This window comes from Heterodontus francisci, chromosome 35 (genome assembly GCF_036365525.1).
Source record: "Heterodontus francisci isolate sHetFra1 chromosome 35, sHetFra1.hap1, whole genome shotgun sequence".
NCBI lineage: Eukaryota > Metazoa > Chordata > Chondrichthyes > Heterodontiformes > Heterodontidae > Heterodontus > Heterodontus francisci.
The window spans coordinates 15,239,789-15,383,967 of NC_090405.1; positions in this window are offsets into that span (position 1 = coordinate 15,239,789).

Sequence of the window (144,179 nt, forward strand, 5' to 3'; positions counted from 1 at the left end):
ACACTCTGGCACACCCTGACACTCTCTGACACATTCTGTCACTCTCTGACACTCTCTGACACTCTCTGATACACTCTGAAACTCTCAGACACTCTCTGACACTCTCTATCACTCTCTGACACTCTCTGAAAATCTCTGATACACTCTGACACTCACAGACACTCTCAGACACTCTCTGACACTCTCTGATACACTCTGAAACTCTCAGACACTCTCTGACACTCTCTATCACTCTCTGACACTCTCTGAAAATCTCTGATACACTCTGATACTCACAGACACTCTCAGACACTCTCTGACACTCTCTGATACCCTCCATCACTCTCTGATACTCTCTGACACTCTCAGGCACTCTCTGACACTCTCTGGCACTCTCTCGCCCTCTCTCGCACTCTCTGACACTCTATATCACTCTCTGACACTCTCTATCACTTTCTGACACTGCCTGACACACACTGACACTCTCAGGCACTCTCTGAAAGTCTCTATCACTCTCTGAAACTCTCTGACACTCGCAGACACTCTCTGACAAATTCTATCAATTACTTACAATCTCAAACACTCTCAGACATTTTCAGACACTCTCTGACACACTCTATCACTCTATGACACTCTTGACACTCTCTGTCACTCTCTGACAATCTCTGACACTATCTGATACACACTGACACTCTCAGGCACTTTCTGAATGTCTCTATCACTCTCTATATCTCTTTGACACTCTCTGACAATCTCAGTCACTCTCTGACACTTTCTAACACTCTCTGAATCTATCAGACACTTTTTATCACTCTCCGACACACTCTGACACTCTCTGACACTTTCTATCACTCTCTGACACTCTCAGACACTCTCAGACACATTCTGTCTCTCTTTGACACTCTCTGACCCTCTCAGAGACTCTAAGGCACTCTCAGACGCTCTCTATCACTCTCTGCCACTGTTTGACACTCTCTGACACTCTCAGACACTCTCAGACACTCCCTGACACTCTCAGACACTTTCTATCACTCTCTGACACACTCTGACACTCTCTGGCACTCTCAGACACTCTCTATCACTCTCCATCACTCTCCGACACTCTCTCATACTCTCTAACACTCTCTTACACTCTCAGACACTGTCTGGGACTCTCTGACACTCTCTATCACTTTCTGACACTCTCTGACTCTGTCTGACTCTCTCTGACATTCTCAGACATTCTCAGACACTCTCAGGCACTCTCAGACACTCTCAGACACTCTCTGACACACTCTGACACTCTCTGCAACTCTCAGACACTCTCTTTCACTCTCTATCACTCTATGACACTCCCTATCACTCCCTGACACTCTCAGATTCTGTCTGACAATCTCTTTCACTCTCCATCACTCTCTGACACTCTCTGACACTCTCACACCCTCTCTGACACTCTGCATCACCGTCTGACACTCTCTGACACTCTCTATCACTCTCTGACACTCTCTGACACTCTTTGATACACTCTGACACACTCTGACAGTCTCTGACACTTCTATGACTCTCTGACACTCTCGATCACTCTCTGACAATCTCCGGACACTCTCTGATACACTCTGACACTCTCAGACACTCTCTGACACTCTGCATCACCGTCTGACACTCTCTGACACTCTCTATCACTCTCTGACACTCTCTGACACTCTTTGATACACTCTGACACACTCTGACAGTCTCTGACACTTCTATGACTCTCTGACACTCACTATCACTCTCTGACACTCTCGGACACATTCAGACACTCTCAGACACTCACTACCACTCTCTGACACTCTCTGATACACTCTGACACACCCTGACACTCTCTGACACATTCTGTCACTCTCTGACACTCTCTGACAATCTCAGACACAATCAGAAACTCTCAGACACTCTCTGTCACTCTCTGTCACTCTCTGACACTCTCTGACACTCTCAGAGACTCTCAGGCACTCTCAGACGCTCTCTATCACTCTCTGCCACTGTTTGACACTCTCTGACACTCTCAGACACTCTCAGACACTCCCTGACACACTCAGACACTTTCTATCACTCTCTGACACACTCTGACACTCTCTGGCACTCTCAGACACTCTCTATCACTCTCCATCACTCTCCGACACTCTCTCATACTCTCTATCACTCTCTTACACTCTCAGACACTGTCTGGGACCTCTCTGACACTCTCTATCACTTTCTGACACTCTCTGACTCTGTCTGACTCTCTCTGACATTCTCAGACACTCTCAGACACTCTCTGACGCACTCTGACACTCTCTATCACTCTATGACATTCCCTATCACTTCCTGACACTCTCAGATTCTGTCTGACAATCTCTTTCACTCTCCATCACTCTCTGACACTCTCTGACACTCTCAGATACTCTCTGACACTCTCTGACACCTCAGACATCTCTAACACTCTCTATCACTCTCTGATACTCTCTATCGCTCTCCGACACTCTCTGAAACTCTCTGATACACTCTGACACTCTCAGACAGTCTCTGACACTTCTATCACTCTCTAACACACTCTGACACTCTCTATCACTCTCTGACAAGCTCTGACACTCTCTGATACACTCTGAAACTCGCAGACACTCTCAGACACTCTCTATCACTCTCTGAAACTCTCTGACACTCTGTATCACTCTCTGACACTCTCTGACACTCTCCATCACTCTCTGACAATCTCTGACACTCTCTCATACCATCTGACACTCTCAAACACTCTCTGACTCTTATATCACTCTTTGACACACTCTGAAACTCTCTATCACTCTCTGACAATCTCTGACACTCTCTGACACTCTCAGACACTCTCAGACAGTCTCAGACACTCTCTATCACTCTCTGAAACAATCTACCATGCATTGACACTCTCTATCTCTCTCTATCACTCTCTGAAACTCTCAGGCACTCGCTGGGACACTCTGACACTCTCTATCAATTTCTGACACACTCTGACTCTGTCTGACTCTCTCTGACATTCTCAGACACTCTCAGACACTCTCTGACACACTCTGACACTCTCTGACACTCTCAGACACTCTCTTTCGCTCTCTCTCATTCTATGACACTCACTATCACTCCCTGACTCTCTCAGATTCTGTCTGAAAATCTCTTTCACTCTCCATCACTCTCTGACACTCTCTGACACTCTCTGACACTCTCAGACACTCTCAGACACTCTCTGACACTCTCTGACACTCTCTGACACCTCAGACATCTCTACAACTCTCTATCACTCTCTGACACTCTCTGATACACTCTGAAACTCTCAGACACTCTCTGACACTCTCTATCACTCTCCGACACTCTCTGAAAGTCTCTGATACACTCTGACACTCTCAGACACTCTCTGACACTCTGCATCACCCTCTGACACTCTCTGACACTCTCTATCACTCTCTGACACTCTCTGACACTCTTTGATACACTCTGACACTCTCTGAGAGTCTCTGACACTTCTATGACTCTCTGACACTCTCTATCACTCTCTGACAATCTGCAACACTCTCTGATACACTCTGAAACTCTCAGACACTCTCTGACACTCTCTATCACCCTCTGACACTCTCTGAAAATCTCTGATACACTCTGACACTCTCAGACACTCTCTGATACTCTGTATCACTCTCTGACACTCTCTGACACTCTCTATCACTCTCTGACGCTCTCTATCACTCTCTGACAATCTCTGACACTCTCTGATACACTCTGAAACTCTCAGACACTCTCTGACACTCTCTGACACACTCTGACACTCTCAGACCCTCTCTGTCAATCTCTATCACTCTCTGACATTCTCTATCACTCTGACGCTCTCTATCACTCTCAGACACTCTCTGTCACTCTCTACCACTCTCTGACACTCTCTATCGCTCTCTGACACTCTCTGAACCTCTCAGAGGCTCTCTATCACTCTCTATCACTCACTGACACTCTCAGACACTCTCTACCACTCTCTGACACTCACTGACACTGTCAGACACTCTCTTTCACTCTCTTTCACTCTCTGTCACTCTCAGACACTCTCAGACACTCTCTATCACTCTCTGACACTGTCTATCTCTCTCTAACACTCTCCAACGCTCTCTGACACACTCTGACAAACTCAATAACTCTCTATCACTCTCTGACACACTCTGACACACTCTGACACTCTCTATCACTCTATGACACTCTCTGACACTCTCTATCACTCTCTGTCACTCTCTGTCACTCTCTGACACACTCTGACACTCTCTGACACTCTCAGACCCTCTCTGTCACTCTCTATCTCGCTCTGACATTCTCTATCACTCTCTGACACTCTCAGACTCTCTCAGACACTCTCTGACATTCTCAGACTCTCTCTATCACTCTTTATCACTCCCTGACACTCTCTGACACTCTCTATCACTCTCTGACACTCTCTGAAACTCTCTGACACACTCTGACACTCTCTGACAATCTCAGAGTCTCTCTATCACTCTTTATCACTCCCTGACACTCTCTGACACTCTCTATCACTCTCTGACATTCTCTATCACTCTCTATCACTCTCTGACACTCTCTGACACTCCCTGACACTCTCTGACACACTCTGACACTCTCAGACACTCTCTGACAATCTCAGACTCTCTCTATCACTCTTTATCACTTCCTGACACTCTCTGACACTCTCTGACACTCTCAGACACTCTCTGACAATCTCAGACTCTCTCTATCACTCTTTATCCCTCCCTGACACTCTCTGACACTCTCTATCACTCTATGGCATTCTCTATCACTCTCTATCACTCTCTGACACTCTCTGATACTCTCTATCACTCTCTATCACTCTCTGACACTCTCTGAAACTCTATATCACTCTCTATCACTTTCTGACACACTCTGACAGTCTCTATCACTCAATGACACTCTGTGACACTCTCTATCACTCTCCATCACTCTCTGACACTCTCTGACACACTCAGATACTCTGTGACGCACTCTGACACTCTCTATCACTCTATGACACTCTCTGACGCTCTCTATCACTCTCTATCACTCTCTGACACTATCTATCACTCTCTGACACGCTCTATCACTCTCTATCACTCTCTGACACTCTCTGATACTCTCTATCACTCTCTATCACTCTCTGACACTTTCTGACACTCTCTGACACTCTCTTTCACTCTCTGAAACTCTGTGACACTCTCTGACACTCAATGACACTCTCTGACACTCCCTATCGCTCTCTATCACTCTCTGACACTCTCTGACACTCTCAGACTCTCTCTATCTCTCTCTATCACTCTCTGACACTCTCTATCACTCTCTATCACTGTCTGGCACTCTCTGACACTCTCCATCACTCAATGACTTTCTCTGACACTCTCTATCACTCTTTCACTCTCTGACACTATCTGACACTCTCTGACACTCTCAGACACTCTCTATCACTCTTTCTCACCCTCTGACAATCACTGACACTCTCAGACACTCTCTGCCACTCTCAGACACGCTCTATCACTCTTTATCGCTCTCTGACACTCTCTGAAACTCTCTATCACTCTCTGACACTCTTTATCACTCTCTATCACTCTCTCACACTCCCTGACACTCTCTTCCACTCTCTATCACTCTCTGACACTCTCTGACATTCCCTATCACTCTCTATCACTCTCTGACAGTCTCTGAAGCACTCTATCACTCTCGATCACTCTCTGACACTCTCTATCACTCTCTGACACTCTCTATCACTCTCTCTCACTCTCTGACACTCTCTGACTCTCTATATCACTCTCTGTGGCTCTCTGACACTCTCTGACACTCTCTATCACTCAATGACACTCTCTATCACTCTCCATCACTCTCTGACACTCTCTGACACACTCTATTACTCAATGACACTCTGTGACACTCTCTATCCCTCTCTATCACTCTATGAGACTCTCTGATGCTATCTATCACTCTCTATCACTCTCTGACACTCTCTGACACTCTCTATCACTCTCTATCACTCTCTATCAGTCTCTGACACTCTGTGACACTCTCTGACACTCTCCATCACTCTCTGACACTCTCTGAAACTCTCTATCACTCTCTATCACTCTCTGACACTCTCTGACACCCTCTGACACACTCTGACACTCTCTGACACTCTCATAGGCTCTCTATCACTCTCCATCACTCTCTGTCACTCTCTGACACTCTCTGACACTCTCTATCACTCTCTGACACTCTCTGACACTCTCAGAGGGACTCTATCACTCTCTATCACTCACTGACACTCTCAGACACTCTCTATCAGTCTCTGACACTCACTGACACTCTCAGACACTCTCTTTCACTCTCAGGCACTCTCAGGCACTCTCAGACACTCTCTATCACTCTCTGACACTCTCTATCACTCTCTGACACTCTCTATCGCTCTCTGACACTCTCTGACACACTCAATCACTCTCTATCACTCTCTGAAACACTCTGACACTCTCTATCACTCTATGACACTCTCGGACACTCTCTATCACTCTCTATCACTCTCTGACACACTCTGACAACACTCTGACACTCTCTGACACTCTCTATCACTCTCTGACATTCTCTATCACTCTCTATCACTCTCTGACACTCTCTGACACTCTCTGACACACAATGACAATCTCAGACACTCTCTGACAATCTCAGACTCTCTCTATCACTCTTTATCACTCCCTGACACTCTCTGACACTCTCTATCACTCTCTATTATTCTCTGACACTCTTTGACACTCTCTGACACACTCTGACACTCTCAGACACTCTCTGACAATCTCAGACTCTCTCTATCACTCTTTATCACTCCCTGACACTCTCTGACACTCTCTATCACTCTCTGACATTCTCTATCACTCTCTATCACTCTCTGACACTCTCTGACACTCTCTATCACTCTATATCACTCTGTGACACTCTCTGACACTCTCTGACACTCTCTATCTCTCTCTATCACTTTCTGACACACTCTGACACTCTCTATCACTCAATGACACTCTGTGAAACTCTCTATCACTCTCCATCACTCTCTGACACTCTCTGACACACTCAGATACTCTGTGACGCACTCTGACACTCTCTATCACTCTATGACACTCTCTGACGCTCTCTATCACTCTCTATCACTCTCTGACACTCTCTATCACTCTCTGACACTCTCTATCACTCTCTAACACTCTCTGACACTCTCTGATACTCTCTATCACTCTCTATCACTCTATGACACTTTCTGACACTTTCTGACACTCTCTGACACTCTATTTCACTCTCTGAAACTCTCTGACACTCTCTGACACTCAATGACACTCTCTGACACTCCCTATCGCTCTCGATCAGTCTCTGACACTCTCTGACACTCTCAGACTCTCTCTATCTCTCTCTATCACTCTCTGACACTCTCTATCACTCTCTATCACTGTCTGACACTCACTATCACTCTCAGACACTCTCTATCACTCTCTGACACTCTCTGACACTCTCCATCACTCAATGACACTCTCTGACACTCTCTATCACTCTTTCTCACTCTCTGACACTCACTGACACTCTCAGACACTCTCCGTCACTCTCAGACACGCTCTATCGCTCTTTATCGCTCTCTGACACTCTCTGACACTCTGTATCACTCTCTATCACTCTATGACACTCCCTGACACTCTCTAACACTCTCTATCACTCTCTGACACTCTCTGAAGCACTCTATCACTCTCGATCACTCTCTGACACTCTCTATCACTCTCTGACACTCTCTATCACTCTCTATCACTCTCTGACACTCTCTGACACGCTCTATCACTCTCTGTGGCTCTCTGACACTCTCTGACACTCTCTATCATTCAATGACACTCTCTATCACTCTCCATCACTCTCTGACACTCCCTGACACACTCTATTACTCAATGACACTCTGTGACACTCTCTATCCCTCTCTATCACTCTATGACACTCTCTGACGCTATCTATCACTCTCTATCACTCTCTGACACTCTCTGACACACTCTGACACTCTCTATCGCTCTCTATCACTCCCTATCACTCTCTGACACTCTCTGACACTCTGTGACACTCTCTGACACTCTCCATCACTCTCTGACACTCTCTGAAACTCTCTATCACTCTCTGACACTCTCTGACACCCTCTGACACACTCCGACACTCTCTGACACTCTCATAGGCTCTCTATCACTCTCCATCACTCTCTGTCACTCTCTATCACTCTCTGACACTCTCTGACACTCTCTGACACTCTCTATCACTCTCTGACACTCTCTGACACTCTCAGAGGGTCTCTATCACTCTCTATCACTCACTGACACTCTCAGACACTCTCTATCAGTCTCTGACACTCACTGACACTCTCAGACACTCTCTTTCACTCTCTGTCACTGTCAAACACTCTCAGACACTCTCTATCACTCTCTGACACTCTCTATCACTCTCTGACACTCTCTATCGCTCTCTGACACTCTCTGACACGCTCAATCACTCCCTATCACTCTCTGAAACACTCTGACACTCTCTATCACTCTATGACACTCTCTGACACTCTCTATCACTCTCTATCACTCTCTGACACACTCTGACACACTCTGACACTCTCTGACACTCTCAGACACTCTCTGTCACTCTCTGTCACTCTCTATCAATCTCTGACACTCTCTATCACTCTCTATCACTCTCTTACACTCTCTATCACTCTCTGACACTCTCTATCACACTCTGACACTCTCTGACACTCTCTATCACTCAATGACACACTCTGAAACTGTCTATCACGCCCTATCACTCTCTATCACTCTCTGACACTCTCTATCACTCTCTGAAACTGACTATCACTCCCTATCACTCTCTATCACTCTCTGACACTCACTGACACTCTCAGACACTCGCTGTCACTCTCAGACACTCTCTGTCACTCACTGACACTCTCTATCACTCTCTGACACTCTCTATCACTCCCTATCACTCTCTGACACTCTCTGACACTCTCCATCACTCTCTGACACTCTCTATCACTCAATGACCCTCTGTGACATTCTCTATCACTCTCCATCACTCTCTGTCACTCTCTATCACTCTCTGACACTCTCTGACACTCTCTATCACTCTCTGACACTCTCTATCACTCCCTATCACTCTCTGACACTCTCTGACACTCTCCATCACTCTCTGACACTCTCTATCACTCAATGACCCTCTGTGACACTCTCTATCACTCTCCATCACTCTCTGTCACTCTCTATCACTCTCTGACACTCTCTGACACTCTCTATCACTCTCCATCACTCTCTGACACTCTCTGACACACTATTACTCAATGACACTCTGTGACACTCTCTATCCCTCTCTATCACTCTCAGACACTCGCTGTCACTCTCAGACACTCTCTGTCACTCACTGACACTCTCTATCACTCTCTGACACTCTCTATCACTCTCTATCACTCTCTGACACACTCTGACACTCTCTATCACTCTCTATCAATCTCTATCACTCTCTGACACTCTGTGACACTCTCTGACACTCTCCATCACTCTCTGACACTCTCTGAAACTCTCTATCACTCTCTATCACTCTCTATCACTCTCTGACACTCTCTGACACCCTCTGACACACTCTGACACTCTCTGACACTCTCATCGGCTCTCTATCACTCTCCATCACTCTCTGTCACTCTTTGACACTCTCTGACACTCTCTATCACTCTCTGACACTCTCTGACACTCTCAGAGGGTCTCTATCACTCACTGACACTCTCAGACACTCTCTATCAGTCTCTGACACTCACTGACACTCTCAGACACTCTCTTTCACACTCTGTCACTCTCAGACACTCTCAGACACTCTCTATCACTCTCTGACACTCTCAATCACTCTCTGACACTCTCTATCACTCAATGACACACTGTGAAACTGTCTATCACGCACTATCTCTCTCTATCACTCTCTGACACTCACTGACACTCTCAGACACACGCTGTCACTCTCAGACACTCTCTTACACTCTCTGACACTCGCTGTCACTCTCAGACACTCTCTGTCACTCTCTGACACTCTCTGACAATCTCTATCACTCTCTGACACTCTCTATCACTCACTGACACTCTCTTTCGCTCTCTGACACTCTCTGACACTCTCAGAGACTCTCTATCACTCTCTATCACTCTCTGACACTCTCTGACACTCTCTATCACACTCTGACACTCTCTGACACTCTCTATCACTCAATGACACACTCTGAAACTGACTATCACTCCCTATCAATCTCTATCACTCTCTGACACTCAATGACATTCTCAGACACTCGCTGTCACTCTCAGACACTCTCTGTCACTCACTGACACTCTCTATCACTCTCTGACACTCTCTATCACTCCCTATCACTCTCTGACACTCTCTGACACTCTCCATCACTCTCTGACACTCTCTATCACTCAATGACCCTCTGTGACATTCTCTATCACTCTCCATCACTCTCTGTCACTCTCTATCACTCTCTGACACTCTCTGACACTCTCTGACACTCTCTGACACTCTCTATCACTCTCTGACACTCTCTATCACTCCCTATCACTCTCTGACACTCTCTGACACTCTCCATCACTCTCTGACACTCTCTATCACTCAATGACCCTCTGTGACACTCTCTATCACTCTCCATCACTCTCTGACACTCTCTGACACACTATTGCTCAATGACACTCTGTGACACTCTCTATCCCTCTCTATCACTCTATGACACTCTCTGACGCTATCTATCACTCTCTATCACTCTCTGACACTCTCTGACACACTCTGACACTCTCTATCACTCTCTGACACTCTCTGACACCCTCTGACACACTCTGACACTATCTGACACTCTCATCGGCTCTCTATCACTCTCCATCACTCTCTGTCACTCTTTGACACTCTCTGACACTCTCTATCACTCTCTGACACTCTCTGACACTCTCAGAGGGTCTCTATCACTCACTGACATTCTCAGACACTCTCTATCAGTCTCTGACACTCACTGACACTCTCAGACACTCTCTTTCACACTCTGTCACTCTCAGACACTCTCAGACACTCTCTATCACTCTCTGACACTCTCTATCACTCTCTGACACTCTCTATCACTCTCCATCACTCTCTGACACTCTCTGACACACTATTACTCAATGACACTCTGTGACACTCTCTATCCCTCTCTATCACTCTATGACACTCTCTGACGCTATCTATCACTCTCTATCACTCTCTGACACTCTCTGACACACTCTGACACTCTCTATCACTCTCTATCAATCTCTATCACTCTCTGACACTCTGTGACACTCTCTGACACTCTCCATCACTCTCTGACACTCTCTGAAACTCTCTATCACTCTCTATCACTCTCTGACACTCTCTGACACCCTCTGACACACTCTGACACTCTCTGACACTCTCATCGGCTCTCTATCACTCTCCATCACTCTCTGTCACTCTTTGACACTCTCTGACACTCTCTATCACTCTCTGACACTCTCTGACACTCTCAGAGGGTCTCTATCACTCACTGACACTCTCAGACACTCTCTATCAGTCTCTGACACTCACTGACACTCTCAGACACTCTCTTTCACACTCTGTCACTCGCAGACACTCTCAGACACTCTCTATCACTCTCTGACACTCTCTATCACTCTCTGACACTCTCTATCGCTCTCTGACACTCTCTGACGCTATCTATCACTCTCTATCACTCTCTGACACTCTCTGACACACTCTGACACTCTCTATCACTCTCTATCAATCTCTATCACTCTCTGACACTCTGTGACACTCTCTGACACTCTCCATCACTCTCTGACACTCTCTGAAACTCTCTATCACTCTCTATCATTCTCTGACACTCTCTGACACCCTCTGACACACTCTGACACTCTCTGACACTCTCTATCACTCCATGACACTCTCTGAGGCTCTCTATCACTCTCTATCACTCTCTGACACTCTCTATCACTCTCTGACACTCTCTATCACTCTCTATCACTCTCTGACACTCTCTGATACTCTCTATCACTCTCTATCACTCTCTGACACTTTCTGACACTCTCTGACACTCTCTTTCGCTCTCTGAAACTCTCTGACACTCTCTGACACTCAATGACACTCTCTGACACTCCCTATCGCTCTCTATCACTCTCTGACACTCTCTGACACTCTCAGACGCTCTCTATCTCTCTCTATCACTCTCTGACACTCTCTATCACTCTCTATCACTGTCTGACACTCACTCTCACTCTCAGACACTCTCTATCACTCTCTGACACTCTCCATCACTCAATGACACTCTCTGACACTCTCTATCACTCTCTGTCACTCTCTGACACTATCTGAGACTCTCTGACACTCTCAGACACGCTCTATCACTCTTTATCGCACTCTGACACTCTCTGACACTCTCTATCACTCTCTGACACTCTGTATCACTCTCTATCACTCTCTGACACTCCCTGACACTCTCTACCACTCTCTATCACTCTCTATTGACACTCTCTGAAGCACTCTATCACTCTCGATCACTCTCTGACACTCTCTATAACTCTCTGACACTCTCTATCACTCTCTATCACTCTCTGACACTCTCTGACACGCTCTATCACTCTCTGTGGCTCTCTGACACTCTCTGACACTCTCTGTCACTCAATGACACTCTCTATCACTCTCCATCACTCTCTGACACTCTCTGACACACTCTGACACTCTCTATCACTCTCTATCACACTCTATCACTCTCTGACACTCTCTGACACACTCTGACACTCTCTATCACTCTCTATCACTCTCTGACACTCTCTGACACTCTGTGACACTCTCTGACACTCTCCATCACTCTCTGACACTCTCTGAAACTCTCTATCACTCTCTGACACTCTCTGAAACTCTCTGACACCCTCTGACACACTCTGACACTCTCTGACATTCTCATAGGCTCTCTATCACTCTCCATCACTCTCTGTCACTCTCTATCACTCTCTGACACTCTCTGACACTCACTGTCACTCTCTGACACTCTCTGACACTCTCAGAGGGTCTCTATCACTCTCTATCACTCTCTGACACTCTCTGATACTCTCTATCACTCTCTATCACTCTCTGACACTTTCTGACACTCTCTGACACTCTCTTTCGCTCTCTGAAACTCTCTGACACTCAATGACACTCTCTGACACTCCCTATCGCTCTCTATCACTCTCTGACACTCTCTGACATTCTCAGACTCTCTCTATCTCTCTCTATCACTCTCTGACACTCTCTATCACTCTCTATCACTGCCTGACACTCACTCTCACTCTCAGACACTCTCTATCACTCTCTGACACTCTCTGACACTCTCCATCACTCAATGACACTCTCTGACACTCTCTATCACTCTCTGTCACTCTCTGACACTATCTGAGACTCTCTGACACTCTCAGACACGCTCTATCACTCTTTATCGCACTCTGACACTCTCTGACACTCTCTATCACTCTCTGACACTCTGTATCACTCTCTATCACTCTCTGACACTCCCTGACACTCTCTACCACTCTCTATCACTCTCTGACACTCTCTGAAGCACTCTATCACTCTCGATCACTCTCTGACACTCTCTATAACTCTCTGACACTCTCTATCACTCTCTATCACTCTCTGACACTCTCTGACACGCTCTATCACTCTCTGTGGCTCTCTGACACTCTCTGACACTCTCTGTCACTCAATGACACTCTCTATCACTCTCCATCACTCTCTGACACTCTCTGACACACTCTGACACTCTCTATCACTCTCTATCACACTCTATCACTCTCTGACACTCTCTGACACACTCTGACACTCTCTATCACTCTCTATCACTCTCTGACACTCTCTGACACTCTGTGACACTCTCTGACACTCTCCATCACTCTCTGACACTCTCTGAAACTCTCTATCACTCTCTGACACTCTCTGAAACTCTCTGACACCCTCCGACACACTCTGACACTCTCTGACATTCTCATAGGCTCTCTATCACTCTCCATCACTCTCTGTCACTCTCTATCACTCTCTGACACTCTCTGACACTCACTGTCACTCTCTGACACTCTCTGACACTCTCAGAGGGTCTCTATCACTCTCTATCACTCACTGACACTCTCAGACACTCTCTATCAGTCTCTGACACTCATTGACACTCTCAGACACTCTCTTTCACTCTCTGTCACTGTCAGACACTCTCAGACACTCTCTATCACTCTCTGACATTCTCTATCACTCTCTGACACTCTCTATCGCTCTCTGACACTCTCTGACACACTCTGTCACTCTCTGTCACTCTCTATCAATCTCTGACACTCTCTATCACTCTCTATCACTCTCTTACACTCTCTATCACTCTCTGACACTCTCTGACACTCTCTATCACACTCTGACACTCTCTGACACTCTCTATCACTCAATGACACACTCTGAAACTGTCTATCACGCCCTATCACTCTCTATCACTCTCTGACACTCACTGACACTCTCAGACACTCGCTGTCACTCTCAGACACTCTCTATCAATCTCTGACACTCTCTATCACTCTCTATCACTCTCTTACACTCTCTATCACTCTCTGACACTCTCTGACACTCTCTATCACACTCTGACACTCTCTGACACTCTCTATCACTCAATGACACACTCTGAAACTGTCTATCACGCCCTATCACTCTCTATCACTCTCTGACACTCACTGACACTCTCAGACACTCGCTGTCACTCTCAGACACTCTCTTACACTCTCTGACACTCGCTGTCATTCTCAGACACTCTCTGTCACTCTCTGACACTCTCTGACACTCTCTATCACTCTCTGACACTCTCTATCACTCACTGACACTCTCTTTCGCTCTCTGACACTCTCTGACACTCTCAGAGACTCTCTATCACTCTCTATCACTCTCTGACACTCTCTGACACTCTCTATCACACTCTGACACTCTCTGACACTCTCTATCACTCAATGACACACTCTGAAACTGACTATCACTCCCTATCACTCTCTATCACTCTCTGACACTCACTGACACTCTCAGACACTCACTGACACTCTCAGACACTCGCTGTCACTCTCAGACACTCTCTTACACTCTCTGACACTCGCTGTCACTCTCAGACACGCTCTGTCACTCTCAGAGACTCTCTATCACTCTCTATCACTCTCTGACACTCTCTGACACTCTCTGATACTCTCTATCACTCCATGACACTCTCTGACACTCTCTGACACTCTCTTCCACTCTCTGAAACTCTCTGACACTCTCTGACACTCAATGACACTCTCTGACAGTCCCTATCGCTCTCTATCACTCTCTGACACTCTCTGACACTCTCAGACTCTCTCTATCTCTCTCTATCACTCTCTGACACTCTCTATCACTCTCTATCACTGTCTGACACTCACTCTCACTCTCAGACACTCTCTATCACTCTCTGACACTCTCTGACACTCTCCATCACTCAATGACACTCTCTGACACTCTCTATCACTCTCTGTCACTCTCTGACAACATCTGACACTCTCTGACACTCTCAGACACTCTCTATCACTCTTTCTCACTCTCTGACTCTCACTGACACTCTCAGACACTCTCCGTCACTCTCAGACACGCTCTATCACTCTTTATCGCTCTCTGAAACTCTCTGACACTCTCTATCACTCTCTGACACTCTGTATCACTCTCTATCACTCTCTGACACTCCCTGACACTCTCTACCACTCTCTATCACTCTCTGACAGTCTCTGAAGCACTCTATCACTCTCGATCAATCTCTGACACTCTCTATAACTCTCTGACACTCTCTATCACTCTCTATCACTCTCTGACACTCTCTGACACGCTCTATCACTCTCTGTGGCTCTCTGACACTCTCTGACACTCTCTATCACTCAATGACACTCTCTATCACTCTCCATCACTCTCTGACACTCTCTGACACACTCTGTTACTCAATGACACTCTGCGACACTCTCTATCCCTCTCTATCACTCTAAGAAACTCTCTGACGCTATCTATCACTCTCTGACACTCTCTGACACACTCTGACACTCTCTATCACTCTCTATCACTCTCTATCACTCTCTGACACTCTCTGACACACTCTGACACTCTCTGTCACTCTCTATCACTCTCTATCACTCTCTGACACTCTCTGACACTCTGTGACACTCTCTGACACTCTCCATCACTCTCTGACACTCTCTGAAACTCTCTATCACTCTCTATCACTCTCTGACACTCTCTGACACTCTCTGACACCCTCTGACACACTCTGACACTCTCTGACACTCTCATAGGCTCTCTATCACTCTCCATCACTCTCTGTCACTCTCTATCACTCTCTGACACTCTCTGACACTCTCTATCACTCTATGACACTCTCTGACACTCTCAGAGGGTCTCTATCACTCTCTTTCACTCACTGACAATCTCAGACACTCTCTATCAGTCTCTGACACTCACTGACACTCTCAGACACTCTCTTACACTCTCTGTCACTGTCAGACACTCTCAGACACTCTCTATCACTCTCTGACATTCTCTATCACTCTCTGACACTCTCTATCGCTCTCTGACACTCTCTGACACGCTCAATCACTCTGTATCACTCTCTGAAACACTCTGACACCCTCTATCACTCTATGACACTCTCTGACACTCTCTATCACTCTCTATCACTCTCTGACACACTCTGATACACTCTGACACTTTCTGACACTCTCTGACACTCTCTATCACTCAATGACACACTCTGAAACTGACTATCACGCCCTATCACTCTCTATCACTCTCTGACACTCTCAGACACTCGCTGTCACTCTCAGACACTCTTTTACACTCTCTGACACTCGCTGTCACTCTCAGACACTCTCTGTCACTCTCTGACACTCTCTGACACTCTCTATCACTCTCTGACACTCTCTATCACTCACTGACACTCTCTTTCGCTCTCTGACACTCTCTGACACTCTCAGAGACTCTCTATCACTCTCTATCACTCTCTGACACTCTCTGACACTCTCTATCACACTCTGACACTCTCTGACACTCTCTATCACGCAATGACACACTCTGAAGCTGACTATCACTCCCTATCACTCTCTATCACTCTCTGACACTCACTGACACTCTCAGACACTCACTGACACTCTCAGACACTCGCTGTCACTCTCAGACACTCTCTTACACTCTCTGACACTCGCTGTCACTCTCAGACACTCTCTGTCACTCTCAGAGACTCTCTATCACTCTCTATCACTCTATGACACTCTCTGACACTCTCTATCACACTCTGACACTCTCTGACACTCTCTATCACTCAATGACACACACTGAAACTGACTATCACTCCCTATCACTCTCTATCGCTCTCTGACACTCACTGACACTCTCAGACACTCGCTGTCACTCTCAGACACTCTCTGTCACTCTCTGACACTCTCTATCACTCTCTGACACTCTCTATCACTCCCTATCACTCTCTGACACTCTCTGACACTCTCCATCACTCTCTGACATTCTCTATCACTCAATGACCCTCTGTGACACTCTCTATCACTCTCTATCACTCTCCGTCACTCTCTGTCACTCTCTATCACTCTCTGACACTCTCTATCACTCTCTGACACTCTCAGAGGGTCTCTATCTCTCTCTATCACTCACTGACACTCTCAGACACCCTCTATGAGTCTCTGACACTCACTGACACTCTCTATCACTCTATTTCACTCTCTGTCACTCTCAGACACTCTCAGACACTCTCTATCACTCTCTGACACTCTCTGACACTCTCAGACACTCTCTATCGCTCTCTGACACTCTCTGACACACTCAATCATTCTCTATCACTCTCTGAAACACTCTGACACTCTCTATCACTCTATGACACTCTCTGACACTCTCTATCACTCTCCATCACTCCCTGACACTCTCTGACACTCTCTGACACTCTCTGACACTCTCAGACACTCTCTGTCACTCTCTGTTACTCTCTATCAATCTCTGACACTCTCTATCACTCTCTATCACTCTCGTACACTCACTATCACTCTCTGACAGTCTGTGACACTCTCTATCACACTCTGACACACTCTGACACTCTCTATCACTCAATGACACACTCTGAAACTGTCTATCACTCCCTATCACTCTCTGACACTCACTGACACTCTCAGACACTCGCTGTCACTCTCAGACACTCTCTGTCACTCTCTGACACTCTCTGACACTCTCTATCACTCTCTGACACTCTCTATCACTCACTGACACTCTCTTTCGCTCTCTGACACTCTCTGACACTCTCAGAGACTCTCTATGACTCTCCATCACTCTCTGACACTCTCTGACACTCTCTATCACTCAATGACACACTCTGAAACTGTCTATCACTCCCTATCACTCTCTAACACTCTCTGACACTCACTGACACTCTCAGACACTCGCTTTCACTCTCTGACACTCTCTGTCACACTCTGACACTCTCTGACACTCTCTATCACTCTCTGACACTCTCTATCACTCCCTATCACTCTCTATCACTCTCTGACACTCTCTTTCACTCTCTGACATTCTCTATCACTCTCTGACATTATCAGACTCTCTCTGTCACTCTCTGACACTCGCTATCACTCTCTGACACTCTCTGACACTCTCTATCACTCTCTTACACTCTCTGACACTCTCTATCACTCAATGACCCTCTGTGACACTCTCTATCACACTCCATCACTCTCTGACACTCTCTGACAAACTCTGACACTCTCAGACACTCTCTATCACACTCTGTATCACTCTCTGACATTCTCTGAAACTCTCTATCACTCTCTGACACTCTCTGTAACTCTCTATCAATCTCTGACACTCTCTATCACTCTCTATCACTCTCTGACACACTCTGACACTCACTATCACTCTCTTTCACTCTCTGACACTCACTATTACTCTCTATCAATCTCTGACACTCTCTGACACTCTCTATCACTCAATGACCCTCTGTGACACTCTCTATCACTCTCCATCACTCTCTGACACTCTCTGACACACTCTGACACTCTCAGACACTCTCTATCACACTCCGTATCACTCTCTATCACTCTCTGAAACTCTCTATCACTCTCTGACACTCTCTGTAACTCTCTATCACTCTCTGACACTCTCTATCACTCTCTGACATTCTCAGACTCTCTCTGTCACTCTCTGACACTCCCTATCACTCTCTGACACTCTCTGACACTCTCTATCACTCTCTTACACTCTCTGACACTCTCTATCACTCAATGACCCTCTGTGACACTCTCTATCACACTCCATCACTCTCTGACACTCTCTGACACACTCTGACACTCTCAGACACTCTCTATCACACTCCGTATCACTCTCTGACATTCTCTGAAACTCTCTATCACTCTCTGACACTCTCTGTAACTCTCTATCAACCTCTGACACTCTCTATCACTCTCTATCACTCTCTGACACACTCTGACACTCACTATCACTCTCTTTCACTCTCTGACACTCACTATTACTCTCTATCAATCTCTGACACTCTCTGACACTCTCTATCACTCAATGACCCTCTGTGACACTCTCTATCACTCTCCATCACTCTCTGACACTCTCTGACACACTCTGACACTCTCAGACACTCTCTATCACACTCCGTATCACTCTCTATCACTCTCTGAAACTCTCTATCACTCTCTGACACTCTCTGTAACTCTCTATCACTCTCTGACACTCTCTATCACTCTCTATCACTCTCTGACACACTCTGACATTCTCTATCACTCTCTTTCACTCTCTGACACTCTCTGACACTCACTATCACTCTCTATCAATCTCTGACACTCTCTGACACTCTCTATCACTCAATGACCCTCTGTGACAATCTCTATCACTCTCCATCACTCTCCATCACTCTCTGACACTCTCTGACACACTCTGACACTCTCAGACACTCTCTATCACACTCCGTATCACTCTCTATCACTCTCTATCACTCTCTGACACTCTCTGACACTCTCCATCACTCTATGACACTCTCTGACACTCTCTATCACTCTCTATCACTCTCTGACACTCTCTATCACTCTCTTACACTCTCTGACACTCTCTGACACTCTCTGACACACTCTGACACTCTCAGACACTCTCTGACAATCTCAGACACTCTCTATCACTCTTTATCACTCCCTGACACTCTCTGACACTCTCTATCACTCTCTATCACTCTCTGACACTCTCTATCACTCTCTTACACTCTCTGACACTCTCTGACACTCTCTGACACACTCTGACACTCTCAGACACTCTCTGACAATCTCAGACACTCTCTGACACTCTCCATCACTCTCTGACATTCTCTATCACTCAATGACCCTCTGTGACACTCTCTATCACTCTCTATCACTCTCCGTCACTCTCTGTCACTCTCTATCACTCTCTGACACTCTCTATCACTCTCTGACACTCTCAGAGGGTCTCTATCTCTCTCTATCACTCACTGACACTCTCAGACACCCTCTATGAGTCTCTGACACTCACTGACACTCTCAGACACTCTATTTCACTCTCTGTCACTCTCAGACACTCTCAGACACTCTCTATCACTCTCTGACACTCTCTGACACTCTCAGACACTCTCTATCGCTCTCTGACACTCTCTGACACACTCAATCACTCTCTATCACTCTCTGAAACACTCTGACACTCTCTATCACTCTATGACACTCTCTGACACTCTCTATCACTCTCCATCACTCCCTGACACTCTCTGACACTCTCTGACACTCTCTGACACTCTCAGACACTCTCTGTCACTCTCTGTTACTCTCTATCAATCTCTGACACTCTCTATCACTCTCTATCACTCTCGTACACTCACTATCACTCTCTGACAGTCTGTGACACTCTCTATCACACTCTGACACACTCTGACACTCTCTATCACTCAATGACACACTCTGAAACTGTCTATCACTCCCTATCACTCTCTGACACTCACTGACACTCTCAGACACTCGCTGTCACTCTCAGACACTCTCTGTCACTCTCTGACACTCTCTGACACTCTCTATCACTCTCTGACACTCTCTATCACTCACTGACACTCTCTTTCGCTCTCTGACACTCTCTGACACTCTCAGAGACTCTCTATGACTCTCCATCACTCTCTGACACTCTCTGACATTCTCTATCACACTCTGACACTCTCTGACACTCTCTATCACTCAATGACACACTCCGAAACTGTCTATCACTCCCTATCACTCTCTAACACTCTCTGACACTCACTGACACTCTCAGACACTCGCTTTCACTCTCTGACACTCTCTGTCACACTCTGACACTCTCTGACACTCTCTATCACTCTCTGACACTCTCTATCACTCCCTATCACTCTCTATCACTCTCTGACACTCTCTTTCACTCTCTGACATTCTCTATCACTCTCTGACATTATCAGACTCTCTCTGTCACTCTCTGACACTCGCTATCACTCTCTGACACTCTCTGACACTCTCTATCACTCTCTTACACTCTCTGACACTCTCTATCACTCAATGACCCTCTGTGACACTCTCTATCACACTCCATCACTCTCTGACACTCTCTGACAAACTCTGACACTCTCAGACACTCTCTATCACACTCCGTATCACTCTCTGACATTCTCTGAAACTCTCTATCACTCTCTGACACTCTCTGTAACTCTCTATCAATCTCTGACACTCTCTATCACTCTCTATCACTCTCTGACACACTCTGACACTCACTATCACTCTCTTTCACTCTCTGACACTCACTATTACTCTCTATCAATCTCTGACACTCTCTGACACTCTCTATCACTCAATGACCCTCTGTGACACTCTCTATCACTCTCCATCACTCTCTGACACTCTCTGACACACTCTGACACTCTCAGACACTCTCTATCACACTCCGTATCACTCTCTATCACTCTCTGAAACTCTCTATCACTCTCTGACACTCTCTGTAACTCTCTATCACTCTCTGACACTCTCTATCACTCTCTATCACTCTCTGACACACTCTGACATTCTCTATCACTCTCTTTCACTCTCTGACACTCTCTGACACTCACTATCACTCTCTATCAATCTCTGACACTCTCTGACACTCTCTATCACTCAATGACCCTCTGTGACAATCTCTATCACTCTCCATCACTCTCCATCACTCTCTGACACTCTCTGACACACTCTGACACTCTCAGACACTCTCTATCACACTCCGTATCACTCTCTATCGCTCTCTATCACTCTCTGACACTCTCTGACACTCTCTTTCGCTCTCTGACACTCTCTGACACTCTCAGAGACTCTCTATGACTCTCCATCACTCTCTGACACTCTCTGACATTCTCTATCACACTCTGACACTCTCTGACACTCTCTATCACTCAATGACACACTCTGAAACTGTCTATCACTCCCTATCACTCTCTAAAACTCTCTGACACTCACTGACACTCTCAGACACTCGCTTTCACTCTCTGACACTCTCTGTCACACTCTGACACTCTCTGACACTCTCTATCACTCTCTGACACTCTCTATCACTCCCTATCACTCTCTATCACTCTCTGACACTCTCTTTCACTCTCTGACATTCTCTATCACTCTCTGACATTCTCAGACTCTCTCTGTCACTCTCTGACACTCCCTATCACTCTCTGACACTCTCTGACACTCTCTATCACTCTCTTACACTCTCTGACACTCTCTATCACTCAATGACCCTCTGTGACACTCTCTATCACACTCCATCACTCTCTGACACTCTCTGACACACTCTGACACTCTCAGACACTCTCTATCACACTCCGTATCACTCTCTGACATTCTCTGAAACTCTCTATCACTCTCTGACACTCTCTGTAACTCTCTATCAACCTCTGACACTCTCTATCACTCTCTATCACTCTCTGACACACTCTGACACTCACTATCACTCTCTTTCACTCTCTGACACTCACTATTACTCTCTATCAATCTCTGACACTCTCTGACACTCTCTATCACTCAATGACCCTCTGTGACACTCTCTATCACTCTCCATCACTCTCTGACACTCTCTGACACACTCTGACACTCTCAGACACTCTCTATCACACTCCGTATCACTCTCTATCACTCTCTGAAACTCTCTATCACTCTCTGACACTCTCTGTAACTCTCTATCACTCTCTGACACTCTCTATCACTCTCTATCACTCTCTGACACACTCTGACATTCTCTATCACTCTCTTTCACTCTCTGACACTCTCTGACACTCACTATCACTCTCTATCAATCTCTGACAAACTCTGACACTCTCTATCACTCAATGACCCTCTGTGACAATCTCTATCACTCTCCATCACTCTCCATCACTCTCTGACACTCTCTGACACACTCTGACACTCTCAGACACTCTCTATCACACTCCGTATCACTCTCTATCACTCTCTATCACTCTCTGACACTCTCTGACACTCTCCATCACTCTATGACACTCTCTGACACTCTCTATCACTCTCTATCACTCTCTGACACTCTCTATCACTCTCTTACACTCTCTGACACTCTCTGACACTCTCTGACACACTCTGACACTCTCAGACACTCTCTGACAATCTCAGACACTCTCTATCACTCTTTATCACTCCCTGACACTCTCTGACACTCTCTATCACACTCTATCACACTCTGACACTCTCTGAGGCTCTCTATCACTCAATATCACGCTCTGACACTCTCTATCACTCTCTGACACTCACTGAAACTCTATATCACTCTCTTTCACTTTCTGACACACTCAGACACTCTCTATCACACTCCGTATCACTCTCTATCACTCTCTGAAACTCTCTATCACTCTCTGACACTCTCTGTAACTCTCTATCACTCTCTGACACTCTCTATCACTCTCTGACACACTCTGACATTCTCTATCACTCTCTTTCACTCTCTGACACTCTCTGACACTCACTATCACTCTCTATCAATCTCTGACACTCTCTGACACTCTCTATCACTCAATGACCCTCTGTGACAATCTCTATCACTCTCAATCACTCTCCATCACTCTCTGACACTCTCTGACACACTCTGACACTCTCAGACACTCTCTATCACACTCCGTATCACTCTCTATCACTCTCTATCACTCTCTGACACTCTCTGACACTCTCCATCACTCTATGACACTCTCTGACACTCTCTATCACTCTCTATCACTCTCTGACACTCTCTATCACTCTCTTACACTCTCTGACACTCTCTGACACTCTCTGACGCACTCTGACACTCTCAGACACTCTTTGACAATCTCAGACACTCTCTATCACTCTTTATCACTCTCTGACACTCTCTGAGGCTCTCTATCACTCAATATCACGCTCTGCCACTCTCTATCACTCTCTGACACTCTCTATCAATCTCTATCACTCTCTGACACTCTCTGAAACTCTATATCACTCTCTTTCTCTTTCTGACACACTCTGACACTCTCTAACACTCAATGACACACTGTGACACTCTCTATCACTCTCTGACACTCTCTATCAATCTCTATCACTCTCAATCACTCTCTGACACTCTCAATCACTCTCTGACACTCTCTGACACTCTCAGACACTCTAATTCACTCTCTGACACTCTCTGACACTCTCTGACACTCTCTGACATTCTCTGACACTCTCTGACACTCTTAATCACTCTCTGACACTATCAGACACTCCCTATTACTCTCTGAAACGCTCATACACTCTCTATCACTCTCTGACACACAGTATCACTCTCGGACGCTCTCAGACACTCTCTATCACTCTCTGACAAACACTGACACTCTCAGACACTCTCGATCACTCTCTGACACTCTCTGACAATCTCTCACTCTCTCTATCACTCTCTGCCACACTCTGACACTCTCAGACGCACTCAGACACTCTCTATCACTCTCTGACAATTTCTGTCACAAACTGACTTTCTATGACACTCTCTGACACTCTCTGACACTCTCAATCACTCTCTGACACTATCAGACACTCCCTATTACTCTCTAAAACGCTCATACACTCTCTATCACTCTCTGACACACAGTATCACTCTCTGACGCTCTCAGACACTCTCTATCACTCTCTGACACTCTCTGACAATCTCTCACTCTCTCTATCACACTCTATCACTCTCTGACACTCTCTGACACTCTCAGACACTCTCTATCACTCTCGACCACTCTCTGACATTCTCAGACAATCTCTATCACTCTCAGGCACTCGTTGACTCTCTCTAACACTCTCAGACACTCTCTGACACTCTCAGATACTCTTCATCACTCTCTATCACTCTCTGACACTCTCGGTCTCTCTCTGACACTCTCAGACACTCTCTATCACTCTCTATCACTCTCTGACACTCTCAGACACTCTCTATCACTCTCTACCACTCTCTGACACTCTCAGAAACTCTCCACCACTCTCTGACACTCTCTGACACTCTCTATCACTCTCTGACATTCTCTGACACTCCCTATCCCTCTCTGACACTCTCTGACTCTATCTATCACTCTCTGACAAGCTCTGAAACTCTCTGACACTCTCTGACACTCTCTTTCACTCTCTGAAACACTCTGACATTCTCTGACACTCTCAGACACTCCCTATCACTCTCTGACACTCTCTGACTCTGTCTATCACTATCTGAGAAGCTCTGATACTCTCTGACAATCTCTTTCACTCTCTGAAACTCTCTGACACTCTCTGACATCTCAGACACTCCCCATCACTCTCTGACAATCTCTGACTCTCTCTATCACTCTCTGACAAGCTCTGACACTCTCTGACACTCTCTTTCACTCTCTGAAACTCTCTGACACTCTCAGACACTCTCAATCACTCTCTGACACTCTCAGACACTCTCAATCACGCACTGACACTCTCTGACACTCTCAGACACTCTCTATCACTCTCGGTCACTCTCTGACACTCTCTGACAATCTCAATCAGTCTCTTACACTCTCTGACACTCTCTGACACTCTCTGACACTCTCTTTCAATCTCTGACACTCTCTGACGCTCTTAGAGACTCTCAATCACTCTCAGACGCTCTATACCACTCTCTATCTCTCTCTGACACTCTCAGACACTCTCAATCACTCTCTGACACTCTCAATCACTCTCTGACACTCACAGACACACTCAGACATTCTCAATGGCTCTCAATCACTCTCTGACACTCTCTGACACTCTCTGACACTCTCAATCAATCTCTGACACTCTCTGACACTCTCAGACACTCTCTATCACTCTCTGACACTCTCTGATACTCTCAATCAATCTCTGACACTCTCTATCACTCTCTGACACTCTCTGACACTCTCCGATGCTCTCTATCTCTCGATGACACTCTCTGAACTCTGCATCACTCTCTGACACTCTATATCACTCTCTGACACGCTCAATCATTCTCTGACACTCTCAATCACTCGCTGACACTCTCAGACACTCTCAGACATTCTCAATGACTCTCAATCTCTCACTGACACTCTCTGAAACTCTCTGACACTCTCTGACATTCTCTGACACTCTCTGACACTCTCTATCACTCTCTGACACTCTGTGTCACTCTCTGACACTCTCAGACTCTCTCTGTCTCTCTCTGACATTCTCTGACAATCTCTATCACTCTCAGACACTCTCTGACACTCTCAGACACTCTCTATCACACTCTGACACTCTCAGACACTCTCTATCACTCTCTACCACTCTCTGACATTCTCTGACAATCTCTATCGCTCTCAGAAACTCGCTGACACTCTCAGACACTCTCGATCACTCTCTGACACTCTCAGACACTCTCTATCACTCTCTGACATTCTCTCTCACTCTGCATAACCCTGCAACACTCTCAGACACTCTCAGACACTCTCTGACACTCTCTGACACTCTCAGACACTCTCTGACACACTTTGACACTCTCTACCACTCACTTATACTGACTGACACTCTCTGACACTCTCAGACACTCCCTGACACTCTCAGACACTGTCAGACACTCTCTATCACTCTCTGACACACTCTATCACTCTCTGACCTTCTCTGACACTCTCTATCACTCTCAATCACTCTCTGACACTCTCTATCACTCTCTGACACTCTCTGACACTCTCTGACTCTCTCTGACATTCTCTGACACTCTCTGACACTCTCAGACACTCTCAGACACTCTCTATCACTCTCTGACACTCTCTATCACTCTCTGACCTTCTCTGACACTCTCTGACACTCTCTGACATTCTCTGACACTCTCTGACACTCTCTGACACTCTCAGACACTCTCTATCACTCTCTGACACTATCTATCACTCTCTGACCTTCTCTGACCTTCTCTGACACTCTCTGACACTCTCAGACATTCTCTATCACTCTCGGTCACTCTCTGACACTCTCTGACACTCTCTATCAGTCTCCGACATTCTCAGACACTCTCTATCAATCTCTGATACTCTCTGACACTCTTAGACACTCTCAATCAGTCTCAGACACTCTATACCACTCTCTATCGCTCTCTGACACTCTCAGACACTCTCATTCACTCTCTGACACTCTCAATCACTCTCTGACACTCACAGACAAACTCAGACATTCTCAATGGCTCTCAATCACTCTCTGACACTCTCTGACACTCTCTGATACTCTCAATCAATCTCTGACACTCTCTGACACTCTCAGACACTCTCTATCACTCTCTGACACTCTCTGATACTCTCAATCAATCTCTGACACTTTCTATCACTCTCTGACACTCTCTGACACTCTCTGACACTCTCCGATGCTCTCTATCTCTCTATGACACTCTCTGACACTCTGCATCACTCTCTGACACTCTGTATCACTCTCTGACACTCTCAATCACTCTCTGACACTCTCAATCACTCTCTGACACTCTCAGACACTCTCAGGCATTCTCAATGACTCTCAATCACTCACTGACACTCTCTGACACTCTCTGACACTCTCTGACACTCTCTGACATTCTCTGACACTCTCTGACACTCTCTATCACTCTCTGACACTCTGTATCACTCTCTGACACTCTCAGACTCTCTCTGTCTCTCTCTGACATTCTCTGACAATCTCTATCAGTCTCAGACACTCTCTGACACTCTCAGACACTCTCTATCACTCTCTGACACTCTCAGACACTCTCTATCACTCTCTACCACTCTCTGACATTCTCTGACAATCTCTATCGCTCTCAGAAACTCGCTGACACTCTCAGACACTCTCGATCACTGTCTGACACTCTCAGACACTCTCTATCACTCTCTATCACTCTCTGACATACTCTCTCACTCTATATTACCCTGCAACACTCTCAGACACTCTCAGACAATCTCTGACACTCTCTGACACTCTCTGGCACTCTCAGACACTCTCCGACACTCCCTGACACTCTCAGACACTCTCTGACACACTTTGACACTCTCTATCACTCACTTATACCCACTGACACTCTCTGACGCTCTCAGACACTCCCTATCACTCTCTGACACTCTCTGACTCTCTCTATCACTCTCTGACAAGCTCTGAAACTCTCTGACACTCTCTTTCACTCTCTGAAACACTCTGACACTCTCTGACACTCTCAGACACTCCCTATCAGTCTCTGACACTCTCTATCACTCTCTGACCTTCTCTGACACTCTCTATCACTCTCAGACACTCTCAATCACTCTCTGACACTCTCTGACACTCTCAGACACTCTCAGACATTCTCAATCACTCGCAATCACTCTCTGACACTCTCTGACACTCTCAATCACTCTCTGACACTCTCTGACACTCTCAGACACTCTCTACCACTCTCTGACATTCTCTGACAATCTCTTTCACTTTCAGACACTCGCTGACATTCTCTGACACTCTCAGACACTCTCTGATACTCTCAAGCACTCTCTATCACTCTCAGACACTCGCTGACACAATCTGACACTCTCAGACACTCTCTATCACTCTCAGACAGTCTCAGACACTCCCAGACACTCCCTGACACTCTCAGACACTCTCAGACACTCTCTATCACTCTCTGACACTCTCAGACACTCTCTATCACTCTCCACCGTTCTCTGATATTCTCTGACAATCTCTATCACTCACTGACACTCGCTGACATTCTCTGACACTCTCAGACACTCTCTGATACACTCAGACACTCTCTATCACTCTCAGACTCTCTCAGACACTCCCTGACACTCTTGGACACTCTCAGACACTCTCTATCACTCTCTGACACTCTCAGACACTCGCTTTCACTCTCTGACATTCTCTGACACTCTCTGACACTCTCAATCACTCTCTGACACTCTCAGACATTCTCTATCACTCTCTGACGCTCTCTGACACTCTCAATCACTCTCTGACAAGCTCTGAAACTCTCTGACACTCTCTGACACACTCTTTCATTCTCTGAAACACTCTGACACTCTCTGACACTCTCAGACACTCCCTAACACTCTCTGACACTCTCTGACTCTGTCTATCACTATCTGAGAAGCTCTGATACTCTCTGACACTCTCTGACACTGTCAGACACTCCCTATCACTCTCTGACAATCTCTGACTCTCTCTATCACTCTCTGACAAGCTCTGACACTCTCTGACACTCTCTTTCACTCTCTACCACTCTCTGACACTCTCAGAAACTCTCCACCACACTCTGACACTCTCTGACACTCTCAGACACTCCCTATCACTCTCTGACACTCTCTGACTCTGTCTATCACTATCTGAGAAGCTCTGATACTCTCAGACACTCTCTTTCACTCTCTGAAACTCTCTGACACTCTCTGACACTCTCAGACACTCCCTATCACACTCTGACAATCTCTGACTCTCTCTATCACTCTCTGACAAGCTCTGACACTCTCTGACACTCTCTTTCACTCTCTGAAACTCTCTGACACTCTCAGACATTCTCAATCACTCTCTGACACTCTCAGACACTCTCAATCACTCTCTGACACTCTCTGACACTCTCAGACACTCTCAATCACTCTCTGACACTCTCTGACACTCTCAGACACTCTCTACCACTCTCTGACATTCTCTGACAATCTCTTTCACTTTCAGACACTCGCTGACATTCTCTGACACTCTCAGACACTCTCTGATACTCTCAAGCACTCTCTATCACTCTCAGACACTCGCTGACACAATCTGACACTCTCAGACACTCTCTATCACTCTCAGACAGTCTCAGACACTCCCAGACACTCCCTGACACTCTCAGACACTCTCAGACACTCTCTATCACTCTCTGACACTCTCAGACACTCTCTATCACTCTCCACCGTTCTCTGATATTCTCTGACAATCTCTATCACTCACTGACACTCGCTGACATTCTCTGACACTCTCAGACACTCTCTGATACACTCAGACACTCTCTATCACTCTCAGACTCTCTCAGACACTCCCTGACACTCTTGGACACTCTCAGACACTCTCTATCACTCTCTGACACTCTCAGACACTCGCTTTCACTCTCTGACATTCTCTGACACTCTCTGACACTCTCAATCACTCTCTGACACTCTCAGACATTCTCTATCACTCTCTGACGCTCTCTGACACTCTCAATCACTCTCTGACAAGCTCTGAAACTCTCTGACACTCTCTGACACACTCTTTCATTCTCTGAAACACTCTGACACTCTCTGACACTCTCAGACACTCCCTAACACTCTCTGACACTCTCTGACTCTGTCTATCACTATCTGAGAAGCTCTGATACTCTCTGACACTCTCTGACACTGTCAGACACTCCCTATCACTCTCTGACAATCTCTGACTCTCTCTATCACTCTCTGACAAGCTCTGACACTCTCTGACACTCTCTTTCACTCTCTACCACTCTCTGACACTCTCAGAAACTCTCCACCACACTCTGACACTCTCTGACACTCTCAGACACTCCCTATCACTCTCTGACACTCTCTGACTCTGTCTATCACTATCTGAGAAGCTCTGATACTCTCAGACACTCTCTTTCACTCTCTGAAACTCTCTGACACTCTCTGACACTCTCAGACACTCCCTATCACACTCTGACAATCTCTGACTCTCTCTATCACTCTCTGACAAGCTCTGACACTCTCTGACACTCTCTTTCACTCTCTGAAACTCTCTGACACTCTCAGACATTCTCAATCACTCTCTGACACTCTCAGACACTCTCAATCACTCTCTGACACTCTCTGACACTCTCAGACACTCTCAATCACTCTCTGACACTCTCTGACACTCTCAGACACTCTCTACCACTCTCTGACATTCTCTGACAATCTCTTTCACTTTCAGACACTCGCTGACATTCTCTGACACTCTCAGACACTCTCTGATACTCTCAAGCACTCTCTATCACTCTCAGACACTCGCTGACACAATCTGACACTCTCAGACACTCTCAATCACTCTCAGACACTTAAACCACTCTCTATCACTCTCTGACACTCTCAGACACTCTCAATCACTCTCTGACACTCTCAGACACTCCCTATCACTCTCTGACACTCTCTGAATCTCTCTATCACTCTCTGACAAGCTCTGACACTCTCTATCAATCTCTGACACTCTCTGACACTCTTAGAAACTCTCAATCACTCTCAGACACTCTATACCACTCTCTATGACTCTCTGACACTCTCTGACACTCTCAATCACTCTCTGACACTCTCTGACACTCTCAGACACTCTCTATCACTCTCGGTCACTCTCTGACACTCTCTGACAATCTCAATCACTCTCTGACACTCTCTGACACTCTCAGACACTCTCTATCACTCTCGGTCACTCTCTGACACTCTCTGACACTCTCTATCAGTTTCTGACTTTCTCAGACACTCTCTATCAATCTCTGACACTCTCTGACACTCTTAGACACTCTCAATCACTCTCAGACACTCTATACCACTCTCTATCTCTCTCTGACACTCTCAGACACTCTCAATCACTCTCTGACACTCTCAATCACTCTCTGACACTCTCAGACAAACTCAGACATTCTCAATGGCTCTCAATCACTCTCTGACACTCTCTGACACTCTCTGATACTCTCAATCAATCTCTGACAATCTCTGACACTCTCAGACACTCTCTATCACTCTCTGACACTCTCTGATACTCACAATCAATCTCTGACACTCTCTATAACTCTCTGACACTCTCTGACACTCTCCGATGCTCTCTATCTCTCTATGACACTCTCTGACACTTTGCATCACTCTCTGACACTCTATATCACTCTCTGACACTCTCAATCACTCTCTGACACTCTCAATCACTCACTGACACTCTCTGACACTCTCTGACATTCTCTGACACTCTCTGACACTCTCTATCACTCTCTGACACTCTGTATCACTCTCTGACACTCTCAGACTCTCTCTGTCTCTCTCTGACATTCTCTGACAATCTCTATCACTCTCAGACACTCTCTGACACACTCAGACACTCTCTATCACTCTCTACCACTCTCTGACATTCTCTGACAATCTCTATCGCTCTCAGAAACTCGCTGACACTCTCAGACACTCTCGATCTCTCTCTGACACTCTCAGACACTCTCTATCATTCTCTGACATTCTCTCTCACTCTCTATTACCCTGCGACACTCTCAGACACTCTCAGACAATCTCTGACACTCTCTGACACTCTCTGGCACTCTCAGACACTCTCTGACACTCTCTGACACTCTCAGACACACTCTGACACACTTTGACACTCTCTATCACTCACTTATACTCACTGACACTCTCTGACACTCTCAGACTCTCCCTGACACTCTCAGGCACTCTCAGACACTGTCTATCCCTCTCTGAAACTCTCTATCACTCTCTGACCTTCTCTGACACTCTTTATCACTCTCAATCACTCTCTGACACTCTCTATCACTCTCTGACACTCTCTGACACGCTCTGGCATTCTCTGACACTCTCTGACACTCTCAGACACTCTCTATCACTCTCTGACACTCTCTATCACTCTCTGACCTTCTCTGACACTCTCAGACACTCTCAGACATTCTCAATCACTCTCAATCACTCTCTGACACTCTCTGACACTCTCAATCACTCTCTGACACTCTCTGACACTCTCAGACACTCTCTACCGCTCTCTGACATTCTCTGACAATCTCTTTCACTTTCAGACACTCGCTGACATTCTCTGACACTCTCAGACACTCTCTGATACTCTCAAGCACTCTCTATCACTCTCAGACACTCGCTGACACTATCTGACACTCTCAGACACTCTCTATCACTCTCAGACAGTCTCAGACACTCTCAGACACTCCCTGACACTCCCTGACACTCTCCGACACTCTCAGACACTCTCTATCACTCTCTGACACTCTCAGACACTCTCTATCACTCTCTACCACTCTCTGATATTCTCTGACAATCTCTATCACTCACTGACACTCGCTGACATTCTTGACACTCTCAGACACTCTCTGATACACTCAGACACTCTCTATCACTCTCAGACTCTCTCAGACACTCCCTGACACTCTTGGACACTCTCAGACACTCTCTATCACTCTCTGACACTCTCAGACACTCGCTTTCACTCTCTGACATTCTCTGACACTCTCTGACACTCTCAATCACTCTCTGACACTCTCAGACATTCTCTATCACTCTCTGACGCTCTCTGACACTCTCAATCACTCTCTGACAAGCTCTGAAACTCTCTGATACTCTCTGACACACTCTTTCACTCTCTGAAACACTCTGACACTCCCTAACACTCTCTGACACTCTCTGACTCTGTCCATCACTATCTGAGAAGCTCTGATACTCTTAGACACTCTCTTTCACTCTCTGAAACTCTCTGACACTCTCTGACACTCTCAGACACTCCCTATCACTCTCTGACAATCTCTGACTCTCTCTATCACTCTCTGACAAGCTCTGACACTCTCTGACACTCTCTTTCACTCTCTGAAACTCTCTGACACTCTCAGACATTCTCAATCACTCTCTGACACTCTCAGACACTCCCTATCACTCTCTGACACTCTCTGAATCTCTCTATCACTCTCTGACAAGCTCTGACACTCTCTATCAATCTCTGACACTCTCTGACAATCTTAGACACTCTCAATCACTCTCAGACACTTAAACCACTCTCTATCACTCTCTGACACTCTCAGACACTCTCAATCACTCTCTGACACTCTCAGACACTCTCAATCACTCTCTGACACTCTCTGAATCTCTCTATCACTCTCTGACAAGCTCTGACACTCTCTATCAATCTCTGACACTCTCTGACAATCTTAGACACTCTCAATCACTCTCAGACACTTAAACCACTCTCTATCACTCTCTGACACTCTCAGACCCTCTCAATCACTCTCTGACACTCTCAGACACTCCCTATCACTCTCTGACACTCTCTGAATCTCTCTATCACTCTCTGACAAGCTCTGACACTCTCTATCAATCTCTGACACTCTCTGACACTCTTAGACACTCTCAATCACTCTCAGACACTCTATACCACTCTCTATGACTCTCTGACACTCTCTGACACTCTCAATCACTCTCTGACACTCTCTGACACTCTCAGACACTCTCTATCACTCTCGGTCACTCTCTGACACTCTCTGACAATCTCAATCACTCTCTGACACTCTCTGACACTCTCAGACACTCTCTATCACTCTTGGTCACTCTCTGACACTCTCTGACACTCTCTATCAGTTTCTGACTTTCTCAGACACTCTCTATCAATCTCTGACACTCTCTGACACTCTTAGACACTCTCAATCACTCTCAGACACTCTATACCACTCTCTATCTCTCTCTGACACTCTCAGACACTCTCAATCACTCTCTGACACTCTCAATCACTCTCTGACACTCTCAGACAAACTCAGACATTCTCAATGGCTCTCAATCACTCTCTGACACTCTCTGACACTCTCTGATACTCTCAATCAATCTCTGACAATCTCTGACACTCTCAGACACTCTCTATCACTCTCTGACACTCTCTGATACTCACAATCAATCTCTGACACTCTCTATAACTCTCTGACACTCTCTGACACTCTCCGATGCTCTCTATCTCTCTATGACACTCTCTGACACTTTGCATCGCTCTCTGACACTCTATATCACTCTCTGACACTCTCAATCACTCTCTGACACTCTCAATCACTCACTGACACTCTCTGACACTCTCTGACATTCTCTGACACTCTCTGACACTCTCTATCACTCTCTGACACTCTGTATCACTCTCTGACACTCTCAGACTCTCTCTGTCTCTCTCTGACATTCTCTGACAATCTCTATCACTCTCAGACACTCTCTGACACACTCAGACACTCTCTATCACTCTCTACCACTCTCTGACATTCTCTAACAATCTCTATCGCTCTCAGAAACTCGCTGACACTCTCAGACACTCTCGATCTCTCTCTGACACTCTCAGACACTCTCTATCACTCTCTGACATTCTCTCTCACTCTCTATTACCCTGCGACACTCTCAGACACTCTCAGACAATCTCTGACACTCTCTGACACTCTCTGGCACTCTCAGACACTCTCTGACACTCTCTGACACTCTCAGACACACTCTGACACACTTTGACACTCTCTATCACTCACTTATACTCACTGACACTCTCTGACACTCTCAGACTCTCCCTGACACTCTCAGGCACTCTCAGACACTGTCTATCCCTCTCTGAAACTCTCTATCACTCTCTGACCTTCTCTGACACTCTTTATCACTCTCAATCACTCTCTGACACTCTCTATCACTCTCTGACACTCTCTGACACGCTCTGGCATTCTCTGACACTCTCTGACACTCTCAGACACTCTCTATCACTCTCTGACACTCTCTATCACTCTCTGACCTTCTCTGACACTCTCAGACACTCTCAGACATTCTCAATCACTCTCAATCACTCTCTGACACTCTCTGACACTCTCAATCACTCTCTGACACTCTCTGAAACTCTCAGACACTCTCTACCGCTCTCTGACATTCTCTGACAATCTCTTTCACTTTCAGACACTCGCTGACATTCTCTGACACTCTCAGACACTCTCTGATACTCTCAAGCACTCTCTATCACTCTCAGACACTCGCTGACACTATCTGACACTCTCAGACACTCTCTATCACTCTCAGACAGTCTCAGACACTCTCAGACACTCCCTGACACTCCCTGACACTCTCCGACACTCTCAGACACTCTCTATCACTCTCTGACACTCTCAGACACTCTCTATCACTCTCTACCACTCTCTGATATTCTCTGACAATCTCTATCACTCACTGACACTCGCTGACATTCTCTGACACTCTCAGACACTCTCTGATACACTCAGACACTCTCTATCACTCTCAGACTCTCTCAGACACTCCCTGACACTCTTGGACACTCTCAGACACTCTCTATCACTCTCTGACACTCTCAGACACTCGCTTTCACTCTCTGACATTCTCTGACACTCTCTGACACTCTCAATCACTCTCTGACACTCTCAGACATTCTCTATCACTCTCTGACGCTCTCTGACACTCTCAATCACTCTCTGACAAGCTCTGAAACTCTCTGATACTCTCTGACACACTCTTTCACTCTCTGAAACACTCTGACACTCCCTAACACTCTCTGACACTCTCTGACTCTGTCCATCACTATCTGAGAAGCTCTGATACTCTTAGACACTCTCTTTCACTCTCTGAAACTCTCTGACACTCTCTGACACTCTCAGACACTCCCTATCACTCTCTGACAATCTCTGACTCTCTCTATCACTCTCTGACAAGCTCTGACACTCTCTGACACTCTCTTTCACTCTCTGAAACTCTCTGACACTCTCAGACATTCTCAATCACTCTCTGACACTCTCAGACACTCCCTATCACTCTCTGACACTCTCTGAATCTCTCTATCACTCTCTGACAAGCTCTGACACTCTCTATCAATCTCTGACACTCTCTGACAATCTTAGACACTCTCAATCACTCTCAGACACTTAAACCACTCTCTATCACTCTCTGACACTCTCAGACACTCTCAATCACTCTCTGACACTCTCAGACACTCTCAATCACTCTCTGACACTCTCTGAATCTCTCTATCACTCTCTGACAAGCTCTGACACTCTCTATCAATCTCTGACACTCTCTGACAATCTTAGACACTCTCAATCACTCTCAGACACTTAAACCACTCTCTATCACTCTCTGACACTCTCAGACCCTCTCAATCACTCTCTGACACTCTCAGACACTCCCTATCACTCTCTGACACTCTCTGAATCTCTCTATCACTCTCTGACAAGCTCTGACACTCTCTATCAATCTCTGACACTCTCTGACACTCTTAGACACTCTCAATCACTCTCAGACACTCTATACCACTCTCTATGAGTCTCTGACACTCTCTGACACTCTCAATCACTCTCTGACACTCTCTGACACTCTCAGACACTCTCTATCACTCTCGGTCACTCTCTGACACTCTCTGACAATCTCAATCACTCTCTGACACTCTCTGACACTCTCAGACACTCTCTATCACTCTCGGTCACTCTCTGACACTCTCTGACACTCTCTATCAGTTTCTGACTTTCTCAGACACTCTCTATCACTCTCTGACATTCTCTCTCACTCTGCATAACCCTGCAACACTCTCAGACACTCTCAGACACTCTCTGACACTCTCTGACACTCTCTGACACACTTTGACACTCTCTATCACTCACTTATACTGACTGACACTCTCTGACACTCTCAGACACTCCCTGACACTCTCAGACACTGTCAGACACTCTCTATCACTCTCTGACACACTCTATCACTCTCTGACCTTCTCTGACACTCTCTATCACTCTCAATCACTCTCTGACACTCTCTATCACTCTCTGACACTCTCTGACACTCTCTGACTCTCTCTGACATTCTCTGACACTCTCTGACACTCTCTGACACTCTCAGACACTCTCTATCACTCTCTGACACTCTCTATCACTCTCTGACCTTCTCTGACACTCTCTGACACTCTATGACATTCTCTGACACTCTCTGACACTCTCTGACACTCTCAGACACTCTCTATCACTCTCTGACACTCTCTATCACTCTCTGACCTTCTCTGACCTTCTCTGACACTCTCTGACACTCTCAGACACTCTCTATCACTCTCGGTCACTCTCTGACACTCTCTGACACTCTCTATCAGTCTCTGACATTCTCAGACACTCTCTATCAATCTCTGATACTCTCTGACACTCTTAGACACTCTCAATCACTCTCAGACACTCTATACCACTCTCTATCGCTCTCTGACACTCTCAGACACTCTCAATCACTCTCTGACACTCTCAATCACTCTCTGACACTCACAGACAAACTCAGACATTCTCAATGGCTCTCAATCACTCTCTGACACTCTCTGACACTCTCTGATACTCTCAATCAATCTCTGGCACTCTCTGACACTCTCAGACACTCTCTATCACTCTCTGACACTCTCTGATACTCTCAATCAATCTCTGACACTTTCTATCACTCTCTGACACTCTCTGACACTCTCCGATGCTCTCTATCTCTCTATGACACTCTCTGACACTCTATATCACTCTCTGACACTCTCAATCACTCTCTGACACTCTCAATCACTCTCTGACACTCTCAGACACTCTCAGGCATTCTCAATGACTCTCAATCACTCACTGACACTCTCTGACACTCTCTGACACTCTCTGACATTCTCTGACACTCTCTGACACTCTCTATCACTCTCTGACACTCTGTATCACTCTCTGACACTCTCAGACTCTCTCTGTCTCTCTCTGACATTCTCTGACAATCTCTATCGCTCTCAGAAACTCGCTGACACTCTCAGACACTCTCGATCACTGTCTGACACTCTCAGACACTCTCTATCACTCTCTATCACTCTCTGACATACTCTCTCACTCTATATTACCCTGCAACACTCTCAGACACTCTCAGACAATCTCTGACACTCTCTGACACTCTCTGGCACTCTCAGACACTCTCCGACACTCCCTGACACTCTCAGACACTCTCTAACACACTTTGACACTCTCTATCACTCACTTATACCCACTGACACTCTCTGACGCTCTCAGACACTCCCTATCACTCTCTGACACTCTCTGACTCTCTCTATCACTCTCTGACAAGCTCTGAAACTCTCTGACACTCTCTGACACTCTCTTTCACTCTCTGAAACACTCTGACACTCTCTGACACTCTCAGACACTCCCTATCAGTCTCTGACACTCTCTATCACTCTCTGACCTTCTCTGACACTCTCTATCACTCTCAGACACTCTCAATCACTCTCTGACACTCTCTGACACTCTCAGACACTCTCAGACATTCTCAATCACTCGCAATCACTCTCTGACACTCTCTGACACTCTCAATCACTCTCTGACACTCTCTGACACTCTCAGACACTCTCTACCACTCTCTGCATTCTCTGACAATCTCTTTCACTTTCAGACACTCGCTGACATTCTCTGACACTCTCAGACACTCTCTGATACTCTCAAGCACTCTCTATCGCTCTCAGACACTCGCTGACACAATCTGACACTCTCAGACACTCTCTATCACTCTCAGACAGTCTCAGACACTCTCAGACACTCCCTGACACTCTCAGACACTCTCAGACACTCTCTATCACTCTCTGACACTCTCAGACACTCTCTATCACTCTCCACCATTCTCTGATATTCTCTGACAATCTCTATCACTCACTGACACTCGCTGACATTCTCTGACACTCTCAGACACTCTCTGATACACTCAGACACTCTCTATCACTCTCAGACTCTCTCAGACACTCCCTGACACTCTTGGACACTCTCAGACACTCTCTATCACTCTCTGACACTCTCAGACACTCGCTTTCACTCTCTGACATTCTCTGACACTCTCTGACACTCTCAATCACTCTCTGACACTCTCAGACATTCTCTATCACTCTCTGACGCTCTCTGACACTCTCAATCACTCTCTGACAAGCTCTGAAACTCTCTGATACTCTCTGACACACTCTTTCACTCTCTGAAACACTCTGACACTCCCTAACACTCTCTGACACTCTCTGACTCTGTCCATCACTATCTGAGAAGCTCTGATACTCTTAGACACTCTCTTTCACTCTCTGAAACTCTCTGACACTCTCTGACACTCTCAGACACTCCCTATCACTCTCTGACAATCTCTGACTCTCTCTACCACTCTCTGACAAGCTCTGACACTCTCTGACACTCTCTTTCACTCTCTGAAACTCTCTGACACTCTCAGACATTCTCAATCACTCTCTGACACTCTCAGACACTCCCTATCACTCTCTGACACTCTCTGAATCTCTCTATCACTCTCTGACAAGCTCTGACACTCTCTATCAATCTCTGACACTCTCTGACAATCTTAGACACTCTCAATCACTCTCAGACACTTAAACCACTCTCTATCACTCTCTGACACTCTCAGACACTCTCAATCACTCTCTGACACTCTCAGACACTCTCAATCACTCTCTGACACTCTCTGAATCTCTCTATCACTCTCTGACAAGCTCTGACACTCTCTATCAATCTCTGACACTCTCTGACAATCTTAGACACTCTCAATCACTCTCAGACACTTAAACCACTCTCTATCACTCTCTGACACTCTCAGACACTCTCTATCACTCTCGGTCACTCTCTGACACTCTCTATCAGTCTCTGACATTCTCAGACACTCTCTATCAATCTCTGATACTCTCTGACACTCTTAGACACTCTCAATCACTCTCAGACACTCTATACCACTCTCTATCGCTCTCTGACACTCTCAGACACTCTCAATCACTCTCTGACACTCTCAATCACTCTCTGACACTCACAGACAAACTCAGACATTCTCAATGGCTCTCAATCACTCTCTGACACTCTCTGACACTCTCTGATACTCTCAATCAATCTCTGGCACTCTCTGACACTCTCAGACACTCTCTATCACTCTCTGACACTCTCTGATACTCTCAATCAATCTCTGACACTTTCTATCACTCTCTGACACTCTCTGACACTCTCCGATGCTCTCTATCTCTCTATGACACTCTCTGACACTCTATATCACTCTCTGACACTCTCAATCACTCTCTGACACTCTCAATCACTCTCTGACACTCTCAGACACTCTCAGGCATTCTCAATGACTCTCAATCACTCACTGACACTCTCTGACACTCTCTGACACTCTCTGACATTCTCTGACACTCTCTGACACTCTCTATCACTCTCTGACACTCTGTATCACTCTCTGACACTCTCAGACTCTCTCTGTCTCTCTCTGACATTCTCTGACAATCTCTATCGCTCTCAGAAACTCGCTGACACTCTCAGACACTCTCGATCACTGTCTGACACTCTCAGACACTCTCTATCACTCTCTATCACTCTCTGACATACTCTCTCACTCTATATTACCCTGCAACACTCTCAGACACTCTCAGACAATCTCTGACACTCTCTGACACTCTCTGGCACTCTCAGACACTCTCCGACACTCCCTGACACTCTCAGACACTCTCTGACACACTTTGACACTCTCTATCACTCACTTATACCCACTGACACTCTCTGACGCTCTCAGACACTCCCTATCACTCTCTGACACTCTCTGACTCTCTCTATCACTCTCTGACAAGCTCTGAAACTCTCTGACACTCTCTGACACTCTCTTTCACTCTCTGAAACACTCTGACACTCTCTGACACTCTCAGACACTCCCTATCAGTCTCTGACACTCTCTATCACTCTCTGACCTTCTCTGACACTCTCTATCACTCTCAGACACTCTCAATCACTCTCTGACACTCTCTGACACTCTCAGACACTCTCAGACATTCTCAATCACTCGCAATCACTCTCTGACACTCTCTGACACTCTCAATCACTCTCTGACACTCTCTGACACTCTCAGACACTCTCTACCACTCTCTGCATTCTCTGACAATCTCTTTCACTTTCAGACACTCGCTGACATTCTCTGACACTCTCAGACACTCTCTGATACTCTCAAGCACTCTCTATCGCTCTCAGACACTCGCTGACACAATCTGACACTCTCAGACACTCTCTATCACTCTCAGACAGTCTCAGACACTCTCAGACACTCCCTGACAATCTCAGACACTCTCAGACACTCTCTATCACTCTCTGACACTCTCAGACACTCTCTATCACTCTCCACCATTCTCTGATATTCTCTGACAATCTCTATCACTCACTGACACTCGCTGACATTCTCTGACACTCTCAGACACTCTCTGATACACTCAGACACTCTCTATCACTCTCAGACTCTCTCAGACACTCCCTGACACTCTTGGACACTCTCAGACACTCTCTATCACTCTCTGACACTCTCAGACACTCGCTTTCACTCTCTGACATTCTCTGACACTCTCTGACACTCTCAATCACTCTCTGACACTCTCAGACATTCTCTATCACTCTCTGACGCTCTCTGACACTCTCAATCACTCTCTGACAAGCTCTGAAACTCTCTGATACTCTCTGACACACTCTTTCACTCTCTGAAACACTCTGACACTCCCTAACACTCTCTGACACTCTCTGACTCTGTCCATCACTATCTGAGAAGCTCTGATACTCTTAGACACTCTCTTTCACTCTCTGAAACTCTCTGACACTCTCTGACACTCTCAGACACTCCCTATCACTCTCTGACAATCTCTGACTCTCTCTACCACTCTCTGACAAGCTCTGACACTCTCTGACACTCTCTTTCACTCTCTGAAACTCTCTGACACTCTCAGACATTCTCAATCACTCTCTGACACTCTCAGACACTCCCTATCACTCTCTGACACTCTCTGAATCTCTCTATCACTCTCTGACAAGCTCTGACACTCTCTATCAATCTCTGACACTCTCTGACAATCTTAGACACTCTCAATCACTCTCAGACACTTAAACCACTCTCTATCACTCTCTGACACTCTCAGACACTCTCAATCACTCTCTGACACTCTCAGACACTCTCAATCACTCTCTGACACTCTCTGAATCTCTCTATCACTCTCTGACAAGCTCTGACACTCTCTATCAATCTCTGACACTCTCTGACAATCTTAGACACTCTCAATCACTCTCAGACACTTAAACCACTCTCTATCACTCTCTGACACTCTCAGACCCTCTCAATCACTCTCTGACACTCTCAGACACTCCCTATCACTCTCTGACACTCTCTGAATCTCTCTATCACTCTCTGACAAGCTCTGACACTCTCTATCAATCTCTGACACTCTCTGACACTCTTAGACACTCTCAATCACTCTCAGACACTCTATACCACTCTCTATGACTCTCTGACACTCTCTGACACTCTCAATCACTCTCTGACACTCTCTGACACTCTCAGACACTCTCTATCACTCTCGGTCACTCTCTGACACTCTCTGACAATCTCAATCACTCTCTGACACTCTCTGACACTCTCAGACACTCTCTATCACTCTCGGTCACTCTCTGACACTCTCTGACACTCTCTATCAGTTTCTGACTTTCTCAGACACTCTCTATCACTCTCTGACATTCTCTCTCACTCTGCATAACCCTGCAACACTCTCAGACACTCTCAGACACTCTCTGACACTCTCTGACACTCTCTGACACTCTCAGACACTCTCTGACACACTTTGACACTCTCTATCACTCACTTATACTGACTGACACTCTCTGACACTCTCAGACACTCCCTGACACTCTCAGACACTGTCAGACACTCTCTATCACTCTCTGACACACTCTATCACTCTCTGACCTTCTCTGACACTCTCTATCACTCTCAATCACTCTCTGACACTCTCTATCACTCTCTGACACTCTCTGACACTCTCTGACTCTCTCTGACATTCTCTGACACTCTCTGACACTCTCTGACACTCTCAGACACTCTCTATCACTCTCTGACACTCTCTATCACTCTCTGACCTTCTCTGACACTCTCTGACACTCTATGACATTCTCTGACACTCTCTGACACTCTCTGACACTCTCAGACACTCTCTATCACTCTCTGACACTCTCTATCACTCTCTGACCTTCTCTGACCTTCTCTGACACTCTCTGACACTCTCAGACACTCTCTATCACTCTCGGTCACTCTCTGACACTCTCTGACACTCTCTATCAGTCTCTGACATTCTCAGACACTCTCTATCAATCTCTGATACTCTCTGACACTCTTAGACACTCTCAATCACTCTCAGACACTCTATACCACTCTCTATCGCTCTCTGACACTCTCAGACACTCTCAATCACTCTCTGACACTCTCAATCACTCTCTGACACTCACAGACAAACTCAGACAATCTCAATGGCTCTCAATCACTCTCTGACACTCTCTGACACTCTCTGATACTCTCAATCAATCTCTGGCACTCTCTGACACTCTCAGACACTCTCTATCACTCTCTGACACTCTCTGATACTCTCAATCAATCTCTGACACTTTCTATCACTCTCTGACACTCTCTGACACTCTCCGATGCTCTCTATCTCTCTATGACACTCTCTGACACTCTCAATCACTCTCTGACACTCTCAATCACTCTCTGACACTCTCAGACACTCTCAGGCATTCTCAATGACTCTCAATCACTCACTGACACTCTCTGACACTCTCTGACACTCTCTGACATTCTCTGACACTCTCTGACACTCTCTATCACTCTCTGACACTCTGTATCACTCTCTGACACTCTCAGACTCTCTCTGTCTCTCTCTGACATTCTCTGACAATCTCTATCGCTCTCAGAAACTCGCTGACACTCTCAGACACTCTCGATCACTGTCTGACACTCTCAGACACTCTCTATCACTCTCTATCACTCTCTGACATACTCTCTCACTCTATATTACCCTGCAACACTCTCAGACACTCTCAGACAATCTCTGACACTCTCTGACAATCTCTGGCACTCTCAGACACTCTCCGACACTCCCTGACACTCTCAGACACTCTCTGACACACTTTGACACTCTCTATCACTCACTTATACCCACTGACACTCTCTGACGCTCTCAGACACTCCCTATCACTCTCTGACACTCTCTGACTCTCTCTATCACTCTCTGACAAGCTCTGAAACTCTCTGACACTCTCTGACACTCTCTTTCACTCTCTGAAACACTCTGACACTCTCTGACACTCTCAGACACTCCCTATCAGTCTCTGACACTCTCTATCACTCTCAGACACTCTCAATCACTCTCTGACACTCTCTGACACTCTCAGACACTCTCAGACATTCTCAATCACTCGCAATCACTCTCTGACACTCTCTGACACTCTCAATCACTCTCTGACACTCTCTGACACTCTCAGACACTCTCTACCACTCTCTGCATTCTCTGACAATCTCTTTCACTTTCAGACACTCGCTGACATTCTCTGACACTCTCAGACACTCTCTGATACTCTCAAGCACTCTCTATCACTCTCAGACACTCGCTGACACAATCTGACACTCTCAGACACTCTCTATCACTCTCAGACAGTCTCAGACACTCTCAGACACTCCCTGACACTCTCAGACACTCTCAGACACTCTCTATCACTCTCTGACACTCTCAGACACTCTCTATCACTCTCCACCATTCTCTGATATTCTCTGACAATCTCTATCACTCACTGACACTCGCTGACATTCTCTGACACTCTCAGACACTCTCTGATACACTCAGACACTCTCTATCACTCTCAGACTCTCTCAGACACTCCCTGACACTCTTGGACACTCTCAGACACTCTCTATCACTCTCTGACACTCTCAGACACTCGCTTTCACTCTCTGACATTCTCTGACACTCTCTGACACTCTCAATCACTCTCTGACACTCTCAGACATTCTCTATCACTCTCTGACGCTCTCTGACACTCTCAATCACTCTCTGACAAGCTCTGACACTCTCTGACACTCTCAGACACTCCCTAACACTCTCTGACACTCTCTGACTCTGTCTATCACTATCTGAGAAGCTCTGATACTCTCTGACACTCTCTGACACTGTCAGACACTCCCTATCACTCTCTGACAATCTCTGACTCTCTCTATCACTCTCTGACAAGCTCTGACACTCTCTGACACTCTCTTTCACTCTCTACCACTCTCTGACACTCTCAGAAACTCTCCACCACACTCTGACACTCTCTGACACTCTCAGACACTCCCTATCACTCTCTGACACTCTCTGACTCTGTCTATCACTATCTGAGAAGCTCTGATACTCTCAGACACTCTCTTTCACTCTCTGAAACTCTCTGACACTCTCTGACACTCTCAGACACTCCCTATCACTCTCTGACAATCTCTGACTCTCTCTATCACTCTCTGACAAGCTCTGACACTCTCTGACACTCTCTTTCACTCTCTGAAACTCTCTGACACTCTCAGACATTCTCAATCACTCTCTGACACTCTCAGACACTCCCTATCACTCTCTGACACTCTCTGAATCTCTCTATCACTCTCTGACAAGCTCTGACACTCTCTATCAATCTCTGACACTCTCTGACAATCTTAGACACTCTCAATCACTCTCAGACACTTAAACCACTCTCTATCACTCTCTGACACTCTCAGACACTCTCAATCACTCTCTGACACTCTCAGACACTCTCAATCACTCTCTGACACTCTCTGAATCTCTCTATCACTCTCTGACAAGCTTTGACACTCTCTATCAATCTCTGACACTCTCTGACACTCTTAGACACTCTCAATCACTCTCAGACACTCTATACCACTCTCTATGACTCTCTGACACTCTCTGACACTCTCAATCACTCTCTGACACTCTCTGACACTCTCAGACACTCTCTATCACTCTCGGTCACTCTCTGACACTCTCTGACAATCTCAATCACTCTCTGACACTCTCTGACACTCTCAGACACTCTCTATCACTCTCGGTCACTCTCTGACACTCTCTGACACTCTCTATCAGTTTCTGACTTTCTCAGACACTCTCTATCAATCTCTGACACTCTCTGACACTCTTAGACACTCTCAATCACTCTCAGACACTCTATACCACTCTCTATCTCTCTCTGACACTCTCAGACACTCTCAATCACTCTCTGACACTCTCAATCACTCTCTGACACTCACAGACAAACTCAGACATTCTCAATGGCTCTCAATCACTCTCTGACACTCTCTGACACTCTCTGATACTCTCAATCAATCTCTGACAATCTCTGACACTCTCAGACACTCTCTATCTCTCTCTGACACTCTCTGATACTCACAATCAATCTCTGACAGTCTCTATCACTCTCTGACACTCTCTGACACTCTCCGATGCTCTCTATCTCTCTATGACACTCTCTGACACTCTGCATCACTCTCTGACACTCATTATCACTCTCTGACACTCTCAATCACTCTCTGACACTCTCAATCACTCTCTGACACTCTCAATCACTCACTGACACTCTCTGACACTCTCTGAAATTCTCTGACACTCTCTGACACTCTCTAGCACTCTCTGACACTCTGTATCACTCTCTGACACTCTCAGACTCTCTCTGTCTCTCTCTGACATTCTCTGTCAATCTCTATCACTCTCAGACACTCTCTGACACACTCAGACACTCTCTATCACTCTCTACCACTCTCTGACATTCTCTGACAATCTCTATCGCTCTCAGAAACTCGCTGACACTCTCAGACACTCTCGATCTCTCTCTGACACTCTCAGACACTCTCTATCACTCTCTGACATTCTCTCTCACTCTCTATTACCCTGCGACACTCTCAGACACTCTCAGACAATCGCTGACACTCTCTGACACTCTCTGGCACTCTCAGACACTCTCTGACACTCTCTGACACTCTCAGACACACTCTGACACACTTTGACACTCTCTATCACTCACTTATACTCACTGACACTCTCTGACACTCTCAGACTCTCCCTGACACTCTCAGGAACTCTCAGACACTCTCTATCACTCTCTGAAACTCTGTATCACTCTCTGACCTTCTCTGACACTCTTTATCACTCTCAATCACTCTCTGACACTCTCAATCACTCTCTGACACTCTCTGACACGCTCTGGCATTCTCTGACACTCTCTGACACTCTCAGACACTCTCTATCACTCTCTGACACTCTCTATCACTCTCTGACCTTCTCTGACACTCTCAGACACTCTCAGACATTCTCAATCACTCTCAATCACTCTCTGACACTCTCTGACACTCTCAATCACTCTCTGACACTCTCTGACACTCTCTGACACTCTCAGACACTCTCTACCGCTCTCTGACATTCTCTGACAATCTCTTTCACTTTCAGACACTCGCTGACATTCTCTGACACTCTCAGACACTCTCTGATACTCTCAAGCACTCTCTATCACTCTCAGACACTCGCTGACACTATCTGACACTCTCAGACACTCTCTATCACTCTCAGACAGTCTCAGACACTCTCAGACACTCCCTGACACTCCCTGACACTCTCCGACACTCTCAGACACACTCTATCACTCTCTGACACTCTCAGACACTCTCTATCACTCTCTACCACTCTCTGATATTCTCTGACAATCTCTATCACTCACTGACACTCGCTGACATTCTCTGACACTCTCAGACACTCTCTGATACACTCAGACACTCTCTATCACTCTCAGACTCTCTCAGACACTCCCTGACACTCTTGGACACTCTCAGACACTCTCTATCACTCTCTGACACTCTCAGACACTCGCTTTCGCTCTCTGACATTCTCTGACACTCTCTGACACTCTCAATCACTCTCTGACACTCTCAGACATTCTCTATCACTCTCTGACGCTCTCTGACACTCTCAATCACTCTCTGACAAGCTCTGAAACTCTCTGATACTCTCTGACACACTCTTTCACTCTCTGAAACACTCTGACACTCCCTAACACTCTCTGACACTCTCTGACTCTGTCCATCACTATCTGAGAAGCTCTGATTCTCTCAGACAATTTCTGACACTCTCTTTCACTCTCTGAAACTCTCTGACACTCTCAGACACTCCCTATCACTCTCTGACAATCTCTGACGCTCTCTATCACTCTCTGACAAGCTCTGACACTCTCTTTCACTCTCTGAAACTCTCTGAAACTCTCTGACACTCTCTGACATTTTCTGACACTCTATATCACTCTCTGACACTCTCTGACATTCTCTGACACTCTATATCACACTCTGACACTCTCTGACACTCTCTTTCACTCTCTGAAACTCTCTGACACTCTGACACTCTCAGACACTCTCTATCACTCTCTGACACTCTTTGACATTCTGTGACACTCTCTGACATTCTCTGACACTCTCTATCACTCTCTGACACTCTCTGACACTCTCTATCACTCTCTGACACTCTGTATCACTCTCTGACACTCTCAGACACTCTTTATCTCTCTCTGACCCTCTCTGACTCTCTCAGACGCTCTCTGACACTCTCTGATTCTCTCTGACACTCTCCGACACACTCCATGTCTATCCGACACTCTCTATCACTCTCTGACGCACTATATCACTCTCTGACACTCTATATCAATCTCTGACACTCTCAGACACTCACAGACACTCTCAATCACTCTCTGACACTCTCAGACACTCTAATTCACTCTCTGACACTCTCTGACACTCTCTGACACTCTCTGACATTCTCTGACACTCCATATCACTCTCTGACACTCTCTGACACTCTCTATCACTCTCTGACACTCTCTGACACTCTCTGACACTCTCTATCACTCTCTGACACTCTGCATCACTCTCTGACACTCTATATCACTCTCTGGCACTCTCAGACACTCTCAATCACTCTCTGACATTCTCTGACACTCTCTATCACTCTCTGACATTCTCTGACACTCTCTAATACTCTCTGACACTCTGTATCACTCTGTGACACTCTCAGACACTCTCTGATACTCTCAGACACTCTCAATCACTCTCTGACATTCTCTGACACTCCATATCACTCTCTGACACTCTCTGACACTCTCTATCACTCTCTGACACTCTCTGACCCTCTCTATCACTCTCTGACGCACTATATCACTCTCTGACACTCTATATCAATCTCTGACACTCTCAGACACTCTCAGACACTCTCAGACACTCTCAGTCACTCTCTGACACTCTCAGACACTCTAATTCACTCTCTGACACTCTCTGACACTCTCTGACATTCTCTGACACTCTCAGACACTCCCTATCACTCTCTGACACTCTCTGACTCTGTCTATCACTATCTGAGAAGCTCTGATACTCTCAGACACTCTCTTTCACTCTCTGAAACTCTCTGACACTCTCTGACACTCTCAGACACTCCCTATCACTCTCTGACAATCTCTGACTCTCTCTATCACTCTCTGACAAGCTCTGACACTCTCTGACACTCTCTTTCACTCTCTGAAACTCTCTGACACTCTCAGACATTCTCAATCACTCTCTGACACTCTCAGACACTCCCTATCACTCTCTGACACTCTCTGAATCTCTCTATCACTCTCTGACAAGCTCTGACACTCTCTATCAATCTCTGACACTCTCTGACAATCTTAGACACTCTCAATCACTCTCAGACACTTAAACCACTCTCTATCACTCTCTGACACTCTCAGACACTCTCAATCACTCTCTGACACTCTCAGACACTCTCAATCACTCTCTGACACTCTCTGAATCTCTCTATCACTCTCTGACAAGCTTTGACACTCTCTATCAATCTCTGACACTCTCTGACACTCTTAGACACTCTCAATCACTCTCAGACACTCTATACCACTCTCTATGACTCTCTGACACTCTCTGACACTCTCAATCACTCTCTGACACTCTCTGACACTCTCAGACACTCTCTATCACTCTCGGTCACTCTCTGACACTCTCTGACAATCTCAATCACTCTCTGACACTCTCTGACACTCTCAGACACTCTCTATCACTCTCGGTCACTCTCTGACACTCTCTGACACTCTCTATCAGTTTCTGACTTTCTCAGACACTCTCTATCAATCTCTGACACTCTCTGACACTCTTAGACACTCTCAATCACTCTCAGACACTCTATACCACTCTCTATCTCTCTCTGACACTCTCAGACACTCTCAATCACTCTCTGACACTCTCAATCACTCTCTGACACTCACAGACAAACTCAGACATTCTCAATGGCTCTCAATCACTCTCTGACACTCTCTGACACTCTCTGATACTCTCAATCAATCTCTGACAATCTCTGACACTCTCAGACACTCTCTATCACTCTCTGACACTCTCTGATACTCACAATCAATCTCTGACAGTCTCTATCACTCTCTGACACTCTCTGACACTCTCCGATGCTCTCTATCTCTCTATGACACTCTCTGACACTCTGCATCACTCTCTGACACTCATTATCACTCTCTGACACTCTCAATCACTCTCTGACACTCTCAATCACTCTCTGACACTCTCAATCACTCACTGACACTCTCTGACACTCTCTGAAATTCTCTGACACTCTCTGACACTCTCTAGCACTCTCTGACACTCTGTATCACTCTCTGACACTCTCAGACTCTCTCTGTCTCTCTCTGACATTCTCTGTCAATCTCTATCACTCTCAGACACTCTCTGACACACTCAGACACTCTCTATCACTCTCTACCACTCTCTGACATTCTCTGACAATCTCTATCGCTCTCAGAAACTCGCTGACACTCTCAGACACTCTCGATCTCTCTCTGACACTCTCAGACACTCTCTATCACTCTCTGACATTCTCTCTCACTCTCTATTACCCTGCGACACTCTCAGACACTCTCAGACAATCGCTGACACTCTCTGACACTCTCTGGCACTCTCAGACACTCTCTGACACTCTCTGACACTCTCAGACACACTCTGACACACTTTGACACTCTCTATCACTCACTTATACTCACTGACACTCTCTGACACTCTCAGACTCTCCCTGACACTCTCAGGAACTCTCAGACACTCTCTATCACTCTCTGAAACTCTGTATCACTCTCTGACCTTCTCTGACACTCTTTATCACTCTCAATCACTCTCTGACACTCTCAATCACTCTCTGACACTCTCTGACACGCTCTGGCATTCTCTGACACTCTCTGACACTCTCAGACACTCTCTATCACTCTCTGACACTCTCTATCACTCTCTGACCTTCTCTGACACTCTCAGACACTCTCAGACATTCTCAATCACTCTCAATCACTCTCTGACACTCTCTGACACTCTCAATCACTCTCTGACACTCTCTGACACTCTCTGACACTCTCAGACACTCTCTACCGCTCTCTGACATTCTCTGACAATCTCTTTCACTTTCAGACACTCGCTGACATTCTCTGACACTCTCAGACACTCTCTGATACTCTCAAGCACTCTCTATCACTCTCAGACACTCGCTGACACTATCTGACACTCTCAGACACTCTCTATCACTCTCAGACAGTCTCAGACACTCTCAGACACTCCCTGACACTCCCTGACACTCTCCGACACTCTCAGACACACTCTATCACTCTCTGACACTCTCAGACACTCTCTATCACTCTCTACCACTCTCTGATATTCTCTGACAATCTCTATCACTCACTGACACTCGCTGACATTCTCTGACACTCTCAGACACTCTCTGATACACTCAGACACTCTCTATCACTCTCAGACTCTCTCAGACACTCCCTGACACTCTTGGACACTCTCAGACACTCTCTATCACTCTCTGACACTCTCAGACACTCGCTTTCGCTCTCTGACATTCTCTGACACTCTCTGACACTCTCAATCACTCTCTGACACTCTCAGACATTCTCTATCACTCTCTGACGCTCTCTGACACTCTCAATCACTCTCTGACAAGCTCTGAAACTCTCTGATACTCTCTGACACACTCTTTCACTCTCTGAAACACTCTGACACTCCCTAACACTCTCTGACACTCTCTGACTCTGTCCATCACTATCTGAGAAGCTCTGATTCTCTCAGACAATTTCTGACACTCTCTTTCACTCTCTGAAACTCTCTGACACTCTCAGACACTCCCTATCACTCTCTGACAATCTCTGACGCTCTCTATCACTCTCTGACAAGCTCTGACACTCTCTTTCACTCTCTGAAACTCTCTGAAACTCTCTGACACTCTCTGACATTTTCTGACACTCTACATCACTCTCTGACACTCTCTGACATTCTCTGACACTCTATATCACACTCTGACACTCTCTGACACTCTCTGACACTCTCTTTCACTCTCTGAAACTCTCTGACACTCTGACACTCTCAGACACTCTCTATCACTCTCTGACACTCTTTGACATTCTGTGACACTCTCTGACATTCTCTGACACTCTCTATCACTCTCTGACACTCTCTGACACTCTCTGACACTCTCTATCACTCTCTGACACTCTGTATCACTCTCTGACACTCTCAGACACTCTTTATCTCTCTCTGACCCTCTCTGACTCTCTCAGACGCTCTCTGACACTCTCTGATTCTCTCTGACACTCTCCGACACACTCCATGTCTATCCGACACTCTCTATCACTCTCTGACGCACTATATCACTCTCTGACACTCTATATCAATCTCTGACACTCTCAGACACTCACAGACACTCTCAATCACTCTCTGACACTCTCAGACACTCTAATTCACTCTCTGACACTCTCTGACACTCTCTGACACTCTCTGACATTCTCTGACACTCCATATCACTCTCTGACACTCTCTGACACTCTCTATCACTCTCTGACACTCTCTGACACTCTCTGACACTCTCTATCACTCTCTGACACTCTGCATCACTCTCTGACACTCTATATCACTCTCTGGCACTCTCAGACACTCTCAATCACTCTCTGACATTCTCTGACACTCTCTATCACTCTCTGACATTCTCTGACACTCTCTAATACTCTCTGACACTCTGTATCACTCTGTGACACTCTCAGACACTCTCTGATACTCTCAGACACTCTCAATCACTCTCTGACATTCTCTGACACTCCATATCACACTCTGACACTCTCTGACACTCTCTATCACTCTCTGACACTCTCTGACCCTCTCTATCACTCTCTGACGCACTATATCACTCTCTGACACTCTATATCAATCTCTGACACTCTCAGACACTCTCAGACACTCTCAGACACTCTCAGTCACTCTCTGACACTCTCAGACACTCTAATTCACTCTCTGACACTCTCTGACACTCTCTGACATTCTCTGACACTCCATATCACTCTCTGACACTCTCTGACACTCTCTACCACTCTCTGACACTCTCAATCACTCTCCGATGCTCTCTATCTCTCTATGACACTCTCTGACACTCTCTATCACTCTCTGACACTCTGCATCACTCTCTGACACTCTATATCACTCTCTGGCACTCTCAGAAACTCTCAATCACTCTCTGACATTCTCTGACACTCTCTATCACTCTCTGACATTCTCTGACACTCTCTATCACTCTCTGACACTCTGTATCACTCTGTGACACTCTCAGACACTCTCTGACACTCTCAGACACTCTCAATCACTCTCTGACACTCTCAGACACTCTCAGACATTCTCAATTACTCTCAATCACTCTCTGACACTCTCAATCACTCTCTGACACACTCAGACACTCTCTGACACTCTCAATCACTCTCTGACACTCTCAGACAATCTCAGACATTCTCAGACACTCTCAGACACTCTCAGACACTCTCTATCACTCTCAATCACTATCTGAAACTCTCAATCACTCTCTGACACTCTCTGACGCTCTCAGACACTCTCTATAACTCTCTGACACTCTCTGACACTCTGAATCACTCTCTGACACTCTCAGACACTCCCTATCACACTCTGAAACGCTCAGACACTCTCTATCACTCTCTGACACACAGTATCACTCTCTGACGCTCTCAGACACTCTCAATCACTCTCTGACAATCACTGACACTCTCAGACACTCTCGATCATTCTCTGACACTCTCTGACACTCTCTATCATTCTCTGACACTCTCTGTCACTCTCTGACACACTCTGACACTCTCAGACGCTCTCTATCACTCTCTATCACTCTCTATCACTCTCTGACACTCTCAGACACTCTCTACCACTCTGTGACATTCTCAGACAATTTCTATCACTCTCAGGCACTCGTTGACTCTCTCTGACACTCTCAGACACTCTCTGACACTCTCAGACACTCTTCATCTCTCTCTGAAACTCTCTGACACTCTCGGTCACTCTCTGACACTCTCAGACACTCTCTATCACTCTCTGACACTCTATATCACTCTCTGACACTCCATATCAATCTCTGACACTCTCAGACACTCTCAGACACTCTCAATCACTCTCTGACACTCTCAGACACTCTAATTCACTCTCTGACACTCTCTGACACTCTCTGACACACTCTATCACTCTCTGACACACTCTGACACTCTCCGATGCTCTCTATCTCTCTATGACACTCTCTGACACTCTCTATCACTCTCTGACACTCTGCATCACTCTCTGACACTCTATATCACTCTCTGGCACTGTCAGACACTCTCAATCACTCTCTGACATACTCTGACACTCTCTATCACTCTCTGACATTCTCTGACACTCTCTATCACTCTCTGACACTCTGTATCACTCTGTGACACTCTCAGACACTCTCTGACACTCTCAGACACTCTCAATCACTCTCTGACACTCTCAGACATTCTCAATTACTCTGAATCACTCTCTGACACTCTCTGACACTCTCAATCACTCTCTCAGACACTCAGACACTCTCTGACACTCTCAATCACTCTCTGACTCTCTCAATCACTCTCTGACACTCCCAATCACTCAGTGACACTCTCAATCACTCTCTGACACTCTCTGACACTCTCAGACACTCTCTATCACTCTCTGACACTCTCTGACACTCTGAATCACTCTCTGACACTCAAAGACACTCCCTATCACTCTCTGACACTCTATGACTCTCTCTATCACTCTCTGACAAGCTCTGACACTCTCTGACACTCTCAATCACTCTCTGACACTATCAGACACTCCCTATTAATCTCTGAAACGCTCATACACTCTCTATCACTCTCTGACACACAGTATCACTCTCTGACTCTCTCAGACACTCTCTATCACTCTCTGACAATCACTGATACTCTCAGACACTCTCGATCACTCTCTGACACTCTCTGACACTCTCGGTCACACTCTGACACTCTCAGACAATCTCTATCACTCTCTATCACTCTCTGACACTCTCTGACACTCTCAGACACTCTCTATCACTCTCTACCACTCTCTGACACTCTCAGAAACTCTCCACCACTCTCTGACACTCTCTATCACTCTCTGACACTCTCAGACACTCCCTATCCCTCTCTGACACTCTCTGACTCTCTCTATCACTCTCTGACAAGCTCTGAAACTCTCTGACACTATCTATCACTCTCTATCTCACTCTATCACTCTCTGACACTCTCTGACACTCTCTGACACTCTCAGACACTCTCTATCACTCTCGACCACTCTCTGACATTCTCAGACGATCTCTATCACTCTCTGGCACTCGTTGACTCTCTCTGACACTCTCAGACACTCTCTGACACTCTCAGACACTCTTCATCACTCTCTGACACTCTCTGATACTCTCTGACACTCTCAGACACTCTCTATCACTCTCTACCACTCTCTGACACTCTCAGAAACTCTCCACCACTCTCTGACACTCTCTGAAACTCTCTATCACTCTCTGACACTCTCAGACACTCCCTATCCCTCTCTGACACTCTGTGACTGTCTCTATCACTCTCTGACAAGCTCTGAAACTCTCTGACACTCTCTTTCACTCTCTGAAACACTCTGACACTCTCTGACACTCTCAGACACTCCCTATCACTCTCTGACAATCTCTGACTCTCTCTATCACTCTCTGACAAGCTCTGACACTCTCTGACACTCTCTTTCACTCTCTACCACTCTCTGACACTCTCAGAAACTCTCCACCACACACTGACACTCTCTGACACTCTCAGACACTCCCTATCACTCTCTGACACTCTCTGACTCTGTCTATCACTATCTGAGAAGCTCTGATACTCTCTGACACTCTCTTTCACTCTCTGAAACTCTCTGACAATCTCTGACACTCTCAGACACTCCCTATCACTCTCTGACAATCTCTGACTCTCTCTATCACTCTCTGACAAGCTCTGACACTCTCTGACACTCTCTTTCACTCTCTGAAACTCTCTGACACTCTCAGACACTCTCAATCACTCTCTGACACTCTCAGACACTCCCAATCACGCACTGACACTCTCTGACACTCTCAGACACTCTCGATCACTCTCGGTCACTCTCTGACACTCTCTGACAATCTCAATCACTCTCTGACACTCTCAGACACTCTCTATCACTCTCGGTCACTCTCTGACACTCTCTGACACTCTCTATCAGTCTCTGACATTCTCAGACACTCTGTATCAATCTCTGACACTCTCTGACACTCTTTGACACTCTCAATCACTCTCAGACACTCTATACCACTGTCTATCTCTCTCTGACACTCTCAGACACTCTCAATCATTCTCTGACACTCTCAATCACTCTCTGACACTCACAGACACACTCAGACATTCTCAATGGCTCTCAATCACTCGCTGACACTCTCTGACACACTCTGATACTCTCAATCAATCTCTGACACTCTCTGACACTCTCAGACACTCTCTATCACTCTCTGACACTCTCTGATACTCTCAATCAATCTCTGACACTCTCTATCACTCTCTATCACTCTCTGACACTCTCTGACACTCTGCATCACTCTCTGACACTCTATATCACTCTCTGACACTCTCAATAATTCTCTGACACTCTCAATCACTCTCTGACACTCTCAGACACTCTCAGACATTCTCAATGACTCTCAATCACTCACTGACACTCTCTGACACTCTCTGACATTCTCTGACACTCTCTGACACTCTCTAGCACTCTCTGACACTCTGTATCACTCTCTGACACTCTCAGACTCTCTCTGTCTCTCCCTGACATTCTCTGACAATCTCTATCACTCTCAGACACTCTCTGACACTCTCAGACACTCTCTATCACTCTCTGACACTCTCAGACACTCTCTATCACTCTCTACCACTCTCTGACATTCTCTGACAATCTCTATCGCTCTCAGAAACTCGCTGACACTCTCAGATACTCTCGATCACTCTCTGACACTCTCTGACACTCTCTGGCACTCTCAGACACTCTCTGACACTCTCTGACACTCTCAGACACTCTCTGACACACTTTGACACTCTCTATCACTCACTTATACTGACTGACACTCTCTGACAGTCTCAGACACTCCCTGACACTCTCAGACACTCTCAGACACTCTCTATCACTCTCTGACACTCTCGATCACGCTCTGACCTTCTCTGACATTCTCTATCACTGTCAATCACTCTCTGAGACTCTCTATCACTCTCTGACACTCTCTGACTCTCTCTGACACTCTCTGACATTCTCTGACACTCTCTGACACTCTCTGACACTCTCAGACACTCTCTATCACTCTGACACTGTCTATCACTCTCTGTCCTTCTCTGACAGTCTCTATCACTCTCAGACACTCTCAATCACTCTCTGACACTCTCTGACACTCTCAGACACTCTTAGACATTCTCAGACATTCTCAATCACTCTCAATCACTCTCTGACACTCTCTGGCACTTTCTGACACTCTCAATCACTCTCTGACACTCTCTGACACTCTCAGACACTCTCTGCCACTCTCTGACATTCTCTGACAATCTCTTTCACTCTCAGACACTCGCTGACATTCTCTGACACTCTCGGACACTCTCTGATACTCTCAGGCACTCTCTATCACTCTCAGACACTCGCTGACACTACGTGACAATCTCAGACACTCTCTATCACTCTCAGACAGTCTCAGACACTCTCAGACACTCCCTGACACTCTCAGACACTCTCAGAAACTCTCTATCACTCTCTGGCACTCTCAGACACTCTCTATCACTCTCTACCACTCTCTGACATTCTCTGACAATCTCTATCACTCTCAGACACTCGCTGACATTCTCTGACACTTTCAGACACTCTCTGATACACTCAGACACTCTCCATCACTCTCAGACTCTCTCAGACACTCCCTGACACTCTTGGACACTCTCAGACACTCTCTATCAGTCTCTGATACTCTCAGACACTCGCTATCACTCTCTGACATTCTCTGACACTCTCTGACACTCTCAATCACTCTCTGACACTCTCAGGCATTCTCTATCACTCTCTGACGCTCTCTGACACTCTCAATCACTCTCTGACACTCTCACACACTGCCTATCACTCTCTGACACTCTTGACTCTCTCTGTCACTCTCTGACAAGCTCGGACGCTCTCTGCAACTTTCTGACACTCTCTATCAATCTCGGTCACTCTCTGACACACTCTATCTCTCTCTACCACTCTCTGACATTCTCTGACAATCTCTATCACTCTCTGACACTCGCTGACACTCTCTGACACTCTCAGACACTCTCAGACATTCTCAATCACTCTCTGACACTCTCCGATGCTCTCTATCTCTCTATGACACTCTCTGACACTCTCTATCACTCTCTGACACTCTGCATCACTCTCTGACACTCTATATCACTCTCTGGCACTCTCAGACACTCTCAATCACTCTCTGACATTCTCTGACACTCTCTATCACTCTCTGACATTCTCTGACACTCTCTAATACTCTCTGACACTCTGTATCACTCTGTGACACTCTCAGACACTCTCTGACACTCTCAGACACTCTCAATCACTCTCTGACACTCTCTGACACTCTCAGACACTCTCAATCACTCTCTGACATTCTCTGACACTCCATATCACTCTCTGACACTCTCTGACACTCTCTATCACTCTCAGACACTCTCAATCACTCTCTGACACTCTCAGACACACTCAGAGATTCTCAATGGCTCTCAATCACTCTCTGACACTCTCAGACAATCTCAATCAATCTCTGACACTTTGTGAGACTCTCTGACATTCTCTGACACTCTCTATCACTCTCTGACATCTCTGACACTCTCTTAAACTCTCTGACACTCTGTGACACCTTCTGACAGTCTCTATCACTCTCTGACACTCTGTATCACTCTCTGAAACTCTCTGACACTCTCAGACACTCTCTATCACTCTCTGACGTTCCCTGACACTCTCTGACACTCTCTGACACTCTCTATCACTCTCTGACACTCTCTGGCACTCTCTGACACTCTCTATCACTCGCTGCACTCTGTATCACTCTCTATCACTCTCTGACACTCTCAGACACTCTCAATGACTCTCAATCACTTTCTGACACTCTCTTTCACTCTCTGACTCTCTCTGACACTCTGTGACAATCTCTGACACACTCTATCATTCTCTGACACTCTCAGACACTCTCTGTCACTCTCTGACACACTGTATCACTCTCTGACGCTCTCAGACACTCTCTATCACTCTCTTACACTCTCAGACACTCTCTATCTATCTCTGACACTCTCTGACACTCTCTTTCACTCTCTGAAACACTCAGACACTCTCTGACACTCTCAGACACTCCCTGTCACTCTCTGACACTCTCTGACTCTGTCTATCACTATCTGAGAAGCTCTGATACTCTCTGACACTCTCTGACACTCTCTTTCACTCTCTGAAACTCTCTGACACTCTCTGACACTCTCAGACACTCCCTGTCACTCTCTGACAATCTCTGACTCTCTCTATCACTCTCTGACAGGCTCTGACTCTCTCTGACACTCTCTTTCACTCTCTGACACTCTCAGACACTCCCTATCACTCTCTGACACTCTCCGACTCTCTCTATCACTCTCTGACAAGCTCTGAAACTCTCTGACACTCTCTGAAACTCTCTGACGCTCTCAGACACTCTCAATCACTCTCTGACGCTCTCAGACACTCTCAATCACTCTCTGACACTCTCTGACACTCTCTGACTCTCTCTATCACTCTCAGACACTCTCTGACACTCTCAGACGCAATCAGACACTCTCTCTCACTCTCTGACCTACTCTTTCACTCTCCGACTTTCTCTGACATTCTCTGACACTCTCAGACACTCTCTATCACTCTCTGACACACTGTATCACTCTCTGACGCTCTCAGACTCTCTCTATCACTCTCTGACAATCTCTGACACTCTCAAACACTCTCAATCACTCTCTGACACTCTCTGACACTCTCTGACTCTCTCTATCACTCTCAGACACTCTCTGACACTCTCAGACGCAATCAGACACTCTCTCTCACTCTCTGACCTACTCTTTCACTCTCCGACTTTCTCTGACATTCTCTGACACTCTCAGACACTATCTACCACTCTCTATCACCCTCTATCACTCTCTATCACTCTCTGACACTCTCTAACACTCTCAGACTCTCTCTATCATTCTCTACCACTCTCTGACATTCTGTGACAATCTCTATCACTCTCAGACACTCGCTGACATTCTCTGACACTCTCAGACACATTATCAAAAGGATGTGGATGCTTTGGAGAGGGTGCAGAGGAGGTTCACCAGGATGTTGCCTGGTATGGAGGGCGCTAGCTATGAAGAGAGGTTGAGTAGATTAGGATTATTTTCATTAGAAAGACGGAGGTTGAGGGGGGACCTGATTGAGGTGTACAAAATCATGAGAGGTATAGACAGGGTGGATAGCAAGAAGCTTTTTCCCAGAGTGGGGGTTTCAATTACTAGAGGACACGAGTTCAAAGTGAAAGGGGAAAAGTTTAGGGGGGATATGCGTGGAAAGTTCTTTACGCAGAGGGTGGTGGGCACCTGGAACGCATTGCCAGCGGAGGTGGTAGATGCGGGCACGATGGAGTCTTTTAAGATGTATCTGGACAGATACATGAATGGGCAGGAAGAAAAGAGATACAGAAGCTTAGAAAATAGGCGACATGTTTAGAGAGAGGATCTGGATCGGCGCAGGCTTGGAGGGCCGAAGGGCCTGTTCCTGTGCTGTAATTATCTTTGTTCTTTGTTCTATCACTCTGACACTCTCAGACACTCTCAATCACTCTCAGACACTCTATATCACGTTCGATCACTCTCTGACACTCTCTGACAATCTCAATCTCTCTCTGACACTCTCTGACACTCTCAGACACTCTCTATCACTCTCGGTCACTCTCTGACACTCTCTGACACTCTCTACCAGTCTCTGACATTCTCAGACACTCTCGATCAATCTCTGACACTCTCTGACACTCTTAGACACTCTCAATCACTCTCAGACACTCTATACCACTCTCTATCTCTCTCTGACACTCTCAGACACTCTCAATCACTTTCTGACACTCTCAATCACTCTCTGACACTCTCAGACACACTCAGAGATTCTCAATGGCTCTCAATCACTCTCTGACACTCTCTGACACTCTCAGACACTCTCAATCAATCTCTGACACTCTGTGACACTCTCTGACATTCTCTGACACTCTCTATCACTCTCTGACATCTCTGACACTCTCTTAAACTCTCTGACACTCTGTGACACTCACTGACACTCTCTGACACTCTCTGACAGTCTCTATCACTCTCTGACACTCTGTATCACTCTCTGAAACTCTCTGACACTGTCAGACACTCTCTATCACTCTCTGACGTTCCCTGACACTCTCTGACACTCTCTATCACTCTCTGACACTCTCTGGCACTCTCTGACACTCGCTATCACTCTCTGACACTCTGTATCACTCTCTATCACTCTCTGACACTCTCAGACACTCTCAATCACTCTCTGACACTCTCAGACATTCTCAATGACTCTCAATCACTCTCTGACACTCTCTTTCACTCTCTGACTCTCTCTGACACTCTGTGACAATCTCTGACACACTCTATCATTCTCTGACACTCTCAGACACTCTCTGTCACTCTCTGACACACTGTATCACTCTCTGACGCTCTCAGACACTCTCTATCACTCTCTGACACTCTCAGACACTCTCGATCTCTCTCTGACACTCTCTGACACTCTCTTTCACTCTCTGAAACACTCAGACACTCTCTGACACTCTCAGACACTCCCTGTCACTCTCTGACACTCTCTGACTCTGTCTATCACTATCTGAGAAGCTCTGATACTCTCTGATACTCTCTGACACTCTCTGACACTCTCTTTCACTCTCTGAAACTCTCTGACACTCTCTGACACTCTCAGACACTCCCTGTCACTCTCTGACAATCTCTGACTCTCTCTATCACTCTCTGACAAGCTCTGACTCTCTCTGACACTCTCTTTCACTCTCTGACACTCTCAGACACTCCCTATCACTCTCTGACACTCTCCGACTCTCTCAATCACTCTCTGACAAGCTCTGACACTCTCTATCAATCTCTGACACTCTCTGACACTCTTAGACACTCTCAATCACTCTCAGACACTCTATACCACTCTCTATCCCTCTCTGACACTCTCAGACACTCTCAATCACTCGCTGACACTCTCAGACACACTCAGACATTCTCAATCACTCTCAATCACTCTCTGACACTCTCAATCACTCTCTGACACTCTCTGACACTCTCAGACACTCTCTATCACTCTCAGTCACTCTCTGACACTCTCAGACACTCTCTATCACTCTCGGTCACTCTCTGACACTCTCTGACACTCTCTACCAGTCTCTGACCTCCTCAGACACACTCGATCAATCTCTGACACTCACTGACTCTCTTAGGCACTCTCAATCACTCTCAGACACTCGATACCACTCAATATCTCTCTCTGACACTCTCAGACACTCTCAGACACTCTCTGACACTCTCAATCACTCTCAGACACTCTCAGACACACTCAGACATTCTCAATGACTCTCAATCACTCTCTGACACTCTCAATCACTCTCTGACACTCTCTGACACTCTCAGACACTCTCTATCACTCTCGGTCACTCTCTGACACTCTCTGACAATCTCAATCACTCTCTGACACTCTCAGACACTCTCTATCACTCTCGGTCACTCTCTGACACTCTCTGACACTCTCTACCAGTCTCTGACATTCTCAGACACTCTCGATCAATCTCTGACACTCTCTGACACTCTTAGACACTCTCAATCACTCTCAGACACTCTATACCACTCTCTATCTCTCTCTGACACTCTCAGACACTCTCAATCACTTTCTGACACTCTCAATCACTCTCTGACACTCTCAGACACACTCAGAGATTCTCAATGGCTCTCAATCACTCTCTGACACTCTCTGACACTCTCAGACACTCTCAATCAATCTCTGACACTCTGTGACACTCTCTGACATTCTCTGACACTCTCTATCACTCTCTGACATTTCTGACACTCTCTTAAACTCTCTGACACTCTGTGACACTCACTGACACTCTCTGACACTCTCTGAAAGTCTCTATCACTCTCTGACACTCTGTATCACTCTCTGAAACTCTCTGACACTCTCAGACACTCTCTATCACTCTCTGACGTTCCCTGACACTCTCTGACACTCTCTGACACTCTCTATCACTCTCTGACACTCTCTGGCATTCTCTGACACTCTCTATCACTCGCTGACACTCTGTATCACTCTCTATCACTCTCTGACACTCTCAGACACTCTCAATCACTCTCTGACACTCTCTGACACTCTCAGACATTCTCAATGACTCTCAATCACTCTCTGACACTCTCTTTCACTCTCTGACTCTCTCTGACTCTCTGTGACAATCTCTGACACACTCTATCATTCTCTGACACTCTCAGACACTCTCTGTCACTATCTGACACACTGTATCACTCTCTGACGCTCTCAGACACTCTCTATCACTCTCTGACACTCTCAGACACTCTCTATCTCTCTCTGACACTCTCTGACACTCTCTTTCACTCTCTGAAACACTCAGACACTCTCTGACACTCTCAGACACTCCCTGTCACTCTCTGACACTCTCTGACTCTGTCTATCACTATCTGAGAAGCTCTGATACTCTCTGACACTCTCTATCACTCTCTGACACTCTCTGGCACTCTCTGACACTCTCTATCACTCGCTGACACTCTGTATCACTCTCTATCACTCTCTGACACTCTCAGACACTCTCAATCACTCTCTGACACTCTCTGACACTCTCAGACATTCTCAATGACTCTCAATCACTCTCTGACACTCTCTTTCACTCTCTGACTCTCTCTGACACTCTGTGACAATCTCTGACACACTCTATCATTCTCTGACACTCTCAGACACTCTATGTCACTCTCTGACACACTGTATCACTCTCTGACGCTCTCAGACACTCTCTATCACTCTCTGACACTCTCAGACACTCTCTATCTCTCTCTGACACTCTCTGACACTCTCTTTCACTCTCTGAAACACTCAGACACTCTCTGACACTCTCAGACACTCCCTGTCACTCTCTGACACTCTCTGACTCTGTCTATCACTATCTGATACTCTCTGATACTCTCTGACACTCTCTGACACTCTCTTTCACTCTCTGAAACTCTCTGACACTCTCTGACACTCTCAGACACTCCCTGTCACTCTCTGACAATCTCTGACTCTCTCTATCACTCTCTGACAAGCTCTGACTCTCTCTGACACTCTCTTTCACTCTCTGACACTCTCAGACACTCCCTATCACTCTCTGACACTCTCCGACTCTCTCTATCACTCTCTGACAAGCTCTGAAACTCTCTGACACTCTCTGAAACTCTCTGACGCTCTCAGACACTCTCAATCACTCTCTGACACTCTCAGACACTCCCTATCACTCTCTGACACTCTTTGACTCTCTCTATCACTCTCTGACAAGCTCTGACACTCTCTATCAATCTCTGACACTCTCTGACACTCTTAGACACTCTCAATCACTCTCAGACACTCTATACCACTCTCTATCCCTCTCTGACACGCTCAATCACTCGCTGACACTCAGACACACTCAGACATTCTCAATCACTCTCAATCACTCTCTGACACTTTCAATCACTCTCTGACACTCTCTGACACTCTCAGACACTCTCTATCACTCTCGGTCACTCTCTGACACTCTCTGACAATCTCAATCACTCTCTGGCACTCTCTGACACTCTCAGACACTCTCTATCACTCTCGGTCACTCTCTGACACTCTCTGACAATCTCTACCAGTCTCTGACCTCCTCAGACACACTCGATCAATCTCTGACACTCACTGACTCTCTTAGGCACTCTCAATCACTCTCAGACACTCGATACCACTCAATATCTCTCTCTGACACTCTCTGACACTCTCAGACACTCTCTGACACTCTCAATCACTCTCAGACACTCTCAGACACACTCAGACATTCTCAATGACTCTCAATCACTCTCTGACACTCTCAATCACTCTCTGACACTCTCTGACACTCTCAGACACTCTCTATCACTCTCGGTCACTCTCTGACACTCTCTGACAATCTCAATCACTCTCTGACACTCTCAGACACTCTCTATCACTCTCGGTCACTCTCTGACACTCACTGACAATCTCAATCACTCTCTGACACTCTCTGACTCTCTCTATCACTCTCAGACACTCTCTGACACTCTCAGACGCAATCAGACACTCTCTCTCACTCTCTGACCTACTCTTTCACTCTCCGACTTTCTCTGACATTCTCTGACACTCTCAGACACTCTCTATCACTCTCTGACACACTGTATCACTCTCTGACGCTCTCAGACTCTCTCTATCACTCTCTGACAATCTCTGACACTCTCAAACACTCTCAATCACTCTCTGACACTCTCTGACACTCTCTGACTCTCTCTATCACTCTCAGACACTCTCTGACACTCTCAGACGCAATCAGACACTCTCTCTCACTCTCTGACCTACTCTTTCACTCTCCGACTTTCTCTGACATTCTCTGACACTCTCAGACACTCTCTATCACTCTCTGACACACTGTATCACTCTCTGACGCTCTCAGACTCTCTCTATCACTCTCTGACAATCTCTGACACTCTCAAACACTCTCAATCACTCTCTGACACTCTCTGACACTCTCTGACTCTCTCTATCACTCTCAGACACTCTCTGACACTCTCAGACGCAATCAGACACTCTCACTCTCTGACCTACTCTTTCACTCTCCGACTTTCTCTGACATTCTCTGACACTCTCAGACACTATCTACCACTCTCTATCACCCTCTATCACTCTCTATCACTCTCTGACACTCTCTAACACTCTCAGACTCTCTCTATCATTCTCTACCACTCTCTGACATTCTGTGACAATCTCTATCACTCTCAGACACTCGCTGACATTCTCTGACACTCTCAGACACATTATCAAAAGGATGTGGATGCTTTGGAGAGTGTGCAGAGGAGGTTCACCAGGATGTTGCCTGGTATGGAGGGCGCTAGCTATGAAGAGAGGTTGAGTAGATTAGGATTATTTTCATTAGAAAGACGGAGGTTGAGGGGGGACCTGATTGAGGTGTACAAAATCATGAGAGGTATAGACAGGGTGGATAGCAAGAAGCTTTTTCCCAGAGTGGGGGTTTCAATTACTAGAGGACACGAGTTCAAAGTGAAAGGGGAAAAGTTTAGGGGGGATATGCGTGGAAAGTTCTTTACGCAGAGGGTGGTGGGCACCTGGAACGCATTGCCAGCGGAGGTGGTAGATGCGGGCACGATGGAGTCTTTTAAAATGTATCTGGACAGATACATGAATGGGCAGGAAGAAAAGAGATACAGACGCTTAGAAAATAGGCGACATGTTTAGAGAGAGGATCTGGATCGGCGCAGGCTTGGAGGGCCGAAGGGCCTGTTCCTGTGCTGTAATTATCTTTGTTCTTTGTTCTATCACTCTGACACTCTCAGACACTCTCAATCACTCTCAGACACTCTATATCACGTTCGATCACTCTCTGACACTCTCAGACATTCTCAATCACTCTCTGACACTCTCTGACACTCTCTGACATTCTCAGACACTCTCTATCACTCTCTACCACTCTCTGACATTCTCTGACAATCTCTTTCACTCTCAGACACTCGCTGACATTCTCTGACACTCTCAGACACTCTCTGATACTCTCAGACAGTCTCTATCACTCTCAGACACTCGCTGACACTATCTGACACTCTCAGACAATCTCGATCACTCTCAGACAGTCTCAGACACTCTCAGACACTCCCTGACACTCTCAGACAATCTCAGACACTCTCTATCACTCTCTGACACTCTCAGACACTCTCTATCGCTCTCTACCACTCTCTGACAGTCTCTGACAATCTCTATCACTCTCAGACACTCGCTGACATTCTCTGACACTCTCAGACACTCTCTGATACACTCAGACACTCTATCACTCTCAGACTCTCTCAGACACTCCCTGACACTCTTAGACACTCTCAGAAACTCTCTATCACTATCTGACTTGCTCAGACACTCGCTATCACTCTCTGACATTCTCTGACACTCTCTGACACTCTCAGACTCTCTCTATCACTCTCAATCAGTATCTGACACTCTCAGACACTCCCTATCACTCTCTGACAATCTTGACTCTCTCTATCACTCTCTGACAAGCTCGGACGCTCTCTGGCACTTTCTGACACTCTCTATCAATCTCGGTCACTCTCTGACACACTATATCTCTCTCTACCACTCTCTGACATTCTCTGACAATCTCTATCACTCTCTGACACCCGCTGACACTCTCTGACACTCTCAGACACTCTCAGACATTCTCAATCACTCTCAATCACTCTCTGACACTCTCTGACACTTTCAGACGCTCTCTATCACTCTCTGACACTCTCAGACACTCTCAGTCACTCTCTGAAACTCTCAGACACTCCCTATCACTCTCTGACACTCTCTGACTGTCTCTATCACACTCTGACAAGCTCTGACACTCTCAGACACTCTCAATCACTCTCTGACACTCTCAGACACTATCTATCACTCTCTGACACTCTTAAACACTCTCAATCACTCTCAGACAATCTATATCACTTTCTATCACTCTCTGACACTCTCAGACACTCTCAATCACTCTCAGACACTCTATATCACTTTCGATCACTCTCTGACACTCTCAGACATTCTCAATCACTCTCTGACACTCTCTGACACTCTCTGACATTCTCAGACACTCTCTGACACTCTCTGACACTCTCTGACACTCTCAGACATTCTCAATGACTCTCAATCACTCTCTGACACTCTCTGACACTTTCAATCACTCTCTGACACTCTCTGACACTCTCTGACACTCTCTGAAACTCTCTGACATTCTCTGACACTCTCTGACACTCTCTGACACTCTCTATCACTCTCTGACACTCTGTATCACTCTCAGACACTCTCAGACTCTCTCTGTCTCTCTCTGACATTCTCTGACAATCTCGATCACTCCCAGACACTCGCTGACACTCTCTGACACTCTCAGACACTCTCTGACACTCTCAGACACTCTCTATCACTCTCTGAAACTCTCTATCACTCTCTACAACTCTCTGACATTCTCTGACAATCTCTATCGCTCTCAGAAAATCGCTGACACTCTCTGACACTCTCAGACACTCTCTGACACTCTCAGACACTCTCAATCACTGTCTGACACTCTCAGACACTGTCAGACATTCTCAATGTCTCTCAATCACACTCTGACACTCTCTGATACTCTCTGACACTCCCTGTCACTCTCTGACAAGCTCTGACACTCTCTGAAACTCTCTGACTCTCTGTATTGCTCTCTGACAAGCTCTGACACTCTCTGACACTCTCTGACACTCTCTGATACTCTCTATCTCTCTCTGACAAGCTCTGACACTCTCTGACACTCTCTGACACTCTCTATCACTCTTGGTCACTCTCAGACACTCGCTGACATTCTAAAAACACTCTCAGACACTCTCTGATACTCTCACACACTCTCTATCACTCTCAGACACTCGCTGACACTCTCTGACATTCTCAGACACTCTCTGTCACTCTCAGACAGTCTAAGACACTCGCAGAAACTCGCTGACACTCTCAGACACTCTAAGACACTCTCTATCACTCTCTGACACTCTCAGACACTCGCTATCACTCTCTGACATTCTCTGACACTCTCAGACACACTCTATCACTCTCGATCACTGTCTATTATTCTCTACCACTCTCTGACATTCTCTGACAATCACTATCATTCTCAGACACTCGCTGACACTCTCTGACACTCTCTGACACTCTCAGACAATCTCTATCATTCTCTGACACTCTCTGACACTCTCTGACACTCTCTATCACTCTCCGACACTCTGTATCACTCTCAGACACTCTCAGACTCTCTCTGTCTCTCTCTGACATTCTCTGACAATCTCGATCACTCCCAGACACTCGCTGACACTCTCTGACACTCTCAGACACTCTCTGACACTCTCAGACACTCTCTATCACTATCTGAAACTCTCTATCACTCTCTACAACTCTCTGACATTCTCTGACAATCTCTATCGCTCTCAGAAAATCGCTGACACTCTCTGACACTCTCAGACACTCTCTGACACTCTCAGACACTCTCAATCACTGTCTGACACTCTCAGACACTGTCAGACATTCTCAATGTCTCTCAATCACACTCTGACACTCTCTGATACTCTCTGACACTCCCTGTCACTCTCTGACAAGCTCTGACACTCTCTGAAACTCTCTGACTCTCTGTATTGCTCTCTGACAAGCTCTGACACTCTCTGACACTCTCTGACACTCTCTGATTCTCTCTATCTCTCTCTGACAAGCTCTGACACTCTCTGACACTCTCTGACACTCTCTATCACTCTTGGTCACTCTCAGACACTCGCTGACATTCTAAAAACACTCTCAGACACTCTCTGATACTCTCACACACTCTCTATCACTCTCAGACACTCGCTGACACTCTCTGACATTCTCAGACACTCTCTATCACTCTCAGACAGTCTAAGACACTCGCAGAAACTCGCTGACACTCTCAGACACTCTCTGACACTCTCTATCACTCTTGGTCACTCTCAGACACTCGCTGACATTCTAAAAACACTCTCAGACACTCTCTGATACTCTCACACACTCTCTATCACTCTCAGACACTCGCTGACACTCTCTGACATTCTCAGACACTCTCTATCACTCTCAGACAGTCTAAGACACTCGCAGAAACTCGCTGACACTCTCAGACACTCTAAGACACTCTCTATCACTCTCTGACACTCTCAGACACTCGCTATCACTCTCTGACATTCTCTGACACTCTCAGACACACTCTATCACTCTCGATCACTGTCTATTATTCTCTACCACTCTCTGACATTCTCTGACAATCACTATCATTCTCAGACACTCGCTGACACTCTCTGACACTCTCTGACACTCTCAGACAATCTCTATCATTCTCTGAAACTCTCTATCACTCTCTGACACTCTCAGACAATCTCTATCACTCTCTGACACTCTCTGACATTCTCTGACAATCTCTATCGCTCTCAGACACTCTCTGACACTCTCTGACTCTCTCTATCACTCTCTGACAAGCTCTGAAACTCTCTGACACTCTCTGACACTCTCTGACACTCTCCTTCACTCTCTGAAACACTCAGACACTCTCTGACACTCTCAGACACTCCCTATCACTCTCTGACACTCTCTGACTCTGTCTATCACTATCTGAGAAGCTCTGATACTATCTGACACTCTCTGACACTCTCTTTCACTCTCAGACACTCTCAGTCACTCTCTGACACTCTCAGACACTCCCTATCACTCTCTGACACTCTCTGACTCTCTCTATCACTCTCTGACAAGCTCTGACACTCTCAATCACTCTCAGACACTCTATATCACTTTCGATCACTCTCTGACAAGCTCTGACACACTCTATCACTCTCTGACACTCTCTGACATTCTCAGACACTCTCTATCACTCTCTGACACTCTGTGACACTCTCTAACACTCTCTGACACTCTCTATCACTCTCTGACACTCTCAGACACTCTCTATCTCTCTCTGACACTCTCTGACACTCTCAGGCACTCTCGATCACTCTCTGATATCCCCTGACACTCTCAAAAACTCCCTGACATTCTCTGACACTCTCTGACACTCTCAGAAGCTCTCAGACACACTCTATCACTCTCTGACACTCTCGATCAATCTCTGACACTCTCTGACACTCTCAGACGCTCTCAGACACTCTCTGTCACTCTCTGACACTCTCTGTCACTCTCTGACATTCTCTGTCACTCTCTATCACTCTCTGACATTCTCTGACAATCTCTATCACTCTCTGACACTCTCTAAAACTCTCTGACACTCTCAGACACTCTCTGGCACTCTCAGACATTCTCAGACACTCTCTATCACTCTCTGACACTCTCAGACACTCTCTATCACTCTCTAAAACTCTCTGACATTCTCTGACAATCTCTATCACTCTCAGACACTCGCTGACACTCTCTGAAACTCTCAGACACTCTCTGAGACTCTCAGACACTCTCTATCATTCTCTGAAACTCTCTATCACTCTCTGACACTCTCAGACACTCTCGATCACTCTCTACCACTCTCTGACATTCTCTGACAATCTCTATCGCTCTCAGAAAGTCGCTGACACTCTCTGACACTCTCAGACACTCTCTGACACTCTCAGACACTCTCAATCACTGTCTGACACTCTCAGACACTCTCAGACATTCTCAATGTCTCTCAATCGCACTCTGACACTCTCAGAGACTCTCTGACACTCCCTATCACTCTCTGACAAGCTCTGACACTCTCTGACACTCTCTGACACTCTCTTTCACTCTCTGACACTCTGTATCACTCTCTGACACTCTCAGACACTGTTTATCTCTCTCTGACACTCTCCATCACTCTCTGACTCTCTCTGACACTCTCTGACACTCTCCGACACACTCTATCTCTCTCTGACACTCTCTATCACTCTCTGACACTCTATATCACTCTCTGACACTCTATATCACACGCTGACACTCTCAGACAATCTCAATCACTCTCTGACACTCTCAGACACTCTCAATCACTCTCTGACACTCTGACACTCACTGACACTCTCTATCACTCTAACACTCTCTGACACTCTCTGACGTCCTCTGACACTCTCTATCACTCTCTGACACTCTCTGACATTCTCCGATCTCTCTATCTCTCTCTGACACTCTCTGACACTCTCCATCACTCTCTGACACTCTCTGACACTCTCAGATATTCTCAATGACTCTCAATCACTCTCTGAAACTCTCTGACACTCTCAATCACTCTCTGACACTCTCTGACACTCTCTGACACTCTCTGAAACTCTCTGACATTCTCTGACACTCTCTGACACTCTCTGACACTCTTTATCACTCTCCGACACTCTGTATCACTCTCTGACACTCTCAGACTCTCTCTGTCTCTCTCTGACATTTTCTGACAATCTCTATCACTCTCAGACACTCGCTGACACTCTCTGACACTCTCAGACACTCTCTGACACTCTCAGACACTCTCTATCATTCCCTGAAACTCTCTATCACTCTCTACAACTCTCTGACATTCTCTGACAATCTCTATCGCTCTCAGTAAATCGCTGACACTCTCAGACACTCTCTGACACTCTCAGACACTCTCAATCACTGTCTGACACTCTCAGACACTGTCAGACATTCTCAATGTCTCTCAATCACACTCTGAAACTCTCTGATACTCTCTGACACTCCCTGTCACTCTCTGACAAGCTCTGACACTCTCTGAAACTCTCTGACTCTCTGTATTGCTCTCTGACAAGCTCTGACACTCTCTGACACTCTCTGACACTCTCTGATTCTCTATATCTCTCTCTGACAAGCTCTGACACTCTCTGACACTCTCTGACACTCTCTATCACTCTTGGTCACTCTCAGACACTCGCTGACATTCTAAAAACACTCTCAGACACTCTCTGATACTCTCAGACACTCTCTATCACTCTCAGACACTCGCTGACACTCTCTGACATTCTCAGACACTCTCTATCACTCTCAGACAGTCTAAGACACTCGCAGAAACTCCCTGACACTCTCAGACACTCTCAGACACTCTCTATCACTCTCTGACACTCTCAGACACTCGCTATCACTCTCTGACATTCTCTGACACTCTCAGACACACTCTATCACTCTCGATCACTCTCTATTATTCTCTACCACTCTCTGACATTCTCTGACAATCTCTATCATTCTCAGACACTCGCTGACACTCTCTGACACTCTCTGACACTCTCAGACACTCTCTATCAATCTCTGAAACTCTCTATCACTCTCTGACACTCTCAGACACTCTCTATCACTCTCTGACACTCTCTGACATTCTCTGACAATCTCTATCGCTCTCAGACACTCTCTGACACTCTCTATCACTCTCTGACAAGCTCTGAAACTCTCTGACACTCTCTTTCACTCTCTGAAACACTCAGACACTCTCTGACACTCTCAGACACTCTCACACAGTCTCTGACACTCTCTGACCCACTCTGACTTTCTCTATCACTCTCTGATACTTTCAGACACTCTCAGACTCTCTCTATCATTCTCTACCACTCTCTGACATTCTCTGACAATCTCTATCACTCTCAGACACTCTCTGACATTCTCAGACACTCTCCATCACTCTCTGACACTCTCTGAATCTCTCTATCACTCTCTGACACTCTCAGACACTCTCTATCACTCTCTACCACTCTCTGACATTCTCTGACAATCTATTTCACTGTCAGACACTCGCTGACATTCTCTGACACTCTCAGACACTCTCTGATACTCTCAGACAGTCTCCATCACTCTCAGACACTCGCTGACACTATCTGACACTCTCAGACACTCTCGATCACTCTCAGACAGTCTCAGACAATCTCAGACACTCCCTGACACTCTCAGACTCTCTCAGACATTCTCTATCACTCTCTGACACTCTCTATCGCTCTCTACCACTCTCAACATTCTCTGACAATCTCTATCGCTCTCAGACACTCTCTGACACTCTCTGACTCTCTCTATCACTCTCTGACAAGCTCTGAAACTCTCTGACACTCTCTGACACTCTCTTTCACTCTCTGAAACACTCAGACACTCTCTGACACTCTCAGACACTCCCTATCACTCTGTGACACTCTCTGACTCTGTCTATCACTATCAGAGAAGCTCTGATACTCTCTGACACTCTCTGACACTCTCTTTCACTCTCTGAAACTCTCTGACACTCTCTGACACTCTCAGACACTCCCTGTCACTCTCTGACAATCTCTGACTCTCTCTATCACTCTCTGACAAGCTCTGACTCTCTCTGACACTCTCTTTCACTCTCTGACACTCTCAGACACTCTCAGTCACTCTCTGACACTCTCAGACACTCCCTATCACTCTCTGACACTCTCTGACTCTCTCTATCACTCTCTGACAAGCTCTGACACTCTCTATCAATCTCTGACACTCTTTGACACTCTCAGACACTCGCTGACACTCTCAGACACACTCAGACATTCTCAATGACTCTCAATCACTCTCAGACACTCTCTATCACTCTCTATCACTCTTGGTCACTCTCTGACAATCTCAATCTCTCTCTGACACTCTCTGACACTCTCGGTCACTCTCTGACACTCTCTGACACTCTCTACCAGTCTCTGACATTCTCAGACACTCTCGATCAATCTCTGACACTCTCTGACACTCTTAGACACTCTCAATCACTCTCAGACACTCTATACCACTCTCTATCTCTCTCTGACACTCTCAGACACTCTCAATCACTCTCTGACACTCTCAATCACTCTCTGACACTCTCAGACACACTCAGACATTCTCAATGGCTCTCAATCACTCTCTGACACTTTCTGATACTCTCAATCAATCTCTGACACTCTCTGACACTCTCAGACACTCTCTATCACTCTCTGACACTCTGATACTCTCAATCAATCTCTGACACTCTGTGACACTCTCTGAAATTCTCTGACACTCTCTATCACTCTCTGACATCTCTGACACTCTCTTACACTCTCTGACTCTCTGTATTGCTCTCTGACAAGCTCTGACACTCTCTGACAATCTCTGACACTCTCTATCAATCTCGGTGACTCTCAGACACTCGCAGAAACTCCCTGACACTCTCAGACACTCTCTATCACTCTCTATCACTCTCTGACACTCTCAGACACTCGCTATCACTCTCTGACATTCTCTGACACTCTCAGACACACTCTATCACTCTCTATCACTCTCTATTATTCTCTACCACTCTCTGACAATCTCTATCATTCTCAGACACTCGCTGACACTCTCTGACACTCTCTGACACTCTCAGACACTCTCCATCAATCTCTGAAACTCTCTATCACTCTCTGACACTCTCAGACACTCTCTATCACTCTCTGACACTCTCTGACATTCTCTGACAATCTCTATCGCTCTCAGACACTCTCTGACACTCTCTGACTCTCTCTATCACTCTCTGACAAGCTCTGAAACTCTCTGACACTCTCTTTCACTCTCTGAAACACTCAGACACTCTCTGACACTCTCAGACACTCCCTATCACTCTCTGACACTCTCTGACTCTGTCTATCACTATCAGAGAAGCTCTGATACTATCTGACACTCTCTGACACTCTCTTTCACTCTCAGACACTCTCAGTCACTCTCTGACACTCTCAGACACTCCCTATCACTCTCTGACACTCTCTGACTCTCTCTATCACTCTCTGACAAGCTCTGACATTCTCTATCAATCTCTGACACTCTCTGAAACTCTTAGACACTCTCAATCACTCTCAGACACTCTATACCACTCTCGATCCCTCTCTGACACTCTCAGACACTCTCAATCACTCACTGACACTCTCAGACACACTCAGACATTCTCAATGACTCTCAATCACTCTCTGACACTCTCTGACAATCTCAATCACTCTCTGACACTCTCTGCCACTCTCAGACACTCTCTATCACTCTTGGTCACTCTCTGACACTCTCTGACACTCTCTACCAGTCTCTGACATTCTCAGACACTCTCGATCAATCTCTGACACTCTGTGACACTCTTAGACACTCTCAATCACTCTCAGACACTCTATACCACTCTCTATCTCTCTCTGACACTCTCAGACACTCTCAATCACTCTCTGACACTCTCAATCACTCTCTGACACTCTCAGACACACTCAGACATTCTCAATGGCTCTCAATCACTCTCTGACACTCTCTGACACTTTCTGATACTCTCAATCAATCTCTGACACTCTCTGACACTCTCAGACACTCTCTATCACTCTCTGACACTCTCTGATACTCTCAATCAATCTCTGACACTCTGTGACACTCTCTGAAATTCTCTGACACTCTCTATCACTCTATGACATCTCTGACACTCTCTTACACTCTCTGACACTCTGTGACACTCTCTGACACTCTCTAACACTCTCTGACACTCTCTATCTCTCTCTGACACTCTGTATCACTCTCTGAAACTCTCTGACACTCTCAGACACTCTCTATCACTCTCTGACGTTCCCTGACACTCTCTGACACTCTCTATCACTCTCTGACACTCTCTGGCACTCTCTGACAGTCTCTATCACTCGCTGACACTCTGTGTCACTCGCTATCACTCTCTGACACTCTCAGACACTCTCAATCACTCTCTGACACTCTCTGACACTCTCAGACATTCTCAATGACTCTCAATCACTCTCTGACACTCTCTGACAATCTCTGACACTCTCTTTCACTCTCTGACTCTCTCTGACACTCTGTGACAATCTCTGACACTCTCTATCATTCTCTGACACTCTCAGACACTCTCTATCACTCTCTGACACACTGTATCACTCTCTGACGCTCTCAGACTCTCTCTATCACTCTCTGACAATCTCTGACACTCTCAAACACTCTCAATCACTCTCTGCACTCTCTGACACTCTCTGACTCTCTCTATCACTCTCAGACACTCTCTGACACTCTCAGAAACAATCAGACACTCTCGCTCGCTCTCTGACCTTCTCTTTCACTCTCCGACTTTCTCTGACATTCTCTGACACTCTCAGACACTATCTATCACTCTCTATCACTCTCTATCACTCTCTATCACTCTCTATCACTCTCTGACACACTCTTACACTCTCAGACTCTCTCTATCATTCTCTACCACTCTCTGACATTCTCTGACAATCTCTATCACTCTCAGACACTCTCTGACATTCTCAGACACTCTCCATCACTCTCTGACACTCTCTGAATCTCTCTATCACTCTCTCACACTCTCAGACACTCTCTATCACTCTCTACCACTCTCTGACATTCTCTGACAATCTCTTTCACTGTCAGACACTCGCTGACATTCTCTGACACTCTCAGACACTCTCTGATACTCTCAGACTGTCTCTATCACTCTCAGACACTCGCTGACACTATCTGACACTCTCAGACACTCTCGATCACTCTCAGACAGTCTCAGACAATCTCAGACACTCCCTGACACTCTGAGACTCTCTCAGACATTCTCTATCACTCTCTGACACTCTCTATCGCTCTCTACCACTCTCAACATTCTCTGACAATCTCTATCGCTCTCAGACACTCTCTGACACTCTCTGACTCTCTCTATCACTCTCTGACAAGCTCTGAAACTCTCTGACACTCTCTGACACTCTCTTTCACTCTCTGGAACACTCAGACACTCTCTGACACTCTCAGACACTCCCTATCACTCTGTGACACTCTCTGACTCTGTCTATCACTATCTGAGAAGCTCTGATACTCTCTGACACTCTCTGACACTCTCTGACACTCTCTTTCACTCTCTGAAACTCTCTGACACTCTCTGACACTCTCAGACACTCCCTGTCACTCTCTGACAATCTCTGACTCTCTCTATCACTCTCTGACAAGCTCTGACTCTCTCTGACACTCTCTTTCACTCTCTGACACTCTCAGACACTCTCAGTCACTCTCTGACACTCTCAGACACTCCCTATCACTCTCTGACACTCTCTGACTCTCTCTATCACTCTCTGACAAGCTCTGACACTCTCTATCAATCTCTGATACTCTTTGACACTCTTAGACACTCTCAATCACTCTCAGAGACTCTATACCACTCTCTATCCCTCTCTGACACTCTCAGACACTCTCAATCACTCGCTGACACTCTCAGACACACTCAGACATTCTCAATGACTCTCAATCACTCTCTGACACTCTCAATCACTCTCTGACACTCTCTGACACTCTCAGACACTCTCTATCACTCTCGGTCACTCTCTGACACTCTCTGACAATCTCAATCTCTCTCTGACACTCTCTGACGTTCCCTGACACTCTCTGACACTCTCTATCACTCTCTGACACTCTCTGGCACTCTCTGACAGTCTCTATCACTCGCTGACACTCTGTGTCACTCGCTATCACTCTCTGACACTCTCAGACACTCTCAATCACTCTCTGACACTCTCTGACACTCTCGGTCACTCTCTGACACTCTCTGACAATCTCAATCTCTCTCTGACACTCTCTGACGTTCCCTGACACTCTCTGACACTCTCTATCACTCTCTGACACTCTCTGGCACTCTCTGACAGTCTCTATCACTCCCTGACACTCTCTGTCACTCTCGGTCACTCTCTGACACTCTCTGACACTCTCTACCAGCCTCTGACGCTCTCAGACACTCTCGATCAATCTCTGACACTCTCTGACACTCTTAGACACTCTCAATCACTCTCAGACACTCTATACCACTCTCTATCTCTCTCTGACACTCTCAGACACTCTCAATCACTCTCTGACACTCTCAATCACTCTCTGACACTCTCAGACACACTCAGACATTCTCAATGGCTCTCAATCACTCTCTGACACTTTCTGATACTCTCAATCACTCTCTGACACTCTCTGACACTCTCAGACACTCTCTATCACTCTCTGACACTCTGATACTCTCAATCAATCTCTGACACTCTGTGACACTCTCTGAAATTCTCTGACACTCTCCATCACTCTCTGATATCTCTGACACTCTCTTACACTCTCTGACACTCTGTGACACTCTCTGACACTCTCTAACACTCTCTGACACTCTCTATCACTCTCTGACACTCTGTATCACTCTCTGAAACTCTCTGACACTCTCAGACACTCTCTATCACTCTCTGACGTTCCATGACACTCTCTGACACTCTTTATCACTCTCTGACACTCTCTGGCACTCTCTGACACTCTCTATCACTCGCTGACACTCTCTATCACTCTCTATCACTCTCTATCACTCTCTATCACTCTCAGACACTCTCAATCACTCTCTGACACACTCTGATACTCTCAGACATTCTCAATGACTCTCAATCACTCTCTGACTCTCTCTGACAATCTCTGACACTCTCTTTCACTCTCTGACTCTCTCTGACACTCTGTGACAATCTCTGACACTCTCTATCATTCTCTGACACTCTCAGACACTCTCTATCACTCTCTACCACTCTCTGACATTCTCTGACAATCTCTTTCACTGTCAGACACTCGCTGACATTCTCTGACACTCTCAGACACTCTCTGATAGTCTCAGACACTCTCGATCACTCTCAGACAATCTCAGACAATCTCAGACACTCCCTGACACTCTGAGACTCTCTCAGACATTCTCTATCACTCTCTGACACTCTCTATCGCTCTCTACCACTCTCAACATTCTCTGACAATCTCTATCGCTCTCAGACACTCTCTGACACTCTCTGACTCTCTCTATCACTCTCTGACAAGCTCTGAAACTCTCTGACACTCTCTGACACTCTCTTTCACTCTCTGAAACACTCAGACACTCTCTGACACTCTCAGACACTCCCTATCACTCTGTGACACTCTCTGACTCTGTCTATCACTATCTGAGAAGCTCTGATACTCTCTGACACTCTCTGACACTCTCTTTCACTCTCTGAAACTCTCTGACACTCTCTGACACTCTCAGACACTCCATGTCACTCTCTGACAATCTCTGACTCTCTCTATCACTCTCTGAGAAGCTCTGACACTCTCTGACACTCTCTTTCACTCTCTGACACTCTCAGACACTCTCAGTCACTCTCTGACACTCTCAGACACTCCCTATCACTCTCTGACAAGCTCTGACACTCTCTATCAATCTCTGACACTCTTAGACACTCTCAATCACTCTCAGACACTCTATACCACTCTCTGTCCCTCTCTGACACTCTCAGACACTCTCAATCACTCGCTGACACTCTCAGACACACTCAGACATTCTCAATGACTCTCAATCACTCTCTGACACTCTCAATCACTCTCTGACACTCTCTGACACTCTCAGACACTCTCTATCACTCTCGGTCACTCTCTGACACTCTCTGACAATCTCAATCTCTCTCTGACACTCTCTGACACTCTCAGACACTCTCTGTCACTCTCGGTCACTCTCTGACACTCTCTGACACTCTCTACCAGTCTCTGACATTCTCAGACACTCTCGATCAATCTCTGACACTCTCTGACACTCTTAGACACTCTCAATCACTCTCAGACACTCTATACCACTCTCTATCTCTCTCTGACACTCTCAGACACTCTCAATCACTCTCTGACACTCACAATCACTCTCTGACACTCTCAGACACACTCAGACATTCTCAATGGCTCTCCATCACTCTCTGACACTTTCTGATACTCTCAATCAATCTCTGACACTCTCTGACACTCTCAGACACTCTCTATCACTCTCTGACACTCTGATACTCTCAATCAATCTCTGACACTCTGTGACACTCTCTGAAATTCTCTGACACTCTCCATCACTCTCTGACATCTCTGACACTCTCTTGCACTCTCTGACACTCTGTGACACTCTCTGACACTCTCTGACACTCTCTAACACTCTCTGACACTCTCTATCACTCTCTGACACTCTGTATCACTCTCTGAAACTCTCTGACACTCTCAGACACTCTCTATCACTCTCTGATGTTCCCTGACACTCTCTGACACTCTCTATCACTCTCTGACACTCTCTGGCACTCTCTGACACTCTCTATCACTCGCTGACACTCTCTGTCACTCTCTATCACTCTGACACACTCTGATACTCTCAGACATTCTCAATGACTCTCAATCACTCTCTGACTCTCTCTGACAATCTCTGACACTCTCTTTCACTCTCTGACTCTCTCTGACACTCTGTGACAATCTCTGACACTCTCTATCATTCTCTGACACTCTCAGACACTCTCTATCACTCTCTACCACTCTCTGACATTCTCTGACAATCTCTTTCACTGTCAGACACTCGCTGACATTCTCTGACACTCTCAGACACTCTCTGATAGTCTCAGACAGTCTCTATCACTCTCAGACACTCGCTGACACTATCTGACACTCTCAGACACTCTCGATCACTCTCAGACATTCTCAGACAATCTCAGACACTCCCTGACACTCTGAGACTCTCTCAGACATTCTCTATCACTCTCTGACACTCTCTATCGCTCTCTACCACTCTCAACATTCTCTGACAATCTCTTTCGCTCTCAGACACTCTCTGACACTCTCTGACTCTCTCTATAACTCTCTGACAAGCTCTGAAACTCTCTGACACTCTCTGACACTCTCTTTCACTCTCTGAAACACTCAGACACTCTCTGACACTCTCAGACACTCCCTATCACTCTGTGACACTCTCTGACTCTGTCTATCACTATCTGAGAAGCTCTGATACTCTCTGACACTCTCTGACACTCTCTTTCACTCTCTGAAACTCTCTGACACTCTCTGACACTCTCAGACACTCCATGTCACTCTCTGACAATCTCTGACTCTCTCTATCACTCTCTGAGAAGCTCTGACACTCTCTGACACTCTCTTTCACTCTCTGACACTCTCAGACACTCTCAGTCACTCTCTGACACTCTCAGACACTGCCTATCACTCTCTGACAAGCTCTGACAATCTCTATCAATCTCTGACACTCTTAGACACTCTCAATCACTCTCAGACACTCTATACCACTCCCTGTCCCTCTCTGACACTCTCAGACACTCTCAATCACTCGCTGACACTCTCAGACACACTCAGACATTCCCAATGACTCTCAATCACTCTCTGACACTCTCAATCACTCTCTGACACTCTCTGACACTCTCAGACACTCTCTATCACTCTCGGTCACTCTCTGACACTCTCTGACAATCTCAATCTCTCTCTGACACTCTCTGACACTCTCAGACACTCTCTGTCACTCTCGGTCACTCTCTGACACTCTCTGACACTCTCTACCAGTCTCTGACATTCTCAGACACTCTCGATCAATCTCTGACACTCTCTGACACTCTCAGAAACAATCAGACACTCTCGCTCACTCTCTGACCTTCTCTTTCACTCTCCGACTTTCTCTGACATTCTCTGACACTCTCAGACACTATCTATCACTCTCTATCACTCTCTATCACTCTCTATCACTCTCTGACACACTCTTACACTCTCAGACTCTCTCTATCATTCTCTACCACTCTCTGACATTCTCTGACAATCTCTATCACTCTCAGACACTCTCTGACATTCTCAGACACTCTCCATCACTCTCTGACACTCTCTGAATCTCTCTATCACTCTCTCACACTCTCAGACACTCTCTATCACTCTCTACCACTCTCTGACATTCTCTGACAATCTCTTTCACTGTCAGACACTCGCTGACATTCTCTGACACTCTCAGACACTCTCTGATACTCTCAGACTGTCTCTATCACTCTCAGACACTCGCTGACACTATCTGACACTCTCAGACACTCTCGATCACTCTCAGACAGTCTCAGACAATCTCAGACACTCCCTGACACTCTGAGACTCTCTCAGACATTCTCTATCACTCTCTGACACTCTCTATCGCTCTCTACCACTCTCAACATTCTCTGACAATCTCTATCGCTCTCAGACACTCTCTGACACTCTCTGACTCTCTCTATCACTCTCTGACAAGCTCTGAAACGCTCTGACACTCTCTGACACTCTCTTTCACTCTCTGGAACACTCAGACACTCTCTGACACTCTCAGACACTCCCTATCACTCTGTGACACTCTCTGACTCTGTCTATCACTATCTGAGAAGCTCTGATACTCTCTGACACTCTCTGACACTCTCTTTCACTCTCTGAAACTCTCTGACACTCTCTGACACTCTCAGACACTCCCTGTCACTCTCTGACAATCTCTGACTCTCTCTATCACTCTCTGACAAGCTCTGACTCTCTCTGACACTCTCTTTCACTCTCTGACACTCTCAGACACTCTCAGTCACTCTCAGACACTCACAGACACTCCCTATCACTCTCTGACACTCTCTGACTCTCTCTATCACTCTCTGACAAGCTCTGACACTCTCTATCAATCTCTGATACTCTTTGACACTCTTAGACACTCTCAATCACTCTCAGAGACTCTATACCACTCTCTATCCCTCTCTGACACTCTCAGACACTCTCAATCACTCGCTGACACTCTCAGACACACTCAGACATTCTCAATGACTCTCAATCACTCTCTGACACTCTCAATCACTCTCTGACACTCTCTGACACTCTCAGACACTCTCTATCACTCTCGGTCACTCTCTGACACTCTCTGACAATCTCAATCTCTCTCTGACACTCTCTGACGTTCCCTGACACTCTCTGACACTCTCTATCACTCTCTGACACTCTCTGGCACTCTCTGACAGTCTCTATCACTCGCTGACACTCTGTGTCACTCGCTATCACTCTCTGACACTCTCAGACACTCTCAATCACTCTCTGACACTCTCTGACACTCTCGGTCACTCTCTGACACTCTCTGACAATCTCAATCTCTCTCTGACACTCTCTGACGTTCCCTGACACTCTCTGACACTCTCTATCACTCTCTGACACTCTCTGGCACTCTCTGACAGTCTCTATCACTCCCTGACACTCTCTGTCACTCTCGGTCACTCTCTGACACTCTCTGACACTCTCTACCAGCCTCTGACACTCTCAGACACTCTCGATCAATCTCTGACACTCTCTGACACTCTTAGACACTCTCAATCACTCTCAGACACTCTATACCACTCTCTATCTCTCTCTGACACTCTCAGACACTCTCAATCACTCTCTGACACTCTCAATCACTCTCTGACACTCTCAGACACACTCAGACATTCTCAATGGCTCTCAATCACTCTCTGATACTTTCTGATACTCTCAATCACTCTCTGACACTCTCTGACACTCTCAGACACTCTCTATCACTCTCTGACACTCTGATACTCTCAATCAATCTCTGACACTCTGTGAGACTCTCTGAAATTCTCTGACACTCTCCATCACTCTCTGTCATCTCTGACACTCTCTTACACTCTCTGACACTCTGTGACACTCTCTGACACTCTCTAACACTCTCTGACACTCTCTATCACTCCCTGACACTCTGTATCACTCTCTGAAACTCTCTGACACTCTCAGACACTCTCTATCACTCTCTGACGTTCCCTGACACTCTCTGACACTCTTTATCACTCTCTGACACTCTCTGGCACTCTCTGACACTCTCTATCACTCGCTGACACTCTCTGTCACTCTCTATCACTCTCTATCACTCTCTGACACTCTCAGACACTCTCAATCACTCTCTGACACACTCTGATACTCTCAGACATTCTCAATGACTCTCAATCACTCTCTGACTCTCTCTGACAATCTCTGACACTCTCTTTCACTCTCTGACTCTCTCTGACACTCTCAGACACTCTCTATCACTCTCTACCACTCTCTGACATTCTCTGACAATCTCTTTCACTGTCAGACACTCGCTGACATTCTCTGACACTCTCAGACACTCTCTGATAGTCTCAGACAGTCTCTATCACTCTCAGACACTCGCTGACAATATCTGACACTCTCAGACACTCTCGATCACTCTCAGACAGTCTCAGACAATCTCAGACACTCCCTGACACTCTGAGACTCTCTCAGACATTCTCTATCACTCTCTGACACTCTCTATCGCTCTCTACCACTCTCAACATTCTCTGACAATCTCTATCGCTCTCAGACACTCTCTGACACTCTCTGACTCTCTCTATCACTCTCTGACAAGCTCTGAAACTCTCTGACACTCTCTGACACTCTCTGACACTCTCTTTCACTCTCTGAAACACTCAGACACTCTCTGACACTCTCAGACACTCCCTATCACTCTGTGACACTCTCTGACTCTGTCTATCACTATCTGAGAAGCTCTGATACTCTCTGACACTCTCTGACACTCTCTTTCACTCTCTGAAACTCTCTGACACTCTCTGACACTCTCAGACACTCCATGTCACTCTCTGACAATCTCTGACTCTCTCTATCACTCTCTGAGAAGCTCTGACACTCTCTGACACTCTCTTTCACTCTCTGACACTCTGAGACACTCTCAGTCACTCTCTGACACTCTCAGACACTCCCTATCACTCTCTGACAAGCTCTGACACTCTCTATCAATCTCTGACACTCTTAGACACTCTCAATCACTCTCAGACACTCTATACCACTCTCTGTCCCTCTCTGACACTCTCAGACACTCTCAATCACTCGCTGACACTCTCAGACACACTCAGACATTCTCAATGACTCTCAATCACTCTCTGACACTCTCAATCACTCTCTGACACTCTCTGACACTCTCAGACACTCTCTATCACTCTCGGTCACTCTCTGACACTCTCTGACAATCTCAATCTCTCTCTGACACTCTCTGACACTCTCAGACACTCTCTGTCACTCTCGGTCACTCTCTGACACTCTCTGACACTCTCTACCAGTCTCTGACATTCACAGACACTCTCGATCAATCTCTGACACTCTCTGACACTCTTAGACACTCTCAATCACTCTCAGACACTCTATACCACTCTCTATCTCTCTCTGACACTCTCAGACACTCTCAATCACTCTCTGACACTCGCAATCACTCTCTGACACTCTCAGACACACTCAGACATTCTCAATGGCTCTCAATCACTCTCTGACACTTTCTGATACTCTCAATCAATCTCTGACACTCTCTGACACTCTCAGACACTCTCTATCACTCTCTGACACTCTGATACTCTCAATCAATCTCTGACACTCTGTGACACTCTCTGAAATTCTCTGACACTCTCCATCACTCTCTGACATCTCTGACACTCTCTTGCACTCTCTGACACTCTGTGACACTCTCTGACACTCTCTGACACTCTCTAACACTCTGTGACACTCTCTATCACTCTCTGACACTCTGTATCACTCTCTGAAACTCTCTGACACTCTCAGACACTCTCTATCACTCTCTGATGTTCCCTGACACTCTCTGACACTCTCTATCACTCTCTGACACTCTCTGGCACTCTCTGACACTCTCTATCACTCGCTGACACTCTCTGTCACTCTCTATCACTCTGACACACTCTGATACTCTCAGACATTCTCAATGACTCTCAATCACTCTCTGACTCTCTCTGACAATCTCTGACACTCTCTTTCACTCTCTGACTCTCTCTGACACTCTGTGACAATCTCTGACACTCTCTATCATTCTCTGACACTCTCAGACACTCTCTATCACTCTCTACCACTCTCTGACATTCTCTGACAATCTCTTTCACTGTCAGACACTCGCTGACATTCTCTGACACTCTCAGACACTCTCTGATAGTCTCAGACAGTCTCTATCACTCTCAGACACTCGCTGACACTATCTGACACTCTCAGACACTCTCGATCACTCTCAGACATTCTCAGACAATCTCAGACACTCCCTGACACTCTGAGACTCTCTCAGACATTCTCTATCACTCTCTGACACTCTCTATCGCTCTCTACCACTCTCAACATTCTCTGACAATCTCTTTCGCTCTCAGACACTCTCTGACACTCTCTGACTCTCTCTATAACTCTCTGACAAGCTCTGAAACTCTCTGACACTCTCTGACACTCTCTTTCACTCTCTGAAACACTCAGACACTCTCTGACACTCTCAGACACTCCCTATCACTCTGTGACACTCTCTGACTCTGTCTATCACTATCTGAGAAGCTCTGATACTCTCTGACACTCTCTGACACTCTCTTTCACTCTCTGAAACTCTCTGACACTCTCTGACACTCTCAGACACTCCCTGTCACTCTCTGACAATCTCTGACTCTCTCTATCACTCTCTGACAAGCTCTGACTCTCTCTGACACTCTCTTTCACTCTCTGACACTCTCAGACACTCTCAGTCACTCTCTGACACTCTCAGACACTCCCTATCACTCTCTGACACTCTCTGACTCTCTCTATCACTCTCTGACAAGCTCTGACACTCTCTATCAATCTCTGACACTCTTAGACACTCTCAATCACTCTCAGACACTCTATACCACTCTCTGTCCCTCTCTGACACTCTCAGACACTCTCAATCACTCGCTGACACTCTCAGACACACTCAGACATTCTCAATGACTCTCAATCACTCTCTGACACTCTCAATCACTCTCTGACACTCTCTGACACTCTCAGACACTCTCTATCACTCTCGGTCACTCTCTGACACTCTCTGACAATCTCAATCTCTCTCTGACACTCTCTGACACTCTCAGACACTCTCTGTCACTCTCGGTCACTCTCTGAACTCTCTGACACTCTCTACCAGTCTCTGACATTCTCAGACACTCTCGATCAATCTCTGACACTCTCTGACACTCTTAGACACTCTCAATCACTCTCAGACACTCTATACCACTCTCTATCTCTCTCTGACACTCTCAGACACTCTCAATCACTCTCTGACACTCGCAATCACTCTCTGACACTCTCAGACACACTCAGACATTCTCAATGGCTCTCAATCACTCTCTGACACTTTCTGATACTCTCAATCAATCTCTGACACTCTCTGACACTCTCAGACACTCTCTATCACTCTCTGACACTCTGATACTCTCAATCAATCTCTGACACTCTGTGACACTCTCTGAAATTCTCTGACACTCTCCATCACTCTCTGACATATCTGACACTCTCTTGCACTCTCTGACACACTGTGACACTCTCTGACACTCTCTAACACTCTCTAACACTCTCTGACACTCTCTATCACTCTCTGACACTCTGTATCACTCTCTGAAACTCTCTGACACTCTCAGACACTCTCTATCACTCTCTGACGTTCCCTGACACTCTCTGACACTCTCTATCACTCTCTGACACTCTCTGGCACTCTCTGACACTCTCTATCACTCGCTGACACTCTCTATCACTCTCTATCACTCTCTGACACTCTCAGACACTCTCAATCACTCTCTGACACTCTCTGACACTCTCAGACATTCTCAATGACTCTCAATCACTCTCTGACTCTCTCTGACAATCTCTGACACTCTCTTTCACTCTCTGACTCTCTCTGACACTCTGTGACAATCTCTGACAATCTCTATCATTCTCTGACATTCTCAGACACTCTCGATCAATCTCTGACACTCTGTGACACTCTTAGACACTCTCAATCACTCTCAGACACTCTATACCACTCTCTATCTCTCTCTGACACTCTCAGACACTCTCAATCACTCTCTGACACTCTCAATCACTCTCTGACACTCTCAGACACACTCAGACATTCTCAATGGCTCTCCATCACTCTCTGACACTCTCTGACACTTTCTGATACTCTCAATCAATCTCTGACACTCTCTGACACTCTCAGACACTCTCTATCACTCTCTGACACACTCTGATACTCTCAATCAATCTCTGACACTCTGTGACACTCTCTGAAGTTCTCTGACACTCTCTATCACTCTATGACATCTCTGACACTCTCTTACATCTCTGACACTCTGTGACACTCTCTGACACTCTCTAACACTCTCTGACACTCTCTATCACTCTCTGACACTCTGTATCACTCTCTGAAACTCTCTGACACTCTCAGACACTCTCGATCACTCTCTGACGTTCCCTGACACTCTCTGACAGACTCTATCACTCTCTGACACTCTCTGGCACTCTCTGACACTCTCTATCACTCGCTAACACTCTGTGTCACTCGCTATCACTCTCTGACACTCTCTGACACTCTCAATCACTCTCTGACACTCTCTGACACTCTCAGACATTCTCAAAATGACTCTCAATCACTCTCTGACACTCTCTGACACTCTCTGACAATCTCTGACACTCTCTTTCACTCTCTGACTCTCTCTGACACTCTGTGACAATCTCTGACACTCTCTATCATTCTCTGACACTCTCAGACACTCTCTATCACTCTCTGACACACTGTATCACTCTCTGACGCTCTCAGACTCTCTCTATCACTCTCTGACAATCTCTGACACTCTCAAACACTCTCAATCACTCTCTGACACTCTCTGACACTCTCTGACTCTCTCTATGACTCTCAGACACTCTCTGACACTCTCAGACGCAATCAGACACTCTCGCTCACTCTCTGACCTTCTCTTTCACTCTCCGACTTTCTCTGACATTCTCTGACACTCTCAGACACTATCTATCACTCTCTATCACTCTCTATCACTCTCTATCACTCTATATCACTCTCTGACACACTCTTACACTCTCAGACTCTCTCTATCATTCTCTACCACTCTCTGACATTCTCTGACAATCTCTATCACTCTCAGACACTCTCTGACATTCTCAGACACTCTCCATCACTCTCTGACACTCTCTGAATCTATCTATCACTCTCTGACACTCTCAGACACTCTCTATCACTCTCTACCACTCTCTGACATTCTCTGACAATCTCTTTCACTGTCAGACACTCGCTGACATTCTCTGACACTCTCAGACACTCTCTGATACTCTCAGACAGTCTCTATCACTCTCAGACACTCGCTGACACTATCTGACACTCTCAGACACTCTCGATCACTCTCAGACAGTCTCAGACAATCTCAGACACTCCCTGACACTCTCAGACTCTCTCAGACATTCTCTATCACTCTCTGACACTCTCTATCGCTCTCTACCACTCTCAACATTCTCTGAAAATCTCTATCGCTCTCAGACACTCTCTGACACTCTCTGACTCTCTCTATCACTCTCTGACAAGCTCTGAAACTCTCTGACACTCTCTGACACTCTCTTTCACTCTCTGAAACACTCAGACACTCTCTGACACTCTCAGACACTCCCTATCACTCTCTGACACTCTCTGACTCTGTCTATCACTATCTGAGAAGCTCTGATGCTCTCTGACACTCTCTGACACTCTCTTTCACTCTCTGAAACTCTCTGACACTCTCTGACACTCTCAGACACTCCCTGTCACTCTCTGACAATCTCTGACTCTCTCTATCACTCTCTGACAAGCTCTGACTCTCTCTGACACTCTCTTTCACTCTCTGACACTCTCAGACACTCTCAGTCACTCTCTGACACTCTCAGACACTCCCTATCACTCTCTGACACTCTCAGACACTCCCTATCACTCTCTGACACTCTCTGACTCTCTCTATCAATCTCTGACACTCTCTGACACTCTTAGACACTCTCAATCACTCTCAGAGACTCTATACCACTCTCTATCCCTCTCTGACACTCTCAGACACTCTCAATCACTCGCTGACACTCTCAGACCCACTCAGACATTCTCAATGACTCTCAATCACTCTCTGACACTCTCAATCACTCTCTGACACTCTCTGACACTCTCAGACACTCTCTATCACTCTCGGTCACTCTCTGACACTCTCTGACAATCTCAATCACTCTCTGACACTCTCTGACACTCTCAGACACTCTCTATCACTCTCGGTCACTTTCTGACACTCTCTGACACTCTCTACCAGTCTCTGACATTCTCAGACACTCTCGATCAATCTCTGACACTCTCTGACACACTTAGACACTCTCAATCACTCTCAGACACTATATACCACTCTCTATCTCTCTCTGACACTCTCAGACACTCTCAATCACTCTCTGACAATCTCAATCACTCTCTGACACTCTCTGACACTTTCTGATACTCTCAATCAATCTCTGACACTCTCTGACACTCTCAGACACTCTCTATCATTCTCTGACACTCTCTGATACTCTCAATCAATCTCTGACACTCTGTGACACTCTCTGAAATTCTCTGACACTCTCTATCACACTCTGACATCTCTGACACTCTCTTACACTCTCTGATACTCTGTGACACTCGCTGACACTCTCTAACATTCTCTGACACTCTCTATCACTCTCTGACACTCTGTATCACTGTCTGAAACTCTCTGACACTCTCAGACACTCTCCATCACTCTCTGACGTTCCCTGACACTCTCTATCACTCTCTGACACTCTCTGGCACTCTCTGACACTCTCTATCACTCGCTGACACTCTGTATCACTCTCTATCACTCTCAGACACTCTCAATCACTCTCTGACACTCTCAGACATTCTCAATGACTCTCAATCACCCTCTGACACTCTCTTTCACTTTCTGACTCTCTCTGACACTCTGTGACAATCTCTGACACTCTCTATCATTCTCTGACACTCTCAGACACTCTCTATCACTCTCTGACACACTGTATCACTCTCTGACGCTCTCAGACACTCTCTATCACTCTCTGACAATCGCTGACACTCCCAAACACTCTCCATCACTCTCTGACACTCTCTGACACTCTCAGACGCAATCAGACACTATCTCTCACTCTCTGACCTTCTCTTTCACTCTCCGACTTTCTCTGACATTCTCTGACACTCTCAGACACTATCTATCACTCTCTATCACTCTCTATCACTCTCTATCACTCTCTGACACACTCTTACACTCTCAGACTCTCTCTATCATTCTCTACCACTCTCTGACATTCTCTGACAATCTCTATCACTCTCAGACACTCTCTGACATTCTCAGACACTCTCCATCACTCTCTGACACTCTCTGAATTTCTCGATCACTCTCTGACACTCTCTATCACTCTCTACCACTCGCTGACATTCTCTGACTATCTCTTTCACTGTCAGACACTCGCTGACTTTCTCTGACACTCTCAGAAACTCTCTGATACTCTCAGACAGTCCCTATCACTCTCAGACACTCGCTGACACTATCTGACACTCTCAGACACTCTCGATCACTCTCAGACAGCCTCAGACAATCTCAGACACTCCCTGACACTCTCAGACACTCTCAGACACTCTCTATCACTCTCTGACACTCTCTATCGCTCTCTACCACTCTCTGACATTCTCTGACAATCTGTATCACTCTCAGACACTCGCTGACATTCTCTGACACTCTCAGACACTCTCTGATGCACTCAGACACTCTCTATCACTCTCAGACTCTCTCAGACACTCCCTGACACTCTTAGACACTCTCAGAAACTCTCTATCACTATCTGACATTCTCAGACACTCGCTATCACTCTCTGACATTCTCTGACATTCTCTGACACTCTCAGACACTCTCTATCACTCTCAATCAGTATCTGACACTCTCAGACACTCCCTATCACTCTCTGACACTCTTGACTCTCTCTATCACTCTCTGACAAGCTCGGACGCTCTCTGGCACTGTCTGACACTCTCTATCAATCTCGGTCACTCTCTGACACACTCTATCTCTCTCTACCACTCTCTGACATTCTCTGACAATCTCTATCACTCTCTGACAATCGCTGACACTCTCTGACACTCTCAAACACTCTCAGACATTCTCAATCACTCTCAATCACTCTCTGACACTCTCAGACGCTCTCTATCACTCACTGACACTCTCAATCACTCTCTGACACTCTCAGACGCTCCCTATCACTCTCTGACACTCTCTGACTGTCTCTATCACACTCTGACAACTCTGACACTCTCTGACATTCTCAGACACTCTCGATCACTCTCTGACACTCTCTGACACTCTTAAACACTCCCAATCACTCTCAGACAATCTATATCACATTCTATCACTCTGACACTCTCAGACACTCTCAATCACTCTCAGACACTCGATATCACTTTCGATGACTCTCTGACACTCTCAGACATTCTCAATCACTCTCTGACACTCTCTGACACTCTCTGACATTCTCAGACACTCTCTGCCACTCTCTGACATTCTCTGACAATCTCTTTCACTCTCAGACACTCGCTGACATTCTCTGACACTCTCAGACACTCCCTGACACTCTCAGACACTCTCAGACACTACCTATCACTCTCTGACACTCTTGACTCTCTCTATCTCTCTCTGACAAGCTCGGACGCTCTCTGGCACTGTCTGACACTCTCTATCAATCTCGGTCACTCTCTGATACACTCTATCTCTCTCTACCACTCTCTGACATTCTCTGACAATCTCTATCACTCTCTGACACTCGCTGACACTCTCTGACACTCTCAGACACTCTCAGACACTCTCAGACATTGTCAATCACTCTCAATCACTCTCTGACACTCTCTGACACTCTCAGACGCTCTCTATCACTCTCTGACACTCTCTGGCACTCTCTGACACTCTCTATCACTCGCTGACACTCTGTATCACTCTCTATCACTCTCAGACACTCTCAATCACTCTCTGACACTCTCAGACATTCTCAATGACTCTCAATCACCCTCTGACACTCTCTTTCACTTTCTGACTCTCTCTGACACTCTGTGACAATCTCTGACACTCTCTATCATTCTCTGACACTCTCAGACACTCTCTATCACTCTCTGACACACTGTATCACTCTCTGACGCTCTCAGACACTCTCTATCACTCTCTGACAATCGCTGACACTCCCAAACACTCTCCATCACTCTCTGACACTCTCTGACACTCTCAGACGCAATCAGACACTATCTCTCACTCTCTGACCTTCTCTTTCACTCTCCGACTTTCTCTGACATTCTCTGACACTCTCAGACACTATCTATCACTCTCTATCACTCTCTATCACTCTCTATCACTCTCTGACACACTCTTACACTCTCAGACTCTCTCTATCATTCTCTACCACTCTCTGACATTCTCTGACAATCTCTATCACTCTCAGACACTCTCTGACATTCTCAGACACTCTCCATCACTCTCTGACACTCTCTGAATTTCTCGATCACTCTCTGACACTCTCTATCACTCTCTACCACTCGCTGACATTCTCTGACTATCTCTTTCACTGTCAGACACTCGCTGACTTTCTCTGACACTCTCAGAAACTCTCTGATACTCTCAGACAGTCCCTATCACTCTCAGACACTCGCTGACACTATCTGACACTCTCAGACACTCTCGATCACTCTCAGACAGCCTCAGACAATCTCAGACACTCCCTGACACTCTCAGACACTCTCAGACACTCTCTATCACTCTCTGACACTCTCTATCGCTCTCTACCACTCTCTGACATTCTCTGACAATCTGTATCACTCTCAGACACTCGCTGACATTCTCTGACACTCTCAGACACTCTCTGATGCACTCAGACACTCTCTATCACTCTCAGACTCTCTCAGACACTCCCTGACACTCTTAGACACTCTCAGAAACTCTCTATCACTATCTGACATTCTCAGACACTCGCTATCACTCTCTGACATTCTCTGACATTCTCTGACACTCTCAGACACTCTCTATCACTCTCAATCAGTATCTGACACTCTCAGACACTCCCTATCACTCTCTGACACTCTTGACTCTCTCTATCACTCTCTGACAAGCTCGGACGCTCTCTGGCACTGTCTGACACTCTCTATCAATCTCGGTCACTCTCTGACACACTCTATCTCTCTCTACCACTCTCTGACATTCTCTGACAATCTCTATCACTCTCTGACAATCGCTGACACTCTCTGACACTCTCAAACACTCTCAGACATTCTCAATCACTCTCAATCACTCTCTGACACTCTCAGACGCTCTCTATCACTCACTGACACTCTCAATCACTCTCTGACACTCTCAGACGCTCCCTATCACTCTCTGACACTCTCTGACTGTCTCTATCACACTCTGACAACTCTGACACTCTCTGACATTCTCAGACACTCTCGATCACTCTCTGACACTCTCTGACACTCTTAAACACTCCCAATCACTCTCAGACAATCTATATCACATTCTATCACTCTGACACTCTCAGACACTCTCAATCACTCTCAGACACTCGATATCACTTTCGATGACTCTCTGACACTCTCAGACATTCTCAATCACTCTCTGACACTCTCTGACACTCTCTGACATTCTCAGACACTCTCTGCCACTCTCTGACATTCTCTGACAATCTCTTTCACTCTCAGACACTCGCTGACATTCTCTGACACTCTCAGACACTCCCTGACACTCTCAGACACTCTCAGACACTACCTATCACTCTCTGACACTCTTGACTCTCTCTATCTCTCTCTGACAAGCTCGGACGCTCTCTGGCACTGTCTGACACTCTCTATCAATCTCGGTCACTCTCTGATACACTCTATCTCTCTCTACCACTCTCTGACATTCTCTGACAATCTCTATCACTCTCTGACACTCGCTGACACTCTCTGACACTCTCAGACACTCTCAGACACTCTCAGACATTGTCAATCACTCTCAATCACTCTCTGACACTCTCTGACACTCTCAGACGCTCTCTATCACTCTCTGACACTCTCAGACACTCTCAGACACTCTCAATCACTCTCTGACACTCTCAGACACTCCCTATCACTCTCTGACATTATCTGACAATCTCTTTCACTGTCAGACACTCGCTGACATTCTCTGACACTCTCAGACACTCTCTGATACTCTCAGACAGTCTCTATCACTCTCAGACACTCGCTGACACTATCTGACACTCTCAGGCACTCTCGATCACTCTCAGACAGTCTCAGACAATCTCAGACACTCCCTGACACTCTCAGACACTCTCAGACACTCTCTATCACTCTCTGACACTCTCAGACACTCTCTATCGCTCTCTACCACTCTCTGACATTCTCTGACAATCTCTATCACTCTCAGACACTCTCAGACACTCTCTATCACTCTCAGACTCTCTCAGACACTCCCTGACACTCTTCGACACTCTCAGAAACTCTCTATCACTATCTGACATTCTCAGACACTCGCTATCACTCTCTGACATTCTCTGACACTCTCTGACACTCTCAGACTCTCTCTATCACTCTCAATCAGTATCTGACACTCTCAGACACTCCCTATCACTCTCTGACACTCTTCACTCTCTCTATCACTCTCTGACAAGCTCGGACGCTCTCTGGCACTGTCTGACAATCTCTATCAATCTCGGTCACTCACTGACACACTCTATCTCTCTCTACCACTCACTGACATTCTCTGACAATCTCTATCACTCTCTGACACTCGCTGACACACTCTGACACTCTCAGACATTCTCAATCACTCTCAATCACTCTCTGACACTCTCTGACACTCTCTGACACTCTCTGACACTCTCAGACGCTCTCGATCACTCTCTGACACTCTCAGACAGTCTCAGACGCTCTCGATCACTCTCTGACGCTCTCAGACACTCTCAATCACTCTCTGACACTCTCAGACACTCTCTATCGCTCTCTACCACTCTCTGACATTCTCTGACAATCTCAATCACTCTCTGACACTCTCTGACACTTTCTGATACTCTCAATCAATCTCTGACACTCTCTGACACTCTCAGACACTCTCTATCACTCTCTGACACTCTCTGATACTCTCAATCAATCTCTGACACTCTGTGACACTCTCTGAAATTCTCTGACACTCTCTATCACACTCTGACATCTCTGACACTCTCTTACACTCTCTGATACTCTGTGACACTCGCTGACACTCTCTAACATTCTCTGACACTCTCTATCACTCTCTGACACTCTGTATCACTGTCTGAAACTCTCTGACACTCTCAGACACTCTCCATCACTCTCTGACGTTCCCTGACACTCTCTATCACTCTCTGACACTCTCTGGCACTCTCTGACACTCTCTATCACTCGCTGACACTCTGTATCACTCTCTATCACTCTCAGACACTGTCAATCACTCTCTGACACTCTCAGACATTCTCAATGACTCTCAATCACCCTCTGACACTCTCTGACAATCTCTGACACTCTCTTTCACTTTCTGACTCTCTCTGACACTCTGTGACAATCTCTGACACTCTCTATCATTCTCTGACACTCTCAGACACTCTCTATCACTCTCTGACACACTGTATCACTCTCTGACGCTCTCAGACTCTCTCTATCACTCTCTGACAATCGCTGACACTCCCAAACACTCTCCATCACTCTCTGACACTCTCTGACACTCTCTGACTCTCTCTATCACTCTCAGACACTCTCTGACACTCTCAGACGCAATCAGACACTATCTCTCACTCTCTGACCTTCTCTTTCACTCTCCGACTTTCTCTGACATTCTCTGACACTCTCAGACACTATCTATCACTCTCTATCACTCTCTATCACTCTCTATCACTCTCTGACACACTCTTACACTCTCAGACTCTCTCTATCATTCTCTACCACTCTCTGACATTCTCTGACAATCTCTATCACTCTCAGACACTCTCTGACATTCTCAGACACTCTCCATCACTCTCTGACACTCTCTGAATTTCTCGATCACTCTCTGACACTCTCTATCACTCTCTACCACTCGCTGACATTCTCTGACAATCTCTTTCACTGTCAGACACTCGCTGACTTTCTCTGACACTCTCAGAAACTCTCTGATACTCTCAGACAGTCCCTATCACTCTCAGACACTCGCTGACACTATCTGACACTCTCAGACACTCTCGATCACTCTCAGACAGCCTCAGACAATCTCAGACACTCCCTGACACTCTCAGACACTCTCAGACACTCTCTATCACTCTCTGACACTCTCTATCGCTCTCTACCACTCTCTGACATTCTCTGACAATCTGTATCACTCTCAGACACTCGCTGACATTCTCTGACACTCTCAGACACTCTCTGATGCACTCAGACACTCTCTATCACTCTCAGACTCTCTCAGACACTCCCTGACATTCTCAGACACTCGCTATCACTCTCTGACATTCTCTGACATTCTCTGACACTCTCAGACACTCTCTATCACTCTCAATCAGTATCTGACACTCTCAGACACTCCCTATCACTCTCTGACACTCTTGACTCTCTCTATCACTCTCTGACAAGCTCGGACGCTCTCTGGCACTGTCTGACACTCTCTATCAATCTCGGTCACTCTCTGACACACTCTATCTCTCTCTACCACTCTCTGACATTCTCTGACAATCTCTATCACTCTCTGACAATCGCTGACACTCTCTGACACTCTCAAACACTCTCAGACATTCTCAATCACTCTCAATCACTCTCTGACACTCTCAGACGCTCTCTATCACTCACTGACACTCTCAATCACTCTCTGACACTCTCAGACACTCCCTATCACTCTCTGACACTCTCTGACTGTCTCTATCACACTCTGACAACTCTGACACTCTCTGACATTCTCAGACACTCTCGATCACTCTCTGACACTCTCTGACACTCTTAAACACTCCCAATCACTCTCAGACAATCTATATCACATTCTATCACTCTGACACTCTCAGACACTCTCAATCACTCTCAGACACTCGATATCACTTTCGATGACTCTCTGACACTCTCAGACATTCTCAATCACTCTCTGACACTCTCTGACACTCTCTGACATTCTCAGACACTCTCTGCCACTCTCTGACATTCTCTGACAATCTCTTTCACTCTCAGACACTCGCTGACATTCTCTGACACTCTCAGACACTCCCTGACACTCTCAGACACTCTCAGACACTCCCTATCACTCTCTGACACTCTTGACTCTCTCTATCTCTCTCTGACAGGCTCGGACGCTCTCTGGCACTGTCTGACACTCTCTATCAATCTCGGTCACTCTCTGATACACTCTATCTCTCTCTACCACTCTCTGACATTCTCTGACAATCTCTATCACTCTCTGACACTCGCTGACACTCTCTGACACTCTCAGACACTCTCAGACACTCTCAGACATTGTCAATCACTCTCAATCACTCTCTGACACTCTCTGACACTCTCAGACGCTCTCTATCACTCTCTGACACTCTCAGACACTCTCAATCACTCTCTGACACTCTCAGACACTCCCTATCACTCTCTGACATTATCTGACAATCTCTTTCACTGTCAGACACTCGCTGACATTCTCTGACACTCTCAGACACTCTCTGATACTCTCAGACAGTCTCTATCACTCTCAGACACTCGCTGACACTATCTGACACTCTCAGGCACTCTCGATCACTCTCAGACAGTCTCAGACAATCTCAGACACTCCCTGACACTCTCAGACACTCTCAGACACTCTCTATCACTCTCTGACACTCTCAGACACTCTCTATCGCTCTCTACCACTCTCTGACATTCTCTGACAATCTCTATCACTCTCAGACACTCTCAGACACTCTCTATCACTCTCAGACTCTCTCAGACACTCCCTGACACTCTTCGACACTCTCAGAAACTCTCTATCACTATCTGACATTCTCAGACACTCGCTATCACTCTCTGACATTCTCTGACACTCTCTGACACTCTCAGACTCTCTCTATCACTCTCAATCAGTATCTGACACTCTCAGACACTCCCTATCACTCTCTGACACTCTTCACTCTCTCTATCACTCTCTGACAAGCTCGGACGCTCTCTGGCACAGTCTGACAATCTCTATCAATCTCGGTCACTCACTGACACACTCTATCTCTCTCTACCACTCACTGACATTCTCTGACAATCTCTATCACTCTCTGACACTCGCTGACACACTCTGACACTCTCAGACATTCTCAATCACTCTCAATCACTCTCTGACACTCTCTGACACTCTCTGACACTCTCTGACACTCTCAGACGCTCTCGATCACTCTCTGACACTCTCAGACAGTCTCAGACGCTCTCGATCACTCTCTGACACTCTCAGACACTCTCAATCACTCTCTGACACTCTCAGACACTCTCTATCGCTCTCTACCACTCTCTGACATTCTCTGACCATCTCTATCACTCTCAGACACTCTCAGACACTCTCTATCACTCTCAGACTCTCTCAGACACTCCCTGACACTCTTCGACACTCTCAGAAACTCTCTATCACTATCTGACATTCTCAGACACTCGCTATCACTCTCTGACATTCTCTGACACTCTCTGACACTCTCAGACTCTCTCTATCACTCTCAATCAGTATCTGACACTCTCAGACACTCCCTATCACTCTCTGACACTCTTCACTCTCTCTATCACTCTCTGACAAGCTCGGACGCTCTCTGGCACTGTCTGACAATCTCTATCAATCTCGGTCACTCACTGACACACTCTATCTCTCTCTACCACTCACTGACATTCTCTGACAATCTCTATCACTCTCTGACACTCGCTGACACACTCTGACACTCTCAGACATTCTCAATCACTCTCAATCACTCTCTGACACTCTCTGACACTCTCTGACACTCTCAGACGCTCTCGATCACTCTCTGACACTCTCAGACACTCTCAATCACTCTCTGACACTCTCAGACACTCCCTATCACTCTCTGACACTCTCTGACTGTCTCTATCACACTCTGACAAGCTCTGACACTCTCAGACACTCTCAATCGCTCTCTGACACACTCAGACACTCTCTATCACTCTCTGACACTCTCTGACACTCTTAAACACTCCCAATCACTCTCAGACAATCTATATCACTTTCTATCACTCTCTGACACTCTCAGACACTCTCAATCACTCTCAGACACTCGATATTACCTTCGATCTCTCTCTGACACTCTCAGACATTCTCAATCACTCTCTGACATTCTCTGACATTCTCAGACACTCTCTATCACTCGCTGACACTCTCTGACAGTCTCTAACACTCTCTGACACTCTCTATCACTCTCTATCACTCTCCGACACTCTCTGACGGTCTCTGATATTCTCTGACACTCTCTATCACTCTCTGACACTCTCAGACACTCTCTATCTCTCTCTGACACTCTCTGACACTCTCAGGCACTCTCTATCTCTCTCTGATATCCCCTGACACTCTCAGAAACTCCCTGACATTCTCTGACACACTCTGACACTCTCAGAAGCTCTCAGACACCCTCTATCACTCTCTGACACTCTCGATCAATCTCTGACACTCTCTGACAATCTCAGACGCTCTCAGACACTCTCTGTCACTCTCTGACACCCTCTGACACTCTCTGTCACCCTCTGACATTCTCTGTCACTCTCTATCACTCTCTAACACTCTCTGACATTCTCTAACAATCTCTATCACTCTCTGATACTCTCTAAAACTCTCTGACAATCTCAGACAATCTCTGACACTCTCAGACACTCTCAGACACTCTCTATCACTCTCTGACACTCTCTGACACTCTCAGACACTCTCTATCACTCTCTACCACTCTCTGACATTCTCTGACAATCTCTATCACTCTCAGACACTCGCTGACACTCTCTGACACTTTCAGACACTCTCTGACATTCTCGATCACTCTCTACCACTCTCTGACATTCTCTGACAATCTCTATCGCTCTCAGAAAGTCGCTGACACTCTCTGACACTCTCAGACACTCTCTGACACTCTCAGACACTCTCAATCACTGTCTGACACTCTCAGACACTCTCAGACATTCTCAATGTCTCTCAATCGCACTCTGACACTCTCTGATACTCTCTGACACTCCCTATCACTCTCTGACACTCTTTGACACTCTGTGACACTCTCTGACATTCTCTGACACTCTCTATCACTCACTGACATTCTCTGACACTCTCTATCACTCTCTGACACTCTGTATCACTCTCTGACACTCTCAGACACTCTTTATCTCTCTCTGACACTCTCTATCACTCTCTGACTCTCTCTGACACTCTCTATCACTCTCTGACACTCTATATCACTCTCTGACACTCTACATCACACTCTGACTCTCTCAGACAATCTCAATCCCTCTCTGACACTCTCAGACACTCTCAATCAGTCTCTGACACTCTGACACTCTCTATAACTCTCTGTAACTCTCTGACACTCTCTGACATCCTCTGACACTCTCTATCACTCTCTGACACTCTCTGACACTCTCTATCATTCTCTGACACTCTCAGACATTCTCAATGACTCTCAATCACTCTCTGACACTCTCTGACACTCTCAATCACTCTCTGACACTCTCTGACACTCTCTGACACTCTCTGAAACTCTCTGACATTCTCTGACACGCTCTGACACTCCCTGACACTCTCTATCACTCTCCGACACTCTGTATCACTCTCTGACACTCTCAGACTCTCTCTGTCTCTCTCTGTCTCTCTCTAACATTCTCTGACACTCTCTGACACTCTCTGACACTCTCTATCACTCTCCGACACTCTCCATCACTCTCTGACACTCTCTGACACTCTCAGACATTCTCAATGACTCTCAATCACTCTCTGACACTCTCTGACACTCTGAATCACTCTCTGACACTCTCTGACACTCTCTGACACTCTCTGACACTCTCTGAAACTCTCAGACACTCTCTATCACTCTCAGACACTCGCTGACACTCTCTGACATTCTCAGACACTCTCTATCACTCTCAGACAGTCTAAGACACTCGCAGAAACTCCCTGACACTCTCAGACACTCTCAGACACTCTCCATCACTCTCTGACACTCTCAGACACTCGCTATCACTCTCTGACATTCTCTGACACTCTCAGACACACTCTATCACTCTCTATCACTCTCTATTATTCTCTACCATCCTCTGACATTCTCTGACAATCTCTATCATTCTCAGACACTCGCTGACACTCTCTGACACTCTCTGACACTCTCAGACACTCTCTATCATTGTCTGACACTCTCTATCACTCTCTGACACTCTCTGACATTCTCTGACAATCTCTCTCGCTCTCAGACACTCTCTGACACTCTCAGACACTCTCTATAACTCTCTGACACTCTCTGACACTCTCAGACACTCTCAGACACTCTCTATCACTCTCTGACACTCTCTGACACTCTCCGATGCTCTCTATCCCTCTCTGACACTCTCTGACACTCTATATCACTCTCTGACACTCTATATCACTCTCTGACACTCTCAGACTCTCTCTGTCTCTCTCTGACATTCTCTGACAATCTCTATCACTCTCAGACACTCGCTGACACTCTCTGACACTCTCAGACACTCTCTGACACTCTCAGACACTCTCTATCATTCTCTGAAACTCTCTATCACTCTCTACAACTCTCTGACATTCTCTGACAATCTCTATCGCTCTCAGAAAATCGCTGACACTCTCTGACACTCTCAGACACTCTCTGACACTCTCAGACACTCTCAATCACTGTCTGACACTCTCAGACACTGTCAGACATTCTCAATGTCTCTCAATCACACTCTGACACTCTCTGATACTCTCTGACACTCCCTATCACTCTCTGACAAGCTCTGACACTCTCTGAAACTCTCTGACTCTCTGTATCGCTCTCTGACAAGCTCTGACACTCTCTGACAATCTCTGACACTCTCTATCAATCTCGGTGACTCTCAGACACTCGCTGACATTCTCTGACACTCTCTGACTCTCTCTATCACTCTCTGACAAGCTCTGACACTCTCTGACACTCTCTGACTCTCTCTATCTCTCTCTGACAAGCTCTGACACTCTCTGACACTCTCTGACACTCTCTATCACTCTTGGTCACTCTCAGACATTTGCTGACATTCTAAAAATACTCTCAGACACTCACTGATACTCTCAGACACTCTCTATCACTCTCTGATACTCTCTGACACTCTCCGATGCTCTCTATCCCTCTCTGACACTCTCTGACACTCTATATCACTCTCTGACACTCTATATCACTCTCTGACACTCGCAGACACTCTCAATCACTCTCAATCACTCTCTGACAATCTCTGACACTATCTATCACTCTCTGACACTCTCTGACACTCTCTGACACTCTCTATCACTCTCTGACACTCTCTATCACTCTCTGACACTCTCTATCACTCTCTGACCTTCTCTGACATTCTCCATCACTCTCAGAATCTCTCAATCAGTCTCTGACACTCTCTGACACTCTCAATCACTCTCTGACACTCTCAGACACTCTCTATCACTCTCTGGCACTCTCAGACACTCTCAATCACTCTCTCACACACTCAGACACTCCCTATCACTCTCTGACACTCTCTGACTCTCTCTATCACTCTCTGACAAGCTCTGACACTCTCTGACACTCTCTGACTCTCTCTATCACTCTCTGACAAGCTCTGACACTCTCTGACACTCTCTGACTCTCTCTATCTCTCTCTGACAAGCTCTGACACTCTCTGACACTCTCTGACACTCTCTATCACTCTTGGTCACTCTCAGACATTTGCTGACATTCTAAAAATACTCTCAGGCACTCACTGATACTCTCAGACACTCACTATCACTCTCTGACACTCTCTGACACTCTCTGACACTCTATATCACTCTCTGACACTCTATATCACTCTCTGACACTCGCAGACACTCTCAATCACTCTCAATCACTCTCTGACAATCTCTGACACTCTCTATCACTCTCTGACACTCTCTGACACTCTCTATCACTCTCTGACACTCTCTATCACTCTCTGACCTTCTCTGACACTCTCCATCACTCTCAGAATCTCTCAATCACTCTCTGACACTCTCTGACACTCTCAGACACTCTCAGACATTCTCAATCACTCTCAATCACTCTCTGACACTCTCTGACACTCTCTGACACTCTCAATCACTCTCTGACACTCTCAGACACTCTCTATCACTCTCCATCACTCTCAGAATCTCTCAATCACTCTCTGACACTCTCTGACACTCTCAGACACTCTCAGACATTCTCAATCACTCTCAATCACTCTCTGACAAGCTCTGACACTCTCTGACACTCTCTGACTCTCTCTATCACTCTCTGACAAGCTCTGACACTGTCTGACAATTTCTGACACTCTCTATCACTCTCGGTCACTCGCAGACACTCCCTGACACTCTCAGAAACTCTCAGACACTCTCTGTCACTCTCTGACACTCTCAGACACTCGCTATCACTCTCTGACATTCTCTGACACACTCAGACACTCTCTATCACTCTCTGACACTCTCAATCACTCTCACACACTCTCTATCACTCTCTGGCACTCTCAGACATTCTCAATCACTCTCTGACACTCTCTGACTCTCTCTCTCACTCTCCGACAATCTCTGACACTCTCTGACACTCTCTGACTCTCTCTATCACTCTCTGACAAGCTCTGACACTGTCTGACAATCTCTGACACTCTCTATCACTCTCGGTCACTCTCAGACACTCGCTGACATTCTCTGACACTCTCTATCACTCTCTATCACTCTCCGACACTCTCTGACGGTCTCTGATATTCTCTGACACTCTCTATCACTCTCTGACACTCTCAGACACTCTCTATCTCTCTCTGACACTCTCTGACACTCTCAGGCACTCTCTATCTCTCTCTGATATCCCCTGACACTCTCAGAAACTCCCTGACATTCTCTGACACTCTCTGACACTCTCAGAAGCTCTCAGACACTCTCTATCACTATCTGACACTCTCGATCAATCTCTGACACTCTCTGACAATCTCAGACGCTCTCAGACACTCTCTGTCACTCTCTGACACCCTCTGACACTCTCTGTCACCCTCTGACATTCTCTGTCACTATCACTCCCTAACACTCTCTGACATTCTCTAACAATCTCTATCACTCTCTGACACTCTCTAAAACTCTCTGACAATCTCAGACAATCTCTGACACTCTCAGACACTCTCAGACACTCTCTATCACTCTCTGACACTCTCTGACACTCTCAGACACTCTCTATCGTTCTCTACCACTCTCTGACATTCTCTGACAATCTCTATCACTCTCAGACACTCGCTGACACTCTCTGACACTCTCAGATACTCTCTGACACTCTCGATCACACTCTACCACTCTCTGACATTCTCTGACAATCTCTATCGCTCTCAGAAAGTCGCTGACACTCTCTGACACTCTCAGACACTCTCTGACACTCTCAGACACTCTCAATCACTGTCTGACACTCTCAGACACTCTCAGACATTCTCAATGTCTCTCAATCGCACTCTGACACTCTCTGATACTCTCTGACACTCCTATCACTCTCTGACACTCATTGACACTCTGTGACACTCTCTGACATTCTCTGACACTCTCTATCACTCTCTGACACTCTCTGACACTCTCTCTCACTCTCTGACACTCAGTATCACTCTCTTACACTCTCAGACACTCTTTATCTCTCTCTGACACTCTCTATCACTCTCTGACTCTCTCTGACACTCTCTGACACTCTAAGACACACTCTATCTCTCTCTGACACTCTCTATCACTCTCTGACACTCTATATCACTCTCTGACACTCTATATCACACTCTGACACTCTCAGACAATCTCAATCCCTCTCTGACACTCTCAGACACTCTCAATCACTCTCTGACACTCTGACACTCTCTATAACTCTCTGTAACTCTCTGACACTCTCTGACATCCTCTGACACTCTCTATCTCTCTCTGACACTCTCTGACACTCTCCATCACTCTCTGACACTCTCTGACACTCTCAGACATTCTCAATGACTCTCAATCACTCTCTGACACTCTCTGACACTCTCAATCACTCTCTGACACTCTCTGACACTCTCTGTAACTCTCTGACACTCTCTGACATCCTCTGACACTCTCTATCTCTCTCTGACACTCTCTGACACTCTCCATCACTCTCTGACACTCTCTGACACTCTCAGACATTCTCAATGACTCTCAATCACTCTCTGACACTCTCTGACACTCTCAATCACTCTCTGACACTCTCTGACACTCTCTGACACTCTCTGAAACTCTCTGACATTCTCAGACACTCACTATCACTCTCTGACACTCTCTGACGCTCCCTATCACTCTCTGACAAGCTCTGACACTCTCTGAAACTCTCTGACTCTCTGTATCGCTCTCTGACAAGCTCTGACACTCTCTGACAATCTCTGACACTCTCTATCAATCTCGGTGACTCTCAGACACTCGCTGACATTCTCTGACACTCTCTGACTCTCTCTATCACTCTCTGACAAGCTCTGACACTCTCTGACACTCTCTGACTCTCTCTATCTCTCTCTGACAAGCTCTGACACTCTGACACTCTCTGAGACTCTCTATCACTCTTGGTCACTCTCAGACACTCGCTGACATTCTAAAATCACTCTCAGACACTCTCTGATACTCTCAGACACGCTCCATCACTCTCAGTCACTCGCTGACACTCTCTGACATTCTCAGACACTCTCGATCACTCTCAGACAGTCTAAGACACTCGCAGAAACTCCCTGACAATCTCAGACACTCTCAGACACTCTCTATCACTCTCTGACACTCTCAGACACTCGCTATCACTCTCTGACATTCTCTGACACTCTCATACACACTCTATCACTCTCTATCACTCTCTATTCTTCTCTACCACTCTCTGACATTCTCTGACAATCTCTATCATTCTCGGACACTCGCTGACACTCTCTGACACTCTCTGACACTCTCAGACACTCTCTATCATTCTCTGAAACTCTCTATCACTCTCTGACACTCACAGACACTCTCAATCACTCTCTGACACTCTCTGACATTCTTTGACAATCTCTATCGCTCTCAGACACTCTCAGACACTCTCAGACACTCTCTATCACTCTCTGACACTCTCTGACACTCTCCGATGCTCTCTATCCCTCTCTGACACTCTCTGACACTCTATATCACTCTCTGACAATCTCTGACACTCTCTATCACTCTCTGACACTCTCTGACACTCTCTGACACTCTCTATCACTCTCTGACACTCTCTATCACTCTCTGACCTTCTCTGACACTCTCCATCACTCTCAGAATCTCTCAATCACTCTCTGACACTCTCTGACACTCTCAGACACTCTCATACATTCTCAATCACTCTCAATCACTCTCTGACACTTTCAATCACTCTCTGACACTCTCAATCACTCTCTGACACTCGCTATCACTCTCTGGCACTCTCAGACACTCTCAATCACTCTCTCACACACTCAGACACTCCCTATCACTCTCTGACACTCTCTGACTCTCTCTATCACTCTCTGACAAGCTCTGACACTCTCTGACACTCTCTGACTCTCTCTATCACTCTATGACAAGCTCTGACACTGTCTGACAATTTCTGACACTCTCTATCACTCGCAGACACTCCCTGACACTCTCAGAATCTCTCAGCCACTCTCTGTCACTCTCAGACACTCGCTATCACTCTCTGACATTCTCTGACACTCTCAGACACTTTCTATCACTCTCTGACACTCTCAATCACTCTCACACACTCTCTATCACTCTCTGGCACTCTCAGACACTCTCAATCACTCTCTGACACTCTCTGACTCTCTCTCTCACTCTCCGACAATCTCTGACACTCTCTGACACTCTCTGACTCTCTCTATCACTCTCTGACAAGCTCTGACACTGTCTGACAATCTCTGACACTCTCTATCACTCTCGGTCACTCTCAGACACTCGCTGACATTCTCTGACACTCTCTGACACTCTCTGACACTCTCAGAAACTCTCTATCATTCTCTACCACTCTCTGACATTCTCTGACAATCTCTATCGCTCTCAGACACTCGCTTACACGCTCTGACACTCTCAGACACTCTCTGACACTCTCAGACACTCTCTATCATACTCTGAAACTTTCTATCACTCTCTGACACTCTCATACACTCTCTATCACTCTCTACCACACTCTGATATTCTCTGACAAACTCTATCGCTCTCAGAAAGTCGCTGACACTCTCTGACTCTCTCAGACACTCTCTGACAATCTCAGACACTCTCTATAAATTTCTGACACTCTCTGACTCTCTCAGACACTCTCAATCACTATGTCACACTCTCAGACACTCTCAGACATTCTCAATGTCTCTCAATCACTCTCTGACACTCTCAGACACTCTCTATCACTCGCTGACACTCTCTATCACTCTCTGGCACTCTATATCACTCTCTGACCTTCTCTGACACTCTCCATCACTCTCAGACACTCTCAATCACTCTCTGACACTCTCAGACTCTCTCAGACATTCTCAATCACTCTCAATCACGCTCTGACACTCTCTGAGACTCTCAATCACTCTCTGACACTCCCTGAGACTCCACGACACTCTCCATCACTCTCTGGCACTCAGACACTCTCAATCACTCTCTGACACTCTCAGACACTCCCTATTACTCTCTGAAACACTCTGACTCTCTCTATCACTCTCTGACAAGCTCTGACACTCTCTGACACTCTCTGACTCTCTCTATCACTCTCTGACAAGCTCTGACACTCTCTATCAATCTCGGTGACTCTCAGACACTCGCTGACATTCTCTGACACTCTCTGACTCTCTCTATCACTCTCTAACAAGCTCTGACACTCTCTGACACTCTCTGACTCTCTCTATCTCTCTCTGACAAGCTCTGACACTCTCTGACACTCTCTGACACTCTCTATCACTCTTGGTCACTCTCAGACACTCGCTGACATTCTAAAAACACTCTCAGGCACTCTCTGATACACTCAGACACGCTCTATCACTCTCAGACACTCGCTGACACTCTCTGACATTCTCAGACACTCTCTATCACTCTCAGACAGTCTAAGACACTCGCAGAAACTCCCTGACACTCTCAGACACTCTCAGACACTCTCAGACACTCTCTATCACTCTCTGACACTCTCAGACACTCGCTATCACTCTCTGACATTCTCTGACACTCTCAGACACACTCTATCACTCTCTATTATTCTCTACCACTCTCTGACATTCTCTGACAATCTCTACCATTCTCGGACACTCGCAGACACTCTCAATCACTCTCAATCACTCTCTGACAATCTCTGACACTCTCTATCACTCTCTGACACTCTCTGAAACTCCCTGACACTCTCTATCACTCTCTGACACTCTCTATCACTCTCTGACACTCTCAGACACTCTCAGACACTCTCAGACATTCTCAATCACTCTCAATCACTCTCTGACACTCTCTGACACTCTCTGACACTCTCAATCACTCTCTGACACTCTCAGACACTCTCTATCACTCTCTGGCACTCTCAGACACTCTCAATCACTCTCTCACACACTCAGACACTCCCTATCACTCTCTGACACTCCCTATCACTCTCTGACACTCTCTGACAAGCTCTGACACTCTCTGACAATATCTGACTCTCTCTATCACTCTCTGACAAGCTCTGACACTCTCTGACACTCTCAGACACTCTCTATCACTCTCTGACACTCTTTGACACTCTGTGACACTCTCTATCACTCTCTGACACTCTCTATCACTCTCAGACACTCTCAATCACTCTCTGACACTCTCTGACACTCTCAGTCACTCTCTGACACTTTCTGAGACTCTCAGACACTCTCCATCACTCTCTGGCACTCAGACACTCTCAATCACTCTCTGACACTCTCAGACACTCCCTATTACTCTCTGACACACTCTGACTCTCTCTATCACTCTCTGACAAGCTCTGACACTCTCTGACACTCTCTGACTCTCTCTATCACTCTCTGACAAGCTCTGACACTCTCTGACACTCTCTATCACTCTCGGTCACTCTCAGACCCTCGCTGACATTCTCTGACACACTCTGACTCTCTCTATCACTCTCTGACAAGCTCTGAAACTCTCTGACACTCTCTGACTCTCTCTATCACTCTCTGACAAGCTCTGACACTCTCTGACACGCTCTATGACTCTTGGTCACTCTCAGAGTCTCGCTGACATTCTCTGACACTCTCAGGCACTCTCTGATCCACTCAGACACTCTCTATCACTTTCAGACAGTCTCAGACACTTGGAGACACTCCCTGACACTCTCAGACACTCTCTATCACTCTCTGACACTCTCAGACACTCGCTATCACTCTCTGACATTCTCTGACACTCTCTATCACTCTCTGACACTCTCAATCACTCTCAGACACTCTTTATCAGTCTCTGGCACTCTCAGACACTCTCAATCACTCTCTGACACTCTCTGACACTCTCTATCACTCTCTGACACTCTCAATCACTCTCAGACACTCTTTATCACTCTCTGGCACTCTCAGACACTCTCAATCACTCTCTGACACACTCAGACACTCTCAGACACTCCCTATCACTCTCTGACACTCTCTGACTCTCTCTATCACTCTCTGACAATCTCTGACATTCTCTGACAATCTCAGAAACTCCCTATCATTCTCTACCACTCTCTGACATTCTCTGACAATCTCTATCACTCTCAGACTCTCGCTGACACGCTCTGACACTCTCAGACACTCTCTGACACTCTCAGACACTCTCTATCATACTCTGAAACATTCTATCACTCTCTGACACTCTCAGACACTCTCTATCACTCTCTACCACACTCTGATATTCTCTGACAAAATCTATGGCTCTCAGAAACTCCCTGACACTCTCTGACACTCTCAGACACTCTCTGACACTCTCAGACACTCTCTATAACTTTCTGACACCCTCTGACAATCTCAGACACTCTCAATCACTGTCTGACACTCTCAGACAATCTCAGACATTCTCAATGTCTCTCAATCACTCTCTGACACTCTCTGACACTCTCTGACACTCTCTATCACTCTCTGACACTCTTTGACACTCTGTGACACTCTCTGACATTCTCTGACACTCTCTATCACTCTCTGACACTCTCTGACACTCTCTATCACTCTCTGACACTCTGTATCACTCTCTGACACTCTCAGACACTCTCTATCTCTCTCTGACACTCTCTGACACTCTCAGACACTCTCTATCGCTCTCTGACACTCTCTGACACTCCATGACATCCTCTGACACTCTATATCACTCTCTGACACTCTCTGACACTCTCTATCACTCTCTGACACTCTCTGACATTCTCCAATACACTCTATCTCTCTCTGACACTCTCTGACACACTCTATCACTCTCTGACACACTATATCACTCTCTGACACTTTCAGACACACTCAATCTCTCTCTGACACACTCAGACACTCTCAGACATTCTCATTGACTCTCAATCACCCTCTGACACACTCAATCACTCTCTGACACTCTCTGACACGCTCTGACACTCTCTATCACTCTCTGACACTCTCTGACATTCTCTGACACTCTATATGACTCTCTGACACTCTCTGACACTCTCCGATGCTCTCTATCTCTCTCTGACTCTCTATGACACTCTCTATCACTCTCCGACACTCTCTATAACTCTCTGACACTCTCAGACACTCTCAATAACTCTCTGACACTCTCTGATTCTCTCAAGCACTCTCTGTCACTCTCAGACACTCTCTATCACTCTCTATCACTCTCTGACACTCTCTATCACTCTCTGACACTCTCTGACAGTCTCTGACAATCTCAGACACTCTCAGACACTCTCTATCACTCTCTTACACTCAATGACACTCTCTGACACTCTCTGACACTCTCAGACACTCTCTATCAATATCTGACACTCTCTATCACTCTCTATCACACTCTATCACTCTCTGACACACACTGACACACTCTATCACTCTCTATCACTCTCTGACACACTCTGACACTCTCTATCACTCTCACACACTCTGACACTCTCTATCACTCTCTGACACTCAAAGACACTCTCGATCACATTCTATCACTCTCCATCACTCTCTTACACTCTCAGACACTCTCCATCACTCTCTGACACACTCTGACACACTCTGACACACCCTGACAATCTCTGAGACTCTCAGATACTCTCAGACACGGTCTGTCACTCTCAGACAATCTCAGACACTCTTTCACTCTCTGACATTATCTATCACTCTCTGACACTAGCTGACACTCATAGACACTCTCTATCACACTCTATCACTCTCCATCAATCTCTTACACTCTCTGACACTCTCAGACACTCGCTGAAACTCTCTATCACGCTCTGACTCTTTCTGACACTCTCAGACACTCTCTATCACTCTCTGAATCTCTCTATCACTCTCTGACACACTCTGACACTCTCGGACACTCTCTGACACTCTCAGACACTCACTGAGCCTCTCAGACACGCTCTGTCACTCTCTGACCCACTCTGACAGTCTCTGACAATCTCAGACAATCTCAGACACTCTCTATCACTCTCTGACACTCAATGACACTCTCAGACACTCTCTGTCACTCTCAGACACTCTCTATCACTCTCTGACACTCTCTGACACTCTCTGACACTCTCAGACACTCACTGAGCCTCTCAGACACGCACTGTCACTCTCAGACACTCTTTATCACTCTCTGGCACTCTCAGACACTCTCAATCACTCTCTGACACTCTCAGAAACTCTCAGACACTCCCTATCACTCTCTGACACTCTCTGACTCTCTCTATCTCTCTCTGACAAGCTCTGACACTGTCTGACAATCTCTGACACTCTCTATCACTCTAGGTCACTCTCAGACACTCGCTGACATTCTCTGACACTCTCTGACACTCTCTGACAATCTCAGAAACTCTCTACCATTCTCTACCACTCTCTGACATTCTCTGACAATCTCTATCACTCTCAGACACTCGCTGACACGCTCTGACACTCTCAGACACTCTCTGACACTCTCAGACACTCTCTATCATACTCTGAAACATTCTATCACTCTCTGACACTCTCAGACACTCTCTATCACTCTCTACCACACTCTGATATTCTCTGACAAAATCTATGGCTCTCAGAAACTCCCTGACACTCTCTGACACTCTCAGACACTCTCTGACACTCTCAGACACTCTCTATAACTTTCTGACACCCTCTGACAATCTCAGACACTCTCAATCACTGTCTGACACTCTCAGACAATCTCAGACATTCTCAATGTCTCTCAATCACTCTCTGACACTCTCTGACACTCTCTGACACTCTCTATCACTCTCTGACACTCTTTGACACTCTCTGACATTCTCTGACACTCTCTATCACTCGCTGACACTCTCTGACACTCTCTATCACTCTCTGACACTCTGTATCACTCTCTGACACTCTCAGACACTCTCTATCTCTCTCTGACACTCTCTGACACTCTCAGACACTCTCTATCGCTCTCTGACACTCTCTGACACTCCATGACATTCTCTGACACTCTATATCACTCTCTGACACTCTCTGACACTCTCTATCACTCTCTGACACTCTCTGACATTCTCCAATACACTCTATCTCTCTCTGACACTCTCTGACACACTCTATCACTCTCTGACACACTCTATCACTCTCTGACACTCTCTGACACTCTCAGACACACTCAATCACTCTCTGACACTCTCAGACACTCTCAGAAATTCTCATTGACTCTCAATCACTCTCTGACACACTCAATCACTCTCTGACACTCTCTGACACGCTCTGACACTCTCTATCACTCTCTGACACTCTCTGACACTCTCTGACATTCTCTGACACTCTATATGACTCTCTGACACTCTCTGACACTCTCCGATGCTCTCTATCTCTCTCTGACTCTCTCTGACAATCTCCATCACTCTCCGACACTCTATATCACTCTCTGACACTCTCAGACACTCTCAATCACTCTCTGACACTCTCTGATTCTCTCAAGCACTCTCTGACACTCTCTGACACTCTCTATCACTCTCTGACACTCTCTATCACTCTCTGACACTCTCTGACAGTCTCTGACAATCTCAGACACTCTCAGACACTCTCTATCACTCTCTTACACTCAATGACACTCTCAGACACTCTCTGTCACTCTCAGACACTCTCTATCACTCTCTATCACTCTCTGACACTCTCTATCACTCTCTGACACTCTCTGACAGTCTCTGACAATCTCAGACACTCTCAGACACTCTCTATCACTCTCTTACACTCAATGACACTCTCTGACACTCTCTGACACTCTCAGACACTCTCTATCAATATCTGACACTCTCTATCACTCTCTAACACACTCTATCACTCTCTGACACACTCTGACACACTCTATCACTCTCTATCACTCTCTGACACACTCTGACACTCTCTATCACTCTCACACACTCTGACACTCTCTATCACTCTCTGACACTCAAAGACACTCTCTATCACTCTCCATCACTCTCTTACACTCTCAGACACTCTCCATCACTCTCTGACACACTCTGACACACTCTGACACACCCTGACAATCTCTGAGACTCTCAGATACTCTCAGACACGGTCTGTCACTCTCAGACAATCTCAGACACTCTTTCACTCTCTGACATTATCTATCACTCTCTGACACTAGCTGACACTCATAGACACTCTCTATCACACTCTATCACTCTCCATCAATCTCTTACACTCTCTGACACTCTCAGACACTCGCTGAAACTCTCTATCACGCTCTGACTCTTTCTGACACTCTCAGATACTCTCGATCACTCTCTGAATCTCACTATCACTCTCTGACACACTCTGACACTCTCGGACACTCTCTGACACTCTCAGACACTCACTGAGCCTCTCAGACACGCTCTGTCACTCTCTGACACTCTCAGACACTCTCCATCACTCTCTGACCCACTCTGACAGTCTCTGACAATCTCAGACAATCTCAGACACTCTCTATCACTCTCTGACACTCAATGACACTCTCAGACACTCTCTGTCACTCTCAGACACTCTCTATCACTCTCTGACACTCTCTGTCACTCTCAGACACTCTCTATCACTCTCTATCACTCTCTGTCACTCTCTGACACTCGCAGACACTCTCAGAAACTCTATGTCACTCACTGACACTCGCAGACACTCTCAGACACTTTCAGACACTCTCAGACACTCTCTATCACTCTCTGACACTCGCAGACACTCTCAGACACACTCTATCATTCTCCGACACTCTCAGACACTCTCTATCACTCTCTATCACTCTCCGACACTCTCAGACACTCTCTAACACACTCTGACACACTCTGACACACTCTGACACTCACTGACCCTCTCAGACACGCTCTGTCACTCTCTGACACTCTCAGACACTCTCTATCACTCTCTGAAACTCTCTGACACTCTCAGACACTCTCTGTCACTCACTGACACTCGCAGACACTCTCAGACAGTCTCAGACACTCTCAGACACTCTCAGACACTCTCTATCACTCTCTATCACTCTCTGACACTCTCAGACACTCTCTATCACTCTCTATCACTCTCCAACACTCTCAGACACTCTCTGAATCTCTCTATCACTCTCTGACTCTTTCTGACACTCTCAGACACTCTCTATCACTCTCTGAATCTCTCTATCACTCTCTGACACACTCTGACACTCTCGGACACTCTCTATCACTCTCCATCACTCTCTGACCCACTCTGACAGTCTCTGACGATCTCAGACACTCTCAGACACTCTCTATCACTCTCTGACACTCTCAGACACTCTCTATCACTATCTGACACTCTCTATCACTCTCTGACACACTCTGACACACTCTGAAACTCTCTATCACTCTCTGGCACTCTCAGTCACTCTCTATCACTCTCTGACACACTCTGACAAACTCTGACACTCTCTATCACTCTCTGACACTCTCTGACACTCTCTATCACTTTCTCTCACTCTCTGACACTCTCAGACACTCTTTATCACTCTCTGACACTCTCTGACACTCTCAGACACTCGCTGAAACTCTCTATCACGCTCTATCACTCTCTGACACTCTCTGACACACTGACATTCTCTGACACTCTCAGACACTCTCTATCACTCTCTTTCACTCTCTGACTCATTCTGACAATCTCTGACACTCTCAGACACTCTCAGACACTCTCAGACACTCTCTAAACACTCTCTGACACTCACTGACACTCTCAGACACGCTCTGTCACTCTCTGACACTCTCAGACAGTCTCTATCACTCTCTTTCACTCTCTGACACACTCTGACAATCTCTGACATTCTCAGACACTCTCAGACACTCTCTAAACACTCTCTGACACTCACTGACACTCACTGACACTCTCAGACACTCTCTATAACTCTCTGACTCTCCATATCACACTCTGACACTCTCTGACACTCTCTGACTCTTTCAGACACTCTCTATCACTCTCGATCACTCTCTGACACTCTCTGACACTCTCTATAACTCTCTGACACTCTCTATCATCTCTGATACTCTCAGACTCTCTCTATCAATCTCTGACACTCTCTGAAACTCTCAGACACTCTCTCTCACTCTCTGCCACTCTCTGATGCTCTCTGACACTCTCAGACACTCTATATCACTCCCTATCACTCTCTGACACACTCTGACACTCTCAGACACTCTCTATCACTCTCTGACACTCACTGAAAAGCTCAGACACTCTCTGTCACTCTCAGACACCCTGTCTCACTCTCTGGCACTCTCTGAAACTCTCTGACACACTCACACTCTCTCTGACACTCTCTGACACACTGACAGTCTCTGACACTCTCAGACACTCTCTATCACTCTCTTTCACTCTCTGACACACTCTGACACTCTCTGACACTCTCAGACAGTCTCTATCACACTCTGACACTCTCTATCACTCTCTATCACTCTCTGACACTCTCAGACACTCTCTATCACTCTCTGACACTCTATATCACTCTCTATCACTCTCTGACACTCTCTATCACTCTCTGACACTCTCTATCACTCTCTGCCACTCTCTGACAATCTCTGACACTCTCAGACACTCTATATCACTCCCTATCACTCTCTGACACACTCTGACACTCTCAGGCACTCTCTATCACTCTCTGACACTCACTGAAATGCTCAGACACTCTCTGTCACTCTCAGACACTCTGTCTCACTCTCTGGCACTCTCTGAAACTCTCTGACACACTCACACTCTCTCTGACACTCTCTATCACTCTCTGACACTCTCTGACATGCTCTGACACTCTCTGACACTCTCTATCACTCTCTGACAGTCTCTGACACTCTCTGACACTCTCTGACACACTCTGACACACTCTATCGCTCTCTGACACTCTCTGACACAATCTGACACTCTCTAACACTCTTAGACACTCTCTATCACTCTCTATCACTCTCTGACACACTCTGACACAATCTGACAATAGCTGATACTCTCTATCACTCTCTGGCACTCAGTGACACTCTCAGACACTCTCTGTCACTCTCAGACACTCTCTATCACTCTCTGACACTCTCTTACACTCTCAGACAGTCTATATCACTCTCTGACACTCTCTATCACTCTCTGGCACTCAGTGACACTCTCAGACACTCTCTGACACTCTCAGACACTCTCTATCACTCTCTGACACTCTCGATCACTCTCTATCACTCTCTGACACTCTCTATCACTCTCTGACACTCTCTATCACTCTCTGCCACTCTCTGACAATCTCTGACACTCTCAGACACTCTATATCACTCCCTATCACTCTCTGACACACTCTGACACTCTCTGACACTCTCTGACTCTTTCAGACACTCTCTATCACTCTCGATCACTCTCTGACACTCTCTGACACTCTCTATAACTCTCTGACACTCTCTATCATCTCTGAAACTCTCAGACACTCTCTCTCACTCTCTGCCACTCTCTGATGCTCTCTGACACTCTCAGACACTCTATATCACTCCCTATCACTCTCTGACACACTCTGACACTCTCAGACACTCTCTATCACTCTCTGACACTCACTGAAAAGCTCAGACACTCTCTGTCACTCTCAGACACCCTGTCTCACTCTCTGGCACTCTCTGAAACTCTCTGACACACTCACACTCTCTCTGACACTCTCTGACACACTGACAGTCTCTGACACTCTCAGACACTCTCTATCACTCTCTTTCACTCTCTGACACACTCTGACACTCTCTGACACTCTCAGACAGTCTCTATCACACTCTGACACTCTCTATCACTCTCTATCACTCTCTGACACTCTCAGACACTCTCTATCACTCTCTGACACTCTATATCACTCTCTATCACTCTCTGACACTCTCTATCACTCTCTGACACTCTCTATCACTCTCTGCCACTCTCTGACAATCTCTGACACTCTCAGACACTCTATATCACTCCCTATCACTCTCTGACACACTCTGACACTCTCAGACACTCTCTATCACTCTCTGACACTCACTGAAATGCTCAGACACTCTCTGTCACTCTCAGACACTCTGTCTCACTCTCTGGCACTCTCTGAAACTCTCTGACACACTCACACTCTCTCTGACACTCTCTATCACTCTCTGACACTCTCTGACATGCTCTGACACTCTCTGACACTCTCTATCACTCTCTGACAGTCTCTGACACTCTCTGACACTCTCTGACACACTCTGACACACTCTATCGCTCTCTGACACTCTCTGACACAATCTGACACTCTCTGACACTCTTAGACACTCTCTATCACTCTCTATCACTCACTGACACACTCTGACACAATCTGACAATAGCTGATACTCTCTATCACTCTCTGGCACTCAGTGACACTCTCAGACACTCTCTGTCACTCTCAGACACTCTCTATCACTCTCTGACACTCTCTTACACTCTCAGACAGTCTATATCACTCTCTGACACTCTCTATCACTCTCTATCACTCTCTGAAACTCTCAGACACTCTCTATCACTCTCTGACACTCTCTATCACTCTCTATCACTCTCTGACACTCTCTGACACCCTCTGACAATCTCAGACACTCTATATCACTCCCTATCACTCTCTGACACACTCTGACACTCTCAGACACTCTCTATCACTCTCTGACACTCACTGAAAAGCTCAGACACTCTCTGTCACTCTCAGACACCCTGTCTCACTCTCTGGCAATCTCTGAAACTCTCTGACACACTCACACACTCTCTGACACTCTCTATCACTCTCTGACACTCTCTGACACAATCTGACTATCTCTGACACTCTCTATCACTCTCTGGCACTCAGTGGCACTCTCAGACACTCTCTGTCACTCTCAGACACTCTCTATCACTCTCTGACACTCTCTGACACTCTCAGACAGTCTCTATCACTCTCTGACACTCTCTATCAATCTCTATCACTCTCTGACACTCTCAGACACTCTCCATCACTCTCTGACACTCTCTATCACTCTCTATCACTCTCTGACACTCTCTATCACTCTCTGACACTCTCTATCACTCTCTGCCACTCTCTGATGCTCTCTGACACTCTCAGACACTCTATATCACTCCCTATCACTCTCTGACACACTCTGACACTCTCAGACACTCTCTATCACTCTCTGACACTCACTGAAAAGCTCAGACACTCTCTGTCACTCTCAGACACCCTGTCTCACTCTCTGGCACTCTCTGAAACTCTCTGACACACTCACACTCTCTCTGACACTCTCTGACACACTGACAGTCTCTGACACTCTCTGACACTCTCTATCACTCTCTTTCACTCTCTGACACACTCTGACAGTCGCTGACACTCTCAGATGCTCTCAGACGCTCACAGACCCTCTCTATCACTCTCTGACACTCAGTGACACTCTCAGACACTCTCTGTCACCCTCAGACACTCTCTGACACTCTCAGACAGTCTCTATCACACTCTGACACTCTCTATCACTCTCTATCACTCTCTGACACTCTCAGACACTCTCTATCACTCTCTGACACTCTCTATCACTCTCTATCACTCTCTGACACTCTCTATCACTCTCTGACGCTCTCTATCACTCTCTGCCACTCTCTGACAATCTCTGACACTCTCAGACACTCTATATCACTCCCTATCACTCTCTGACACACTCTGACACTCTCAGACACTCTCTATCACTCTCTGACACTCACTGAAATGCTCAGACACTCTCTGTCACTCTCAGACACTCTGTCTCACTCTCTGGCACTCTCTGAAACTCTCTGACACACTCACACTCTCTCTGACACTCTCTATCACTCTCTGACACTCTCTGACATGCTCTGACACTCTCTGACACTCTCTATCACTCTCTGACAGTCTCTGACACTCTCTGACACTCTCTGACACACTCTGACACACTATATCGCTCTCTGACACTCTCTGACACAATCTGACACTCTCTGACACTCTTAGACACTCTCTATCACTCTATATCACTCTCTGACACACTCTGACACAATCTGACAATAGCTGACACTCTCGATCACTCTCTGGCACTCAGTGACACTCTCAGACACTCTCTGTCACTCTCAGACACTCTCTATCACTCTCTGACACTCTCAGACAGTCTCTATCACTCTCTGACACTCTCTATCATTCTCGACCACACTCTGACATTCTCAGACACTCTCTATCACTCTCTGACACTCACTGAAATTCTCAGACACACTCTGTCACTCTCAGACACTCTGTCTCACTCTCTGGCACTCTCTGAAACTCTCTGACACACTCACACTCTCTCTGACACTCTCTATCACTCTCTGACACTCTCTGACATACTCTGACACTCTCTGACACTCTCTATCACTCTCTGACAGTCTCTGACACTCTCTGACACACTCTGACACACTATATCGCTCTCTGACACTCTCTGACACAATCTGACACTCTCTGACACTCTTAGACACTCTCTATCACTCTCTATCACTCTCTGACACACTCTGACAATCTCTGACACTCTCTATCACTCTCTGGCACGCAGTGACACTCTCAGACACTCTCTGTCACTCTCAGACACTCTCTATCACTCTCTGACACTCTCTTACACTCTCAGACAGTCTCTATCACTCTCTGACACTCTCTATCACGCTCTATCACTCTCTGAAACTCTCAGACACTCTCTATCACTCTCTGACACTCTCTATCACTCTCTATCACTCTCTGACACTCTCTATCACTCTCTGACACTCTCTATCACTCTCTGCCACTCTCTGACACTCTCTGACACTCTCAGACACTCTATATCACTCCCTATCACTCTCTGGCACACTCTGACACTCTCAGACACTCTCTATCACTCTCTGACACTCACTGAAAAGCTCAGACACTCTCTGTCACTCTCAGACACCCTGTCTCACTCTCTGGCAATCTCTGAAACTCTCTGACACACTCACACTCTCTCTGACACTCTCTATCACTCTCTGACACACTCTGACACAATCTGACAATCTCTGACACTCTCTATCACTCTCTGGCACTCAGTGGCACTCTCAGAAACTCTCTGTCACTCTCAGACACTCTCTGTCACTCTCAGACACTCTCTATCACTCTCTGACACTCTCTGACACTCTCAGACAGTCTCTATCACTCTCTGACACTCTCTATCACTCTCTATCACTCTCTGACACTCTCAGACACTCTCCATCACTCTCTGACACTCTCTATCACTCTCTGACACTCTCTATCACTCTCTGACACTCTCTATCACTCTCTTCCACTCTCTGATGCTCTCTGACACTCTCAGACACTCTATATCACTCCCTATCACTCTCTGACACACTCTGACACTCTCAGACACTCTCTATCACTCTCTGACACTCACTGAAAAGCTCAGACACTCTCTGTCACTCTCAGACACCCTGTCTCACTCTCTGGCACTCTCTGAAACTCTCTGACACACTCACACTCTCTCTGACACTCTCTGACACACTGACAGTCTCTGACACTCTCAGACACTCTCTATCACTCTCTTACACTCTCTGACACACTCTGACAGTCACTGACACTCTCAGACGCTCACAGACACTCTCTATCACTCTCTGACACTCAGTGACACTCTCAGACACTCTCTGTCACTCTCAGACACTCTCTGACACTCTCAGACAGTCTCTATCACACTCTGACACTCTCTATCACTCTCTATCACTCTCTATCACTCTCTGACACTCTCAGACACTCTCTATCACTCTCTGACACTCTCTATCACTCTCTATCACTCTCTGACACTCTCTATCACTCTCTGACACTCTCTATCACTCTCTGCCACTCTCTGACAATCTCTGACACTCTCAGACACTCTATATCACTCCCTATCACTCTCTGACACACTCTGACACTCTCAGACACTCTATATCACTCTCTGACACTCACTGAAATGCTCAGACACTCTCTGTCACTCTCAGACACTCTGTCTAACTCTCTGACACACTCACACTCTCTCTGACACTCTCTATCACTCTCTGACACTCTCTGACATACTCTGACACTCTCTGACACTCTCTATCACTCTCTGACAGTCTCTGACACTCTCTGACACTCTCTGACACACTCTGACACACTCTATCGCTCTCTGACACTCTCTGACACAATCTGACACTCTCTGACACTCTTAGACACTCTCTATCACTCTCTATCACTCTCTGACACTCTCAGACACTCTATATCACTCCCTATCACTCTCTGGCACACTCTGACACTCTCAGACACTCTCTATCACTCTCTGACACTCACTGAAAAGCTCAGACACTCTCTGTCACTCTCAGACACCCTGTCTCACTCTCTGGCAATCTCTGAAACTCTCTGACACACTCACACTCTCTCTGACACTCTCTATCACTCTCTGACACACTCTGACACAATCTGACAATCTCTGACACTCTCTATCACTCTCTGGCACTCAGTGGCACTCTCAGAAACTCTCTGTCACTCTCAGACACTCTCTGTCACTCTCAGACACTCTCTATCACTCTCTGACACTCTCTGACACTCTCAGACAGTCTCTATCACTCTCTGACACTCTCTATCACTCTCTATCACTCTCTGACACTCTCAGACACTCTCCATCACTCTCTGACACTCTCTATCACTCTCTATCACTCTCTGACACTCTCTATCACTCTCTGACACTCTCTATCACTCTCTGCCACTCTCTGATGCTCTCTGACACTCTCAGACACTCTATATCACTCCCTATCACTCTCTGACACACTCTGACACTCTCAGACACTCTCTATCACTCTCTGACACTCACTGAAAAGCTCAGACACTCTCTGTCACTCTCAGACACCCTGTCTCACTCTATGGCACTCTCTGAAACTCTCTGACACACTCACACTCTCTCTGACACTCTCTGACACACTGACAGTCTCTGATACTCTCAGACACTCTCTATCACTCTCTTTCACTCTCTGACACACTCTGACAGTCACTGACACTCTCAGACGCTCACAGACACACTCTATCACTCTCTGACACTCAGTGACACTCTCAGACACTCTCTGTCACTCTCAGACACTCTCTGACACTCTCAGACAGTCTCTATCACACTCTGACACTCTCTATCACTCTCTATCACTCTCTATCACTCTCTGACACTCTCAGACACTCTCTATCACTCTCTGACACTCTCTATCACTCTCTATCACTCTCTGACACTCTCTATCACTCTCTGACACTCTCTATCACTCTCTGCCACTCTCTGACAATCTCTGACACTCTCAGACACTCTATATCACTCCCTATCACTCTCTGACACACTCTGACACTCTCAGACACTCTATATCACTCTCTGACGCTCACTGAAATGCTCAGACACTCTCTGTCACTCTCAGACACTCTGTCTCACTCTCTGGCACTCTCTGAAACTCTCTGACACACTCACACTCTCTCTGACACTCTCTATCACTCTCTGACACTCTCTGACATACTCTGACACTCTCTGACACTCTCTATCACTCTCTGACAGTCTCTGACACTCTCTGACACTCTCTGACACACTCTGACACACTCTATCGGTCTCTGACACTCTCTGACACAATCTGACACTCTCTGACACTCTTAGACACTCTCTATCACTGTCTATCACTCTCTGACACACTCTGACACAATCTGACAATCTCTGACACTCTCTATCACTCTCTGGCACTCAGTGACACTCTCAGACACTCTCTGTCACTCTCAGACACTCTCTATCACGCTCTGACACTCTCTTACACTCTCAGACTGTCTCTATCACTCTCTGACACTCTCTATCACTCTCTATCACTCTCTGAAACTCTCAGACACTCTCTATCACTCTCTGACACTCTCTATCACTCTCTATCACTCTCTGACACTCTCTATCACTCTCTGACACTCTCTATCACTCTCTGCCACTCTCTGACACTCTCTGACACTCTCTGACACTCTCAGACACTCTATATCACTCCCTATCACTCTCTGACACTCTCTGACACTCTCAGACCCTCTCTATCACTCTCTGACACTCACTGAAAAGCTCAGACACTCTCTGTCACTCTCAGACACCCTGTCTCACTCTCTGGCACTCTCTGATACTCTCTGACACACTCACACTCTCTCTGACACTCTCTATAACTCTCTGACACTCTCTGACATACTCTGACACTCTCTGACACTCTCTATCACTCTCTGACAGTCTCTGACACTCTCTGACACACTCTGACACACTCTATCACTCTCTGACACTCTCTGACACAATCTGACACTCTCTGACACTCTTAGAAACTCTCTATCACTCTCTATCACTCTCTGACACACTCTGACACAATCTGACACTCTCTGACACTCTCTATCACTCTCTGACAGTCTCTGACACTCTCTGACACACTCTGACACACTCTATCACTCTCTGACACTCTCTGACACAATCTGAGACTCTCTGACACTCTTAGAAACTCTCTATCACTCTCTATCACTCTCTGACACACTCTGACACAATCTGACAATCTCTGACACTCTCTATCACTCTCTGGCACTCAGTGACACTCTCAGACACTCTCTGTCACTCTCAGACACTCTCTATCACTCTCTGACACTCTCTTACACTCTCAGACAGTCTCTATCACTCTCTGACACTCTCTATCACTCACTATCACTCTCTGAAACTCTCAGACACTCTCTATCACTCTCTGACACTCTCTATCACTCTCTATCACTCTCTGAAACTCTCTATCACTCTCTGCCACTCTCTGATGCTCTCTGACACTCTCAGACACTCTATATCACTCCCTATCACTCTCTGACACACTCTGACACTCTCAGACACTCTCTATCACTCTCTGACACTCACTGAAAAGCTCAGACACTCTCTGTCACTCTCAGACACCCTGTCTCACTCTCTGGCAATCTCTGAAACTCTCTGACACACTCACACTCTCTCTGACACTCTCTATCACTTTCTTTCACTCTCTGACACTCCCATACAATCTCTTTCACTCTCTATCACTCGCTGACACTCGCAGACACTCTCAGACACTATCTATCACTCTCTGACACTCTCAGACACTCTCTATCACCCTCTGACACTCTATGACACTCTATGACACTCTCTGAATCTCTCTTTCTCTCTCTGAAACTCTCTGGCACTCTCAGACACTCTCTATCACTCTCTGACACTCTCTCTAACTCTCGATAACTCTCTATCACTCACTGACACACTCTGGCACACTCTGGATATCTCTGACACTCTCAGACACTCTCCATCTCTCTCTGACACTCACTGACACTCTCAGACACTCTCTGTCACTTTCAGACTCTCTCAGACACTCTCTATAACTCTCTGACTCTCTCTATCACTCTCTGACACTCTCTGACACACTCTGACACTCTCTGACACTCTCTGACTCTTTCAGACACTCTCTATCACTCTCGATCACTCTCTGACACTCTCTGACACTCTCTATCACTCTCTGACACTCTCTATCATCTCTGATACTCTCAGACTTTCTCTATCAATCTCTGACACTCTCTGAAACTCTCAGACACTCTCTATCAATCTCTGACACACTCTGATACTCTCACACACTCTCTATCACTCTCTATCACTCTCTGACACACTCTGACAGTCGCTGACACTCTCAGACGCTCTCAGACGCTCACAGACACTCTCTATCACTCTCTGACACTCAGTGACAGTCTCAGACACTCTCTGTCACTCTCAGACACTCTCTGACACTCTCAGACACTCTCAGACATTCTCTAAACACTCTCTGACACTCACTGAGACTCTCAGACACGCTCTGTCACTCTCTGACACTCTCAGACACTCTCTATCACTCTCTATCACTCTCTGACACTCTCTGACACTCTCAGACAATCTCTATCACTCTCTATCACTCGCTGACACTCGCAGACACTCTCAGACACTCTCTATCACTCTCTGATACTCTCAGACACTCTCTATCACCCTCTGACACTCTATGACACTCTATGACACTCTCTGAATCTCTCTGACACTCTCAGACACTCTCTATCACTCTCTGAATCTCTCTATCACTCTCTGACACTCTATGACACTCTCTGACTCACTCTGACACTCTCTATCACTCTCTGACACTCTCTATAACTCTCTATCACTCACTGACACACTCTGGCACACTCTGGCAATCTCTGACACTCTCAGACACTCTCTGTCACTTTCAGACACTCTCAGACACTCTTTATAACTCTCTGACACTCTCAAACACTCTCTGACCCACTCAGACACTCTCTATCACTCTCAATCACTCTCAGGCACTCTCTATCACTCTCTATCACTCTTTGACACTCTCTATCATCTCTGATACTCTCAGACTCTCTCTATCAATCTCTGACACTCTCTGAAACTCTCAGACACTCTCTATCACTCTCTGACACTCTCTGACACTCTCAGACACTCTCTATCACTCTCTATCACTCTCTGACACACTCTGACAGTCGCTGACACTCTCAAACGCTCTCAGACGCTCTCAGACTCTCTCTATCAATCTCTGACACTCAGTGACACTCTCAGACACTCTCTGTCACTCTCAGACACTCTCTATCACTCTCTGACACTCTCTGACACGCTCAGACAGTCTCTATCACTCTCTGACACTCTCGATCACTCTCTATCACTCTCTGACACTCTCAGACACTCTCTGTCACTCTCTGACACTCTCTATCACTCTCTATCACTCTCTGACACTCTCTATCACTCTCTGACACTCTCTATCACTCTCTGCCACTCTCTGACACTCTCTGACACTCTCAGACACTCTATATCACTCCCTATCTCTCTCTGACACACTCTGACACTCTCAGACACTCTCTGTCACTCTCTGACACTCACTGAAAAGCTCAGACACTCTCTGTCAATCTCAGACACTCTGTCTTACTCTCTGGCACTCTCTGAAACTCTCTGACACACTCACACTCTCTCTGACTCTCTCTATCACTCTCTGACACTCTCTGACACACTCTGACAATCTCTGACACTCTCTATCACTCTCTGACAGTCTCTGACACTCTCTGACACACTCTGACACACTCTATCGCTCTCTGACACTCTCTGACACTCTCTGACACAATCTGACACACTCTGACACTCTTAGACACTCTCTATCACTCTATATCACTCTCTGACACACTCTGACACAATCTGACAATCTCTGACTCTCTCTGTCACTCTCTGAAACTCTCTGAATCTCTCTATCACTCTCAGACAATCTCTATCACTCTATGACACTCTCTGACATTGTCTATCAGTCTCTGACACACTCTGACACATTCTGACACTCTCAGACATTCTCAGACTCTCTCTATCACTCTCAGACAATCTCTATCACTCTATGACACTCTCTGACATTGTCTATCAGTCTCTGACACACTCTGACACATTCTGACACTCCCAGACACTCTCTATCACTCTCTTACACACTCTGAAAGTCTCTGACACTCTCAGACACTCTCAGACACTCTCTATCACTCTTTGACACTCAATGACACTCTCAGACACTCTCTGTCACTCTCAGACACTCTCTATCACTCTCTACCACTCTCTATCACTCTCTGACACTCTCTATCACTCTCTGACACTCTCAGACACTCTCTATCACTCTCTGACTCTCTGTATCACTCTCTATCACTCTCTATCACTCTCTGACACACTCTGAAACTCTCTATCACTCTCACACACTCTGACACTCTCTAAAACTTTCTGACACTCAAAGACACTCTCTATCACACTCTATCACTCTCTATCACTTTCTATCACTCTCTGACACCCTCAGACACTCTCTGACACTCTCAGACACTCTCTATCACTCTCTGACACTCTCAGACACTCTCTGACACTCTCAGACATTCTCAGACACTCTCTATCACTCTCTGACACTCTCTGTCACTCTCTATCGCATTCTGACACTCTCAAACACTCTCTATCACTCTCTGACACTCTCAGAAACTCTCTATCACTCTCTGACACTCTCTCACACTCTCTGACATTCTCTTTCATCCTCTGACACTCTCAGACACTCTCTGTCGCCCTCTGACACTCTCTGACAATCTCTGACACTCTCAGACACTCTCTGACACTCTGTATCTCTCTCTATCACTCTCTGATACTCTCTGACACTTTCTGACACTCTCTGACACTCTCTGACACTTTCTGACACTCTCTGACACTCTCTGATTCTTTCAAACACTCTCTATCACTCTCTATCACTCTCTGACACTCTCAGACACTCTCTATCACTCTCTGACACTCTCTTTCATCTCTGACACTCTCAGACTCTCTCTATCAATCTCCGACACTCTCTGACACTCTCAGACACTCTCTATCACTCTCTGACACACTCTGACACTCTCTGACACTCTGAGACACTCTCTGTCACTCTCTGTCACTCTCTGAGACACTCTGACAGTCCCTGGCACTCTCAGACGCTCTCAGACACTCTCAGACACACTCTATCACTCTCTGACACTCTCTATCACTCTCTTTCACTCTCTGACACTCACTGACACTCTCAGACACTCTCTGTCACTTTCAGACACTCTCAGACACTCTATAACTCTCTGACTCTCTCTATCACTCTCTGACACTCTCAGACTCTCTCTGAATCTCTCTATCACTGTCTGACACTCTCTGACACTCTCAGACACTCCCTATCACTCTCTGAATCTCTCTATCACTCTCTGACACTCTCTGACTCACTCTGACACTCTCTATCACTCTCTGACACTCTCTATCACTCTCTATCACTCACTGACACACTCTGATACACTCTGGCAATCGCTGACACTCTCAGATACTCTCTATCACTCTGTGACACTCACTGACACTCTCAGACACTCTCTGTCACTTTCAGACACTCTCAGACACTCTCTATCACTCTCTGACACTCTCTCACACTCTCTGACATTCTCTTTCATCCTCTGACACTCTCAGACACTCTCTGTCGCCCTCTGACACTCTCTGACAATCTCTGACACTCTCAGACACTCTCTGACACTCTCTATCTCTCTCTATCACTCTCTGATACTCTCTGACACTTTCTGACACTCTCTGACACTCTCTGACACTTTCTGACACTCTCTGACACTCTCTGATTCTTTCAGACACTCTCTATCACTCTCTATCACTCTCTGACACTCTCAGACACTCTCTATCACTCTCTGACACTCTCTTTCATCTCTGACACTCTCAGACTCTCTCTATCAATCTCCGACACTCTCTGACACTCTCAGACACTCTCTGTCACTCTCTATCACTCTCTGAGACACTCTGACAGTCCCTGGCACTCTCAGACGCTCTCAGACACTCTCAGACACACTCTATCACTCTCTGACACTCTCTATCACTCTCTTTCACTCTCTGACACTCACTGACACTCTCAGACACTCTCTGTCACTTTCAGACACTCTCAGACACTCTATAACTCTCTGACTCTCTCTATCACTCTCTGACACTCTCAGACTCTCTCTGAATCTCTCTATCACTGTCTGACACTCTCTGACACTCTCAGACACTCCCTATCACTCTCTGAATCTCTCTATCACTCTCTGACACTCTCTGACTCACTCTGACACTCTCTATCACTCTCTGACACTCTCTATCACTCTCTGACACTGTCTGACACTCTCAGACAGTCTCTATCACTCTCTGACACACTCTGACACTCTCTGCCACTCTCTGACACTCTCTATCACTCTCTATCACTCTCTGACACTCTCTGACACTCTCTGACACTCTCCATCACTCAATGACACTCTGTGACACTCTCTATCACACTCCATCAAACTCTGACACTCTGTGAAACTCTCTATCACTCTCCATCACTCTCTGACACTCTCAGACACCCTGTATCACACTCCGTATCACTCTCTGACACCCAATGACACTCTCTATCACTCTCTGACACTCTATATCACTCTCTATCTCTCTCTGACTCTCTCTGACACTCTCTATCACTCTCTATCACTCTCTGACACTCTCTGACACTCTCTATCACTCAATGACACTCTGTGACACTCTCTATCACTCTCTGACACTCTCTGACACAATCAGACACTCTGTGACACACTCTGACACTCTATATCACTCTATGACACTCTCTGACGCTCTCTATCACTCTCTATTACACTTTGACACTCTCTGACACACTCTGACACTCTCTATCACTCTCTGACACACTCTGACAACCTCTGACACACTCTGGCACACTCTGACACTCTCTGGCACTCTCTGACACTCTCTATCACTCTCTGACACTCTCTGACACCCTCTGACACACTCTGACACACTCTGACACTCTCTGACACTCTCTATCACTCTCTGACACTCTCTGACACTCTCAGAGGCTCTCTATCACTCGCTATCTCTCTCTGTCACTCTCAGACACCCTCTGTCACACTCTGTCACTCTCAGACACTCTCAGACACTCCCTATCACTGTCTGACACTCTCTAATCACTCTCTGACACACTCTGACACTCTCTATCACTCTCTATCACTTTCTGACACTCTCTATCACTCTCTGACACTCTCTGACACTCTCTATCACTCAATGACACTCTCTGACACTCCCTATCACTCTCTGACACTCTCTGACACTCTCTGACACTCTCAGACACTCTCTATCGCTCTTTGTCACTGTCTGACACTCTCTGACACTTTCAGGCACTCTCTGACAATCACAGACAATCTCAGACACTCTCTATCACTCTCTATCACTCTCTGACTCTCTCTGACACTCTCGATCACTCTCTGACAATCACAGACAATCTCAGACACTCTCTATCACTCTCTATCACTCTCTGACTCTCTCTGACACTCTCGATCACTCTCTGACACTCTCTGACATACTCTATCAAACAATGACTCTCTCTGACATAATCTATCACTCTCAGGCACTCTCTATCACTCTTTATCACTCTCTGACACTCTCTGACAATCTCTGACACTCTCTAGCACGCTCTGACACTCTCTATCACTCTCTAACACTCTCTGACACTCTCTGACACTCTCTATCACTCTCTATCACTCTCTGACGCTCTCTGACACTCTATAGCATTCTCTATCACTCTCTGACACTCAGTGACACACTCAGACACTCTGTGAATCACTCTGACACTCTATATCACTCTCTGACACTCTCTGACACTCTCTGACACTCTCTATCAATCTCTATCACTCTCTGACACTCTCTGACACTCTCCATCACTCGATGACACTCTGTGACACTCTCTATCACTCTCTGACACTCTCTATCACTCTCTGACACTCTCTGACACTCTCTATCACTCTCTGACACTCTCTGACACACTCAGACACTCTGTGACTCACTCTGACACTCTCTATCACTCTCTGAACCTCTCTATCACTCTCTGACATTCTCTGACACTCTCTATCACACTCTCTCACTCTCTGACACTCTCCATCACTCGATGACACTCTGTGACACTCTCTATCACTCTCCATCACTCTCTGACACACTCTGACACTCTCAGACTCTCTCTATCACTCTCTGTATCACTCTCTGACACCCAATGACACTCTCTATCACTCTCTGACACTCTATCTCACTTTCTATCACTCTATGACACTCTCTGACACTCTCAGTCAATCTCTATCACTCTCTGACTCTCTCTGACACTCTCTATCACTCTCTATCACTGTCTGACACTCTCTGACACTCTCTGACACTCCCTATCACTCTCTGACACTCTCTGACACTCTCCGACACTTCCTATCACTCTCTGACACACTCTGACATTCTCTGACACTCTCTGTCACTCTCTGTCACTCTCTATCACTCTCTGACACTCTCTGACAGTCGCTGACACTCTCAGAGCCTCTCAGACACACTCTGTCACTCTCTGACACTCACTGACACTCTCAGGCACTCTCAGACACTCTCAGACACTCTCAGACACTCTCTATCTCTCTCTGACACTCTCAAACAGTCTCTATCACTCTCTGACACTCTCTATCACTCTCTATCTCTCTCTGACACTCTCAGACAGTCTCTATCACTCTCTGACACTCTCTATCACTCTCTATCACTCTCTGACACACTCTGACAACCTCTGACACACTCTGACACTCTCTGACACTCTCTGACACTCTCTATCACTCTCTGACACTCTCGATCACTCTCTGACACTCTCTGACACTCTCTGACACTTTCCATCACTCAATGACACTCTGTGACACTCTCTATCACACTCCATCAAACTCTGACTCTCTGTGAAACTCTCTATCACTCTCCATCACTCTCTGACACTCTCAGACACCCTGTATCACACTCCGTATCACTCTCTGACACCCAATGACACTCTCTATCACTCTCTGACACTCTATATCACACTCTATCTCTCTCTGACTCTCTCTGACACTCTCTATCACTCTCTATCACTCTCTGACACTCTCTGACACTCTCTATCACTCAATGACACTCTGTGACACTCTCTATCACTCTCTGACACTCTCTGACACAATCAGACACTCTGTGACACACTCTGACACTCTATATCACTCTATGACACTCTCTGACGCTCTCTATCACTCTCTATTACGCTCTGACACTCTCTGACACTCTCTGACACTCTCTGATACTCTCATACACTCTCTATCACTCTCTGACACTCTCTGACACTCTCAGACACTATCTGACACTCTCTGACACTTTCTATCACTCAATGACACTCTCTGACACTCTCTATCACTCTCTGACACTCTCTGACACTCTCAGACACTCTCTATCACTCTCTATCACTCTTTATCACTCTCTGGTGCTCTCTGACACTCTCAGACAAATTCAATCACTTTCTATCACTCAATGTCACTCTTTGACAATCTCTATCACTCCATGACACTCTCTGACACTCTCTGACAATCCCTATCACTCTCAGACACTCTCTATCACTCTCTGACACTCTCTGACACTCTCAGACAGTCTCTATCACTCTCTGACACTCTCTATCACTCTCTATCACTCTCTGATACTCTCAGACACTCTCCATCACTCTCTGACACTCTCTATCACTCTCTATCACTCTCTGACACTCTCTATCACTCTCTGACACTCTCTATCACTCTCTGCCACTCTCTGATGCTCTCTGACACTCTCAGACACTCTATATCACTCCCTATCACTCTCTGACACACTCTGACACTCTCAGACACTCTCTATCACTCTCTGACACTCACTGAAAAGCTCAGACACTCTCTGTCACTCTCAGACACCCTGTCTCACTCTCTGGCACTCTCTGAAACTCTCTGACACACTCACACTCTCTCTGACACTCTCTGACACACTGACAGTCTCTGACACTCTCAGACACTCTCTATCACTCTCTTTCACTCTCTGACACACTCTGACAGTCACTGACACTCTCAGACGCTCACAGACACTCTCTATCACTCTCTGACACTCAGTGACACTCTCAGACACTCTCTGTCACTCTCAGACAATCTCTGACACTCTCAGACAGTCTCTATCACACTCTGACACTCTCTATCACTCTCTATCACTCTCTATCACTCTCTGACACTCTCAGACACTCTCTGACACTCTCAGACAGTCTCTATCACTCTCTGACACTCTCTATCACTCACTATCACTCTCTGACACTCTCTATCACTCTCTGACACTCTCTATCACTCACTATCACTCTCTGACACTCTCTATCACTCTCTGACAATGTCTATCACTCTCTGCCACTCTCTGACAATCTCTGACACTCTCAGACACTCTATATCACTCCCTATCACTCTCTGACACACTCTGACACTCTCAGACACTCTATATCACTCTCTGACACTCACTGAAATGCTCAGACACTCTCTGTCACTCTCAGACACTCTGTCTCACTCTCTGGCACTCTCTATCACTCTCTGACACTCTCAGACACTCTCTATCACTCTCTGACACTCTCGATCACTCTCTATCACTCTCTGACACTCTCTATCACTCTCTGACACTCTCTATCACTCTCTGCCACTCTCTGACAATCTCTGACACTCTCAGACACTCTATATCACTCTCTCTCACTCTCTGACACTCTCTATCGCTCTCTGACACTCTCTGACACACTCAATCACTCTCTATCACTCTCTGACACACTCTGACACTATCTATCACTCTATGACACTCTCTGACACTCTCTATCACTCTCTATCACTCTCTGACGCACTCGGACACTCTCTGACAATATCAGACACTCTCTGTCACTCTCTATCACTCTCTGACACTCTCTATCACTCTCTGACACTCTCTATCACTCCATCACTCTGTTACACTCTCTATCACTCTCTGACACTCTCTGACACTCTCTGACACTCTCAGACACTCTCAGACACTCTCTGTCACTCTCTATCACTCTCTGACACTGTCTATCACTCTCTATCTATCTGTTACACTCTCTATCACTCTCTGACACTCTCTATCACACTCTGACACTGTCTGACACTCTCTGTCACTCAATGACACACTCTGAAACCCTCTATCACTCTCCATCACTCTCTATCACTCTCTGACACTCACTGACACTCTCAGACACTCGCTGTCACTCTCAGACACACTCTGTCACTCTCTGACACACTCTATCACTGTCTGACACTCTCTTTCGCTCTCAGACACTCTCTGACACACTCTGACACTCTCTGACACTCTCAGACACTCTCTCTCTCACACGCTATCACTCTCTGACACTCTCTATCACTCTCTGACACTCGCTGACACTATCTATCACTCTATGACACTCTCTGACACTCTCTATCACTCTCTATCACTCTCTGATGCTCTCAGACACTCTCTGTCACTCTCTATCACTCTCTGACACTCTCTATCACTCTCTGACACTCTCTATCACTCTCTATCACTCTGTTACACTCTCTATCACTCTCAGACACTCTCTGTCACTCTCTATCACTCTCTGACACTCTCTATCACTCTCTGACACTCTCTATCACTCCCTATCACTCTCTTACTCTCTCTATCACTCTCTGACACTCTCTGACACTCTCTATCACACTCTGACACTGTCTGACACTCTCTATCACTCTATGACACTCTCTGACACTCTCTATCACTCTCTGACACACTCTGACACTCTCTGACACTCTCAGAAACTTTCTGTCACTCTCGATCACTCTCTGACACTCTATCACTCTCTGACACTCTCTATCACTCTCTATCACTCTCTTACACTCTCTATCACTCTCTGACACTCTCTATCACACTCTGACTCTGTCTGACACACTCTATCACTCAATGACACACTCTGAAACTCTCTATCACTCTCTATCACTCTCTGACACTCACTGACACTCTCAGACATTCGCTGTCACTCTCAGACACTCTCTGTCACTCTCAGACACTCTCTATCACTCTCTTACACTCTCTATCACTCTCTGACACTCTCTGACACTCTCTATCACACTCTGACTCTGTCTGACACACTCTATCACTCAATGACACACTCTGAAACTATCTATCACTCTCTATCACTCTCTAACACTCACTGACACTCTCAGACATTTGGTGTCACTCTCAGACACTCTCTGTCACTCTCAGACACTCTCTATCACTCTCTGACACTCTCCATCACTCTCTGAAACTCTCTTTCGCTCTCTGACACTCTCTGAAACTCTCTGACACTCGCAGACACTCTCTACCACTCTCTGTCACTCTCTGACACTCTCAGACACTCTCAGAGTCTCTCTCTCACTCGCTGAAACTCTCAGACACTCTCTATCACTCTCTGACACTCTCTATCGCCCTCTGACATTCTCAGACACTCTCTATCACTCTCTGACACTCTCTATCACTCTCTGACACTCTCTATCACTCTGACACTCTCTGACACTCTCTGACACTCTCAGACACTCTCTATCACTCTCTATCACTCTCTGACACTCTCTGAAACTCTCAGATCTCTCTCTCACTCTCTGTCACTCTCAGACACTCTTGATCACTCTCTGACACTCTCTATCACTCTCTGACATTCTCAGACACTCTCTATCACTCTCTGACACACTCTATCACTCTCTGACACTCTCTATCACTCTCTGACACTCACTGACACTTTCAGACGCTCTCTGTCACTCTCAGACACTCTCTATCACTCTCTATCACTCTCTGACACTCTCTGACACTCTCCATCACTCAATGACACTCTGTGACACTCTCGATCACTCTCTATCACTCTCTGACACTCTCTGACACACTCAGACACTCTGTGACAGACTCTGACACTCTCTATCACTCTATTACACTCTCTTACGCTCTCTATCACTCTCTGACACTCTCTGACACACTCTGACACTCTCTATCACTCTCTATCACTCTCTGACACTCTCTGACAATCTCTGACACTCTCTATCACTCTCTATCACTCTATGACACTTTCTGACTCGCTCTTACACTCTCTATCACTCTCTATCACGCTCTGACACTCTCTGACACACTCTGACACTCTCAGAGGCTCTCTATCACTCTCTATCACTCACTGACACTCTCAGACACTCTCTCACACTCTGACACTCACTGACACTCTCAGACACTCTCTTTCACACTCTGTCACTCTCAGACACTCCCAGACACTCTCTCTCACTCTCTGACACTCTCTATCACTCTCTGACACTCTCTTTCGCTCTCTGACACTCTCTGACACACTCAATCACTCTCTATCACTCTCTGACACACTCTGACACTATCTATCACTCTATGACACTCTCTGACACTCTCTATCACTCTCTATCACTCTCTGACGCACTCGGACACTCTCTGACACTCTCAGACACTCTCTGTCACTCTCTATCACTCTCTGACACTCTCTATCACTCTCTGACACTCTCTTTCGCTCTCTGACACTCTCTGACACACTCAATCACTCTCTATCACTCTCTGACACACTCTGACACTATCTATCACTCTATGACACTCTCTGACACTCTCTATCACTCTCTATCACTCTCTGACGCACTCGGACACTCTCTGACACTCTCAGACACTCTCTGTCACTCTCTATCACTCTCTGACACTCTCTATCACTCTCTGACACTCTCTATCACTCTATCACTCTGTTACACTCTCTATCACTCTCTGACACTCTCTGACACTCTCAGACACTCTCAGACACTCTCTGTCACTCTCTATCACTCTCTGACACTCTCTATCACTCTCTATCACTCTGTTACACTCTCTATCACTCTCTGACACTCTCTATCACACTCTGACACTGTCTGACACTCTCTGTCACTCAATGACACACACTGAAACCCTCTATCACTCTCCATCACTCTCTATCACTCTCTGACACTCACTGACACTCTCAGACACTCGCTGTCACTCTCAGACACACTCTGTCACTCTCTGACACTCTCTTTCACTGTCTGACACTCTCTTTCGCTCTCAGACACTCTCTGACACACTCTGACACTCTCTGACACTATCAGACACTCTCTCTCTCACACGCTATCACTCTCTGACACTCTCTATCACTCTCTGACACTCTCTGACACTATCTATCACTCTAGGACACTCTCTGACACTCTCTATCACTCTCTATCACTCTCTGATGCTCTCAGACACTCTCTGTCACTCTCTGACACTCACTGACACTCTCAGACACTCGCTGTCACTCTCAGACACACTCTGTCACTCTCTGACACTCTCTTTCACTGTCTGACACTCTCTTTCGCTCTCAGACACTCTCTGACACTCTCAGACACTCTCTATCACTCTCTGACACTCTCGATCACTCTCTATCACTCTCTGACACTCTCTATCACTCTCTGACACTCTCTATCACTCTCTGCCACTCTCTGACAATCTCTGACACTCTCAGACACTCTATATCACTCTCTCTCACTCTCTGACACTCTCTATCGCTCTCTGACACTCTCTGACACACTCAATCACTCTCTATCACTCTCTGACACACTCTGACACTATCTATCACTCTATGACACTCTCTGACACTCTCTATCACTCTCTATCACTCTCTGACGCACTCGGACACTCTCTGACAATATCAGACACTCTCTGTCACTCTCTATCACTCTCTGACACTCTCTATCACTCTCTGACACTCTCTATCACTCCATCACTCTGTTACACTCTCTATCACTCTCTGACACTCTCTGACACTCTCTGACACTCTCAGACACTCTCAGACACTCTCAGTCACTCTCTATCACTCTCTGACACTGTCTATCACTCTCTATCTATCTGTTACACTCTCTATCACTCTCTGACACTCTCTATCACACTCTGACACTGTCTGACACTCTCTGTCACTCAATGACACACTCTGAAACCCTCTATCACTCTCCATCACTCTCTATCACTCTCTGACACTCACTGACACTCTCAGACACTCGCTGTCACTCTCAGACACACTCTGTCACTCTCTGACACACTCTATCACTGTCTGACACTCTCTTTCGCTCTCAGACACTCTCTGACACACTCTGACACTCTCTGACACTCTCAGACACTCTCTCTCTCACACGCTATCACTCTCTGACACTCTCTATCACTCTCTGACACTCGCTGACACTATCTATCACTCTATGACACTCTCTGACACTCTCTATCACTCTCTATCACTCTCTGATGCTCTCAGACACTCTCTGTCACTCTCTATCACTCTCTGACACTCTCTATCACTCTCTGACACTCTCTATCACTCTCTATCACTCTGTTACACTCTCTATCACTCTCAGACACTCTCTGTCACTCTCTATCACTCTCTGACACTCTCTATCACTCTCTGACACTCTCTATCACTCCCTATCACTCTCTTACTCTCTCTATCACTCTCTGACACTCTCTGACACTCTCTATCACACTCTGACACTGTCTGACACTCTCTATCACTCTATGACACTCTCTGACACTCTCTATCACTCTCTGACACACTCTGACACTCTCTGACACTCTCAGAAACTTTCTGTCACTCTCGATCACTCTCTGACACTCTATCACTCTCTGACACTCTCTATCACTCTCTATCACTCTCTTACACTCTCTATCACTCTCTGACACTCTCTATCACACTCTGACTCTGTCTGACACACTCTATCACTCAATGACACACTCTGAAACTCTCTATCACTCTCTATCACTCTCTGACACTCACTGACACTCTCAGACATTCGCTGTCACTCTCAGACACTCTCTGTCACTCTCAGACACTCTCTATCACTCTCTTACACTCTCTATCACTCTCTGACACTCTCTGACACTCTCTATCACACTCTGACTCTGTCTGACACACTCTATCACTCAATGACACACTCTGAAACTATCTATCACTCTCTATCACTCTCTAACACTCACTGACACTCTCAGACATTTGGTGTCACTCTCAGACACTCTCTGTCACTCTCAGACACTCTCTATCACTCTCTGACACTCTCCATCACTCTCTGAAACTCTCTTTCGCTCTCTGACACTCTCTGAAACTCTCTGACACTCGCAGACACTCTCTACCACTCTCTGTCACTCTCTGACACTCTCAGACACTCTCAGAGTCTCTCTCTCACTCGCTGAAACTCTCAGACACTCTCTATCACTCTCTGACACTCTCTATCGCCCTCTGACATTCTCAGACACTCTCTATCACTCTCTGACACTCTCTATCACTCTCTGACACTCTCTATCACTCTGACACTCTCTGACACTCTCTGACACTCTCAGACACTCTCTATCACTCTCTATCACTCTCTGACACTCTCTGAAACTCTCAGATCTCTCTCTCACTCTCTGTCACTCTCAGACACTCTTGATCACTCTCTGACACTCTCTATCACTCTCTGACATTCTCAGACACTCTCTATCACTCTCTGACACACTCTATCACTCTCTGACACTCTCTATCACTCTCTGACACTCACTGACACTTTCAGACGCTCTCTGTCACTCTCAGACACTCTCTATCACTCTCTATCACTCTCTGACACTCTCTGACACTCTCCATCACTCAATGACACTCTGTGACACTCTCGATCACTCTCTATCACTCTCTGACACTCTCTGACACACTCAGACACTCTGTGACAGACTCTGACACTCTCTATCACTCTATTACACTCTCTTACGCTCTCTATCACTCTCTGACACTCTCTGACACACTCTGACACTCTCTATCACTCTCTATCACTCTCTGACACTCTCTGACAATCTCTGACACTCTCTATCACTCTCTATCACTCTATGACACTTTCTGACTCGCTCTTACACTCTCTATCACTCTCTATCACGCTCTGACACTCTCTGACACACTCTGACACTCTCAGAGGCTCTCTATCACTCTCTATCACTCACTGACACTCTCAGACACTCTCTCACACTCTGACACTCACTGACACTCTCAGACACTCTCTTTCACACTCTGTCACTCTCAGACACTCCCAGACACTCTCTCTCACTCTCTGACACTCTCTATCACTCTCTGACACTCTCTTTCGCTCTCTGACACTCTCTGACACACTCAATCACTCTCTATCACTCTCTGACACACTCTGACACTATCTATCACTCTATGACACTCTCTGACACTCTCTATCACTCTCTATCACTCTCTGACGCACTCGGACACTCTCTGACACTCTCAGACACTCTCTGTCACTCTCTATCACTCTCTGACACTCTCTATCACTCTCTGACACTCTCTATCACTCTATCACTCTGTTACACTCTCTATCACTCTCTGACACTCTCTGACACTCTCAGACACTCTCAGACACTCTCTGTCACTCTCTATCACTCTCTGACACTCTCTATCACTCTCTATCACTCTGTTACACTCTCTATCACTCTCTGACACTCTCTATCACACTCTGACACTGTCTGACACTCTCTGTCACTCAATGACACACACTGAAACCCTCTATCACTCTCCATCACTCTCTATCACTCTCTGACACTCACTGACACTCTCAGACACTCGCTGTCACTCTCAGACACACTCTGTCACTCTCTGACACTCTCTTTCACTGTCTGACACTCTCTTTCGCTCTCAGACACTCTCTGACACACTCTGACACTCTCTGACACTATCAGACACTCTCTCTCTCACACGCTATCACTCTCTGACACTCTCTATCACTCTCTGACACTCTCTGACACTATCTATCACTCTAGGACACTCTCTGACACTCTCTATCACTCTCTATCACTCTCTGATGCTCTCAGACACTCTCTGTCACTCTCTATCACTCTCTGACACTCTCTATCCCTCTCTGACACTCTCTATCACTCTCTATCACTCTGTTACACACTCTATCACTCTCTGACACTCTCTGACACTCTCAGACACTCTCTGTCACTCTCTATCACTCTCTGACACTCTCTATCACTCTCTGACACTCTCTATCACTCCCTATCACTCTCTTACTCTCTCCATCACTCTCTGACACTCTCTATCACACTCTGACACTGTCTGACACTCTCTATCACTCAATGACACACTCTGAAACCCCCTATCACT